The following is a 144179-nucleotide window of genomic DNA, read 5'->3' on the forward strand; positions in this document are numbered from 1 at the left end:
ACTGCTGCTTCATAATATAATTTAAAATTTGGTAATTTCAAACCTCCTCTCTCATGCACATCTTGCATTATTTTTAGTTTTATTCTCAGCTTCTTCCCTGCCCATACAAATTTATTAATGCCCTTCTGCCATTCTAGCAAATTTGCATCTTTTTAAAGGATTGGTATTATTTGAAAGAGAAATAAAAATTTAGGTAGAACATTCATTTTAACTGCTGCTATTCTTCCCAACAAAGATAATTGTAATTTTTCCCAATTTTTCATCTCTGTCTGAATGCTGCGTCATATTGGCTCATAATTATACTTATATAACTTCCCATTTGAGATTGAGATATAGACTCCTAGATATTTAACCTTTTTAACTATTTCACATCCCGTCATTCCTTCTAATTCTTCCCTTTGTTTAGTGTTCATATTTTTAACTAGCATCTTTGTTTTCCCTAAACTTATTTTAAATCTGGACACTTGGCCATATTGATTAATCATATTCACTAAAACCTTGCTCAACCTGTTGTTGAGTTAATGTTATAACCAAATAATCTGCAAATGCACGTATTCTACATTCTTGATGTCTAATCTTGATTCCCTGTAAATCATCTGATTCCTGAATTTTATTCAACAATAAATCCAGAATTATGATAAACAGTAATGGTGATAGGGGACAACCCTGCCTTGTACGTTTCTTGATTTTAAATGAATCTGTTAAGCTTCCATTGACTATAATTTGGGCTGTTTGTTCATGATATATTGCTTTAATTGATTGTAAAAAGTGCTCTCCTATTTGCATTTTTTGCACTATTTTCAATAAAAATTGCCAATTCACTCAATCAAATGCTTTCTCGGCATCTAGAAATATAAGCGCAGCAGGGATTTGGTTATTCTTCCCCAAATATTCCAGTATATTAACAATTTGTCTTACATTACTTCTCATTTGTCTCCCTTGTATGTAACCTGTTCAATTATTATGAATCAGTTGCTGAATAACCAACATTAACCTATTCATAGTATTTTAGTAAAAATTTTATAATCTGTATTAAGTAATGATATAGATCTATAATTTTTTGGTTGACTAAGATCTTGATTTTCTTTAGGTATCAAAGATATGAAGGCTGTCTTCCAAGATTGGACTACCTTCCCTTTGGATCTTATTAAATAGTTCCTTAAGAAGTTCTACTATTTCTAATTGTAAATTTTTATACTAAGCCGATGTCAGCCCATCTGTACCTGGTGCTTTCCCTACCTTTAGCTGTTTAATTACTTGGAGAATTTCCCCCGAAGTTATTGGTTGATTCAATCTCTCCCTCTGCTCATCTTTAACTATGGGTATTTTTTCTTTATCCAGGTATCTATCTATATCTAAGCCTTGTATTTTGCCATTCATGTACAATCTTGTGAAAAATTTAAAAGATGAAATTGTAGATGATGGAGTCTACAGGTGGGAGACTGGACCTTCTTAGGAAAGTTGATGCAGATTGAAGAATAGACTCATTATATGCAGTCAGAAGGCAACTTTGGGGGGATGTTTGGAAAGCCTACTGAGCAGCAAATGCTGCACAAATATTATCAACCAAGATTTTGGGAATGTGATGCAACTATTTGGAAAGATCCCAGAATTATTTCAAGGAAAATTTTTATTATCAAAATCAGTTAATTCTGGGCAGATCAAATATTATGATTTCAATGGGTTTATGGTAGATTAGAAGCTGTTGGTAGACTCTCTGCGACTTAAATGCAATAATAGATCTCAACAGAGGACTATGAAGTTCAGCTTGTTGCTGTAGTTGCCTATTAATTGCTTTTTTACAACAGATTTGTGGAAGGTCAAATTGGTTGGTGGTTAATATAGTCCAATATTTATAATATTTTAATGACATGTAGTAATTTATGAAACAGAGATGTAGAAGTTCCTAAATTGTGATTTACAAAGGGGGAAAACTATTGCTATTGAAAGATTTATCAGTATTCAACAAGAAAGAACAGTCTACATGTATCTTTGTTCCTTTGTCTTTATGCACATTTTTCCGATTTTGTTCTGTTCTGTTTTGTTTCCCCCACCCCACCCCACCCCCTTTCTTTTCTTTTACTGGAATTGTATTTTAACCTCAGCAGTAAAATCATAACTTTGTTTTTTTAAAAAAAATAGTTTTTTCCATAGTCTATTCTGTTCATGTTTCATGTACCAGCTCTCTCTTTTCTGTAAAAACTAAGATTTAAAATGCGTTTTCTTAATGAAAATATTTGAACCTGGGTTGATTTTGGCTATAGTTGCTAAAACAGCCAACGGTTCTCAGCTGTTTTAGTTGTTATTTTCTTGTAGTTCTTGTCAAAGTATTGCTTTGATGTATGTTGATTACGTTCAGCTTTTTAAGTTTGTGGCTGACCTTAAAATCTGTTAGCAGGACTGGTTCAAATTTCATTGTGCAGATATGAAACTATCTCAAGATGTGCTGTTTTAGAGGAGTGGAGTTCAAAAGGTCTTCTAAGGTCATACTTACCCAGGTTATGTGGCCAGAGCATAGATCTCCCTTGGGTTCAGTTATACAAGACACATATACTAGCACTACTTTTTCATCTAAATAAAAAGCCAAAGACTGAAGAAAATGATCTATGTCTGGAGCATCATTTGAGGGGGGGGGGAATCAACTGTAGTAAATTCATCTTTTTGAGCAATTGATTCCTCCCAGCTACTGCTACGTTTCCCATTCTAATTTTCATTCTATATTTTTGAGAGTGTCTCTCTTTTGGCATGCATTATTTTCCTGTCTTATCTTCCTAGATATAGTCTTAATACTGGCAACACATCCATGGCAGCTTTTTTACTGGCTCCTATTTGTGAAGGTCATTTAAGGAGGACATGTAAACCAATCCAGGCAATGCAAAAATATACACTCTAGTTTGATGCTTGGAATATTTATTACAAAGAATCATCAATGCAGAAATGATCAGGAACAGTACAGCAACTCAAAGCAAAAAGAAAACACCATAATCACATGTATTTGCATAAGAATGGATAAATGCCAGTAAATGATGGACATTCAGACAGATTGAGCAATCAAGTTTATAGCTCAAACTTCAGCTATAAAAACTTCAGGAGTTGAATATGCTTTCCTTCTGCTATGCTTTCCAGTGTTGAATCCCACAATTAACAAAGCCACATAAAAACATTTTAACCAGTTTTTTAAACATTATATGGCAAATCGTTTTTTTAAAAAACCTATATCTTAAACCATTAAGGCTACAATATTCTGAAGATAATAACTTTAATCTAACCATAAAATGGCAGAAAATTCATGGATTTTTTCCAACGTTTGATGGCACAGAAGAAGGTTCCCTGGAAACTGCTTAAAATGATAACAACAAACAGTGGAGTTTAGAATCTGGTCACATCTGGCAATAAAACAATTTCTTAAGTAATATAAAGTCAATTAGCTTCTAGAAAGCCTAGACTAATAATGTTAGCAAAGGTATCAGATGGCAAATATCATAGCTTTGATTAGAAAATTGTCATCTCTGGAATCAAATCATCCCAAATTTCCTTGATTTTGGTAATCTGAGGAAAAAGGGAAAACAATACAGTTAGATCATAAAGTTCAAGAGAGTTCAAGATTTCTACTTATAGGAAATTATGATAACTCAAAAACAGTTTAGAGACTTTTTGCAATCTGTTTTATTTCACAGAAACAAAAATCATAGCCAATTCTGTTAGAAGGGATAAATATGCTACCTAGGTTGCATTTACTACAAAAGGCAAGAAGTGATTTGCATTATTACTCAACCATCACAGAGATGTCCAGCTGGGCTACCACATGCAATATACAAATTGTGTACCACATAATGGAAGTGCATGAAGCACAGATATAAATTGCTATTATTTTTTATTTTTTAATGGCAAGAAATGTGCCTGCAAGTGAATGAAATATTTAATAAATTTAATACTTTAGAATGATTTGGGGGCACTACATGGAGTTGTGCTCAAACCAAACTTTGAAAGGCTGGTCTTGAATGCAATCTGCTCTGGAGATTATTGCTTTGATTCCAATAATACAGTTTAAATTTATCTGCTGCAGAATTTGGCAAAATCCAGCTGCATTAAGGAAGCTCTACTACTCAAAAGATTCACACTGCAAAAAGTCTAAAATGATTAGAGAATTAATAATCTTTAGATGAATGTATTTTATTAAAAGGGAGACTTGGAGCGCTAAAAGAATTTGTGGACAGAAGTCAACCTATATTGTATACTATTTTATTCCTTGTAGTCAATCCTATCAATTGCACCTTAGAATCCATTTTGTACAAATGTCAAGTTAATGTTTCAGACTGTTTTGGCCTCAAACAGATATCTGAACTATATTAGTGCTATTATATAAGAGAAGAACTGTTCTACAGAATAGAAGAGAAAAATGCAGACAGATATTTTTGTTCCAGTGCTAATGTTCCAGGTTCCAGCGCTAAGCTTCTTAAGTGCATAGACTACAATTCTGACTTTTCATCAGCTGCAAACTTGGGGAATGTTGGTGTTTGCAAAATGTGAACTAGAAACTTTCATGAGCCTTGCCAAACAACAGCACTTGCCCATCTTACACAGGAGATAATTGGGGGGGGGGCAACAATATTAGAAAGATTGTAATACATTATATCTCATATGAAAACAATCTATTAGCATCTGAAAAAATTCCATAGCCACCCGAACTGAGCCACTAAAGCATTTCCTTCTTCCTTTTTTTTTTTGTCTTACCTGAGGAATCCCAACTATATTCTGACAGGCCACATTGGTTTATATGAACCTAGTCCTAGAAAGAATGGTAACTGGTCATTTTTTTTTATATGCACAAATACAGTTCAGCAGTTTTCAAAGTAAAAAAGAAACAGAATTTCTTATTTCCTATTGCTACAATGTAGCAGTAGGAATGGCTACATTGATACAGATGCTGCATTAATTGATTTGAGTCTATACTAATTCTTCTAAAATATCTCAAAATATACATTATTCTCATAATTGTTTTGTTCCATTGTCAAGTGACTTTGCTAATGTTCTTGATCTCTTTCCTTTTCATAGCTATTGTATCCAGAACTATTTTGATCAATCTGAGGAGAACATGAGAATATAAAACTAGGTGATATTTTTCTCTCTCTTTTTTGGCTAATTGATCTATTAACCTGTTTCTTAATCTATAACCATTCAGGTCTGGGACACTAATATAACTCAAGTTTTTACATTGACCTTTTACATTGAACATTATCAGCTGCTATGATTCTATTGAATCTACTTCCGAAGATTGAAACGATCCCAGACCTTGATTATACACCCTGGTTCTAAACTATATCCTTCCTCCTTTCCTAAAGACCTTCCTTATTTCTACATCTTGCTGAAATTTTGTTTATGCTTTTTCTTATGACTTAAAAAGTCTCCTTATTTTCCTTTGTGTACAGGCAGCCTAACCTTGCCCAATAATAAGAAAAAAAGCTAACATCACAGAGCCATCTTACTGGTATCAGCGCAGTAGTTCCATAGCTTATGTTTATCATAATTACTGGTTGTTGCACACCAGAATCTTCCACTTTCATTATCTTTATTGATGCAAGAGTAAACCATACAGCCTTTGTACTTAAAGGGGAATACACAAGGCTGCCCAGGAGAATTACCTCCATATTCTAAACACAAGGGAAAACATTAAAACATATAAATTGTTTTAGCAATATTTGTCACATAACTTCAGATTTTAATTTCATATTAGTAAAACACATTCCTTGCTTTTCAGAAAGGTAAAAGACCAATGCATTCATTGTATACTGAAGCCCCAATATATGTCATTTTAGGGTGCTGACTGTAATGCTAGGAAGGCATCATGGAAAACTTTTAGTAGTTTTATCAGTAATTATAATGTATAGTTTATGAAGCTCACTAAAGGTGCACACAAACACTCTGCAATGCTTTTCTTGATTCTATACCAGATTAGTCTCATAGACTTAATAATAGGAATCAATTAACTATTTCAGGACAGTTATTATTTCTCCTAAACCTACTGAATAATATATTTCATAAATGTAACTTTGTCAAACCTGTAGTTTCACAATATCTCCATTGACCAGATTTATCATAGTTTTCAGTTGTGGCACACCAGGGGTGGCTCCTCCGTATAAATGCATCTTCAGTGCAAGTATAATAGGATTTCCCACCATAAATAAATGGGAACACGCAGGGAGGAGTGTCTAAAATGATAAAGGAAGACACGATCAGAACTGATTACACAAAACAGAAAAATTATACAAAAACACTTCAGTTTTTGTCTAATTGTTTTACTCAAAATAGCAAAACCCTTAAACCATCTTTTATAGTTAGAGGAGTTTCCTGAGACCACAGGGAAGGATGCCGTTCATTTTTTAAGCCAAGTTTCTTCACCTTAGTAACTCTAAGATGTGTGGACATCAACTCCCAGAATGTCTCAGAGGGGTTTAAAAGTCCACACATTTAAACTTCCCAATGTGGCAAAACATTTTTTCTCACTAAATATTATATAGTTCTTGTGCAGACAGACACCCTTAATTTTTGTTTCAATTCTATATGAGATTACGCTCAGAAACCCTAAACTGGAAATCAGTTGACTATTTCAAGACAATTGTTATATCTCTTAAAATCAGTAAAATTCCTATCTCATAAATATCTTTGTCAGACCTGTTTTGGCACAATATTTCCATTGACCAGATTTATCATAGTTTGCAGTTGTGGCACACCATGGATGGTTCTGGCTATCAACTTCAGTGCAAGTATAATAGGATTTCCCACGGTAAATAAATGGGAAGACACAATGACGAGGGTCTAAAATGGTAAAAGAAGACACGATCAGAACTGAAAAAAACTGTCTGTTAAGTATTCATTCATTCATTCCTTTGATTTGGAATCAGGAAACAAGCCATGTAATTGATCCAAGCAGCATATAAATTTTCTAAATTAATAATCTCTGAAAATTAATCTTTTAATGCAAAGATTATGGATATACTATCCCAAGTGAAATGAATCAACCCAAAATATTTGATATTTTGAATATTTCCCTTACCTGCTGCAATGAGCAACTGAAAAAGAGTGCAGAACAAAAGGAATGCTGTGGTTGAGGCCATTTTCTCTCTAAATGCACTTGATAGCCCTGGAGAGTACCATGTTTTTATATGTTATACAAGGGTATCTCAGATTCCAATGTCTACATAACCTTTAGGAATAGAACATGTCATTTGGCAGCCACTGTGGGTTTTTTTTCTTTATACAGGAGCATTTTCTCAGAAATGTATTCAAGGTGACCAACTTTCTCACTAAAAATAAATTTATTTTTCCCACCAGACATTCAATGCTGAGAGCAAACAAGTAATATGGTTTCCTCGAATTGAGTCAAAATCCAGAAATTGCTGTAAAAGGGCGATAGCTTATTCCGGTTACAATATGTGTCTTTCTGTTGCATCAAAGGTTTTAAATCAGACTCCAGCCCAAAAAATCTAGAACCCTCCAAATATGTTGGATTAAATTTCTATAGTTTTGCCCAAGATCTGCAATAGAAGCATAATCTAGAAAGTTGTGGCATCATTAGGAAATGCCTTTTTCTCAGCAGAAATATGAAGAATCTGAATGCTAAGCAACTGGTTGTATAAGATGGTAACTTACAAGGAGATGAAATAAGATTCTGGGTTGGGGATCAAATAGATGTCAAAATTAGTAAAATGACAGAGAGATTATTGTCTTCTACTTCTTCTGAACATGTTATCAGAACATATATAAAAGAGGTCACCATCTACTCTAGCCATCATCTTGCTAATTTTGATTCTGCTTGTGGACTACTTACTACTTATATGCAAATAAAGATGAGAAGAGAGGACTCATTGGAAAAGACTTTTGTGCTGGGAACAGTTGAAGGCAAAAGGAGAAAGTGATGGCAGAGTATGAGATGTTTAGATATTGTCATTGATGCAATGAACAAGGATTTGTGCAAACTTTGGAAGACAATAGAAAACAGTGGGGCCTGGTATGCCATAATCCATGGGATCGAAAAAACCAGATACAATTTAGTGACTGAATAAAAACAACCAAAAGTGCAAATAAAGATAGATATCCTTAAAAGGGAGCTTCTTAGCAGACTATGGAGCCCACGCGGAATTCATACTAGGGAACCTCTAAAAGGGAGGGAGTTTTTCCCCAAAGTAATTTCTTCATTACCTCAGAACATTGCAAAATGATAAACAGTTTGTCTATTTAACCAACAATATGTTTCTATCAGCAGCATCAAGGCGCACAATGTGCTTTTGCTTTTTTCAAGTTATAGAGCTGACCAGGACTGGAAATTCTATAATCTCCTTAGTCTCTTGAAAAGACTTTTTTGTTTTCTTGGCATGTTCAGAAGACTTCACCAGCACCAATGTCCAAAAGCTTTAAGATATTTTCTAGCCTTCAGAATTTTACTTCCATAGATTATCAGAGGAAATCCATGACCTGCATATTCTAATGTTTGTAGTTATAAATGCATCAAAGCATTTGTCTATCTTTTCAAAGGCACTCAAGGCAACTCTATGAGGTGCCAGTCTCTTACACTCTAAATTCAATAAGCCAATTATTTTATATGGGTGTGTCTTTTTGAGTATGTGTGTCTATGTGCATATATATATATATATATATATATAGATAGATAGATAGATAGATAGATAGACAGACAGACAGACAGACAGACAGACAGACAGACAGACAGACAGACAGACATAGATGATATAGATATAGATATAGATATAGATATAGATATAGATATAGATATAGATATAGATATAGATATAGATATAGATATAGATATAGATATAGATATAGATATAGATATAGATATAGATATAGATATAGATATAGATATAGATATAGATATAGATATAGATATAGATATAGATATAGATATATAATTATAGTTAATGTAGATGGACTATAGCATTTCATACAGAATGTACAAAACCCAGTGGAAACATGACTTCTGGTCATAATGGCAAGAATAACTGAACAGTTGAAGTCACACATTTTTGGATGTGCTCACTCAGGCGATATTTTGGCTTTCGGGGCACCTTTCCCCCGCCAACAAACAGCCCCAATGTTAACTGGATACTTTTAGATATAATGGGGAGGGTCAAAAAAATCTAAGAAAATTTAGAAAGGAAGAAGAATGAGATGGATCCGGGGTGTCAAATTCAATTTCATTGAGGGCTGCATCAGGGTTTTGTTTGACCTTGGGAAGGTCAAATATTTAGGTTAAAAACAGCTAGGCTCAAGAGTCGACAGGAAGTTTGTCAGCTGGAAAGATGTGGGGGTTGGGGGCTCTTAAGAGCATCACATGAACCCTGTCTGACAAAGCACTGCCGAGATCCTTTTTGGATCAGAAACTCCCTCCTGGAGGAGGGTGAAGAAGGGCAGCATCTCATCAGACCCAGAGGGAGGCGACAGATCACTCGCAAGTCAGAGATTTGCCCTATGAATCGGACTTGGGCTGGCAGCCTCTAATATGGCTGACAAGATGCTAGCTTCTTGTCAAAGTAGATGAACAGGAGGGTGTGGAAGAGATGAAAGACCAGTAAGAAAAATTATGCAACCCACAACCATAAATCAAACCTGGAAAAGACAACAAAATCTTGAGAACATAAATAATGTTGATGGTCAGATTGTGATTTTTTCAGAAAGAAAGAAAAAAGAAGGAAAGAAAGATAGAAAGAAGGAAGGAAGGAAAGAAAGAAATAAAAGAAAAGAAAAATGGAGGGTTGAAACACCAGCCTCTCCTAAAAGCTAATTATTTGAAACAATTTCAGACAGAAAGGGAGAAAGCAGAGAAGCGACAGACCCACTCAAATATAAACTCTAAACTTGGATTTGAAATAGAAACCAAGCATTCCAAAGGATTTACTCTGTTTGAATTTCTTCCAGCTAATATATCTTAACTTTAAAAAAAAAGCATTTCTTACTGATAACTGATAACCTAACCTTGACTATGCAGGAAGTTTTAATTAACCAACTGCCATAAATCAGAATTTGGAAAAGTAGGAGACAAAGAGAAATACCCTAATCTGGCTGTTTGCAAATGGCCGGACTAGGAAGGTGGCAAGGGAAAGAATAATAACAGAATAATAACAGAAGCAAGAACTGAAAAATACGAAGGGTTTTTTCCTCCTTTTTTTCTCTCGGCAAAAGATTAAGATGCCCCCAGTTTCTCTTCCAGTTTGAAATAAATTTATGGTGGACCAGAATTTCAAAATAAGATTTGTATAACTAACTGCAATTTTGGAACTGGACATTAAGGAAGAACAAAAGACCCAGGATGGTTCCCATCATTCTTCCCCACAGCAAGTGAAGTAGATAAATTTAAGGTGGAATAGAACTCTGAAATAAGAACTGTATAACTAACTATAACTTTGGAACTGGACATCATGGAAAACTGGGAATTTGAATAACTATGGGAAATTATAAAAAATATGCATAAATCATTAATAATAAGAGCTGGCTCAGGTTGTGGTAAGGCTGGGAGGTGTGCGAGGGTGGAGCAGAACAGGCAGTCACGCAACCTCTCTTTCCAGACAGGCAGAGTGTCTGCCAGGCTAGAGAGGGTGGTTGCTGGGCAACTGCTCATAAGCATGGTCACCTCATGACCATTTGTTCTTGAGGCTATGCCCACATCTTCCCGTCCCAGCAACAGGCTCTTCAGGAACTTGCTCGCAAGAGAGCAGCCCCTCGGTAACCCCAACACATAAAGGGTCCCCTCCAATAAAGCCAAGGCCATATGTGTGTCAAAAGAAAATAAGACCCTGTATTTTTTTCAGGAAAACATGGTACTATTATCATATCTCTAATCTTTCTTTTCATTAAATAGTCCTTCTTTTCATGACACATAATTGTCATTTACTCTCCTCTCTGCAAACCTCTCCCTCCTTCTCTGCAGTTTGACAATTGCAACAGTCTCCTGCCTGCGGGAGCCTATGAACTCTCCTGTTCTCCTGCTCCAATCTGGCTGAACCAACAGTTTCTTCCCCCTTCTCAGTGAAGTCTGAGTGCATAAATAGAAGCATTAGCAGAGGAATAAAGGAGGGCATTACAAGAAACAATAGTGGTCATTGCAGAGACTGAAGACAGTAATTGTAAAAAAAAAAAAGAAAGAAAGAAACACTGAGCAATTCAAAACTGTATTCCAGCCTGCTGAACTGTACTTCCAAAATCCAGCCTGCTCACAATTTAAGTGCAGCTCAAAACTCCTAGGACTGCAACCAACCCAAGCCACTCCAAATGAATGTCCAGCCATGCCACTGTCTAGACTAAACCCTTTCCTCCTGTGCCTGGTGTCTGAGGAAGAATTGAGAAGCACCTTGCTCTGCCTATTTTGCCACCCTCCATCAGCTTTCTGTGATTGACAGGAATTGGACAGAGGGCATCCTGCTTCTAGACAGTTTTGTAGCAGCAGGACAGATGACCCATTCATACCATCCCATTTGTCATCTAGTAGAGGGAGAACTTCAAGGAAGCTGGACATGATTTGAAATTGTGAACAAAGATGTCAAGAGGGAGTTTCTGTCATCCAGCCTGAAGAGATAAATAGCTTTAAAAATGTAATTGAATTGATTAGTATTTGCCTGCAGAATGGAAGGGAAACATTTCAAAAATGAAAAGTTTATTTTCTGTGCTACGGGAAACATGCCCTTCTGAATAGAAAAGTAAATATTTAGGTTTTCTATTCACTGTGTTTTTATATATGATTTTTACATACCATTAAGTTAATATTGATTTTTCACAAACAAAGCATTACTCAGCCTCAGCCTGACCTCTTAGATTACACAGCATTGTACCCATGACCTTTGTAATCAAATCTCTCCACCTTGTTGTTGGTCTTCGTCTCCCTTTCCTTCCATTTTCCCAGCATTATGAATTTCTCAAGAAAACTACATCTTCAAATAATATGTCACAAATATAATTATCTGACTGTGGCTATTTGAGTTTCTACTGAAATTTGTTTTGTGATGCATTAGTTTGTTTTCTTGGCAATCCATTTCATTCTCACCTTTCCTCAACCAAAACATTTAAGATTCTTTTCACTTTGCTTCCAACTTTTGCTTCCACAGACAGTTCAGGTAAAATCATTGCCTGCATATTCTGATCTTTGTAGTAACAGATGCATTAAGACCTCTGAATACCTTTTTGAAAAGCGTTCATGGATAGGTGCTAGTCTGCAGTCTATTCATTTACTGTCTTTTCCCTTACAGTTGATAGTCAATTCTAAAATATCATTATTGTAAATTTTAAGACTTGTTGCTATACCCATTGTCATTGATTTGGTTTTTATATATCATTGTAATCCTTTTTACTGTATTCCTTGTCTAAAGGAATTTACAAAAATGATAGAAAAACTTCAAACTTTCTTTCAAGAATTAAACAAAATAACCGCTAGGTTCATTTGGCAAGGATGAAAAGCAAGGATTAAACTAAAGTCAATGCAAGATAGCAAGGAGAGGGGAGGTTTAGCATTACCAAATTGGGAATTATACACATTAACAGTAACAATAACATGGGTGAAATATTGGATAGAGCTAAAAAATAAAAGAATTTTGACCTTAGAAGGCCATGATTTGCAAGCAGGTTGGCATACATTCCTATGGGATGATAAAAATAAAATGCACAAATCCTTTAAAAAACATTTAATTAGAAGAGCGTTATTGAAAAACTGGCTCAAAATAAAAAAACTTCACTATGTGAAACTCCTGAATTGGCTATCATCAACAGAAAGAACGATCCATCCAAATTTTATAGATATGAATAAAATGCTAAGATACAGAGACATAATTGACGGACAGGAAAATTTAAAAACAATTGAAGAATTGGCAGAACAAAACATGAAAGTTGACTGGCTAACCTACTTGCAAATCAAAACTAAACACAATAATGATACTAAAATATATGACATCGAAATAGAACCACGAATTGGATAAAATAATTCACAACTCAGATAGAAAGATGATAGAGAGAATGTATAAATTTTTTCTGAAGCATAACATGGAAGAGGAAATCGTGAAAGAACAAATGATAAAATGGGCACAGAACTTTGGCTATAATATTGGGAAAAATAAATGGGAAAAATTTTGGAGAACAAACTTAAAACTGACACTATCAGTTTACAAGGAAAATCAGTACAAAATGTTTTACAGATGGCATTTGGCACCAACAAGGTTAGCTAAAATCTCAACAAATACCTCCACAAAATGCTGGAAATGTGAATCAATACATGGAACATACTACCACTTATGGTGGACCTTTGAGCACTGTTCCCTCTAAGGTGCGCAGCTGCATTGCTGCGCACGTGGCAAGAAAACACCACGCAGCCGTTTTTAACTGCGCGCACTGATTTCTGCCACAGGTTCCGGAAGATGATGGGAATAGCTGCTGCCGCCTCCTCCTCCTCCAACAGTATTGCCAGATTTGCCGCCAACGCTGCAGCCGAGGTGAAGCCTCCAAAGCTCCCGCAGGCGCCCCCGCCCATAGCAGCGGTGGCGGTGCCTCCCTCTCTGCTCGGAGCACCTCAGCTGGGCTGTGGGTTACCCCTGCTGCCGCCTCCACCTCCACGGTTTTTCAGAAGCCATGAGGCCTTTTTCCCTGCTCCCCCCCTCCACCGCCTTCCTACTAGCTCCCGTTGCCAAATGGCTCCTCAAAAGCATGGCGGAGGAGGAAGGGAGAGGGATAACACGGGGGCCAGCTCAGGATTAGGATTAGGATTAGGATTTATTTCATTTATATGCCGCCCTTTTCCCCGAAGGGGACTCAGGGCAGCTCACAACTCAGTCAAGGGAAAGGAGGTACAAACGGGATAAAAGACAAACAAACAATACACTATTAAAAACACACAACAACCATACCATTCGAGAAGGGGGGCAGAAGCTCTTTAGCCCCAGGCCTGCCAGAATAGCCAGGTTTTAAGGGCTTTGCAGAAGGCCTGGAGGGTGGTGAGGGTGCGAATCTCCACGGGGAGTTTGTTCCAGAGGGTCAGAGCAACCACAGAGAAGGCTCTCCTCTGGGTAGTTGCCAGTCGGCATTGGCCGGCAGATGGAATTCGGAGGAGGCATAATCTGTGGGATCTAATCAATCTATTGGAGGTAATTGGCAGCAGGCGGTCTCTCAAGTACCCAGGTCCAATACCATGAAGGACTTTATAAGTTATGACTAGTGCCTTGAAGCGTATCCGAAGACCAATAGGCAGCCAGTGCAGCTCGCGGAAGATAGGTGTTACCTGGGTGAACCGAGGTGCACCCACGATCACTCGCATGGCTGCATTCTGGACAAGTTGAAGTCTCTGAATGCTCTTCAAGGGCTGCCCCATGTAGAGCACGTTGCAGTAGTCCAGTCTAGAGGTCACAAGGGCACGAGTGACTGTTGTGAGGGCCTCCTGGTTCAGGTAGGGACGCAACTGGCGCACCAGGCGAACCTGGGCAAATGCCCCCCTGGTCACAGCCAACAGATGGTGTTCAAAAGTCAGCTGTGGGTCCAGGAGGACTCCCAAATTGCGAACCCTGTCTGAGGGGCGTACTGTTTGACCCCCCCCAGCCTGAGAGATGGAAAACTTGGCCAATTAGTAGGAGGGAAACACACCAGCCACTCGGTCTTATCCGGATTGAGTACAATCTTGTTAACCCCCATCCAGACCCTAACAGCCTCGAGGCACTGGCACATCATGTCAACCGCTTCACTGAGTTGGCACGGGGCGGACAGATACAACTGTGTATCGTCCGCATACTGATGGTATTTTATCCCGTGCCATTGAATGATCTCACCCAGTGGCTTCATGTAGATATTAAACAGGAGGGGGGAGAGGACCGAACCTTGTGGCAGCCCGTAGTTCAGGGGCCTAGGGGTCGATCTCTGCCCTCCAACCAACACCGACTGCAACCTGTCTGAGAGGTAAGAGGAGAACCACCGTAGAACAGTGCCTCCCACCCCCACCTCCCGCAGTCGTCGCAGAAGGATACCATGTTCGATGGTATCGAAGGCCGCTGAGAGGTCAAGGAGCACTAGGACGGAGGCACGACCTCCATCCCTTGGCTCTCCAGAGATCATTGATCAGCGCGACCAAAGCGGTTTCTGTGCTGTAGCCAGGCCTAAATCCCGACTGGAAGGGATCTAGATAATCGGTTTCCTCCAAAGACCGCCGGAGCTGAAAGGCCACCACTTTCTCAACAACCTTCCCCATGAAGGGAAGGTTGGAGACTGGACGATAGTTGTTTAAAATGGCTGGATCCAAAGATGGCTTCTTCAGGAGGGGTCTCACCACCACCGCCTTTAAAGCGGAGGGAAATAACCCCTCCCAAAGAGAGGCAGTAACAACCGCCTGGATCCAGCCCCACGTCACCTCCCTGCTGTTAGCAACCAGCCAGGAGGGGCACGGGTCCAGCACACATGTGGAGGCACTTACGGTTCCCATGGCCTTGTCCATGTCCTCAGGGGTAACAGCTTGAAAATCAATCCAGTGATGTCCATCCAGATTCTCCCTGGTGCCTCAGCTGGTTCTGTGCAATTGGAGTCCAGGTCCTTCCGAAGCCGAGCAACTTTATCCGCGAGGAATTGGACGTAGTCCTCAGATCTGCCTTGCAAAGGGTTGCCCGTATCCCTCCTGTTTAGGAGGGAATGGGTTATCCTGAACAAGGCGGCTGGGCGCGACTCAGCAGAAGCAATCAGAGAGGCAATGTGTGTTCTTTTGGTCATCCTAATTGCCCGGAGGTAGACTCTGATGCTGGATGTTAAAAGCTCTCGGTCTGACTCAGACTTACTGGATCTCCATCGTTGCTCTAGGCGTCTCTTACGGTGCTTCATCTCCCGGAGTTCCTCAGTAAACCAAGGAGCCCTCCTGGATCCACTGCCTCGGATCGGCCGTAAAGGCGCAATCTGGTTAAGAGTCTCTGCCGCTGCTGAATTCCAGGCAGCAACCAGAGTCTCCGCCGGACTGCGAGCAAGGGTATCAGGAACAACACCAAGCTCCGTCTGAAAGCCCAAAGGGTCCATAAGGCGCCTGGGGTGGAACCACCTAATCAGTTCCTCCTCCCTACAGTGGGGGTTTGGTCTCTGAAAGTCAAGCCTCAATAGGTAGTGGTCCGATTATTATCTTCCTCTTCTGTGCTCAATTACATTTGCTAATAACTAGTAAGAATAAGCAATGTTTCCCATTTTAGTTTAGCTTTCTTTAACTTGTATTCATAGGAGAGACTCATTTGTATCCTGAATGGACTACCAACAAAATCTTATTTTATTGCTCTTATGTCAAAAGAAGGAACAGGAAATTTAAGAAAGATATAGTCAAGGCTTCTAAAATGAAAAATGTAGGGATAGCTAGTAGTAACAGTAATTTAGTCCCTTTAAAATAAGAAGGGTAGATTATACAGTCTCATAACTAATGTTTAAGGAAGCAGGCTATATTGTGAATTGAAGTCCTGCCTTAGGCATGAAAGCGAAATGGTGATTTTGGGTATTAATTCTCTCTCAACCCAACTAACTTCACAGGCTTATTGTTGGGATAATAGGAGGAGGAGAAGTATTACGTATATCCAAAGCAGATGCTAGTATCCAAGTAAACATGATTGAGTTAGTCGTCCAATAATTTCAATTATTTGTTCAGTAGTGAATGGGTCGAATACCTCTTAGATAATAAGACAAGATAGTTCCTCAATCAATTCATATGGATTCATCCAGTTGGAGTCCAAGTGGGGGTGGATCTGAGTGACTTTTTCCAGAAGATGCCTAGAATGTTTTTCACAGATGCCTCCCTCCACAATAGAAGGTGGGTCATCTTGGAAAAATGTTACTGGCTTGCTATCTACAGATGCAATAAAAAGGAAAAATAAACATAATTTTCCATCCTTTTTACCATGATGTACTCCCCCAAACAGAGCCGGTCTCTCCATAATTTCAATAAATTTCAAACATTGATTCTGACTTCCCCATGTGTCCTACCCTCAGATTCCCACAATATATCTCCCTCCTTATCATCACATCTCTACCATTAATCCTCCCCCTCCTACCATTCTGAGCCAGAGGTATTGCCCATCATAGAATATTGGATAATGGAATGTACTATCTCATCATCCCATTTTTATTTCTGGCCTCTTCTGGTGCATTGCTATGTTTCATTCTTGCATTGGAAAGTAGCTCACAAGGGAGCACAATTCTGAGATAGACAGGCATAAAAAGACAGATTCCTTACCTCCCATAACACTACAGTGTAGATGTAAATGTGAGCTCAAAGCTGTGCATGGCCAAATTTACTTTCAGTATTACTCTGACAACATTTCAGGCATCACCTCCTCTGCCATTTCATCTCTCTAGTTCCTTGGTAAACCAATACTGCCTCCACCAGATGTGGGGAGCTCAGGCGTATTCCAATCAAGTACTCTGATTATCTCAATATTCCAGAAATCTACTGAGCACTTGACAGAACTGCTTATCAAGTTGCTGGCGAAATCTGCAAGAATTCAGTAGAATTCAGTAGGATTGAAAAGATATCTGGGAAGGGCCATTTTGATGATTGACTCATATTTTGGAGTTTTGGAGTCATGGCTATTCTCAATTGTTAAGGGGTGAACTAATCATAGCAAAGGACCTACCACAATGTTCTCCATCTTTAGATCGGCTACCAAGTGCTCTGAGATGAAATTTCTAACAAGCACCTATGTGACTAAAGCTTACATAATCTGGCATAGGATTTATGAATTCCTGGGACCCTTGGAAGCCCCCATTCAACATAATGATTGAGAGATAACAGCTAATCCCGTGATGAACTGTAGAAGCTCCTGCCATGCATCACTTATATTCCTAACTTATTAACAGCCAGCTGCAAACTTTTCTATTATGAATGAAGGACCTGCTTCCTCACTAGTTTGCGGGAAGTCAATTAGAAAGACCCTTTATCTTAGTGTATAGAGGTATCTGTTAATTTTAACCTGAAAATTTTAATTGCTGGGATTCTTGTAATCTATTCCATTCTTCTAAATACATTTCACTAAAGAGCATAAGAGAGGCCACTGCCTGCATATGTGTTAGTTTTGGATTTTTAAAACTCCTTTTACAAGGGAAGGTGTATCAAAAGATGTGTATAGTTATAACCTTTGAGGGAGAAATATAAATGATACAATTTTCATTCCTAAAAATGCAAATTATCAAGAAGCTGTAGTGATGAAAGTCAAGGAATACAGTAAAAAGGATTACAATGATATATAAAAACCAAATCAATGACAATGGGTATAGCAACAAGTCTTAAAATTTACAATAATGATATTTTAGAATTGACTATCAACTGTAAGGGAAAAGACAGTAAATGAATAGACTGCAGACTAGCACCTATCCATGAAGGCTTTCAAAAAGGTATTCAGAGGTCTTAATGCATCTGTTACTAGAAAGATCAGAATATGCAGGTAATGATTTTACCTGAACAGTCTGTGGAAGCAAAAGTTGGAAGCAAAGTGAAAAGAATCTTAAATGTTTTTGTTGAGGAAAGGTGAGAATGAAATGGATTGCCAAGAAAACAAACTAATGCATCACAAAACAAATTTCAGTAGAAACTCAAATAGCCACAATCAGATAATTGTATTTGTGACGTATTATTTGAAAATGTAGTTTTTTTGAGAAATTCATAATGCTGGGAAAATGGAAAGAAAGGGGGGGGGAGACAAAGACCAACAACAAGGTAGAGAGATTTGATTACAAAGGTCATGGGTACAATGCTGTGTAATCTAAGAGGTCAGGTTGAGGCTGAGTAATGCTGGAGAACGTCAATTTGTTTGTGAAAAATCAATATTAACTTAATGGTATGTAAGAATCATATATAAAAACACAGTGAATAGAAAACCTAAATATTTACTTTTCTATTCAGAAGGGCATGTTTCCCGTAGCACAGAAAATAAACTTTTCATTTTTGAAATGTTTCCCTTCCTTTCTGCAGGCAAATATTAATCAGTTCAATTACATTTTTAAAGCTATTTATCTCTTCAGGCTGGTTGACAGAAACTCCCTCTTGACATCTTTGTTCACAATTTCAAATCATGTCCAGCTTCCTTGAAGTTCTCCCTCTCCTAGATGACAAATGGGATGGTATGAATGGAACATCTGTGCTGCTGCTACAAAGATGTCCAATTCCTGTCAATCACAGAAAGCTGATGGAGGGTGGCAAAATAGGCAGAGCAAGGTGCTTCTCAATTCTTCCTCAGACACCAGGCACAGGAGGAAAGGATTTAGCCTAGACAGTGGCATAGCTGGACATTCATTTGGAGTGGATTGGGTTGGTTGCAGTCCTAGGAGTTTTGAGCTGCACTTTTGAGGTCCACCTTAAATTTATTTCAAACTGGAAGAGAAACTGGGGGCATCTTAAACTTTTGCCGAGAGAAAAAAAGGAGGAAAAAATCTTTCGTATTTTCCAGTTCTTGCTTCTGTTATTATTCTGTTATTATTCTTTCCCTTGCCACCTTCCTAGTCCGGCCATTTGCAAACAGCCAGATTAGGGTATTTCTCATTGCCTCCTATTTTTCCAAATTCTGATTTATGGCAGTTGGTTAATTAAAACTTCCTGCACAGTCAAGGTTACGTTATCAGTTATCAGTAAGAAATGCTTTTTTTAAAAGTTAAGATATATTAGCTGGAAGAAATTCAAACAGAGTAAATCCTTTAGAATTCTTGGTTTCTATTTCAAATCCAAAACCAAGTTTAGAATTTATATTTGAGAGGGTTTGTCACTTCTCTGCTTTCTCCTTTTCTGTCTGAAATTATTTCAAATAATTAGCTTTTGGGAGAGGCTGGTGCTTCAACCCTCCATTTTTATTTTATTTTATTTTATTTATTTATTTCGTTCTTCTTTCTTTCTTTCTTTCTTTCTTTCTTTCTTTCTTTCTTTCTTTCTTTCTTTCTTTCTTTCTTTCTTTCTTTCTTTCTTTCCTTCTTTTTTCTTTCTTTCTGAAAAAAATCACAATCTGACCATCAATAATATTTATGTTCTCAAGATTTCTTTGCCTTTTCCAGGTTTGATTTATGGTTGTGGGTTGGATAAATTTTCTTACCGGTCTTTCATCTCTTCCACACCATCCTGTTCATCTACTTTGACAAGAAGCCAGCATCTTGTCAGCCATGTTAGAGGCTGCTGCCCCAAGTCCGATTCATAGGGCAAATCTATGACTTGCGAGTGACCTGTCGCCTCCCTCTGGGTCTGATGAGATGCTGCCCTTCTTCACCCTCCTCCAGTGGGGAGGTTCTGATCCAAAAAGCATCTCGACAGTGGTTTGTCAGACAGGGTTCATGTGATGCTCTTAAGAGCCCCAACCCCCACATCTGTCCAGCTGACAAACTTCCTGTTGAGTCTTGGCCTAGCTGTTTTTAATTTAAATATTTGACCTCCCCAAGGTCAAACACAACCCTGATGCAGCCCTCAATGAAATTGAATTTGACACCCCGGATCCATCTCATTCCTTTTCCTTTCTAAATTTTCTTAGATTTTTTTTGACACCCCCCCATTATATATAAAAGTGTCCAGTTAACATTGGGGCTGTTTGTTGGGGGAGGGAAAGGTGCCCCAAAAGCCCAAATATTGGGTATAGCCTGAGTGAGCACATCCAAAAATGTGTGACTTCAACTGTTCAGTTATTCTTGCCATTATGACCAGAAGTCATGTTTCCACTGGCTTTTGTACATTCTGTGTGAATGTGTGTGTGTGTGTGTGTGTGTGTGTCTGTCTGTCTGTCTGTCTGTCTGTCTGTGTCTGTGTGTCTCTGTGTGTGTATTTGTGCTGATAAATAAATAAAGGGAGACTAGTATAGATCTATTTCAAGCTATTTAGCTCTCATCAGCTAGCCATAACCTTACTGGGATTCAAACCTGGGCTGTATTACATATTAGGCAGATGTGTTAACCATTAAGCCACAGGCTCTCCTCCATTATCAGCTGAGCCAGGGAGAAATGTATATATTTAAAGTCACAACCCCTGGTATGCCCAAATATGGGAGGAAGTTCACACTTCCATTCTCTGTCCCTCGGCTCGTCATAAGAGACCATCCAGACAGAAACCCAATATTTTTTACTGTTGCCTTTGTTACATTTGTGTTGTATTTGTGCTGATAAATAAATAAAGGGAGACTATATGTATGTATATATATATATATGTGTGTGTGTGTGTATGTGTGTATGTGTATGTGTATATGTATATGTATATGTATATGTATATGTATATGTATATGTAGGAACTGAAGACTAGAAAATATCTTAAAGCTTTTGGACATTGGTGCTGGTGAAGTCTTCCGAACATGCCTTGAACAGCCAAGAAAACAAAAAAGTCTTTTCAAGAGACCAAGGAGATTATAGAATTTCCAGTCCTGGTCAGCTCTATAACTTGAAAAAAACAAAAGCACGTTGTGTGCCTTGATGCTGCTGATAGAAACATATTGTTGGTTAAATAGACATTTTGCAATGTTCTGAGATAATGAAGTAATTACTTTGGGGAAAACCTCCCTCCCTTTTAGTGGTTTCCTAGTATGATTTCCTTGTAGGCTCCCACAATCTGCTATGAAGCTCCCTTTTAATGATATCTATCTTTATTTGCACTTTTGGTTGTTTTTATTCAGTCACTAAATTGTATCTGACTTTTTTTTTGATCCCATGGATTATGGCATACCAGGCCCCACTGTTTTCTATTGTCTTCCAAAGTTTGCACAAATCCTTGTTCATTGCATCAATGACAATATCTAAACATCTCATACTCTGCCATCACTTTCTCCTTTTGCCTACAACTGTTCCCAGCATAAAGGTCTTTTCCAATGAGTCCTCTCTTCTCATCTTTATTTGCATATAAGTAGCAACGTTCACAAACAGAATCAAAATTAGCTGATTAGATGATGGATAGAGTAGATGGTGACCTCTTTTATATATGTTCTGATAACATGTTCAGAAGAAGTAGAAGACAATAATCTCTCTGTCATTTTACTAATTTTGACATCTATTTAATCTCCAACCCAGAATCTTATTTCATCTCCTTGTAAGTTACCATCTTATACAACTAGTTGCTTAGCATTCAGATTCTTCATATTTCTGCTGAGAAAAAGGCATTTCCTAATGATGCCACAACTTTCTAGATTATGCTTCTATTGCAGATCTTGGGCAAAACTATAGAAATTTAATCCAACATATTTGGAGCGTTCTAGATTTTTTGGGGTGGAGTCTGATTTAAAATCTTTGATGCAACAGAAAGACACATACTGTAACCGGAATAAACTATGGCCCTTTTACAGCAATATTTGGATTTTGACTCAATTCGAGGAAATCATATTATTTGTTTGCTCTCAGTATTGAATGTCTGGTGAGAAAAATAAATTTATTTCTAGTGAGAAGTTGGTCACCTTGAATACATTTCTGAGAAAATGCTCCTGTATAAAGAAAAAAAAACCACAGTGGCTGCCGAATGACATGTTCTATTCCTAAAGGTTATGTAGACATTGGAATCTGAGATATCTATGTAGAACATATAAAAACATGGTACTCTCCAGGGCTATCAAGTGCATTTAGAGAGAAAATGGCCTCAACCACAGCATTCCTTTTGTTCTGCACTCTTTTTCAGTTGCTCATTGCAGCAGGTAAGGGAAATATTCAAAATTTCAAATATTGTGGGTTGATTCATTTCACTTGGGATAGTATATCCATAATCTTTGCTTTAAAAGATTAATTTTCAGTGATTATTAATTTAGAAAATTTATATTCTGTTTGGATCAATTACATGGCTTGTTTCCTGATTCCAAATCAAAGGAATGAATGAATACTTAGCAAATAGTTTTTTTCAGTTCTGATCGTGTCTTCTTTTACCATTTTAGACACCCGTCATTGTGTCTTCCCGTTTATTTACCATGGAAAATCGTATTATACTTGCGCTGAAGTTGGAAGCTGGATCTACCCCTGGTGTGCCACTACTGAAAACTATGATAAATCTGGTCTATGGAAATATTGTTCCAAAACAGGTCTGACACAATTATGACATAGAGTTTTACTGATTTTAAGAGATATAACAATTGTCTTGAAATAGTCAACTGATTTCCAGTTTAGGGCTTCTTAGCGTAATCTCATATAGAATTGGAACAAGAATTAAGGGTGTCTGTCTGCACAAGAACTATATAATGTTTAGTGGGAAAAAATGTTTTGCCACATTGGGAAGTTTAAATGTGTGGACTTTTAAACCCCTCTGAGACATTCTGGGAGTTGATGTCCACACTTCTTAGAGTTATTAAGGTGAAGAAATTGGCTTAAAAGATTAATGGCATCCTTCCCTATGGTCTCAGGAAACTCCTCTAACTATAAAAGATGGTTTAGTGGTTTTGCTATTTTGAGTAAAACAATTAGACAAAAACTGAAGTGTTTTTGTATAATTTTTCTGTTTTGTGTAATCAGTTCTGATCGTGTTTTCCTTTATCATTTTAGACACTTCTCCCTGCGTGTTCCCATTTATTTACGGTGGGAAATCCTATTATACTTGCACTGAAGTTGCAAGCACGAACCACCCCTGGTGTGCCACAACTGCAAACTATGATAAATCTGGTCAATGGAGATATTGTACCAAAACAGGTTTGACAAAGTTACATTTATGAAATATATTATTCAGCAGGTTTAGGAGAAATAACAACTGTCCTGAAATAGTTAATTGATTCCCATTATAAAGTCTATGAGACTAATCTGGTATAGAATTAAGAAAAGCATTGCAGAGTGTTTGTGTGCATCTTTAGCGAGCTTCATAAACTATACATTATAATTACTGATAAAACTTCTAAAAGTGTTTTTCCATGATGCCTTCCTAGCATTACAGTCAATACCTTAAAATGACATATATTGGGGCTTCAGTGTACCTTGAATGCATTGGTCTTTTACCTTTCTGTAAAACAAGGAATGTGTTTTACTAATATAAATTTAAAATCTGAAGTTATGTGACAAATATTGCTAAAACAGTTTATATGTTTTAATGTTTTCCTTTGTCTTTAGAATATGGAGGTAATTCTCCTGGGCAACCTTGTGTATTCCCCTTTAAGTACAAAGGCTGTATGGTTTACTCTTGCATCAATAAAGATGATGAAAGTGGAAGATTCTGGTGTGCAACAACCAGTAATTATGATAAACATAAGCTATGGAACTACTGCGCTGATACCAGTAAGATGGCTCTGTGATGTTCGCTTTTTTTGTTATTATTGGCAAGGTTAGGCTGCCTGTACACAAAGGAAAATAAGGAGACTTTTTAAGTCATAAGAAAAAGCAGAAACAAATAAGGAAGGTTTTTAGGAAAGGAGGAAGGATATAGTTTAGAACCAGGGTGTATAATCAAGGCCTGGGATCCTTTCAATCTTCGGAAGTAGGTTCAATAGAATCATAGCAGCTGATAATGTTCAATGTAAAAGGTCAATGTAAAAAGTTATATTAGTGTCCCAGACCTGAATGGTTATAGATTAAGAAACAGGTTAATAGATCAATTAGCCAAAAAAGAGAGAGAAAAATATCACCTAGTTGTATATTCTCATGTTCTCCTCAGATTGATCAAAATAGTTCTGGACACCATAGCTATAAAAAGAAAGAGCTCAAGAACATTAGCAAAGTCACTTTACAATGGAACAAAACAATTATGAGAATAATTTATATTTTGAGATATTTTAGAAAAATTAGTGTAGACTCAAATCAATTAACGCAGCATCTGTATCAATGTAGCAATTCCTACTGCTCTGTAGCCTAAGAAAGCAGAGTGAATGTAGGAATTCTGTAAATGGGTCATTACTGACAGGAGCATATCAGAAGTAGCAATAGGAAATAAGAAATTCTGTTTCTTTTTTACTTTGAAAACTGCTGAACTGTATTTGTGCATATAAAAAAAAACTGACCAGTTACCATTCTTTCTAGGACTAGGTTCATATAAACCAATGTAGCCTGTCAGAATATATTTGGGATTTCTCAGGTAAGACAAAAAAAAAAAAAAAAAAAAAAGAAAAGAAAAGAAAAAGGAAGAAGGAAATGCTTTAGTGGCTCAGTTTGGGTGGCTATGGAAGTTTCTCAGATGCTAATAGATTGTTTTCATATGATATATAATATATTATAATCTTTCTAATATTGTTGTCCGTCCCCCCCATTATCTCCTGTGTAAGATGGGCAAGTGCTGTTGTTTGGCAAAGTTTCTAGTTCACATTTTGCAAACACCAACATTCCCCAAGTTTGCAGCTGATGAAAAGTCAGAATTGTAGTCTATGCACTTAAGAAGCTTAGCGCTGGAACCTGGAACATTAGCACTGGAACAAAAATATCTGTCTGCATTTTTCTCTTCTATTCCGTAAAACAGTTCTTCTCTTATATAATAGCACTAATATAGTTCAGATATCTGTTTGAGACCAAAACAGTCTGAAACATTGACTTGACATTTGTACAAAATGGATTCTAAGGTGCAATTGATAGGATTGACTACAAGGAATAAAATAGTATAAAATATAGGTTGACTTTTGTCCACAAATTCTTTTAGCGCTCCAAGTCTCCCTTTTAATAAAATACATTCATCTAAAGATTATTAATTCTCTAATCATTTTAGACTTTTTGCAGTGTGAATCTTTTGAGTAGTAGAGCTTCCTTAATGCAGCTGGAGTTTGCCAAATTCTGCAGCAGATGAATTTAAACTGTATTATTGGAATCAAAGCAATAATCTCCAAAGCAGATTACATTAAAGACCAGCCTTTCAAAGTTTGGTTTGAGCACAACTCCATGTAGTGCCCCCAAATCATTCTAAAGTATTAAATTTATTAAATATTTTATTCACTTGCAGGGACATTTCTTGCCATAAAAAATAGCAATTTATATCTGTGCTTCATGCACTTCCATTATGTGGTACACAATTTGTATATTGCATGTGGTAGCCCAGCTGGACATCTCTGTGATGGTTGAGTAATAATGCAAATCACTTCTTGCCTTTTGTAGTAAATGCAACCTAGGTAGCATATTTATCCCTTCTAACAGAATTGGCTATGATTTTTGTTTCTGTGAAATAAAACAGATTGCAAAAAGTCTCTAAACTGTTTTTGAGTTATCATAATTTTCTATAAGTAGAAATCTTGAACTCTCTTGAACTTTATGATGTAACTGTATTGTTTTCCCTTTCCCCTCAGATTACCAAAATCAAGGACATTTGGGATGATTTGATTCCAGAGATGACAATTTTCTAATCAAAGCTATGATATTTGCCATCTGATACCTTTGCTAACATTATTAGTCTAGGCTTTCTAGAAGCTAGTCAACTTTGTATTACTTAAGAAATTATTTTATTGCCAGATGTGACCAGTTTCTAAACTCCACTTATTTGCTGTTAACATTTTAAGCAGCTTCCAGGGAATCTTCTTCTGTGCCATCAAACTTTGGAAAAAATCCATGAATTTTCTGCCATTTTATGGTTAGATTAAAGTTATTATCTTCAGAATATTGTAGCCTTAATGGTTTAAGATATAGGTTTAAAAATGATTTTCCATATAATGTTTATAAAACTGGTTAAAATGTTTTTATTTGGCTTTGTTAATTGTGGGATTCAACACTGGAAAACATAGCAGAAGGAAATCATATTCAGCTCCTGGAGTTTTTACAGCTCAAGTTTAAGCTACTGATTGATTAATCTGTCTGAATGATGGACCATTTACTGGCATTTATCCATTCTTATGCAAATACATGTGATTATGGTTGTTTTTTTTTTTGCTTTGAGTTGCTGTACTGTTCCTGATCATTTCTGCATTGATGATTCTTTATAATAAATATTTCAAGCATCAAACTAGAGCACATATATTTTTGCATTGCCTGGATTGGCCTCCTTAAATGATCTTCACAAATAGGAGCCAATAAAAAAACTGCCATGGATGTGTTGCCAGTGTTAAGACTGTATCTAGGAAGATAAGACAGGAAAATAACGCATGCCAAAAGAGAGACACACTCAAAATATGGATTGAAAGTTAGAATGAGAAATGTAGCAGTGGCTGGGAGGAATCAATTGCTCAAAAAGATGAATTTGCTACAGTTGATTCACCTCCTCCCCCCAAATGATGCTCAAGACAGATATCATTTTCTTCAGTCTTTGGCTTTTTATTTAGATGAAAAAGTAGTGCTAGTATATGTGTCTTGAATAACTGAACCCAAGGGAAATCTATGCTCTGGCCACATAACCTGGATAAGTATGACCTTAGAAGACCTTTTGAACTCCACTCCTCTAAAACAGCATATCTTGAGATAGTTTCATATCTGCACAATGAAACTTGAACCAGTCCTGCTAATAGATTTTAAGGTCAGCCACAAACTTAAAAAGCTGAACGTAATCAACATACATCAAAGCACTACTTTGACAAGAACTACCAGAAAATAACAACAAAGACAGCTGAGAACCATTGGCTGTTTTAGCAACTATAGCCAAAATCAACCCAGGTTTAAATATTTTCATTAAGAAAAAGCATTTTAAATCTTAGTTTTTACAGAAAAGAGAGAGCTGGAACATGAAACATGAACAGAACAGACTATAGAAAAGACTTTTTTAAAACAACAACAACAACAACAAAGGTATGATTTTACTCCTGACGTTAAAATACAATTCCAGAAAAAGAAAAGAAAGGGGGTGGGGGATACAAAACAGAATAGGATTGGTTTCAACATAGTTTGAAATCCTGCAAGTAATAAATCAATTGAGACTAGGAATGATGCACATTGCTTAAGTGTTAATAACGATGGGAAGCTGAGCTTAAGGTAGAGAGTTTATTGATTTCTCTTTTTTTGGGGGGGGGTCTTTTTCCCCTTTCTTTTTTTTTTTTTTTATTTTTATTTTATTTTTATTTTATTTTTTAGCTTCTAATCTATTTGGTTTCAATATACTCCAGACTTTGCTTGATAAGGAACGATGTCGGGAATGGGATCTGGGAAGTCGGAAGGGGGTCTGGGAGGGAGGTTCATGGGGGGGAGGGGGGAGGGTGGAAATATAGATTCAATTTTTAAAACAATGAATGCACTTGGATACTGTTGCTTTTTTTTTCTTTCTTTTTTCCTTTCCTTTAATTTTTTTTTCTTATAATTTTAGTGTAAATTACAAAACGAATAGACCAATGAATAGTAAAAATACACCGAAGTGAGGAGTAGAGGGAAAGAAGAGGGAGGAATTAAGAGGGAGTGAGAAGGGAATGTAAGGAGGGTGAGATGGTGGGAAGGGGAGAAAGGAATGGTTGAGGGGGAGGGGAAGTAGAAGAGGGGATTGTTGGAGGGGAGAAATGAAAGTTGGAGGGGTAGAAGAAAGGGTGTATGAAGGACAGAAGTGTTATGAGCTGTGTTTATTGCTTTTTTTTTAACTGCACAGTATTTAAGTGATTGTATAAAGGAAAATGAAAGTGAAATAAAAATTTGGATGATTTAAAGAAATATGTATTTCAATTAGGATCAAGGTTTATCAGGGTACTTAGTGTAGAACTTCCAGAAGAGTCTAGGAGCTCGAACATGGGATTTATCAACCCACTCAGCCTGGGTGGGGAAAAATGTTTCCAGGAGACTAGATATTGAATTTGATTCCTATGCTTATTGGAGTCCAAGACTTCTTTAATCTCAAAATGTTGCCCTCCCTCAATTAGAAGAGGGACAGGGGGTGCAAGTAGGAGCACACGAAAAGAAGTGTGCTCTGGCTTCAACAGGTTTACATGAAACACATGATAAATCCAGTTAAGATGCTTTGGTAATTCCAATTGTACAGAAACAGGATTAATGATTTAATTAATTAGGGAAAGGACTGATGTACTTCAGCCCCAGTTTCTTTGATTTCTGGATGGTTTGGAGAAACTTGGTGGATGAAAACACTCGATCTCCTACTTTGTACTTTCTTTGCTTCATGCTCTTTTTGTCAGCTTGTTTCTTGTGTGCCCGGTGAGCAGCCTCCAACACATTGCGGGTCATGGGCCAAATTTGGTGAAGTTGGTCACTGCACTTGGAGAGGGATAAAATTTGCAGTTTTTCTCGAGATAATTCAGGAATCGGTACAAAGTCCTGTCCAAACTCAACTCTAAAAGGGGTCAGGCCGGTACTGCTGTGCACAGAGTTGTTGTATGCCACTTCAGCATGTGGTAAAAGTTCAGCCCAGTTATCTTGCTGATAATTGATGAAACACCGGAGATACTGTTCCAAAACAGAATTAGTCTGTTCACAAGGGCCGTTAGTCTGAGGATGGTGGGCCTAGCTTAGCCCCTGGTGGAGCCAATTAACTTCAGAAACTCATTCCAGAAGAGCAAGGTAAACTGGACACCCCCTATCTGAAATTATGCATTCAGGTACTCCATGCAACCGGTATACATGTGAAATAAACAATTTAGCTAACGACTTAGCTGATGGGATTTTGGAACAGGGTACAAAATGAACTTGTTTGGAAAACAAGTCGGTGATATCCCAAATCACAGAATTTCCTAGACTCTCTGGCAATTCAACAATGAAGTCCATCAGGATGGGCCACACCTTGGAGAAGGCCTTAGGGCTTTCCCGGTGGGCACTTTGCAGCAGCACAAACTGGACAGCTGGCTATGTAGGACTCAATGTCTTTTTTCAATGAAGGCCACCAAAATTGCCTCTTAACCAGATGTAGAGTCTTTACAAAACCAAAATGGCCTGCCATTTGTGAATCATGGGCCTGTTGAAGAACAATAGCTTTCAGGTTAGCAGGAACATACAATTTAGCCCCTACCCAAGCCAGTCCATCCTTCATAGTACATTCATTTGAATGTTCCTTGAACCAGTCATCGGACTCAAGGCCTTCCATGAGTTTGCTATTGAAGTCTGTCGTGACTTCTAAATTCGAAATGCTTTGTCTTCTGGTAACCATCGGGGTAGCTAGACTTTTCCTTGGGATGACTGGATGAACTACACTCAGCTTAGAGCTGTTGTATTGGGGAAGCCTAGACAAAGCATCAGCCATGAAGTTCTTCCCCCCTGGGATGTATTTGAGGGTGAAATTGAACCGGTTGAAATGTTGCACCCAACACATTTGTTTAGGAGATAGCTTTCATGGGGTCTTCAATGCTTCCAAACTTTTATGATCAGTCCATACTTCAAAAGGGTATTTAGCCAAGGTGGCGCAGTGGTTAAATGCAGCACTGCAGGCTGACTGCAGGCTGACTGCTAGATCAGCAGTTCAGCGGTTCAAATCTCACCGGCTCAGGGTTGACTCAGCCTTCCATCCTTCCGAGGTGGGTAAAATGAGGACCCGGATTGTTGTTGGGGGCAATATGCTGACTCTGTAAACCGCTTAGAGAGGGCTGAAAGCCCTATGAAGCGGTATATAAGTCTACTGTTATTATTATTATTATTACACAATTGTATCACAGCGGCCAGTTGTTTCGCCGGATTTGGCATTGGTTACTAGTCGGGCCCCACCCAGGGGCCTAGGACGTCGTAACATATTTTCGTAATATGCGTGCAGATCCAAGCAGTGCGGCTTTTTGCATTTGACTGATGGTGATTTTGTCAATTTTTAACTGTTTTAAATGTAATTCCAGTGCTTTTGGAATAGCACCCAGTGTGCCAATTACCACTGGAATTACCACTGCTGGTTTGTGCCATAGTCGTTGAATTTCGATTTTTAAGTCCTGGTATCTTGCGATTTTTTCATGTTCCTTCTCGGCGACCCTGCTATCACCTGGTATTGCGATGTCTATGATTGTGACCTTATTTTTCTCAACCAGTGTGATGTCTGGTGTATTATGCGCCAGTATTTTGTCGGTTTGTATACGGAAATCCCACAAGATCTTGACCATCTGATTTTCGGTGACTTTTTCAGGCTGATGTTACCACCAGTTTTTTGCTGTTTTGATATTATAATTGTTGCACAAATTCCAATGGATCATTTGTGCTACTGAATTGTGCCGCAATTTATAATCAGTCTGCACGATTTTTTTACAGCAGCTGAGTATGTGATCAACAGTTTCATCAGCTTCTTTGCAAAGTCTGCATTTGGCATCATCAGAGGATTTTTCTATTTTGGCCTTAATGGCATTTGTGCGGATAGCTTGTTCTTGCGCAGCCAGGATTAGTGACTCTGTTTCTTTCTTTAATGTACCTGTTGTTAACCATAACCAAGTTTGTTCACTGTCCACTTTATCTTTAATTTTTTCCAGAAATTGGCCATGCAGTGCTTTGTTCTGCCAACTCTCCATTCTTGATTTTATCAGATCTTTTCTGTATTCTTGTTTCGTCTGTTGGGCCTTCAGTAGATTTTTGTTCTTTACTTCGATTAATAGATGTTCTTGATTTTCTTTTAAATAATCAGCCAGTGCATGTTTTTCTTCTTCAACTGTATGCTTCACTTGTAATAATCCTCTGCCACCTGATTTTCGGGGCAGATATAGTCTATCAGTATCACCACGTGGATGTAAACTGTAGTGCATTGTCATTAGTTTCCTGGTTTTTCGGTCCAAAAGGTCCAAATCAGCTTGTGTCCAGTTAACTATACCAGCTGTGTATCTTATAACTGGTATTGCCCAGGTATTTATGGCCTTGATTGTATTTCCACCATTCAATTTAGATTTTAAAATTTTCCTAACTCTGTTGGTGTACTCTCGCCTGACAATAGTTTTTACTTCTCCATGCTTGATGTTATCCAACTGCAGAATGCCTAAGTATTTGTAGGCTTCATTTTCTTTGCATTTAATTAATTGGCCATTGGGCATTTCAATTCCCTCACATGCAATGATTTTGCCCCTTTTTATTATACAATTGTATCACAGCGGCCAGTTGTTTCGCCGGATTTGGCATTGGTTACTAGTCGGGCCCCACCCAGGGGCCTAGGACGTCGTAACGTATTTTCATAATATGCGTGCAGATCCAAGCAGTACGGCTTTTTGCATTTGACTGATGGTGATTTTGTCAATTTTTAACTGTTTTAAATGTAATTCCAGTGCTTTTGGAATAGCACCCAGTGTGCCAATTACCACTGGAACTACCACTGCTGGTTTGTGCCATAGTCGTTGAATTTCGATTTTTAAGTCCTGGTATCTTGCGATTTTTTTATGTTCCTTCTCGGCGACCCTGCTATCACCTGGTAAGGCAATGTCTATGATTGTGACCTTATTTTTCTCAACCAGTGTGATGTCTGGTGTATTATGCGCCAGTATTTTGTCTGTTTATATACGGAAATCCCACAAGATCTTGACCATCTGATTTTTTGTGACTTTTTCAGGCTGATGTTCCCACCAGTTTGTTGCTGTTTTAATATTATAATTTTTGCACAAATTCCAATGGATCATTTGTGCTACTGAATTGTGCCGCAATTTATAATCAGTCTGCGTGATTTTTTTACAGCAGCTGAGTATGTGATCAACAGTTTCGTCAGCTTCTTTGCAAAGTCTGCATTTGGCATCATCAGAGGATTTTTCGATTTTGGCCTTAATGGCATTTGTGCGGATAGCTTGTTCTTGCGCAGCCAGGATTAGTGACTCTGTTTCTTTCTTTAATGTACCTGTTTTTAACCATAACCAAGTTTGTTCCCTGTCCACTTTATCTTTTATTTTTTCCAGAAATTGACCATGCAGTGCTTTGTTCTCCCAACTCTCCATTCTTGATTTTATCACAGCTTTTCTGTATTCTTGTTTTGTCTGTTGGGCCTTCAGTAGATTTTTGTTCTTTACTTCGATTAATAGATGTTCTTGACTTTCTTTTAAATAATCAGCCAGTGCATGTTTTTCTTCTTCAACTGTTTGCTTCACTTGTAATAATCCTCTGCCACCTGATTTTCGGGGCAGGTACAGTCTATCAGTATCACCACGTGGATGTAAACTGTAGTGCATTGTCATTAGTTTCCTGGTTTTTCGGTCCAAAAGGTCCAAATCAGCTTGTGTCCAGTTAACTATGCCAGCTGTGTATCTTATAACTGGTATTGCCCAGGTATTTATGGCTTTGATTGTATTTCCACCATTCAATTTAGATTTCAAAATTTTCCTAACTCTGTTGGTGTACTCTCGTCTGACAATAGTTTTTACTTCTCCATGCTTGATGTTATCCAACTGCAGAATGCCTAAGTATTGTAGGCTTCATATTCTTTGCATTTAATTAGTTGGCCATTGGGCATTTCAACTCCCTCAGATGCAGGGATTTTGCCCCTTTTTATGGATACAGTGGCGCATTTTTCCATGCCAAACTGCATTGAAATATCGGTGCTGAATACTCGGACTGTATTTGTCAATGATTGGATTTCTATTTCTGACTTTCCATAGAGTTTCAAATCATCCATATATAGTAAATGCGAAATTTTTTCAGCTTTTTTGGCTGTTTGGTAGCCTAATTTCATTTTTTTTAAGATTACTGATAGTGGGATCATTGCGATGATGAAGAGAAGAGGTGAAAGTGAATCACCCTGGAAAATTCCTCGCTTGATATTAACCATTCCGTAGCTCTCATTCCCTACTGCCAACTCAGTTCTCCATTGTTTCATCGCCTTTTCAGTAAAGGATGTAATATTTTTGCTAATGCCAGTTGTTTCTAAGCATTTTATGATCCAACTATGTGGCAGTGAGTCAAATGCCTTTTTGTAATCAATCCAGACCATATTCAAGTTCGTTTTTCTGTTCTTACAATTTTCTAATATCATTTTATCAATTAGAAGCTGATCTTTTGTGCCCCTGCTCCTTCTTTTGTTGCCTTTTTGCTCTACTGGCAAGATGTTGTTTGTTTCCAAATAATCCATCATGTTATCTGCAATAATGCCTGTGAGTAATTTGAAGGTTGTTGGCAAGCATGTTATTGGTCTATAGTTTTCGGGTGTTGTTCCTTTAGTTGGATCTTTCTGAATCAAGTATGTTTTTCCAGTTGTCAACCATTCATCAATTTGGCCCTTTTGTAAAATTTCATTCAGTTGCCTGGCCAATATTGCATGTAAACTGGTCAGATATTTGAGCCAGAAACCATGTAATTGGTCCTTTCCAGGTGATGTCCAATTCTTTACCTTTTTAACTCGATTTTTGATCATCTCAGTTGTTATTTCTAATACTTGCATTTGTTTGTTGCCAATGCTTTTCTCAAAGTCATGTATCCACTTTGCTTCCTTGTTGTAGTCCTTTGCATTTTCCCACAATTCTTTCCAGAATTCAACTGTGGCCTGTTTTTCTGGTTTTTCACTTTTGGTGTCACCATTCACATTAAGACTTTGATAAAAACGCCGTTGGTCTGATCGAAATTGCTGATTTTGTTTATGTTGGATGATTCGTGCCTCATATCTTTCAATTTTTCTAGCTCTTGCTGTTATCTGCTGTTTTACAATCTCTACAGCTTCATTGATGTTTCTTGTATCCAATCTATATCTCCTGATTAGCCGATCTATGATTTTGTTGTTTTTAAGCCGTTGCTCATGCATGTTCTTTAAGTTACTAGCATCTGCCCTTCATTTTTTTATTTTTTGTTCTAAACGGATTTTCCACTTTGGCTTTGATGCTTTTTCTGTTGTGTGACTAGGTACTTTAATTTTAATGCCTAGTTCATTAGTGACTATTACAGCTGCGCTGTACATTAACTGGTTTGTTTCCAAGATGGATCCCGGTTCAATTGTTGAAAACACTGCATTAACCATTTTCATGATAGGGGCCAAAATTTTCTTAGGCACAGTTTTTAGTGATGGTAAACGTTGCCTTTCCTCATTAAGCAGAAAATGCTCCATGATCTTATCCTTCAATTCTTTTTGTTTTTGAGTTAGTTCATCAGTTGGTTCAGTGATAACTGGTTCTAGTGGTGGTGGTGTTATTTCCTCACCGAGAGCTTCTTCTGGGAGTTCTACTATAATGTCTTTAGTTGTGTCTTGAATATCAGTTATTTCCGCTTGTGATATTGTTTTTTGGGTTTTGCAATTTGCCTGAATTTCCTCATGTTCAACTTCACTAAACACTTTATTCCGTATAATAAATCGCCTTTGATCTGCTAGTCGTTGTTCACTAACATTTGAATCTGGATATTGTTGTTTCCATAATTCATACATTCGCTTTAAATAGCCTCTTTTTTCTGGCTCTGAGTTGTAGTAACAGGCCATTATGGCACAGTTTTCATCTGCACTATATTTTTGTTGTTTTGTTGGCTGGTCCACTTGTAGCCCAGTTGTCAACGGATGTCCAGGGACCCCAACAACCGCCGCGGCCCTTGTTAACCCGCGCGACGACCGATGCGGTATGGAATTCTTATTTGTTTTTTTCACCATATTGTATGGGTTGGCGGTTTTTTTTTTTTTACGGGACCAGATGCCAACCTGACCCCAACCTTCCTCCTTTCTCATCCGGGCTTGGGACCGGCAACGGCGGAGTTGTTGTTGTTGTTGTTGTTGTTGTTGTTATTATTATTATTATTATTATTATTATTATTATTATTATTATTAGCCCCTTCTAGGAAATGTCACCAGGTCATCAAAGTCCACCTGACCACAAAAGCTTTGTTTTCCCATATAGCCCATAGTCTCTCCGTCTATGTCAGTTTGCGAGAGGTGTAAGTGAATGGCTGCAATTTCCCATCAGCATTCATTTGAAGTAATACTGCCCCCATCGCCACATCATTGGCATCAGCTTGAACAGTAAATGGTGTTTCCATATCTGGGTGTTTCAAAATGGGTTCAGCTGCAAAGAGTCGCTTCAATTTCTCAAACACGGCTTGACATTCCGTAGTCCAATTCAAAGGCTTACCTGGTCTGGGCTTGGTCTCCCCTTTTGACTTTAGGAGATTTGTAATGGGCAGAGCAATGCTGGTGAACGAGAGGATAAATTGACGATAAAAATTTGCAAATCCCGAAAAACTTTGTAATTGTCTGTGGGTGCGAGGAGGTGCCCACTCAGTTACAGCCTGGACTTTTGCTGCGTCCATCTCGATACCATTGTGGGAAATGTGGCAGCCCAAATAATCAATTTTTTCTTGATGAAAATTTAGACAATTAGGCGTAAAGTTCTGTGGCCTGGTGTTTCCTGAGTACTGATCATACTAACGTCACATGTTCTTCACATGTTTCCATGTAAATAAGGATGTTGTCAAGGTAGACCATCACGCCCTTGTACAGGTGTTCATGTAAAACTTCATTTATTAATTGCATGAAAACAGCCGGCGCCCCCTGTAGGCCAAATGGGAGCCTTCTGAATTGAAAACATCCAATTGGGCAGTTGAAAGCAGTTTTCCATTCATCTCCCTCCTTGATTCTGACTCTGTAGTAGGCCTCTCTTAGGGCCAATTTCGTGAAGATCTTTCCTTTATCCAATTGGGCCAGTGTTGAGGTTTAGCAGATTGGATGCGCAATTACCCTTTCTTCCAGTTGATGTGTGGGTTCCATTTACATAACCAGGGTAAGCCCAGTATGAGAGGCCATCCCCAGCGCCACAATGAAACTTAATGTTTCCTGGTGATCTCCCATCCACATGTCACAAAATGGGCAGGAGCCCCCCCAGCTATAGACCCATCTAGCTGGCAAAAAGCAATGGGGAGTTTCAAAGTTCTCAGTTTCAAACCCAGTTTTTCCATCACTTCCGGGCTAACTATGCAAACTATGTATCCCGAATCTAAAAGGGCCAGCATTTTTGCTTGGGCTCCAGTAGATGGCACTTTAAGTTCTACTGGGATGGTCATGGGGCCCAATCGGGAACTTACCAGATGGTTGTTATCAGATTCAGTTTCATTTTCCTCCAATGAGCAGGATGGTTCTTCTTCTCTTGGAATGGGAGGGAATTACGTAGCAGGTTTCACCCCTTTCATGGCAGTGACTCTTCTCTTCCAAGGTTGTTTATCTGATTTCATCTCCCCCAGCATGGGGCTTTGGGCCAATCTTGGAATGGCAATTTGCTACCCGGTGCCCCTCCTTTCCGCCACGAAAGCAGGTGATAGATCGGGGCTTGCTTGTAGACCAACTTTTCCCTCCTTTCGGAGTTCCTTGCGGGGGAGAGTTTGGAGAGGCAGCTTTCTCTTTCTCACTGTCTTCACAGTATTTGTCTCTGGCTAGATCAATTTCCACATCTGCTGCCAATTTTTACCAGCATTGCAAGTTATACCCCCCCCCCTGTGTACACAGTTCTGGTATATATCTTTGTTTAAGCCATCCATAAAACTGTCCATTAAAGTCTCTTCTGATTCCTCCTGCATATAAACGAACAACTCACGAAACTCTTGTATATAATCAGCCACTGGGTTCTTCACCTGGGTAAGGGTTTTCATTCTGGAACTGGCCTTCTGCTCCATGAGTGGATCATCAAAGTGTTTCCTCAGGGTGGCATAAACCTATTATAGTCTCTCAGTATGGGGGAGACATTGTTATGCAGGGCAACCATCCATGCCGTTGCCTTGTTCTCCCACGCCATGGTAACAACTCTTGCCTTGGCTTCTTGCATGAAATTGCAGACTTGGACCAGGAAAAATCTTAGGTCTTTTGAGTCCCCACCAAATTTCAAACCAAGCGGAGGAACTTTTGCCATCCGGCATATAATATATATAGCGTCTGAAGTAATGAGACCGGTGTTGATGTAACAGGTTTATTCAGAACGCTAACCATAACAAGAACAACAATTTGCACTCTGACAACTCTTTTATACTCCCAGCTGTCAGAACGTTAACCAATAGGAACACACCAATTCTCCTGCCTGAATGCACCCAGTTTGAAGGTTCATGTACCAATGAGTTGAAGCAGCATGTCAGATTGTAATTGGGATGCAACTGGTCATGAATTGTGCATAAATGTCGACCCATCAGCAATTCTGCTGGACTTTTCCCTGAGATGGGACAAGGTATTGTATGTTGAGAGATCAAATATGTGTTAACTCTTCGTTCCCATGACCCAGTAGTCATTTGGCTTAATGCCTCTTTTGTGGAGCGCACAGCTCATTCTGCCCTACCATTGCTAGCTGGATGGTAAGGTGCCACTAGGCCATGTCTGATATCTAAACTAGCTAAAAATGACTGGAATGTTGCAGAGGTGAGCTGAGGACCATTGTCTGATACTAAGGTGTCAGGAAGGCCATGTGTTGTGAATAAGCATTGTAGAACTCGAATTGTGGATTCAGATATTGTAGATTGCATGGAACCCAATGGGCAAAGGCGTCCACCACGATTAGGAAAGAGTGGCCATTGACTGGGCCTGCAAAATCTAAATGTAACCAGGACCACGGTCCCCTTGGTATATTCCATTCCTTAGGAGGAGTTGCTGGTGGAGCTGGCCTAGATGTCTGGCAAGGAAGGCAAGACTTAACCCAGGTTGTTATGTCAGCATCCAACTTTGGCCACCACACATACCCTCTAGCCAGAGCCTTCATTCTGGCTATGCCTGGGTGACTAATATGCAAGTGTTGCAAAATGTCAATGCGTAATGTTTTGGGAACTACTACTCTAAGCAATTATTAAGCTCTGACAGTTCAGTTCATCTTGTAAAGAAAGGTTGGAATTTGTCAGGAAGTTGGTAATTGGGCCACCCTTGACATACCCACTCTAATACTTTGGACAGAATTGGGTCTGTTTTGGAATGTGCCGTTATATCCGTTGAAAACAAGGCAGCTGCAACTCATCAATTAGTATTGCTTGCAGGAGCAGGGTCTTGGGTTAGAATTGGAAGCGGGTAGCGACTTAATGCATCCACGTGACCTAATTGTTTTCTGGGTCTGTATTCCACGTGGTAAGAATATGCCACAAGGAATTCAACCCATAGTAACATCCGTGAGGAAAGTATATTTGGGTTTGTCATCAGCTAAAATTCCCAAGAGAGGTTTGTGATCTGTTTGAAGGAGGAATTGTAGTCTATACAAATAGTGGTGAAACCACTTAATGCCTGCTATAGCTGCCAAAGCCTCCTTGTCCAATTGACTATAATTCCGTTCTGTTTTGGAGAAGGAGCTGGAAAAATAGGCGATTGGTGCCTTGCTGCCATCAGGGCACCTGTGGCTCAAAACCGCTCCTACCCCATAAAGAGAGGCATTGGTGGCTAATATCAGTGGTAAGGATTCGCTGAATTGCATTAGCACAGCTGAAGACGTCAAGAGAGATTTGCACCCATGCACCTCATGTCTGTCCCATTTCCATGCCATGGAGCTGCCCAGCAGCCTATGCAATGGTTCCGCTACGGTAGCCTTATGGGGAAGAAAAATAGCATAAAAATTGAGTAATCCTAAGAAAGCCTGCAGTTCAGCCTTGTTAGTGGGAGGCGGGGCATTTTTATGGCTTCCAATTTAGCCTGAGAGGGATGGATGCCATTAGCATCAATATGGAACCCTAAGAACTCTACAGCTGGAACCCCAAAAAGACATTTGGATTTTTTTAACTTTAACCCCTTTTCTTTAAATCGTTGAAGAACAGCCCTTAATGTTTGGAGCAATTCTCACTTGGTATTTGTCGCTATAAGCACATCGTCAAAGTAGGGTAAAATCCCAGGAATTCTGTGTAGCATCCTTTCCATAATGCTCTGGAAAATGCCAGGCGCTACACACACTCCAAATTGGAGCCTGCGGCAACAGAATACACCCCAATGTGTAACAATCGTTTGTGCATCCGCTGTTGCATTGTCTACTGTCAACTGCTGATAAACTTGAGCTAGGTCAAGCTTAGCAAAAATTTTGCCTTTGCCCAGAGAGTGCAGCAGATGCTGCATCACAGGAACCAAATAAGGGTGTGCTTGCAGGGCCTTATTGATGGTTGCCTTATAGTCAGCACAGATCCTAATGGACCCATCCAACTTAATGGGTATGACTATAGGGGTCTCCCATCTAGAATAATCAATGGGTTCTAATACTTCTTTCTTAATCAATTTGTCTAGCTTTGCGTCTACTTTAGCTTGCAATGCAAAAGGAACCCTTCTTGCCTTAAGACACATTGGCGCTATGTTTGGATCTAAATTAAAAGAAATAGGAGATCCCTTAAAGGTTCCTAAGGAATTATTAAATACCTCACAATATTCTTTGATGAGCTCCTCTAATTCCCCGGAATCCATTGTGGCATGGACTCCTGTTATTTCTAACCCCAATGCTTCGAACCAATCTAACCCTAATAAAATGGCCAAAGGTTTGGCCACTATGACCAAAGGTAGTTTCCCTTTAAATTGGCCTTTTTCTATAAAAAAATTTCCACTTCCTTTAAGAGAAATTGGATTATTTTGATAGTCTTTTAAAATGCAATGACATGCGATGATGGATTTCACGGAACCAGTGTCGATCTCCATCTCGCACTGGGCCCCTTCTATAAGGATGGTGATGTATTTCTTCTTTCGGCTACTGGTAGCTGCTGAGGCTGTGTTGATAGCTTCATTTTCTTCTCTTGTTGGTTCCATGGCAAAACAGTTGTCGATGTTTCGGAATGTCTGGCAATTGACAGGTCAGCCACTAGGACAATTGAAGTGTTTAGCAGCAGTATCAGATGAGGGCTGGGTCACCATGCACACGTAAGCCAGGTGCCCCATTTTACCACAATATCTGCACACAGCTGTCTTGAATCTGCATGTGGAGTGAAAATGATTGCCTCTGCAACTGAGATAACCTGCCTGAGGAAATTCATTGGGAGTTCTTCCCTTCTAGTGGCACTAATGTTTAAACGGCTCACTTCTTTGGATAGCCAGAGGTCTTCCTCCCCTTCCACCTCTTGATGATTTACCACAGAAGAGGCCCCAAGGGGTTTATGAAAGGATTGAAATCTTTTGATCTCATCTGCTGATCAATTTGACTGTTCGGCTGCTCTGGCTTCATCCATTGCTATAGTTAAGTTTAAGTCAAGTCTAGCCAGCAATCGCTGTTGTAATCGGGAATCTTTTACACCACAAATTAAGTGTTCTAACAAAGAGTCATCTAGGTCGGGGAATTCAAAATGGATAGCCGTGTTTCTTAAAATGACCACCTATTGGCTCACAGTCTCTGTTTCCCCTTGTATACACTGGCAGAAAGCATACCACATAGCGTAACGGGACGGTTTAGGAGCATAATGGCCCTTTAACTTTGCTATGAGAGTATCCCATGGAACCGTAAAAACGTGGGCTGCAGCGGCTAGAACTCAGGCAGTAGCAAACATCTCAGGTCTACAAGAATTAAGGAAATACCCCCATCTTCTTTCATCAGAGATCTCTTTAAAGTCATTTGTGAGCATAAAACATTCGAAACACTCAAACGATTCCCAAGATTCTTGATCAGGCATGAAAGCAGCAAACGGAATGGGAGCCACCATAATAATATAATTTCAATTAATTTAAGAATTATATTACTGATGCTATTAATTAAGAGGGACCTTTTCCATAGGATCCCATCCTCGTCGCCAAGCATAATATGTATAGCATCTGAAGTAATGAGGAGACCTGTGTTGATGCAACAGGTTTATTCAGAACGTTAAACATAACAAGAACAACAATTTGCACTTTGACAACTCTTATACTCCCAGCTGTCAGAGCGTTAACCAATAGAAAAACACCAATTCTTCTGCCTGAATGCAGCCATAAACTAGTCCAATCAACTAATGCCATGTTTGATTGATGGAAAGGGAGCATCGAACCACCCCATCAACTTTTAAAGACAGAAAGAAAAGGGAACCAAAAACCTCAAAAAGTGAAATTAAAATATAGACATACTAAAGATAATAAACTGCTAGGAGGAAGATAGATGCCTGGTGACTTTCTGACAGCTCCCACAAAGAACTGAAATCTTTAAGACACCCCCTCCTCTTAGGTTGGTCCATGGCAATCTGAAAGCTATCTTGGATCATTCCTAAGTGTTTCCATTCAAATCCAGGGAATAGCTCTGCCAAAGAACCACCTCTAGCAGCAAAATCAGCAGGTTGTCAGCAGAAACAAGAAAAGTTCCTACCATTCAGTAGCCATCTTGGGGAGCAATCAAAAATACACCAATTTATATGTATTGATGCATTTCGCTTGAGATAGCATATCACTGATCTTTGATTTAAAAGACTTATTTAATAAGAATTTAGTAATAATAAGTACAGGGGCGTAGCCCCAACCACTGCCTTCCTGCCACCTCCAGTCCAGCACAATCTCCCCACCACCCCACTGACCTGGGGACACTCCTGGCTGCAGTTGGCATTCTCCTAGTGATCCTTCCTGGCTGCACACCCAGAGTGATCACATGGTGGCAGCCCATGGGTGCTGACTGACCCATGGCGTGCCCAGATGCCCAGAGAGGAAGGATCAGCAGGAGAAAGTCAACTGCTGCTGGCATTGGGGCACAAAGAAGCAGTCGCCCAGCAGCTGCTGCATACCAATGAAGGCACCCAAGATGGCCTCATGCCTTCCTGCCACCTCAAGCCCTTGCAATCTCCCTGCCAATCCACTGACCTAAGAACACTCTGCTGGATGGCCTCTCCTTCACATCCTGTTGCCAGCTGCAGGTGTCTCCAGGCAGGTGCTGCACTCCCAGAGCGGTCACATGGCAGTGGTGAATGGGCTGCTGACAGTCCCAGGACCGGCCCTTTGCTTCTGGAGGAGACAGGAAGATGGACAGCATCCCACGACCCTCCATGACCACTTGCAGCCTCAGAACCTTGGCTGGTTGGGCAAAGGAAGTAGGTGGGCAGGGCAAGCATGGTGTGATAGGCGGTACGAGTGAGCGAGTGAGCAATGACAGGGTGGGTGGGTGGAGCAAGTGGATGGGGCAGGCCAGGGGAGGGAGCATTCGGGTATGGAGCCAAGGTGGCGCAGTGGTTAAATGCAGCACTGCAGGCTACTTCAGCTGACTGCAGTTCTGCAGTTCGGCTGTTCAAATCTCACCGGCTCAGGGTTGACTCAGCCTTTCATCCTTCCAAGGTGGGTGAAATGAGGACCCAGATTGTGGGGGCGATATGCTGACTCTGTAAACCGCTTAGAGAGGGCTGAAAGCCCTATGAAGCGGTATATAAGTCTAACTGCTATGGAGACTCCAGAAGATCAGGTAGGGGAAGGTACACTAAATTTCACAAACCAGAATACCCATACCAGAGTGTACCCACTGAAACCCACCCCTGTTGAGTATCTAAAAGGATTTAAAACTCAGGACCTCTTCCACACCTTATTGCAAATTCTACTGTTTACAAGCACCAAGGCTTCTTATTTCAATATAACATTTTAATTCATATGGCAATTTAACAAGACTATGCTCTTGAAGAAGAGCACTATATGAAGAAACATTGCCTCTATCCTATTTTGCTCCCTCATTTCCTTGCTGTGGCCCTGGATAGCCCCAAAGTTGGGATATTAATCTTCAGCTCCTAAAAACTTACTCATAATTGGCCAAATTAAGACTTACTGATTGACTGATGGATCCCTGAGTATCTAAAAGGATTTAAAGCTCAGAACCTCTTCCATACCTTATTGCCGGTCCTATTGCTTACAAGCACCGAGGGTTCTTATTTCAGTATAACATTTTAATTCATATGGCAATTAAACAAAATGTGGCTTGAAGAAGGGCACTATATGAAGAAACATTGCCTCTGCAGCTTGGGGCACATTGCTTTTCCTAGCTTTTTAGCCGCATCTCCCATCGGTTGGGGACATATGTCAGCTTCAGGCAAAGGGAAAGGTAAGTGGACCAGGGCATGGTGAGGCAGGAAAAACCCAGACCTCTCTAGAGTGACATGGGGGGGGGGAATGGAGGAGTCCCCCACACACACTGGGTATAGTCATTCCAGACACTCAATGTTTCCACATGCAAATGTGTCTAGCTGTCCAAAGCTGCATACTTCCATGGTAGCATTAGTGGGGAATTGCAGTGGTCCTTCGTTCACAGGGTACCAGTTTGACTGCAAGCACCCACATTTTGATCCAGTGACTCTGGGGCTGCAAAGATTGGACCTTTGGGCAATGACTATAGATCTTTTTGTTCATTGCCGTTGTAACTTCGTCACTGAATGACTGATTGTAAGTTGGAAATCATGGAGTTCCAATTTCAAATTTCATCTCACCCTGAAGAGCCATATAAATTATTTAAATGGATAAACATTTGAATAGTTAAGCACTATCCAGCTCATTGTACAAAGTGGTAGTTCTGCAATAAGGAAGTGCCCACTCCATTCATTCTTCCCTGAAACTCACAAACAAAAGACAAGGTCATTATTTTGAAAAGGGAAGTAAATACTAAATACAATTTCCTAAGAAATTGGCCAAGAGAGGGAAGTCGCATTTATGATCTCTGATTTAAAAGACTTATTTAATAAGAATGCAAGGTAATTTATATGTTATTTGGATGTGTTGTACAGCTTGTTTCTGGTTCAGAATCAAGGGAATGCATTACTGCTTAGCACAGAGTTTTTTTTGAAGGTGAGCATTGTCTTTGTTTTCCATTTTAATCTCGCATCCCTATGTCTTCTCATTTACTTACTGTAGAAAATCCTCTAATTCTTGCACTGAAGTTGCAAGTTGATTCGGCCATGATTCTCGTCAGAATTGGTGTGGAACAAGGATTAACCATGATACATTTAAACAATGGAAATATTGTGCCACTGAAGGTTTGACAAAGTCATGTACACGAGATAGGGCTCTTTCTGATTTTAGGAGATACAACAATAGTCTTGAAACAGTCAAATGATTCCCAATTTAGGATTATTATAGTTATTTCCATGGCTTATTGAATCAATGTGTTAGAGACTAGCACCTCATAGGATTGCCACGAGAGCCTTTGAAAAGATAGACAAAAGTTTTTATGTCTTTATAACTAGAAACATCAGAATATGCAGGTTATGGGTTTTCTCTGATAATGTATGGAAGCAAAATTCTGAAGCAGGCTACAACAGATCCTAAAGCTTGGTGCAGTGAAGGCTTCTGAACGTGCCTTGAATATGCCTTTGCCACCTTGGAAAATGTGTGGACTTCAAACCCCTCTGGGGAAATTCTGGGAAGTGAAATCCATAGTCACTAAGTGAAGAAACTTGACTTAAAAGATGAATGGCATCTTTCCCTGTGGTCCCAGGAAACTCCTCTAACCATAAAAGATGTTTTAGGGGTTTTGCTCCCCTAAATTTTTTTTGAGTAAAAAAATTACACAAAAACTGAAGTGGAGTCTAAAACCCAAGGAAATCTAAGGAAGCTTCATATGGTTTTTCCTATTTTGCTCCCTCATTTCCTTGCTGTGGCCCTGGATAGCCCCAAAATTGGGATATTAATCTTCAGCTCCTAAAAACTTACTCATAATTGGCCAAATTAAGACTTACTGATTGACTGATGGATCCCTGAGTATCTAAAAGGATTTAAAGCTCAGAACCTCTTCCATACCTTATTGCCGGTCCTATTGCTTACAAGCACCGAGGGTTCTTATTTCAGTATAACATTTTAATTCATATGGCAATTAAACAAAATGTGGCTTGAAGAAGGGCACTATATGAAGAAACATTGCCTCTGCAGCTTGGGGCACATTGCTTTTCCTAGCTTTTTAGCTGCATCTCCCATCGGTTGGGGACACATGTCAGCTTCAGGGAAAGGGAAAGGTAAGTGGACCAGGGCATGGTGAGGCAGGAAAGGCCCAGACCTCTCTAGAGTGACATGGGGGGGGGGATGGAGGAGTCCCCCCACACACTGGGTATAGTCATTCAAGACACTCAACGTTTCCACATGCAAATGTGTCTAGCTGTCCAAAGCTGCATACTTCCATGGTAGCATTAGTGGGGAATTGCAGTGGTCCTTCATTCATAGGGTACCAGTTTGACTGCAAGCACCCACATTTTGATCCAGTGACTCTGGGGCTGCAAAGATTGGACCTTTGGGCAATGACTATAGATCTTTTTGTTCATTGCCATTGTAACTTCGTCACTGAATGACTGATTGTAAGCTGGAAATCATGGAGTTCCAATTTCAAATTTCATCTCACCCTGAAGAGCCATATAAATTATTTAAATGGATGACATTTGAATAGTTAAGCACTATCCAGCTCATTGTACAAAGTGGTAGTTCTGCAATAAGGAAGTGCCCACTCCATTCATTCTTCCCTGAAACTCACAAACAAAAGACAAGGTCATTATTTTGAAAAGGGAAGTAAATACTAAATACAATCTCCTAAAATATTGGCCAAGAGGGAGAAGTCGCATTTATGATCTCTGATTTAAAAGACTTATTTAATAAGAATGCAAGGTAATTTATATGTTATTTGGATGTGTTGTACAGCTTGTTTCTGGTTCAGAATCAAGGGAATGCATTACTGTTTAGCACAGAGTTTTTTGAAGGTGAGCATTGTCTTTGTTTTCCATTTTAATCTCGCATCCCTATGTCTTCTCATTTATTTACTGTAGAAAATCCTCTAATTCTTGCACTGAAGTTACAAGCTAGATTCGGCCATGATTCTCGTCAGAATTGGTGTGGAACAAGGATTAACCATGATACATTTAAACAATGGAAATATTGTGCCACTGAAGGTTTGACAAAGTCATATACACGAGATAGGGCTCTTCCTGATTTTAGGAGATACAACAATAGTCTTGAAACAGTCAAATGATTCCCATTTTAGGGTTAATTAATTATTTTCATGGCTTATTGAATCAGTGTGTTAGAGACTAGCATGTCATAGGATTGCCATGAGAGCCTTTGAAAAGATAGACAAAAGTTTTTATGCCTTTATAACTAGGAACATCAGAATATGCAGGTCATGGGTTTTCTCTGATAACCTAGGTCTGCAAAAAAATTTTTTTTTCAGAGCTGTTTTGGTTATTCCATGTAATCTTTATGTTTTTTGGTCTGCTGAATCTGAAAATGACCATCCAATGACCTCCAGGTCATAGGACATCACGTTTCCTGACAATTTAGATAACTATGTTAAATAAGACAATGCCTCAAAATAAATGGAAATAAACATAAAATTAAAGTTTTATTACAATATTTTCATGAAAATCCTTTTAGGTTGGAAATCAGGTAATTCCAAGTTCAAATTTCATCTCACCCTGAAGAGCCATATAAATTATTTAAATAGATAAACATTTGAATAGTTAAACATTATCCATTTCATTTTACAAGGTGATAATTCTGCAATAAGGAAGTGCCCACCCCATTCATTCTCCTCTCAAACTCACAAACAAAAGACAAGGTCATTATTTTGAAAAGGAAATAAATAGTACAGCTTTCTTAAGAAATTGGCCAAGAAGGAAAGTTCACGTTTATGCAGATCCTGTAAATACTCTGAACCAATATACCCTTTCTTGTAGTTGACTGTGAAATTGGCAAGAAGCCCTCAGCTATACGTTTGTCATCATCTCCTCTTTTTGTTTTCATTATTACTTTTCAACATCTTTCCTTTACATTTCCAATGCTCCTAATATTTTATGGCATATAGCTGCATGGAATGAACAATTACTTCTTTTCCACAGCTGCATTTCAACTGGCTATGTGGCTGATTTAGAAACCAGGAGACCATAAGTTCTAGTCCTCCCTTAGATATGAAAGTCAAGTAGGAGTCTTTGGACCAGTTATTCTCTTCCAGCCACATTGACTCCACAGTGTTGCTATTATGGAGAAAACAGGATATGGGAGAACTAGGTATGTAGGCCATGCTGAATTCCACAACATCAAAATGGATATACTCAATTTCCTTGACAACAATATATCATAAACCCTTGAATGTCATTGCCTTTTTTTGGTGTGTATATCTGGGTATTTTATTTCACAATCCAATAGACAGTCATTTCATTTTCTGGAGGTTTCCCACCCAAACATAACCTGATCCTACTTTGCTTGCAGACAAGGTTGGCCAAGTAATTGCCACTGCTTAAATAAATAGCTCAAGGAAATTAAGTAGCAACTGTTAAAATGGTGACTCTGTTGAGTTGTGAATCAGATATCTTAGAAAGTAAACTACTGATAAACTAATAACACCACTAGAAGTTTTTTTTCATGATGCCTTTCCAGCATTTACAGTCAGCACCCTAAAATGACATACACTGGGACTTCAGTGTACATTGAATGCATTGTTTACCTTTTTTGAAAACAAGAACTGACATCAAATTAAAACTTGAAGTTATGTGACATAATATATTACTAAAAGAGTTTATATGTTTTAATGTTTTCTTTTGTGTTTACAATATGGAGGGAATTCTGGTGGACAATCTTTTGTGTTGCCCTTTAAGTAAAAAGGCTGTGTGTTTTACTCTTGCATCAATAAAGATGATAAAGGGGGGGAAATTCATTAATGCAGTTGGATTTTGCCAAACTGTGCAGCAGATTAGTTTAAAACTTTGTTCTTCAACCAGAATTTAGAGATACAGCGAACTTTCCTCCTTAGTTATTTCTATCACTTCTGCTATCTTAGCTATTAAGAAAATTAGATTTAATACTCAAACTGCGGTTGGCTTACAAGAGCCATTAAGCAGAACTCCAAGTTAATTTTCCTGAGCTGAATAACTGAAGGAAATTAAAAACTGTAAATAGCAATAGCAATTAGACTTATATACCGCTTCATAGGGCTTTCAGCCCTCTCTAAGCGGTTTACAGAGTCAGCATATTGCCCCCAACAACAATCCGGGTCCTCATTTTACCCACCTCGGAAGGATGGAAGGCTGAGTCAACCCTGAGCCAGTGAGATTTGAACAGCTGAACTGCTGAACTGCAGTCAGCTGAAGTAGCCTGCAGTGCTGCATTTAACCACTGCGCCACCTCGGCTCAATAGCCGAGTACTAGTATGTAATAGCCAAAAGTAGTATGTAAATATTCTAGCCATTATATTATTGCAGTGCTTCAATCTTTTCACAGAGATTAGGGTATTAAGCTGGAAACACCTAAAAAGGGATCTTTTCCTTTAAAGCTACTTATTCTGTATGCATTGGCCTGCATTCTAATGCTTTAATTTTGTTAAGTTTTCCAAAGTGCATGTATGTTCAGAAAGACCCATCCACAATAAACTATTGGTAGTTACATTTTTGGCGTACAGGAGAATTGTCTGTATGTCAAAGACTAGCATCTCATTGATTAGGCATGAAAGCCTTTGAAAAGACAAATGTTTTGACATAACTATAGCTACAAAATCAGAAAATGCAGGTCAGAGGTTGCTTCTGATACTTTTGGAAGTAAATTCTGAAGCAGAGTAGAAAAGATCTTAAAAGTTATTGGACATTAGTGCTGGTAAAGGCTTCTGAAGATGCCCTAAACAGCCAAGAAAACAACAAAGTCTTTCCCTGACAAGGATCCATGAAAACTACAGAATTCTTAGTGCTAGTCAGCTCTACAACTTCAATGAAGTTTCCCCAGTCTGCCAAGAAGCCCCTATCTCTTCCAATGTTCTCCATCTTTATTTGCACACTAGGCTCCCTGTCTTCTTCTGCCTCCCAAAATTTGCCCAAATTCATGTTCATTGTATCAGACATCGATCTAACTATTTCATCCTCTGCTGTAGTGGTGGGTTTCAATTTTTTTACTACCTATTCTGTGGGTTTGGTCTATTTTGTGGGTGTGGTTTGGCAGTCATGTGATTGGGTGGGTGTGGCCAATGTGGTGAAACTCATTTAACAGCACTCTTGCTTAGCAACTAAAATTTTGGGCACAATTGTGGTCATAAGTCCTTCCTTCCTTCCTTCCTTCCTTCCTTCCTTCCTTCCTTCCTTCCTTCCTTCCTTCCTTCCTTCCTTCCTTCCTTCCTTCCTTCCTTCTCTTTCTTTTTCTCTTTCTCTTTCAATCTTTCTCTTTCTCTTTCTCTTTTTTTCTCTCTCCCTATTTTAAATTAACAGAACCTTTCTAGATTTGTGTGAGTTAAACTGCTGTGCTAATTTATTAGTCTTTAGTGGTACACATCTCACAAAGTTATTAGGGCATAAGGAAATGCAGTGCTTTGGCTCAAAAATGTGCTTTAGAATAAGGAAGAAGCTGCAGATTTCCCTGGGATTCTAGGAAAATGCACATCTGAGGTTAAATAGGTGTAATGATATGCAGTCAGAAATCTGAGGCCTGCTCTGAAACACCTTTTAGCACTGCCTATCTTTACCAGGATAGTGAGCAAGCTGACACACAGAAACATCACTGGCCATGCGTTCATCAAGGACTCATGCACAAGGAAAAACACAGTATTTCCCTCAAAATACCCTGGGGGCTTTGATAACTCTTTAGGATTGTAGGACCTGAACTTTAGATTATTAAATTATTCCTTTGCCAGGAGGCTTAGCAAAACACACATCAAGTGAACCGCTAGTAAAACCAGCAGCAACCACTTCTGATGTAACCATTCAAACATATTTATTTTATTTAATTGCATAAATATATTTTTAACAACTCCTTGAGGCTCCTGCTTCTTGTTCTCCTTGGTGAGGTTGTGCATAGTGTGTGCAGAAGAGTGAAGTGTGTGGGTCAGAGGGAGATCCACACCCTCTCCACTCATGGAGACCCGGCTTTGTAACCAAAGCATCCACAGTTATAGGATGGGAGACCACCAGGAGAGGTCAGGAGGGGGAGATAAGGAGATGGCAAAAGGGCAGCAAGGCTGTTGATGGCAAAATACTAAGACAGGACTTTCCTTCTCTTCCTTCCTTCCTTCCTTCCTTCCTTCCTTCCTTCCTTCCTTCCTTCCTTCCTTCCTTCCTTCCTTCCTTCCTTCCTTCTTCTTCTTTTCCATTCCCCACTCATTCCCATTTCTCCTTTCCTCCCCTTTCCTTCTTTTTCCTTCCCTGCTCTCTTCCCAGCTTTCTTTCTTTTTCTTTCTTTTTTCTCATTCCCTTTCTCCTTTCCTGCCCTTTTTGGATGCTCAAACGCAAAAGGGGAAATACTTCTCTTTTTGTTTTGTTTTACTTTTAGTTTATTTTGTTAGCCCTCTGCCAGTGAAAACAGGCCTCAGGGAGGCCACAGGTCCCATTTTTGGCCTGGATGGCTTCTTGCAGCTGTTTGCCAGCTAAAATGGAGTTCAGGGGGACCACACACAGTCCTCCTGAGCTCCATTTTCAGAGGCACCGCGGGCTGGTCCTTTTCTTTTTCCAGAGCAGTCCTTGTTGGCCTGATCTAAGCACTCCATAGGCCAGATCCGGCCATTAGGCCTTGAGTTTGACACCCATGATATAAAAGAAGGAAAGAATACCTGACTTCAGAAGATTTCATAGAATATGTTTAAGCTAGTGATAAATCAATCTGAATTTTGCCCATTCTTATGCCAATATATGTGATTTTGTTATCTTCTTTTTACTTTGAATTGCTGGACTGCTTCTGATCATTTCTAATCATTTCTGAACTTCTGTTTTTTTTTTAAAATAGATATTTTCAGCAGCAAACTGGAGCAAATTATTTTGCATAGCGTGGATTGGTTTACACAGCTTCCTTGAATGTCTCCACAAATACAGAAGTTAACAGGAAAGCTTCCATGGGTGTGTTGCAAGAGTTAAAGCTGTATCTAGGTAGATAAGGAAGGAAATTAATGCATGCAAAAATGGAGACACCCTCAAAATATGGATTAGGAATGAAATTGAAAGAAATAGCAAGGGCAAGAAGAAATCAACTGCTCAAAAAGATGAATTTGCTACATTTGATCTTTTTTAACACAAAGTAAATTTTAGGCACAATAACTTTAATCCAGATTAAGATTTTGAGACAGGATAGCTTTTCATTATGTGTCTTTTCTCTTCAGCAGAAAAGGTGAATCATTTCTTTGTTCGTTTTGAAGTGGAGATATCAGAGACAGCTAAAATACAGCCAGCAGTCCATTGTATCCCCCACCTCATTGTGGAGGAAGAGGAGGTGAGGAACAGTCTGAGGGCTGTGGACCCTAGAAAGGCTGCCGGTCCTGGCAGTATCTCTGGCCAAGTGCTTAAAGACTGTGCTGATCAATTGCTTGGAGTCTTTACCAGAATCTTGCATTGGTCTTTATCCCTGTCCATTATTCCACCTTGTTTGAAGGCTCCCACCATTGTTCTGCTGCCAAAGAAGTTCCCTATCAATAACCTCAACGATTACAGACCAGTGGCACTCACTTCTATCATCATGAAGTGCTTTGAGAAATTGGTATGCTGGAACATCATTTCTGATCTTCTGCATACATTTGATAAAACAGCAGTTTGCATACAGAAGAAATAGATCTACACAGGATGTCTAAGAGGTCCATAAAGGGGGCGTGCATAAGTGCACCCATGTGCCTACTGTCCCTGTCTGACTGTCTCCATTTATTTGTACTCATTTCCTTTATTCATGTCCATGTTCTTACTTATATCTGCTATCTTGTACATGTTTGACAAACTAAGAAAATAAATAAAATAAATGCTATATTCATCACTCTTCACATTGCTCTGACTCTTTTGGAACAGCGGGAGGGGGGGCTATGTGAGGATGCTTTTTATAGATTTAAGCTCTACATTTAACACAATAATTCCCCTAGACTAGCGCCTAAACTTCTGGATCTTGAGCTAATGAGTTAAAAAGGACTAGAGAACAAGCAGGTGAAGAATAGCTATTTTTCAATTATTTCAAATGAGTTCAGTATGAAGTGAGCTAATTCCATGAGATTTCACAAACTGGATATATAAGTTTCCTGACAATATGTAAGAGTTTTGACATTACCTTGTTCCAGAATATTTTCTATAAAACTTAAACGCTGGTCTTCCATGTTGATTTTTCTTTCAAGTAGTAACCGATCCAGTTGCTACAATGAACCAAAAAACTTATCTTATAGTTCAGGATATTCTTTAAAAAACGGCTAACTGCAAGTTAACAAGCTAAGCTCTTTCATCTTAAATAGCAGCTGCTGTCTGCAATTTATTTTATTTTATTTTATTTTATTTACTTAAAACATTTATATAGCCATCCATCTTGTAACCAGCTCCGAGTGTTTTCCAAATTGATTTTAATCTGCTTTTGTTTGCCTCCTAAACAGCTGGAGATTGGGGCCAGGAGTGCATTAGGCAAACAGCTTGTGTTAATGCATTCTCTTGATAGTGTACATTGTAAACCCTTGGTCAACTATGAATGTAAACAGAAACATTAATTTCCTTTGTTGCAAATTTCTCAGAACTGGGCTGAGCATTCCAAAAGTTGGGAGTGTGGGCAGAAAGGGAAGTTGAAAAACCACTTGATTTTTCACTTAGTGACATATTACTTAATTACCACATTGCCAGTCCCAGTTTTGGTCACTAAACAGGAGTTAATTGTACCTACATTGAAGATGCATTGTTGCAGTATCAGTCAATGGGTTGGGTTCCAGCACCCATTCCGAAATATCCATAGTGATATCATGGCACTAACACTAGAACAATGACTCCCATTGTTTCCAGAGCAAAAACACCAAAAGGAGCCCCAGCTGATATATGGGTAACACTGCAAAGCTAACTTTTGGCTATAAATCTTCCAGCAGTTCGATGTCCTCAATTCAATGTCCTCCTCCCAGAAATAAACCATATTGAATTGTCATTGTCTACTTGCATTTTATTTGCATAGCCTATCCTTTGGTTATAGTGTATTTATTTTTCAATTAAACTTTAACTTTCTGAGTTACCTTTTTCTTACAGAGCTGTGGGAATTTAAGACAAAATATTCCAGATACCAGGTTTCAGAACATTCTGGTTTTAAATTTTTCATGAAACAAGGCAACTCCCTACCTTACCAGCAGCAGCCTTTTCAGAGCAATATCAGAATTCTGATTAATTTAACGAAACATTTGATGATCACTTCATGGTTCTTAGCATTGACTGGCTGGGGAGTGGAGGGTGTTGTGGGGGAAGGAATAGAATAGAATAACAGAGTTGAAAGGGACCTAGGAGGTCTTCTAGTCCAACCCTCTGCTTAGGCAGGAAATCCTACACCACTTCAGAGAAATCTTCTTAAAAACTTCCAGTGTTGGAACATTCACAATTTCTGGAGGCAAGTTGTTCCACAGATTAATTGTTCTAAATGTCAGGAATTTTCTCCTTAGTTTTAAGTTGCTTCTTTCCTTAGTTTCAACCCATTGCTTCTTGTTCAGGTGCTTTGGAGAATAATTTGACTCCCTCTTCTTTGTGGCAGTCCATGAGATATTGGAACACTACTGTCACCCTTAGTCCTTCTTTTCTTTAAACTAGACATAGCAATAGCAGTTAGACTTATATACCGCTTCATAGGGCTTTCATCCTTCTCTAAGCGGTTTACAGAGTCAGCATATTGCCCCAAACAATTCCGGTCCTCATTTTACCCACCTCGGAAGGATGGAAGGCTGAGTCAATCCTGAGCCGGTGAGATTTGAACTGCCGAACTGCCAAACTAGCAGTCAGCTGTAGTAGTCTGCAGTACTGCACTCTAACCACTGTGCCACCTGCAACCATTCTTCATACGTTTTAGCCCCCAGTCCCCGAATCATGTTTGTTGCTCTTCTCTGCACTCTTTCTAAATCTCAACATCTTTTTTCATTGCGGTCACCAAAACTGAATGCAGTATTCCAAGTGTGGCCTTACCAAGGCATTATAAAGTGGTATTAACACTTCACATGATCTTGATTCTATCCCTCTATTTATGCAGCCTAGCACTGTGTTGGCTTTTTTGGCAGCTGCTGCACATTGGTGGCTTTTATATTTATATTTATATTTAAATGATTGTCCACTATTATCTTGATTATCTTTTCCAGAATCTTCCCTGGTATTGAAGTCAGGCTGACAAGTCTGTCATTTCTTGGATCTATTTTTTCCCCTTGTTTTGAAGATGGGGACTACATCAACTCTTTTCTAGTCCTCTGGTAGTTCTCCAGAGCTCCAGGATATTTGAAAGATATAGTCCCTTTTTATTACTTCTGAGAAAGTTTACAAACCACCTTGAGTAAATCTGGGCATAACTGCTGTTGTTTAAAGAAAAATATCATGTTCCTGATTAAACATACAGATACCAGAGTCTGATGACTACTGAATCATCTTAGTGGAGTATATAAAAATGTTGCATGTTCTCCTGTGTTATAAGTGCATTGAGAGAGAAAATGGCTTCAATCACAACATTCCTTTTGTTCTGTACTTTTTGGCAATTGCTCTTTGCAGAAGGTAAGGACATATAAAAATTAGTTTGTGTTTGTTCATTCCGGCCAGGATAGCATATCAATGACATTTATATAGCTATTTTTAAGACAGTATTTATTTAGATAATTTATATAGATTTGGAAGTGTTGCATGGCTTGTTTCTTGCTTCCAAATCAGGGGAATGAAAAACTTAATACGAAGCATCTTGAATTTTGATATTGTCTTCTGTTTCCATGTTAGACTATCATCCCAATGTCTTCCCATTTATTGACAAAGGAATACCTTATTGTTCTTGCACCATGGTTGATAGCTAGAAATACCCATGGTGTGCCACAGCTCAGAACTATGATGTATCTTTACAATGGAAGTATTGTAGGATTAATGGTTTGACTATTTATATATTTCTGGGCTATATTAATTTGTACAATTAGAAGATTTAACCCTTACCACCTGCCACCATATAATGCAACTGCCCATCAATTTATACTTTATTTATATAAGACAAAAATATATATTTGGGATGACAATCCACACAATCTCCTCTTCCTGCCCCCCACCTCCCAGAGTGGGTCTTGTGTCTCAAAGCATATACTTGTCACTCAAGAATTTATGTATTACATGCTATTGTCTGTGATTTGGTTATATTTATTACAGTAGAACTTCTGGTCACAAATGCTTTTGACCATAACTAAATTGGGTTCTGACCAAAAAATTAGTCGTGATCAAACATGGGCATGGCCAATTTCTCCTTCCGTACCATTTTTTTGTAAGCACCAAATTTCCAATTAGGTTCGGGTTACGACTAAATCGGGTTGCAGTCAAAGTTATGGAATGAATTATTGTAATAACCAGAGATTCTACTGTAATTGGTTTTGAGTGTTATCATTCTTTGTAATAAATATTTTCAGCTGCAAATTGGAGCACATTCTTTTGTATTTCCTGGATTGGTTTACACAGCTTCCTTAAATGAATTCCATAAATACATTAGAAGCCAAAAGAAAAGCTGCCATGGAGTTAAAGCTGAATCTAGGTAGATAAGGAAGGAAAGTAATGTGTGCAAAAAGGGAAACATTGTAGTAAATATGAATTAGGAATTTAAATGAGAGAAGTAGCAATGGCTGGGAGTGATCAGCTATTCAAAAAGATGAATTTACTACATTTGATCTTTTTCTCCCAAAAAAGAAATTTTAGGCACGGTATCTTTAATCCAGATTAACATTCTAGGATGGGATAGTTTTTCATTATTACTAACTATAATCCAATTTTGGATTGAATGACATCCCTTGACCCACTCAGAAGTGGGTTCCTACCAGTTTGCCCCAGTTCAGCCGAATAGTAGTAACTGGGTGGCCTGGGTCACTGGAACCGGAAGCGATCCAGGCCTGCCATGTCCCCGAACTGCTTCCCTGGTTACTTGCCCTGCCCACCCGCCCCACCCAGTCACTTCTTATCTCTGGATGGCTTCCCTGCCTAAGCTGCCTTGCCTGCCTAAGCTGCCATGTGGTGCCTGCCCTGTGCCCCATCTGAGCTGCCTCCTCCTGCCCACAGGTAAGTCTCGTCCGCTCCTTCTTCCCAGAGTTTGCTGCGTGTCCCTATCCCCACCGGGCTCACAGGTTTACCTTCCCCCACCCCTTCCAGTATCCCAATGAACCTCATTTTGTTTCCCAGCAAGCTTCATGCAGGCCTGCTAGGCCCAAAATAGGGCAGGTGGGGTGGTGGGGGGCCTCCGGGCCCATTTTGGCTCCCAGGAGGCTTCAGGCAGGGCTGGTAGGCCCAAAATAGAGTATGGGGAGAGGGGTGCCTAGCAAACCTCCTTGCAGCCCCCTGGGAGCAAAAATGGGAGAAAGAAAGAAATCCTCACCATTTGGGGATCCCTAAGTGCACGGAGCATAGATCTGCAAACTTGGCAACTTGGACTTCAACTCCTAGAATTCAGCTCTGCTGGCTAGAGAATTCTGGGAGTTGAAGTCCACAAGTCTTAAAGTTGCTAAGTTTGAAGACCCCTGCTAGTTGCTATCCTTAGGCTCAGGCTAAGCTGGAGTTGCCCGAGGTCTGAATTGATACAAACACACCCTCAATGTTGAAATCTAGTGATGGTTTTCAATTTCTGCTTACTTTGATAACTCACCTTGCATTTCTAGAGACTGGGTTTCAGCCATATATTATCCAAATCTGGAAGAAGAAGGAAAAAGATTATTCAGGCTATTACCATGCAGTGAGTTGGCCTAGCATAATAAGTAAGAACTATGCCAGACAATTTTACTGGAAGGTCTTGGATAATTAGAGGGTAAAGACAGGTTTTGCTGAAGTTTGTTCTGTTTTACATACATGACCGATATCCACATGATTAAACAAAATGTGGCTTGAAGAAGGGCACTATATGAAGAAACATTGCCTCTGCAGCTTGGGGCACATTGCTTTTCCTAGCTTTTTAGCCGCATCTCCCATCGGTTGGGGACATATGTCAGCTTCAGGCAAAGGGAAAGGTAAGTGGACCAGGGCATGGTGAGGCAGGAAAAACCCAGACCTCTCTAGAGTGACATGGGGGGGGGGGAATGGAGGAGTCCCCCACACACACTGGGTATAGTCATTCCAGACACTCAATGTTTCCACATGCAAATGTGTCTAGCTGTCCAAAGCTGCATACTTCCATGGTAGCATTAGTGGGGAATTGCAGTGGTCCTTCGTTCACAGGGTACCAGTTTGACTGCAAGCACCCACATTTTGATCCAGTGACTCTGGGGCTGCAAAGATTGGACCTTTGGGCAATGACTATAGATCTTTTTGTTCATTGCCGTTGTAACTTCGTCACTGAATGACTGATTGTAAGTTGGAAATCATGGAGTTCCAATTTCAAATTTCATCTCACCCTGAAGAGCCATATAAATTATTTAAATGGATAAACATTTGAATAGTTAAGCACTATCCAGCTCATTGTACAAAGTGGTAGTTCTGCAATAAGGAAGTGCCCACTCCATTCATTCTTCCCTGAAACTCACAAACAAAAGACAAGGTCATTATTTTGAAAAGGGAAGTAAATACTAAATACAATTTCCTAAGAAATTGGCCAAGAGAGGGAAGTCGCATTTATGATCTCTGATTTAAAAGACTTATTTAATAAGAATGCAAGGTAATTTATATGTTATTTGGATGTGTTGTACAGCTTGTTTCTGGTTCAGAATCAAGGGAATGCATTACTGCTTAGCACAGAGTTTTTTTTGAAGGTGAGCATTGTCTTTGTTTTCCATTTTAATCTCGCATCCCTATGTCTTCTCATTTACTTACTGTAGAAAATCCTCTAATTCTTGCACTGAAGTTGCAAGTTGATTCGGCCATGATTCTCGTCAGAATTGGTGTGGAACAAGGATTAACCATGATACATTTAAACAATGGAAATATTGTGCCACTGAAGGTTTGACAAAGTCATGTACACGAGATAGGGCTCTTTCTGATTTTAGGAGATACAACAATAGTCTTGAAACAGTCAAATGATTCCCAATTTAGGATTATTATAGTTATTTCCATGGCTTATTGAATCAATGTGTTAGAGACTAGCACCTCATAGGATTGCCACGAGAGCCTTTGAAAAGATAGACAAAAGTTTTTATGTCTTTATAACTAGAAACATCAGAATATGCAGGTTATGGGTTTTCTCTGATAATGTATGGAAGCAAAATTCTGAAGCAGGCTACAACAGATCCTAAAGCTTGGTGCAGTGAAGGCTTCTGAACGTGCCTTGAATATGCCTTTGCCACCTTGGAAAATGTGTGGACTTCAAACCCCTCTGGGGAAATTCTGGGAAGTGAAATCCATAGTCACTAAGTGAAGAAACTTGACTTAAAAGATGAATGGCATCTTTCCCTGTGGTCCCAGGAAACTCCTCTAACCATAAAAGATGTTTTAGGGGTTTTGCTCCCCTAAATTTTTTTTGAGTAAAAAAATTACACAAAAACTGAAGTGGAGTCTAAAACCCAAGGAAATCTAAGGAAGCTTCATATGGTTTTTCCTATTTTGCTCCCTCATTTCCTTGCTGTGGCCCTGGATAGCCCCAAAATTGGGATATTAATCTTCAGCTCCTAAAAACTTACTCATAATTGGCCAAATTAAGACTTACTGATTGACTGATGGATCCCTGAGTATCTAAAAGGATTTAAAGCTCAGAACCTCTTCCATACCTTATTGCCGGTCCTATTGCTTACAAGCACCGAGGGTTCTTATTTCAGTATAACATTTTAATTCATATGGCAATTAAACAAAATGTGGCTTGAAGAAGGGCACTATATGAAGAAACATTGCCTCTGCAGCTTGGGGCACATTGCTTTTCCTAGCTTTTTAGCTGCATCTCCCATCGGTTGGGGACACATGTCAGCTTCAGGGAAAGGGAAAGGTAAGTGGACCAGGGCATGGTGAGGCAGGAAAGGCCCAGACCTCTCTAGAGTGACATGGGGGGGGGGATGGAGGAGTCCCCCCACACACTGGGTATAGTCATTCAAGACACTCAACGTTTCCACATGCAAATGTGTCTAGCTGTCCAAAGCTGCATACTTCCATGGTAGCATTAGTGGGGAATTGCAGTGGTCCTTCATTCATAGGGTACCAGTTTGACTGCAAGCACCCACATTTTGATCCAGTGACTCTGGGGCTGCAAAGATTGGACCTTTGGGCAATGACTATAGATCTTTTTGTTCATTGCCATTGTAACTTCGTCACTGAATGACTGATTGTAAGCTGGAAATCATGGAGTTCCAATTTCAAATTTCATCTCACCCTGAAGAGCCATATAAATTATTTAAATGGATGACATTTGAATAGTTAAGCACTATCCAGCTCATTGTACAAAGTGGTAGTTCTGCAATAAGGAAGTGCCCACTCCATTCATTCTTCCCTGAAACTCACAAACAAAAGACAAGGTCATTATTTTGAAAAGGGAAGTAAATACTAAATACAATCTCCTAAAATATTGGCCAAGAGGGAGAAGTCGCATTTATGATCTCTGATTTAAAAGACTTATTTAATAAGAATGCAAGGTAATTTATATGTTATTTGGATGTGTTGTACAGCTTGTTTCTGGTTCAGAATCAAGGGAATGCATTACTGTTTAGCACAGAGTTTTTTGAAGGTGAGCATTGTCTTTGTTTTCCATTTTAATCTCGCATCCCTATGTCTTCTCATTTATTTACTGTAGAAAATCCTCTAATTCTTGCACTGAAGTTACAAGCTAGATTCGGCCATGATTCTCGTCAGAATTGGTGTGGAACAAGGATTAACCATGATACATTTAAACAATGGAAATATTGTGCCACTGAAGGTTTGACAAAGTCATATACACGAGATAGGGCTCTTCCTGATTTTAGGAGATACAACAATAGTCTTGAAACAGTCAAATGATTCCCATTTTAGGGTTAATTAATTATTTTCATGGCTTATTGAATCAGTGTGTTAGAGACTAGCATGTCATAGGATTGCCATGAGAGCCTTTGAAAAGATAGACAAAAGTTTTTATGCCTTTATAACTAGGAACATCAGAATATGCAGGTCATGGGTTTTCTCTGATAACCTAGGTCTGCAAAAAAATTTTTTTTTCAGAGCTGTTTTGGTTATTCCATGTAATCTTTATGTTTTTTGGTCTGCTGAATCTGAAAATGACCATCCAATGACCTCCAGGTCATAGGACATCACGTTTCCTGACAATTTAGATAACTATGTTAAATAAGACAATGCCTCAAAATAAATGGAAATAAACATAAAATTAAAGTTTTATTACAATATTTTCATGAAAATCCTTTTAGGTTGGAAATCAGGTAATTCCAAGTTCAAATTTCATCTCACCCTGAAGAGCCATATAAATTATTTAAATAGATAAACATTTGAATAGTTAAACATTATCCATTTCATTTTACAAGGTGATAATTCTGCAATAAGGAAGTGCCCACCCCATTCATTCTCCTCTCAAACTCACAAACAAAAGACAAGGTCATTATTTTGAAAAGGAAATAAATAGTACAGCTTTCTTAAGAAATTGGCCAAGAAGGAAAGTTCACGTTTATGCAGATCCTGTAAATACTCTGAACCAATATACCCTTTCTTGTAGTTGACTGTGAAATTGGCAAGAAGCCCTCAGCTATACGTTTGTCATCATCTCCTCTTTTTGTTTTCATTATTACTTTTCAACATCTTTCCTTTACATTTCCAATGCTCCTAATATTTTATGGCATATAGCTGCATGGAATGAACAATTACTTCTTTTCCACAGCTGCATTTCAACTGGCTATGTGGCTGATTTAGAAACCAGGAGACCATAAGTTCTAGTCCTCCCTTAGATATGAAAGTCAAGTAGGAGTCTTTGGACCAGTTATTCTCTTCCAGCCACATTGACTCCACAGTGTTGCTATTATGGAGAAAACAGGATATGGGAGAACTAGGTATGTAGGCCATGCTGAATTCCACAACATCAAAATGGATATACTCAATTTCCTTGACAACAATATATCATAAACCCTTGAATGTCATTGCCTTTTTTTGGTGTGTATATCTGGGTATTTTATTTCACAATCCAATAGACAGTCATTTCATTTTCTGGAGGTTTCCCACCCAAACATAACCTGATCCTACTTTGCTTGCAGACAAGGTTGGCCAAGTAATTGCCACTGCTTAAATAAATAGCTCAAGGAAATTAAGTAGCAACTGTTAAAATGGTGACTCTGTTGAGTTGTGAATCAGATATCTTAGAAAGTAAACTACTGATAAACTAATAACACCACTAGAAGTTTTTTTTCATGATGCCTTTCCAGCATTTACAGTCAGCACCCTAAAATGACATACACTGGGACTTCAGTGTACATTGAATGCATTGTTTACCTTTTTTGAAAACAAGAACTGACATCAAATTAAAACTTGAAGTTATGTGACATAATATATTACTAAAAGAGTTTATATGTTTTAATGTTTTCTTTTGTGTTTACAATATGGAGGGAATTCTGGTGGACAATCTTTTGTGTTGCCCTTTAAGTAAAAAGGCTGTGTGTTTTACTCTTGCATCAATAAAGATGATAAAGGGGGGGAAATTCATTAATGCAGTTGGATTTTGCCAAACTGTGCAGCAGATTAGTTTAAAACTTTGTTCTTCAACCAGAATTTAGAGATACAGCGAACTTTCCTCCTTAGTTATTTCTATCACTTCTGCTATCTTAGCTATTAAGAAAATTAGATTTAATACTCAAACTGCGGTTGGCTTACAAGAGCCATTAAGCAGAACTCCAAGTTAATTTTCCTGAGCTGAATAACTGAAGGAAATTAAAAACTGTAAATAGCAATAGCAATTAGACTTATATACCGCTTCATAGGGCTTTCAGCCCTCTCTAAGCGGTTTACAGAGTCAGCATATTGCCCCCAACAACAATCCGGGTCCTCATTTTACCCACCTCGGAAGGATGGAAGGCTGAGTCAACCCTGAGCCAGTGAGATTTGAACAGCTGAACTGCTGAACTGCAGTCAGCTGAAGTAGCCTGCAGTGCTGCATTTAACCACTGCGCCACCTCGGCTCAATAGCCGAGTACTAGTATGTAATAGCCAAAAGTAGTATGTAAATATTCTAGCCATTATATTATTGCAGTGCTTCAATCTTTTCACAGAGATTAGGGTATTAAGCTGGAAACACCTAAAAAGGGATCTTTTCCTTTAAAGCTACTTATTCTGTATGCATTGGCCTGCATTCTAATGCTTTAATTTTGTTAAGTTTTCCAAAGTGCATGTATGTTCAGAAAGACCCATCCACAATAAACTATTGGTAGTTACATTTTTGGCGTACAGGAGAATTGTCTGTATGTCAAAGACTAGCATCTCATTGATTAGGCATGAAAGCCTTTGAAAAGACAAATGTTTTGACATAACTATAGCTACAAAATCAGAAAATGCAGGTCAGAGGTTGCTTCTGATACTTTTGGAAGTAAATTCTGAAGCAGAGTAGAAAAGATCTTAAAAGTTATTGGACATTAGTGCTGGTAAAGGCTTCTGAAGATGCCCTAAACAGCCAAGAAAACAACAAAGTCTTTCCCTGACAAGGATCCATGAAAACTACAGAATTCTTAGTGCTAGTCAGCTCTACAACTTCAATGAAGTTTCCCCAGTCTGCCAAGAAGCCCCTATCTCTTCCAATGTTCTCCATCTTTATTTGCACACTAGGCTCCCTGTCTTCTTCTGCCTCCCAAAATTTGCCCAAATTCATGTTCATTGTATCAGACATCGATCTAACTATTTCATCCTCTGCTGTAGTGGTGGGTTTCAATTTTTTTACTACCTATTCTGTGGGTTTGGTCTATTTTGTGGGTGTGGTTTGGCAGTCATGTGATTGGGTGGGTGTGGCCAATGTGGTGAAACTCATTTAACAGCACTCTTGCTTAGCAACTAAAATTTTGGGCACAATTGTGGTCATAAGTCCTTCCTTCCTTCCTTCCTTCCTTCCTTCCTTCCTTCCTTCCTTCCTTCCTTCCTTCCTTCCTTCCTTCCTTCCTTCCTTCCTTCCTTCTCTTTCTTTTTCTCTTTCTCTTTCAATCTTTCTCTTTCTCTTTCTCTTTTTTTCTCTCTCCCTATTTTAAATTAACAGAACCTTTCTAGATTTGTGTGAGTTAAACTGCTGTGCTAATTTATTAGTCTTTAGTGGTACACATCTCACAAAGTTATTAGGGCATAAGGAAATGCAGTGCTTTGGCTCAAAAATGTGCTTTAGAATAAGGAAGAAGCTGCAGATTTCCCTGGGATTCTAGGAAAATGCACATCTGAGGTTAAATAGGTGTAATGATATGCAGTCAGAAATCTGAGGCCTGCTCTGAAACACCTTTTAGCACTGCCTATCTTTACCAGGATAGTGAGCAAGCTGACACACAGAAACATCACTGGCCATGCGTTCATCAAGGACTCATGCACAAGGAAAAACACAGTATTTCCCTCAAAATACCCTGGGGGCTTTGATAACTCTTTAGGATTGTAGGACCTGAACTTTAGATTATTAAATTATTCCTTTGCCAGGAGGCTTAGCAAAACACACATCAAGTGAACCGCTAGTAAAACCAGCAGCAACCACTTCTGATGTAACCATTCAAACATATTTATTTTATTTAATTGCATAAATATATTTTTAACAACTCCTTGAGGCTCCTGCTGCTCTTCTTGTTCTCCTTGGTGAGGTTGTGCATAGTGTGTGCAGAAGAGTGAAGTGTGTGGGTCAGAGGGAGATCCACACCCTCTCCACTCATGGAGACCCGGCTTTGTAACCAAAGCATCCACAGTTATAGGATGGGAGACCACCAGGAGAGGTCAGGAGGGGGAGATAAGGAGATGGCAAAAGGGCAGCAAGGCTGTTGATGGCAAAATACTAAGACAGGACTTTCCTTTCTTCCTTCCTTCCTTCCTTCCTTCCTTCCTTCCTTCCTTCCTTCCTTCCTTCCTTCCTTCCTTCCTTCCTTCTCTTCTTTTCCATTCCCCACTCATTCCCATTTCTCCTTTCCTCCCCTTTCCTTCTTTTTCCTTCCCTGCTCTCTTCCCAGCTTTCTTTCTTTTTCTTTCTTTTTTCTCATTCCCTTTCTCCTTTCCTGCCCTTTTTGGATGCTCAAACGCAAAAGGGGAAATACTTCTCTTTTTGTTTTGTTTTACTTTTAGTTTATTTTGTTAGCCCTCTGCCAGTGAAAACAGGCCTCAGGGAGGCCACAGGTCCCATTTTTGGCCTGGATGGCTTCTTGCAGCTGTTTGCCAGCTAAAATGGAGTTCAGGGGGACCACACACAGTCCTCCTGAGCTCCATTTTCAGAGGCACCGCGGGCTGGTCCTTTTCTTTTTCCAGAGCAGTCCTTGTTGGCCTGATCTAAGCACTCCATAGGCCAGATCCGGCCATTAGGCCTTGAGTTTGACACCCATGATATAAAAGAAGGAAAGAATACCTGACTTCAGAAGATTTCATAGAATATGTTTAAGCTAGTGATAAATCAATCTGAATTTTGCCCATTCTTATGCCAATATATGTGATTTTGTTATCTTCTTTTTACTTTGAATTGCTGGACTGCTTCTGATCATTTCTAATCATTTCTGAACTTCTGTTTTTTTTTTAAAATAGATATTTTCAGCAGCAAACTGGAGCAAATTATTTTGCATAGCGTGGATTGGTTTACACAGCTTCCTTGAATGTCTCCACAAATACAGAAGTTAACAGGAAAGCTTCCATGGGTGTGTTGCAAGAGTTAAAGCTGTATCTAGGTAGATAAGGAAGGAAATTAATGCATGCAAAAATGGAGACACCCTCAAAATATGGATTAGGAATGAAATTGAAAGAAATAGCAAGGGCAAGAAGAAATCAACTGCTCAAAAAGATGAATTTGCTACATTTGATCTTTTTTAACACAAAGTAAATTTTAGGCACAATAACTTTAATCCAGATTAAGATTTTGAGACAGGATAGCTTTTCATTATGTGTCTTTTCTCTTCAGCAGAAAAGGTGAATCATTTCTTTGTTCGTTTTGAAGTGGAGATATCAGAGACAGCTAAAATACAGCCAGCAGTCCATTGTATCCCCCACCTCATTGTGGAGGAAGAGGAGGTGAGGAACAGTCTGAGGGCTGTGGACCCTAGAAAGGCTGCCGGTCCTGGCAGTATCTCTGGCCAAGTGCTTAAAGACTGTGCTGATCAATTGCTTGGAGTCTTTACCAGAATCTTGCATTGGTCTTTATCCCTGTCCATTATTCCACCTTGTTTGAAGGCTCCCACCATTGTTCTGCTGCCAAAGAAGTTCCCTATCAATAACCTCAACGATTACAGACCAGTGGCACTCACTTCTATCATCATGAAGTGCTTTGAGAAATTGGTATGCTGGAACATCATTTCTGATCTTCTGCATACATTTGATAAAACAGCAGTTTGCATACAGAAGAAATAGATCTACACAGGATGTCTAAGAGGTCCATAAAGGGGGCGTGCATAAGTGCACCCATGTGCCTACTGTCCCTGTCTGACTGTCTCCATTTATTTGTACTCATTTCCTTTATTCATGTCCATGTTCTTACTTATATCTGCTATCTTGTACATGTTTGACAAACTAAGAAAATAAATAAAATAAATGCTATATTCATCACTCTTCACATTGCTCTGACTCTTTTGGAACAGCGGGAGGGGGGGCTATGTGAGGATGCTTTTTATAGATTTAAGCTCTACATTTAACACAATAATTCCCCTAGACTAGCGCCTAAACTTCTGGATCTTGAGCTAATGAGTTAAAAAGGACTAGAGAACAAGCAGGTGAAGAATAGCTATTTTTCAATTATTTCAAATGAGTTCAGTATGAAGTGAGCTAATTCCATGAGATTTCACAAACTGGATATATAAGTTTCCTGACAATATGTAAGAGTTTTGACATTACCTTGTTCCAGAATATTTTCTATAAAACTTAAACGCTGGTCTTCCATGTTGATTTTTCTTTCAAGTAGTAACCGATCCAGTTGCTACAATGAACCAAAAAACTTATCTTATAGTTCAGGATATTCTTTAAAAAACGGCTAACTGCAAGTTAACAAGCTAAGCTCTTTCATCTTAAATAGCAGCTGCTGTCTGCAATTTATTTTATTTTATTTTATTTTATTTACTTAAAACATTTATATAGCCATCCATCTTGTAACCAGCTCCGAGTGTTTTCCAAATTGATTTTAATCTGCTTTTGTTTGCCTCCTAAACAGCTGGAGATTGGGGCCAGGAGTGCATTAGGCAAACAGCTTGTGTTAATGCATTCTCTTGATAGTGTACATTGTAAACCCTTGGTCAACTATGAATGTAAACAGAAACATTAATTTCCTTTGTTGCAAATTTCTCAGAACTGGGCTGAGCATTCCAAAAGTTGGGAGTGTGGGCAGAAAGGGAAGTTGAAAAACCACTTGATTTTTCACTTAGTGACATATTACTTAATTACCACATTGCCAGTCCCAGTTTTGGTCACTAAACAGGAGTTAATTGTACCTACATTGAAGATGCATTGTTGCAGTATCAGTCAATGGGTTGGGTTCCAGCACCCATTCCGAAATATCCATAGTGATATCATGGCACTAACACTAGAACAATGACTCCCATTGTTTCCAGAGCAAAAACACCAAAAGGAGCCCCAGCTGATATATGGGTAACACTGCAAAGCTAACTTTTGGCTATAAATCTTCCAGCAGTTCGATGTCCTCAATTCAATGTCCTCCTCCCAGAAATAAACCATATTGAATTGTCATTGTCTACTTGCATTTTATTTGCATAGCCTATCCTTTGGTTATAGTGTATTTATTTTTCAATTAAACTTTAACTTTCTGAGTTACCTTTTTCTTACAGAGCTGTGGGAATTTAAGACAAAATATTCCAGATACCAGGTTTCAGAACATTCTGGTTTTAAATTTTTCATGAAACAAGGCAACTCCCTACCTTACCAGCAGCAGCCTTTTCAGAGCAATATCAGAATTCTGATTAATTTAACGAAACATTTGATGATCACTTCATGGTTCTTAGCATTGACTGGCTGGGGAGTGGAGGGTGTTGTGGGGGAAGGAATAGAATAGAATAACAGAGTTGAAAGGGACCTAGGAGGTCTTCTAGTCCAACCCTCTGCTTAGGCAGGAAATCCTACACCACTTCAGAGAAATCTTCTTAAAAACTTCCAGTGTTGGAACATTCACAATTTCTGGAGGCAAGTTGTTCCACAGATTAATTGTTCTAAATGTCAGGAATTTTCTCCTTAGTTTTAAGTTGCTTCTTTCCTTAGTTTCAACCCATTGCTTCTTGTTCAGGTGCTTTGGAGAATAATTTGACTCCCTCTTCTTTGTGGCAGTCCATGAGATATTGGAACACTACTGTCACCCTTAGTCCTTCTTTTCTTTAAACTAGACATAGCAATAGCAGTTAGACTTATATACCGCTTCATAGGGCTTTCATCCTTCTCTAAGCGGTTTACAGAGTCAGCATATTGCCCCAAACAATTCCGGTCCTCATTTTACCCACCTCGGAAGGATGGAAGGCTGAGTCAATCCTGAGCCGGTGAGATTTGAACTGCCGAACTGCCAAACTAGCAGTCAGCTGTAGTAGTCTGCAGTACTGCACTCTAACCACTGTGCCACCTGCAACCATTCTTCATACGTTTTAGCCCCCAGTCCCCGAATCATGTTTGTTGCTCTTCTCTGCACTCTTTCTAAATCTCAACATCTTTTTTCATTGCGGTCACCAAAACTGAATGCAGTATTCCAAGTGTGGCCTTACCAAGGCATTATAAAGTGGTATTAACACTTCACATGATCTTGATTCTATCCCTCTATTTATGCAGCCTAGCACTGTGTTGGCTTTTTTGGCAGCTGCTGCACATTGGTGGCTTTTATATTTATATTTATATTTAAATGATTGTCCACTATTATCTTGATTATCTTTTCCAGAATCTTCCCTGGTATTGAAGTCAGGCTGACAAGTCTGTCATTTCTTGGATCTATTTTTTCCCCTTGTTTTGAAGATGGGGACTACATCAACTCTTTTCTAGTCCTCTGGTAGTTCTCCAGAGCTCCAGGATATTTGAAAGATATAGTCCCTTTTTATTACTTCTGAGAAAGTTTACAAACCACCTTGAGTAAATCTGGGCATAACTGCTGTTGTTTAAAGAAAAATATCATGTTCCTGATTAAACATACAGATACCAGAGTCTGATGACTACTGAATCATCTTAGTGGAGTATATAAAAATGTTGCATGTTCTCCTGTGTTATAAGTGCATTGAGAGAGAAAATGGCTTCAATCACAACATTCCTTTTGTTCTGTACTTTTTGGCAATTGCTCTTTGCAGAAGGTAAGGACATATAAAAATTAGTTTGTGTTTGTTCATTCCGGCCAGGATAGCATATCAATGACATTTATATAGCTATTTTTAAGACAGTATTTATTTAGATAATTTATATAGATTTGGAAGTGTTGCATGGCTTGTTTCTTGCTTCCAAATCAGGGGAATGAAAAACTTAATACGAAGCATCTTGAATTTTGATATTGTCTTCTGTTTCCATGTTAGACTATCATCCCAATGTCTTCCCATTTATTGACAAAGGAATACCTTATTGTTCTTGCACCATGGTTGATAGCTAGAAATACCCATGGTGTGCCACAGCTCAGAACTATGATGTATCTTTACAATGGAAGTATTGTAGGATTAATGGTTTGACTATTTATATATTTCTGGGCTATATTAATTTGTACAATTAGAAGATTTAACCCTTACCACCTGCCACCATATAATGCAACTGCCCATCAATTTATACTTTATTTATATAAGACAAAAATATATATTTGGGATGACAATCCACACAATCTCCTCTTCCTGCCCCCCACCTCCCAGAGTGGGTCTTGTGTCTCAAAGCATATACTTGTCACTCAAGAATTTATGTATTACATGCTATTGTCTGTGATTTGGTTATATTTATTACAGTAGAACTTCTGGTCACAAATGCTTTTGACCATAACTAAATTGGGTTCTGACCAAAAAATTAGTCGTGATCAAACATGGGCATGGCCAATTTCTCCTTCCGTACCATTTTTTTGTAAGCACCAAATTTCCAATTAGGTTCGGGTTACGACTAAATCGGGTTGCAGTCAAAGTTATGGAATGAATTATTGTAATAACCAGAGATTCTACTGTAATTGGTTTTGAGTGTTATCATTCTTTGTAATAAATATTTTCAGCTGCAAATTGGAGCACATTCTTTTGTATTTCCTGGATTGGTTTACACAGCTTCCTTAAATGAATTCCATAAATACATTAGAAGCCAAAAGAAAAGCTGCCATGGAGTTAAAGCTGAATCTAGGTAGATAAGGAAGGAAAGTAATGTGTGCAAAAAGGGAAACATTGTAGTAAATATGAATTAGGAATTTAAATGAGAGAAGTAGCAATGGCTGGGAGTGATCAGCTATTCAAAAAGATGAATTTACTACATTTGATCTTTTTCTCCCAAAAAAGAAATTTTAGGCACGGTATCTTTAATCCAGATTAACATTCTAGGATGGGATAGTTTTTCATTATTACTAACTATAATCCAATTTTGGATTGAATGACATCCCTTGACCCACTCAGAAGTGGGTTCCTACCAGTTTGCCCCAGTTCAGCCGAATAGTAGTAACTGGGTGGCCTGGGTCACTGGAACCGGAAGCGATCCAGGCCTGCCATGTCCCCGAACTGCTTCCCTGGTTACTTGCCCTGCCCACCCGCCCCACCCAGTCACTTCTTATCTCTGGATGGCTTCCCTGCCTAAGCTGCCTTGCCTGCCTAAGCTGCCATGTGGTGCCTGCCCTGTGCCCCATCTGAGCTGCCTCCTCCTGCCCACAGGTAAGTCTCGTCCGCTCCTTCTTCCCAGAGTTTGCTGCGTGTCCCTATCCCCACCGGGCTCACAGGTTTACCTTCCCCCACCCCTTCCAGTATCCCAATGAACCTCATTTTGTTTCCCAGCAAGCTTCATGCAGGCCTGCTAGGCCCAAAATAGGGCAGGTGGGGTGGTGGGGGGCCTCCGGGCCCATTTTGGCTCCCAGGAGGCTTCAGGCAGGGCTGGTAGGCCCAAAATAGAGTATGGGGAGAGGGGTGCCTAGCAAACCTCCTTGCAGCCCCCTGGGAGCAAAAATGGGAGAAAGAAAGAAATCCTCACCATTTGGGGATCCCTAAGTGCACGGAGCATAGATCTGCAAACTTGGCAACTTGGACTTCAACTCCTAGAATTCAGCTCTGCTGGCTAGAGAATTCTGGGAGTTGAAGTCCACAAGTCTTAAAGTTGCTAAGTTTGAAGACCCCTGCTAGTTGCTATCCTTAGGCTCAGGCTAAGCTGGAGTTGCCCGAGGTCTGAATTGATACAAACACACCCTCAATGTTGAAATCTAGTGATGGTTTTCAATTTCTGCTTACTTTGATAACTCACCTTGCATTTCTAGAGACTGGGTTTCAGCCATATATTATCCAAATCTGGAAGAAGAAGGAAAAAGATTATTCAGGCTATTACCATGCAGTGAGTTGGCCTAGCATAATAAGTAAGAACTATGCCAGACAATTTTACTGGAAGGTCTTGGATAATTAGAGGGTAAAGACAGGTTTTGCTGAAGTTTGTTCTGTTTTACATACATGACCGATATCCACATGATTAAAAGATATATTTTGCTGTCAAAGTCAGCCTCTTTTCTTTTTGTAGACTTTTAGCAAGACATTCCGCCTATTGAAAAGCAAATAACTTGTGACTATAGCATTGAAGGGGAATACAGAAAAAAAAACTTTTTTAAAAATTCAACACAGTAAATCGTGCAAAAGCAGATGAAAACAAAGGCATTAAAATATAGAGATTAGGAACAGTGAGATGGATGGTCATTGTAAGAGAACTGATGATGGGAAAATCTAAGACCAAATGAAAAGATCCATTAACTACAAAATTTGGATGCTGAAAATGATTTTCCCTTCTTGATAAGACTATATTCTAAGAATTAGTTAATTATTGGTTTCAGCTCTTCTTGATCTTCTTGGGATATAGAGCATTGTTTAATATTTACAGGATTGAGAGTAATTTCCACAAGAGTAATATATTTAATCCTCCTCAGAAGCCTAACGCTCAAACTCAAAGCAAACTCTGCATCCAGGATAGCTGCCATAGAAGTGGAGGTGCTTCCTTCCTTGAATAGCCTTTAAAAGAAGCAGAACCAGTTTCCCTGATTCATCTTTAGGCAAAATTAGCAAGATGGTGGATAAAGGGTGATCTTTTTTGCTAGATTAGTATCACTACAAATCTATTATAACCTATTACAGTAGAAATCAATTTGAGTTTAACTGTGTTAAAAAGCAGTTCTTAGAAGCTGTTTTTAGATTTTAATTCTACACGTATCAGTTCATTATAAATATAAATAGTGCTCATGTGTTCATAGCAAAAAAAGTTCCATATAAATAAGTGATGCTACCTAGAAGGGATTTATCTGGTCATTAGAAACAGAAGATTTCAGTTCAGAGAGCTGAAGAAGCTTCTTGTACAAGAAGCGAAACATCCTCAAAGAAAAAGCCCCTTTGGGACAACCATGACCCGGAAGTCTGAGAATCTCTATAGGTATTTTTCTATAATCTTATATACTAATTACAAGTTGATATTTGATTTTTTATCTTCAGGTGAGATACAATTTTTTTCTTTTTCTCTCGGAGCAGTGGAGCTGTGATCTTGGTCTGAGGGGTAGTGAGACCTTTCCCCTGTCATGGTCGGACCACTTCCTACTGAGGCTCGACTTTCAGAGACCAATCCCCCACTGTAGGGAGGAGGAACCGATTAGGTGGTTCCACCCCAGGCGTCTTATGGATCCCCAGGGTTTCCAGACGGCGCTTGGAATTATGCCTGATACTCTCACCCGCAGCTCGGTGGAGACCTTAGTCACTACTTGGAACTCGGTGGCGGCTGAGGCTCTCCACCAGATTGCGCCTTTACGGCCGATCCGCAGCAATGGATCCAGGAGGGCTCCTTGGTTTACCGAGGACCTCCGGGAGATGAAGCGCCAAAAGAGACGCCTAGAGTGCCACTGGAGGTCCAGTAAATCCGAGTCAGACCGAGCATTATTAAAAGCTTGCATCAGAGCATATCTATCGGCAATACGGACAACCAAGAACAACTATATTGCCGCTCTGATAGCGTCTGCTGAGTCTCGCCCTGCCGCCCTGTTTAGGGTGACCCACTCCCTCTTAAACACAAGGGTGGCGGATAACCCTTTACAGGGTAGAGCAGAGGAATATGTCCAGTTCCTCGCGGACAAGACTCCACGCGGACTCATGAAACTCTTGTATATAATCAGCCACTGGGTTCTTCACCTGGATAAGGGTTTTCATTCTGGAACTGGCCTTCCGCTCCATGAGTGGATCATCAAAGCGTTTCCTCAGGGTGGCCATAAACCTATTATAGTCTCTCAGTAGGGGGGAGACATTGTTATGCAGGGCAATCATCCATGCCGTTACCTTGTTCTCCCACGCCATGGTAACAACTCTTACCTTGGCTTCTTGCATGAAATTGCAGACTTGGACCAGGAAAAATCCTAGGTCTTGTAAAATGTGATGAAACTCATTTAACAGCACTCTTGCTTAGCAACCAAAATTTTGGGCACAATTGTGGTCATAAGTCCTTCCTTCCTTCCTTCCTTCCTTCCTTCCTTCCTTCCTTCCTTCCTTCCTTCCTTCCTCCCTCCCTCCCTCCCTCCCTCCCTCCCTTCCTTCCTTCCTTCCTTCCTTCCTTCTCTTTCTCTTTCAATCTTTCTCTCTCTCTCTTTTCTCTCTCCCTTCCTTCCTTCCTTCCTTTCTCTCACATACATCTAACCCTTTACAAAAATACCCTCCCAAAAAATTAAAACTTAAATTTTAAAGCATTTTGCACCGGGGAAAGTCAGACCAAGGCATATCAGCCACAGACCACCTCCACTAACTTTGAAGTCTCTCTCCCACTGCCAAAACTCCTTGGCACTCTTTATCTGCGGTCATCCCTTCAACCTCTTACCTGTGGAGGATATGCAGTGGTCCTCCTGGAGGGGCAGCCAAGACACATTTCCCCTCACCCCCTGAATAGTGCGTAGGCTGAGGAAAGTGAGAGGGGAGAATGGAGCTGTTTTTTCCCCCATGGACCAGAAGGAGGCGAGGTGGCCTCAGGTGCCATCTGGTGACCGTCAGAGACATCGCTTCTCAGTCCGAATCAAGGTGTGGAAGGAGTTTCCGAGCCTCCTCCACTGCAGACATGCCTTCTTTTTTCTCCTGGTGAAATCTCCATTTGAAAGTTGACAATTGTGGAGGCATTTTCAGGAGAAGTATCCCTCGCTGATTCAAATCTTATTTCATCTCCTTGTAAGTTACCATCTTATACAACCAGTTGAAAAGGTTCGGCCTTTTCTAATGATTCCACAACTTTCTAGATTATGCTTCTTTTGCAGATCTTGGGCAAAACTATAGAAATGTAATCCAACATATTTGGAGGGTTCTAGATTTTTTGGGGTGGAGTCTGATTTAAAACCTTTGATGCAACAGCAAGACACATATTGTAACCGGAATAAGCTTTCGCGTTTTACAGCAATATCTGGATTTTGACTCAATTTGAGGAAACCATATTACTTGTTTACTTTCAGCATTGAATGTCTCGTGAGAAAAAGAAATTTATTTCTAGTGAGGAAGTTGGTCACCTTGAATACATTTTTGAGTAAATGCTCCTGTATAAAGGAAAAAAAACCCACAATGGCTGCCAAGTCATACATTCTATTCCTAAAGGTTATATAGACATTGGAATCTGATTATATCTGAGATATCTTTGTAGAACATATAAAAACATGGTACTCTCCAGGGCTATCAAGTGCACTTAGAGAGAAAATGGCCTCAACCACAGCATTCCTTTTGCTCTGCACTCTTTTTCAGTTGCTCATTGCAGCAGGTAAGGGAAATATTCAAAATTTCAAATATTTTCGGTTGATTCATTTCACTTGGGATAGTATATCCATAATCTTTGTTTTAAAAGATTAATTTTCAGAGATTATTATTATTTTTTTAAAAATATATTTTATTATGTTTTCATTCTATACAATCACATATTCACTGTGCTTAATCAGGGCATATAACATTGAATAATAAACACGGCCCTCACTTATATAGAAAATGCCCTCTACAATACAAACCCAGTATACCACCTTGGCCCGCCATACACCCTCTTTCAACCCCCTCCAACTTTCATTCTTCCTTCTCACACACCCCTCTACGCCTACTTCCCCTCCCCTTCTTTCTAACCCTAACCCTATCACTCCCTCTCCATTCCCTCCCTCCCTTCTCCTCCTCCTCTCTCTCACCCTCTCCACCCTCCTTCTTCTTTCACTCGACTCTTTCCTTCAGTATCTATTACCTTCCAGTATATTCGGTTTGTTCTATTTTCGCACTAACATTGAAAAGCCACAGTATACAAATACAATCATGGAATTTAACACATATTGTATTTCCCCCCTCCCCCCTCCCCCCTCCCCCTAAAACCCCACCTCCCTTCCCTCCCCCCGACTTCCCAAAGACCATACGTGGTATAACTTTTGAACAATCACAGTCTAAAATATCTCTACATTGAACTCAGCTTCTTACTGTTACCCAAATTTTAAACAATTTAAATTATTACTGATACTAAGCATAAGCTATCTGGAGTTTCTTAGTCCCATATTTACTTTTTATGTAATCAATCCATTTTTTCCAGTCTCGTTTATATCTCTCATTTGAATGTTCTTTGAGATATGCTGAGATTTTGGCCATTTCGGCTAAGTTCATAACTTTCAAAGTCCATTCTTGAATTGTAGGTAAATCTTTCTTCTTCCAATACTGCGCCACCAAGAGTCTTGCTGCCGTTATTAAATACAGAACCAAATTAGTCTCTGCTGCTGTAAAATCAATACATATACCCAGTAAAAACAACTGGGGGGTAAATTTTATCCTTCTTTTAAAGATGTTTTGCAGGATCCACCATATTTTTATCCAAAATGCCTTGACATTACGACATGTCCACCATATATGAAAATATGTAGCATCACAAGAACCACATCTCCAACATTTAGGTTGAACATTTGGATACATAGAGGCAAGCTTTTTAGGATCTAGGTGCCATCTATAAAACATCTTATAAAAATTTTCTCTCAAGTTTTGTGCTTGTGTAAATTTCACATTTCTTACTCAGATTCTTTCCCATGTTTCAAGCATTATTGGTTCCTCGATATTCTGAGCCCATTTTATCATACAATCCTTAATCAGTTCCGTTTCAGAATCCATCTGTACTAATACATTATATATCCTCTTTATATGCATTGAGCTTTGATCTCTTATTTGTTTAAACAAATTATCCTCAACTTTTACAAAGCCAATTTTTTGATCTGTTTTCCACCTAGCCTGTAGTTGACCATACTGAAACCACGTTTGAACTACCTTCTCTTCTTTAAGTACCTCTAAAGATTTTAGTTCCATCACCCCTCTTTCTGAGATAAGAAGTTGTCTATAGGTGGTTCTATCGTGTTTTTGTTCTACATTCATATTTTCAATTGCATGTCTAGGAATTGCCCACATGGGCACTTTATCATTTAATTTGTGTTGATATTTTTTCCAAACCCGCAATAAAGCATTTTTTAAGATGTGATTTTTAAATTTCTTATCCATTTTTTTGTTAAATAACAGGTAAGCATGCCAACCATATAACAAGTCATATCCCTCGATATTCAAAATTCTGTCATTAGTTAGATGAATCCAATCACTAATTGCAGATAATGCCACTGCGTCATAGTATAATTTTAAGTTAGGTAATTTCAATCCTCCTCTTTCACGTGCATCTTGCATTATTTTCATCTTTACCCTCGGCTTCTTTCCTGCCCACACAAATTTGTTGATACCCTTCTGCCATTCTAAAAGATTCGCATCTCTTTTAAGTATTGGTAACATTTGAAAAAGAAATAAAAATTTTGGTAAAATGTTCATTTTTACTGCCGCTATTCTACCCAGCAAGGACAAATGCAGTTTTTCCCACCTTTTCAACTCCAACTGTGTACTATGCCAAAGTGATTCATAATTATACTTGTATAATTTCCCATTTGAGATTAAAATATTAACTCCAAGATATTTAACTTTTTTAACTACCTCACATCTTAGCATCGCCCCCAGTTCTTCCTTCTGTTTGATAGTCATATTTATAGCTATTATTTTGGTTTTTCCTAGATTTATTTTAAATCCCGAGACTTGACCATATTGATTGATCGTATTCAATAATACCCTACTAGATTCCTGCGGTTGTTCCAATATTATAACCAGATCATCCGCAAATGCACGGACTCTATATTCTTGCTGTCTAATTTTAATTCCTTTTAGACCGCCCAGGCCCCGTATCTTATTCAACAGTATTTCCAAAGTTATAATAAACAATAATGGGGACAGAGGACAGCCCTGTCTTGTACCTTTTTCAATTTGAAAGGAGTCTGTCAGACTTCCATTGACAATGATCTGGGCTGTTTGCTGCTGATATATTGCACCAATTGACCGTAAAAAACCATCTCCTATCTGCATTTTTTGCAATGTCTTCAGCAGGAATTGCCAATTAACTCGATCAAAGGCTTTCTCCGCATCCAAAAATATGAATGCGGTTGGGATTTGATTGTTCTTTCCCAGGTATTCTAAAGCGTTGATAATTAATCTAACGTTGTCCTTCATCTGTCTGCCCTGTATAAAACCAGTTTGATCGGTATGTATCAGTTGTTGAATTACCCCCATTAGCCTATTTGCTAATATTTTAGTAAAAATTTTATAATCTACATTGAGTAATGAAATAGGTCTGTAATTTTTTGGTTGGGTAAGGTCTTGGTCTTCTTTGGGTATCAACGATATGAACGCAGTCTTCCACGAAGGAGGCACTTTCCCTCCCGATTGAATTTTATTGAATAGTTCTCTGAGGGGTTCTACCATTTCTAACTGTAGATTTTTATAATAAACAGCTGTTAAACCATCTGTGCCTGGTGCTTTCCCTAACTTTAATTGTTTAATTGCCTGCAAAATTTCCCCAGAGGTTATAGGTTGATTCAGCTTATGCCTATGTTCTTCTCTAACTAGGGGGATTTTCTCTTTATCTAGGTATTTGTCTATATCTCCGTCCTTAATTTTATCCCCTTTATACAACTCTGTAAAAAATTCCCGAAATACCTTTTGAATCTCTTCCTGTTGAAACACTTCCTTCCCTCTGTAACACAATTTGGATACATTTCGAGCTTTCCTTTTTTTTCTAATCTGATAAGCCAACCACCTACCGGGTTTATTTGCATTGCAGAAAGTATTATGTTTAGCATATAATAAACTAGTAGCTACCTGGTCAGAGATCAGCATATCAAACTGAGATTTTAATATAGCAATTGTTTCCCTAATCTTTGTATCTCCTGGATTCAATGTTAATTCTGACTCTTTCCCTTTAATTTCCTCTTCCAATTCTTTTCGTTTTTGCCCTTGTTTGTGTCTATGTATTTTGTTTATATTCATTAATACTCCTCTCATATACGCTTTGCTTGCATCCCATACATATTCCAAAGATGTACCCTTGTTCATATTGAGAACAAAATTTTCAGAGATTATTAATTTAGAAAATTTATATGCTGTTTGGATCAATTACATGGCTTGTTTCCTGATTCCAAATCAAGGGAATGAATGAATGCTTAGCAAATAGTTTTTTCAGTTCTGATCGTGTCTTCTTTTACCATTTTAGACCCTCGTCATTGTGTCTTCCCATTTATTTACCGTGGAAAATCCTATTATACTTGCACTGAAGTTGATAGCCCGAACCATCCATGGTGTGCCACAACTGCAAACTATGATAAATCTCCTCAATGGAAATATTGTGCCAAAACAGGTTTGACAAAGTTATTTATGAGATAGGAGTTTTATTGATTTTAAGAGTTATAACAATTGTCTTGAAATAGTCAACAGATTTCCAGTTTAGGATTTCTGAGAATTGAAACAAGAATTAAGGGTGTCTGTCTGCAAATATAATATTTTGTGGGAAAAAATGTTTCACCACATTGGGAATTTAAATGTGTGGACTTTTAAACCCCTCTGAGAAATTCTGGGAGTTGATGTCCACACACCTTAGAGTTACTAAGGTGAAGAAACTTGGCTTAAAAAATGAACCACATCCTTCCCTGTGGTCTCAGGAAACTCCTCTAACTATAAAAGATGGTTTAGGGGTTTTGCTATTTTGAGTAAAACAATTACACAAAAACTGAAGTGTTTTTGTATAATTTTTCTGAGTGTTTTGTATAATCAGTTCTGATCGTGTCTTCCTTTATCATTTTAGACACTCCTCCCTGCGTGTTCCCATTTATTTACGGTGGGAAATCCTATTATACTTGCACTGAAGTTGATAGCCAGAACCATCCATGGTGTGCCACAACTGCAAATTATGATAAATCTCCTCAATGGAGATATTGTGCCAAAACAGGTTTGACAAAGTTATTTATGAGATAGGAGCATTACTGATTTTAAGAGATATAACAATTGTCTTGAAATAGTGAACTGATTTCCAGTTTAGGGGTTCTGAGCGTAATCTCATATAGAATTGAAACAAGAATTAACAGTGTCTGTCTGCAAAAGAACTATATAATATTTAATGAGAAAAAAAGTCTCAGGAAACTCCTCTAACTATAAAAGATGGTTTAGGGGTTTTGGTATTTTGAGTAAAACAATTACACAAAAACTGAAGTGTTTTTGTATAATTTTTCTGAGTGTTTTGTATAATCAGTTCTGATCATGTCTTCCTTTATCATTTTAGACATTCCTCCCTGCGTGTTCCCATTTATTTACGGTGGGAAATCCTATTATACTTGCACTGAAGTTGATAGCCAGAACCATCCATGGTGTGCCACAACTGCAAACTATGATAGATCTCCTCAATGGAGATATTGTGCCAAAACAGGTTTGACAAAGTTATTTATGAGATAGGAGCATTACTGATTTTAAGAGATATAACAATTGTCTTGAAATAGTGAACTGATTTCCAGTTTAGGGGTTCTGAGCGTAATCTCATATAGAATTGAAACAAGTATTAAGTGTGTCTGTCTGCACAAGAACTATATAATATTTAATGAGAAAAAAAAGTCTCAGGAAACTCCTCTAACTATAAAAGATGGTTTAGGGGTTTTTCTATTTTAAGTAAAACAATTACACAAAAACTGAAGTGTTTTTGTATAATTTTTCTGAGTGTTTTGTGTAATCAGTTCTGATCGTGTCTTCCTTTATCATTTTAGACACTCCTCCCTGCGTGTTCCCATTTATTTACCGTGGAAAATCCTATTATAATTGCACTGAAGTTGCAAGCACGAACTACCCCTGGTGTGCCACAACTGCAAACTATGATAAATCTGGTCAATGGAAATTTTGTTCCACTACAGGTTTGACAGAGTTACATTTATGAAATATATTATTCAGTAGGTGTAGGAGAAATAACAACTCTCCTGAAATAGTTAACTGATTCCCATTATAATGTCTATGAGACTAATCTGGTATAGAATTAAGAAAGGCATTGCAGAGTGTTTGTGTGCACCTTTAGTGAGCTTCATAAACTATACATTATGATTACTGATAAAACTACTAAAAGTTTTTTTTCCATGATGCCTTCCCTTTTAATAAAATACATTCATCTAAAGATTATTAATTCTCTAATCATTTTAGACTTTTTGCAGTGTGAATCTTTTGAGTAGTAGAGCTTCCTTAATGCAGCTGGATTTTGCCAAATTCTGCAGCAGATGAATTTAAACTGTATTATTGGAATCAAAGCAATAATCTCCAAAGCAGATTACATTCAAGACCAGCCTTTCAAAGTTTGGTTTGAGCACAACTCCATGTAGTGCCCCCAAATCATTCTAAAGTATTAAATTTATTAAACATTTCATATACTTTCAGGCACATTTCTTGCCATTAAAAAATAACAAAAATAATAATTTATATCTCTGCTTCATGCACTTCCATTATGTGGTACACAATTTGTATATTGCATGTGGTAGCCCAGCTGGACATCTCTGTGATGGTTGAGTAATAATGCAAATCACTTCTTGCCTTTTGTAGTAAATGCAACCTAGGTAGCATATTTATCCCTTCTAACAGAATTGGCTATGATTTTTGTTTCTGTGAAATAAAACAGATTGCAAAAAGTCTCTAAACTGTTTTTGAGTTATCATAATTTCCTATAAGTAGAAATCTTGAACTCTCTTGAACTTTATGATGTAACTGTATTGTTTTCCCTTTTCCCTCAGATTACCAAAATCAAGGACATTTGGGATGATTTGATTCCAGAGATGACAATTTTCTAATCAAAGCTATGATATTTGCCACCTGACACCTTTGCTAACATTATTAGTCTAGGCTTTCTAGAAGCTAGTAGATTTCGTATTACTTAAGAAATTATTTTATTGCCAGATGTGACCAGTTTCTAAACTCCACTTATTTGCTGTTAACATTTTAAGCAGCTTCCAGGGAATCTTCTTCTGTGCCATCAAACTTTGGAAAAAATCCATGAATTTTCTGCCATTTTATGGTTAGATTAAAGTTTTTATCTTCAGAATATTCTAGCCTTAATGGTTTAAGATATAGGTTTAAAAATGATTTTCTATATAATGTTTAAAAAACTGGTTAAAATGTTTTTATGTGGCTTTGTTAATTGTGGGATTCAACACTGGAAAGCATAGCAGAAGGAAAGCATATTCAACTCCTGAAGTTTTTACAGCTGAAGTTTAAGCTACTGATTGATCAATCTGTCTGAATGTTCATCATTTACTGGCATTTATCCATTCTTATGCAAATACATGTGATTATGGTGGTTTTTTTTTTGCTTTGAGTTGCTGTACTGTTCCTGATCATTTCTGCATTGATGATTCTTTATAATAAATATTTCAAGCATCAAACTAGAGCACATATATTTTTGCATTGCCTGGATTGGCCTCTTTAAATGACCTTCACAAATAGGGGCCAATAAAAAAACTGCCATGGATATGTTGCCAGTGTTAAGACTGTATCTAGGAAGATAAGACAGGAAAATAACGCATGCCAAAAGAGAGACACACTCAAAATATGTATTGAAAGTTAGAATGAGAAATGTAGCAGTGGCTGGGAGGAATCAATTGCTCAAAAAGATGAATTTGCTACAGATGATTCACCCCCCCCCCCCAAATGATGCTCAAGACATAGATCATTTTCTTCAGTCTTTGGCTTTTTATTTAGATGAAAAAGTAGTGCTAGTATATGTGTCTTGCATAACTGAACCCAAGGGAAATCTATGCTCTGGCCACATAACCTCCGTAAGTATGACCTTAGAAGACCTTTTGAACTCCACTCCTCTAAAACAGCATATCTTGAGATTGTTTCATATCTGCACAATGAAACTTGAACCAGTCCTGCTAACAGATTTTAAGGTCAGCCACAAACTTAAAAAGCTGAACGTAATCAAAGCACTACTTTGAGAAGAACTACCAGAAAATAACAACAAAGACAGCTGAGAACCATTGGCTGTTTTAGGAACTATAGCCAAAATCAACCCAGGTTCAAATATTTTCATTAAGAAAAAACATTTTAAATCTTAGTTTTTATAGAAAAGAGAGAGCTGGTACATGAAACATGAACAGAACAGACTATGGAAAAGCCTTTTTTTTAAAACAACAACAACAACAACAACAACAACAACAACAAAGTTATGATTTTACTGCTGAGGTTAAAATACAATTCCAGAAAAAGAAAAGAAAGGGGGTGGGGTGGGGGAAACAAAACAGAACAGGACAAAATAGGAAAAATGTGCATAAAGACAAAGGAACAAAGATACACGTAGACTGTTCCTTCTGGTTGAATACTGATAAATCTTTCAATAGCAATAGTTTCCCCCCTTTGTAAATCAGGTCCACAATTTAGGAACTTCTACATCTCTATTTGATAAATTACTACATGTCATTAAAATATTATAAATATGAGAATCTATTAACCACCAACCAATTTGACCTACCAGAAATCTGTTGTAAAAAAGCAATTAATAGGCAACTACAACAACAAGCTGAACTTCATAGCACTTTGGAAGAAACTCAAAGCACCTACAATTTATAGATGATTATTCATCCTATTATGCACTTCCTAAAAACATCAGTTTGAGAGAGGCACTATAAATTGGTAACTTTCAGCTCTCACCTCTGTAAACTAGCAAAGAGATTAACACAACTATATTTTGGTCCTTTTTAATTACTGTATTGTATGAATGCAATAGTTGATGCCTTAAGTAAAGAAGAGTTTCATTGCCCAAACTTACTAACCAACCTAAATACTGCCTTTTGCAGGTAATGTTGTCATACTATTGCAGATATGAGGAAGTCTTAGAATAACCATAGGAACATCAGTAACCACTGATGCTCAAATTGTCCATAGATGCAGCTTTGGTTACTTTCCAGTAAGCAACTAAGTTGGAAGATCATTTATTAGAGTACTCTAGCAAAAGAGGGAATGTCTATGAAAAAGAGGGAACTTGGAAGAAAGCTGCAGAATCTCTTTTATGCTTAGCATAGCAGAAAGAAATACAAAAAAAAAGTTGATTGGATGGAAGAACTCCTATTATATCAGAAAGAGCAGTAGTTTGCTAAACATCCTGTGATACAAAGAATGATCGTTTGAATAAGCATTATATTAAAAATTGGAAAAAAGTTAGCATGGGAAAATGTGTCAGTCTCATTGAATCCATTGTAAAAAAATACAGTTGCAATCAATTTAAACAGTTAGTATATAAATTGACAAACTATTCCTCATATCATAACATTCTGAGGCAATGATGAATTTGCCAAAAATTAATTTTTGGGAAAGCCTTTCTCCATTCTAGAAGTCCTCAAGTCTGATTTCTTTGTGCATCATTTAAACAAACTTTTTAAAAAAGCTTTCAACTAGGGATTGCATTACCAAACCAAAATTTTTGGGATGTTAGTGTAATCTGCTTGTCTATAATGTGGTATATTGTTGCTCTGTGCAACTTATCAATGATAGATAAGAGAATACAGGAAACAAAGAACTCCATTCTTCAAAAAGAAGAAATAGGAAAAAAAACAGGGAAAATATTTTCCAGCTATTTTGAGGAAAAGTTAAAACAAAAAATGTACTAAACTCCAAATATTTTGGAAATTGGTAAAATGCGAAAATTCTATAGTGAGAGTCCAAAATAGATGTAAACCAAATGAAAGTACTTTCACTACTCAGGAACACACTATGTCAAGCCAGCCTCCATCAGCAACCAAGAAAGAAACCACCTAAGTCCATTTCGCAGAATTAAGAGTACTTTTACTGGTTATGAAAAGATAGCAGCTAAGCAAAGCAAGATCTGAGGCAAAAGCTCGTGAAATCATACATATCAATATGTGACCCAACTCCCTCCCCCTGGTAACTCCATCACATAGTCCAATCTGCAACTCCCTTAGGTGTCACGTGAGTTCCACCTTCAAAAAGCATCATCAGGTTGGTATGCAGGACAGTTGGCCTTGGCCAGCCCAATCACTATCTCCAGCATGCGTAGTAGATGGTGAGAACAAAACTTCCTTTTTACAATATCTCCTGTACTTAAAACTTCCCTTCCCAAATACCAGCCCCCTCTCCCCATTTCAATGGCAGCCGAAAGCAAATAGTGAAACAGAGGTTGACATCCGGTCCTCCTTCAGGAAAAGAAGTCATCCCTACAAGAAAATAAAACAATAGAAAAAAAGATAACATAAGAAATGTGCATTTCAATTAGGATCAAGGTTTATCAGGGTACTTAGTGTAGAACTTCCAGAAGAGTCTAGGAGCTCGAACATGGGATTTATCAACCCACTCAGCCTGGGTGGGGAAAAAATGTTTCCAGGAGACTAGATATTGAATTTGATTCCTATGCTTACTGGAGTCCAAGACTTCTTTAATCTCAAAATGTTGCTCTCCCTCAATTAGAAGAGGGACAGGGGGTGCAAGTAGGAGCACACGAAAAGAAGTGTGCTCTGGCTTCAACAGGTTTACATGAAACACATGATAAATCCAGTTAAGATGCTTTGGTAATTCCAATTGTACAGAAACAGGATTAATGATTTAATTAATTAGGGAAAGGACTGATGTACTTCAGCCCCAGTTTCTTTGATTTCTGGGTGGTTTGGAGAAACTTGGTGGACGAAAACACTCGATCTCCTACTTTGTACTTTCTTTGCTTCACGCTCTTTTTGTCAGCTTGTTTCTTGTGTGCCCGGTGAGCAGCCTCCAACACATTGCGGGTCATGGGCCAAATTTGGCGAAGTTGGTCACTGCACTTGGAGAGGGATAAAATTTGCAGTTTTTCTCGAGATAATTCAGGAATCGGTACAAAGTCCTGTCCAAACTCAACTCTAAAAGGGGTCAGGCCGGTACTGCTGTGCACAGAGTTGTTGTATGCCACTTCAGCATGTGGCAAAAGTTCAGCCCAGTTATCTTGCTGATAATTGATGAAACACCGGAGATACTGTTCCAAAACAGAATTAGTCTGTTCACAAGGGCAGTTAGTCTGAGGATGGTGGGCCTAGCTTAGCCCCTGGTGGAGCCAATTAACTTCAGAAACTCATTCCAGAAGAGGGAGGTAAACTGGACACCCCCTATCTGAAATTATGCATTCAGGTACTCCATGCAACCGGTATACATGTGAAATAAACAACTTAGCTAACGACTTAGCTGATGGGATTTTGGAACAGGGTACAAAATGAACTTGTTTGGAAAACAGGTTGGTGATATCCCAAATCACAGAATTTCCTAGACTCTCTGGCAATTCGACAATGAAGTCCATCAGGATGGGCCACACCTTGGAGAAGGCCTTAGGGCTTTCCCGGTAGGCACTCTGCGGCAGCACAAACTGGACAACTGGCTATGTAGGACTCAATGTCTTTTTCAATGAAGGCCACCAAAATTGCCTCTTAACCAGATGTAGAGTCTTTACAAAACCAAAATGGCCTGCCATTCGTGAATCATGGGTCTGTTGAAGAACAATAGCTTTCAGGTTAGCAGGAACATACAATTTAGCCCCTACCCAAGCCAGTCCATCCTTCATTGTACATTCATTTGAATGTTCCTTGAACCAGTCATCGGACTCAAGGCCTTCCATGAGTTTGCATATGAAGTCTGTCGTGACTACTAAATTCGAAATGCTTTGTCTTCTGGTAACCATCGGGGTAGCTAGACTTTTCCTTGGGATGACTGGATGAACTACGCTCAGCTTAGAGCTGTTGTATTGGGGAAGCCTAGACAAAGCATCAGCCATGAAGTTCTTCCCCCCTGGGATGTATTTGAGGGTGAAATTGAACCGGTTGAAATGTTGCACCCAACACATTTGTTTAGGAGATAGCTTTCATGGGGTCTTCAATGCTTCCAAACTTTTATGATCAGTCCGTACTTCAAAAGGGTGTTTAGCCCCTTCTAGGAAATGTCACCAGGTCATCAAAGTCCACCTGACCGCAAAAGCTTTGCTTTCCCATATAGCCCATAGTCTCTCCGTCTACGTCAGTTTGCGAGACGTGTAAGTGAATGGCTGCAATTTCCCATCAGCGTTCATTTGAAGTAATACTGCCCCCATCGCCACATCATTGGCATCAGCTTGAACAATAAATGGTGTTTCCACATCTGGGTGTTTCAAAACGGGTTCAGCTGCAAAGAGTCACTTTAATTTCTCAAACACGGCTTGACATTCCATAGTCCAATTCAAAGGCTTACCTGGTCTGGGCTTGGTCCCCCCTTTTGACTTTAGGAGATTTGTAATGGGCAGAGCAATGCTGGTGAACGAGAGGATAAATTGACGATAAAAATTTGCAAATCCCAAAAAACTTTGTAATTGTGTGTGGATGCGAGGAGGTGCCCACTCAGTTACAGCCTGGACTTTTGCTGGGTCCATCTCGATAACATTGTGGGAGATGTGGTAGCCCAAATAATCAATTTTTTCTTGATGAAAATTTAGACAATTAGGCATAAAGTTCTGTGGCCTGGAGTTTCCTGAGTACTGATCATACTAACGTCACATGTTCTTCACATGTTTCCATGTAAATAAGGATGTTGTCAAGGTAGACCATCACGCCCTTGTACAGGTGTTCATGTAAAACTTCATTTATTAATTGCATGAAAACAGCTGGCGCCCCCGTAGGCCAAATGGGAGCATTCTGAATTGAAAACATCCAATTGGGCAGTTGAAAGCAGTTTTCCATTCATCTCCCTCCTTGATTCTGACTCGGTAGTAGGCCTCTCTTAGGTCCAATTTCGTGAAGATCTTTCCTTTATCCAATTGGGCCAGTGTTGGGGTTTAGCAGATTGGATGCGCAATCACCCTTTCTTCCAGTTGATGTGTGGGTTCCATTTACATAACCAGGGTAAGCCCAGTATGAGAGGCCGGTCCATCCCCAGCGCCACAATGAAACTTAATGTTTCCTGGTGATCTCCCATCCACATATCTATAGGTTCAGTCACAAAATGGGCAGGAGCCCCCCCAGCTATAGACCCATCTAGCTGGCAAAAAGCAATGGGGAGTTTCAAAGTTCTCAGTTTCAAGCCCAGTTTTTTCATCACTTCTGGGCTAACTATGCAACCTATGTATCCCGAATCTAAAAGGGCCAGCATTTTTGCTTGGGCTCCAGTAGAGGGCACTTTAAGTTCTACTGGGATGGTCATGGGGCCCAATATGGAACTTACCACATGGTTGTTATCAGATTCAGTTTCATTTTCCTCCAATGAGCAGGTTCTTCTTCTCTTGGAGTGGGAGGGAATTACGTAGCAGGTTTCACCCCTTTCATGGCAGTGACTCTTCTCTTCCAAGGTTGTTTATCTGGTTTCATCTCCCCCAAAGCATTGGCCCAAAGCATGGGGCTTTGGGCCAATCTTGGAATGGCAATTTGCTACCCGGTGCCCCTCCTTTCCGCCACGGAAGCAGGTGATAGATCGGGGCTTGCTTGTAGACCAACTTTTCCCTCCTTTTGGAGTTCCTTGGGGGGGAGAGTTTGGAGGGGCAGCTTTCTCTTTCTCACTGTCTTCACAGTATTTGTCTCTGGCTAGATCAATTTCCACATCTGCTGCCAATTTTTACCAGCGTTGCAAGTTACACCCCCCCCCCCGTGTACACAGTTCTGGTATATATCTTTGTTTAAGCCATCCATAAAACTGTCCATTAAAGTCTCTTCTGATTCCTCCTGCATATAAACAAACAACTCACGAAACTCTTGTATATAATCAGCCACTGGGTTCTTCACTTGGGTAAGGGTTTTCATTCTGGAACTGGCCTTCCACTCCATGAGTGGATCGTCAAAGTGTTTCCTCAGGGTGGCCATAAACCTATTATAGTCTCTCAGTATGGGGGAGACATTGTTATGCAGGGCAACCATCCATGCCGTTGCCTTGTTCTCCCACGCCATGGTAACAACTCTTGCCTTGGCTTCTTGCATGAAATTGCAGACTTGGACCAGGAAAAATCCTAGGTCCTTTGAGTCCCCACCAAATTTCAAACCAAGCGGAGGAACTTTTGCCATCCGGCATATAATATATATAGCGTCTGAAGTAATGAGACCGGTGTTGATGTAACAGGTTTATTCAGAACGCTAACCATAACAAGAACAACAATTTGCACTCTGACAACTCTTTTATACTCCCAGCTGTCAGAACATTAACCAATAGGAACACACCAATTCTCCTGCCTGAATGCACCCAGTTTGAAGGTTCATGTACCAATGAGTTGAAGCAGCATGTCAGATTATAATTGGGATGCAACTGGTCATGAATTGTGCATAAATGTCGACCCATCAGCAATTCTGCTGGACTTTTCCCTGAGATGGGACAAGGTATTGTATGTTGAGAGATCAAATATGTGTTAACTCTTCGTTCCCATGACCCAGTAGTCATTTGGCTTAACGCCTCTTTTGTGGAGCGCACAGCTCATTCTGCCCTACCATTGCTAGCTGGATGGTAAGGTGCCACTAGGCCATGTCTGATATCTAAACTAGCTAAAAATGACTGGAATGTTGCAGAGGTGAGCTGAGGACCATTGTCTGATACTAAGGTGTCAGGAAGGCCATGTGTTGTGAATAAGCATTGTAGAACTCGAATTGTGGATTCAGATATTGTAGATTGCATGGAACCCAATGGGCAAAGGCGTCCACCACGATTAGGAAAGAGTGGCCATTGACTGGGCCTGCAAAATCTAAATGTAACCAGGACCACGGTCCCCTTGGTATATTCCATTCCTTAGGAGGAGTTGCTGGTGGAGCTGGCCTAGATGTCTGGCAAGGAAGGCAAGACTTAACCCAGGTTGTTATGTCAGCATCCAACTTTGGCCACTACACATACCCTCTAGCCAGAGCCTTCATTCTGGCTATGCCTGGGTGACTAATATGCAAGTGTTGCAAAATGTCAATGTGTAATGTTTTGGGAACTACTACTCCAAGCAATTATTAAGCTCTGACAGTTCATCTTGTAAAGAAAGGTTGGAATTTGTCAGGAAGTTGGTAATTGGGCCACCCTTGACATACCCACTCTAATACTTTGGACAGAATTGGGTCTGTTTTGGAATGTGCCGTTATATCCGTTGAAAACAAGGCAGCTGCAACTCATCAATTAGTATTGCTTGCAGGAGCAGGGTCTTGGGTTAGAATTGGAAGCGGGTAGCGACTTAATGCATCCACGTGACCTAATTGTTTTCTGGGTCTGTATTCCACGTGGTAAGAATATGCCACAAGGAATTCAACCCATAGTAACATCCGCGAGGAAAGTATATTTGGGTTTGTCATCAGCTAAAATTCCCAAGAGAGGTTTGTGATCTGTTTGAAGGAGGAATTGTAGTCTATACAAATAGTGGTGAAACCACTTAATGCCTGCTATAGCTGCCAAAGCCTCCTTGTCCAATTGACTATAATTCCGTTCTGTTTTGGACAAGGAGCCGGAAAAATAGGCGATTGGTGCCTTGCTGCCATCAGGGCACCTGTGGCTCAAAACCGCTCCTACCCCATAAAGAGAGGCATTGGTGGCTAATATCAGTGGTAAGGATTCGCTGAATTGCATTAGCACAGCTGAAGACGTCAAGAGAGATTTGCACCCATGCACCTCATGTCTGTCCCATTTCCATGCCATGGAGCTGCCCAGCAGCCTATGCAATGGTTCCGCTACGGAAGCCTTATGGGGAAGAAAAATAGCATAAAAATTGAGTAATCCTAAGAAAGCCTGCAGTTCAGCCTTGTTAGTGGGAGGCGGGGCATTTTTTATGGCTTCCAATTTAGCCTGAGAGGGATGGATGCCATTAGCATCAATATGGAACCCTAAGAACTCTACAGCTGGAACCCCAAAAAGACATTTGGATTTTTTTAACTTTAACCCCTTTTCTTTAAATCGTTGAAGAACAGCCCTTAATGTTTGGAGCAATTCTCACTTGGTATTTGTCGCTATAAGCACATCGTCAAAGTAGGGTAAAATCCCAGGAATTCTGTGTAGCATCCTTTCCATAATGCTCTGGAAGATGCCAGGCGCTACACAGACTCCAAATTGGAGCCTGCGGCAACAGAATACACCCCGATGTGTAACAATCGTTTGTGCATCCGCTGTTGCATTGTCTACTGTCAACTGCTGATAAACTTGAGCTAGGTCAAGCTTAGCAAAAATTTTGCCTTTGCCCAGAGAGTGCAGCAGATGCTGCACCACAGGAACCAAATAAGGGTGTGCTTGCAGGGCCTTATTGATGGTTGCCTTATAGTCAGCACAGATCCTAATGGATCCATCCAACTTAATGGGTATGACTATAGGGGTCTCCCATCTAGAATAATCAATGGGTTCTAATACTCCTTTCTTAATCAATTTGTCTAGCTTTGCGTCTACTTTAGCTTGCAATGCAAAAGGAACCCTTCTTGCCTTAAGACAGATTGGCGCTATGTTTGGATCTAAATTAAAAGAAATAGGAGATCCCTTAAAGGTTCCTAAGGAATCATTAAATACCTCACAATATTCTTTGGTGAGCTCCTCTAATTCCCCGGAATCCATTGTGGCATGGACTCCTGTTATTTCTAACCCCAATGCTTCGAACCAATCTAACCCTAATAAAGTGGCCAAAGGTTTGGCCACTACGACCAAAAGTAGTTTCCCTTTAAATTGGCCTTTTTCTATAAAAAAATTTCCACTTCCTTTAAGAGGAATTGGATTATTTTGATAGTCTTTTAAAATGCAATGACATGCGATGATGGATTTCACGGAACCAGTGTCGATCTCCATCTCGCACTGGGCCCCTTCTATAAGGATGGTGATGTATTTCTTCTTTCGGCTACTGGTAGCTGCTGAGGCTGTGTTGATAGCTTCATTTTCTTCTCTTGTTGGTTCCATGGCAAAACAGTTGTCGATGTTTCGGAATGTCCGGCAATTGACAGGTCAGCCGCTAGGACAATTGAAGTGTTTAGCAGCAGTATCAGATGAGGACTGGGTCGCCATGTACATGTAAGCCAAGAGCCCCATTTTACCACAATATCTGCACACAGCTGTCTTGAATCTGCATGTGGAGCGAAAATGGTTGCCTCTGCAACTGAGATAACCTGCCTGAGGAAATTCATTGGGAGTTCTTCCCATCTAGTGGCACTAATGTTTAAACGGCTCACTTCTTTGGATAGCCAGAGGTCTTCCTCCCCTTCCACCTCTTGATGATTTACCACAGAAGAGGCCCCAAGGGGTTTATGAAAGGATTGAAATCTTTTGATCTCATCTGCTGATCAATTTGACTGTTCGGCTGCTCTGGCTTCATCCATTGCTATAGTTAAGTTTAAGTCAAGTCTAGCCAGCAATCGCTGTTGTAATCGGGAATCTTTTACACCACAAATTAATTGTTCTAACAAAGAGTCATCTAGGTCGGGGAATTCAAAATGGATAGCCGTGTTTCTTAAAATGACCACATATTGGCTCACAGTCTCTGTTTCCCCTTGTATACACTGGCAGAAAGCATACCGCATAGCGTAACGGGACGGTTTAGGAGCATAATGGCCCTTTAACTTTGCTATGAGAGTATCCCATGGAACCTTAAAAACTTGGGCTGCGGCGGCTAGAACTCAGGCAGTAGCAAACATCTCAGGTCTACAAGAATTAAGGAAATACCCCCATCTTCTTTCATCAGAGATCTCTTTAAAGTCATTTGTGAGCATAAAACATTCGAAACACTCAAACGATTCCCAAGATTCTTGATCAGGCATGAAAGCAGCAAACGGAACGGGAGCCACCATAATAATATAATTTCAATTAATTTAAGAATTATATTACTGATGCTATTAATTAAGAGGAACCTTTTCCATAGGATCCCATCCTTGTCGCCAAGCATAATATGTATAGCATCTGAAGTAATGAGGAGACCTGTGTTGATGCAACAGGTTTATTCAGAACGTTAAACATAACAAGAACAACAATTTGCACTTTGACAACTCTTATACTCCCAGCTGTCAGAGCGTTAACCAATAGAAAAACACCAATTCTTCTGCCTGAATGCAGCCATAAACTAGTCCAATCAACTAATGCCATGTTTGATTGATGGAAAGGGAGCATCGAACCACCCCATCAACTTTTTGAAACCTCAAAAAGTGAAATTAAAATATAGACATACTAAAGATAATAAACTGCTAGGAGGAAGATAGATGCCTGGTGACTTTCTGACAGCTCCCACAAAGAACTGAAATCTTTAAGACACCCCCCTCCTCCTAGGTTGGTCCATGGCAATCTGAAAGCTATCTTGGATCATTCCTAAGTGTTTCCATTCAAATCCAGGGAATAGCTCTGCCAAAGAACCACCTCTAGCAGCAAAATCAGCAGGTTGTCAGCAGAAACAAGAAAAGTTCCTACCATTCAGTAGCCATCTTGGGGAGCAATCAAAAATACACCAATTTATATGTATTGATGCATTTCGCTTGAGATAGCATATCACTGATCTTTGATTTAAAAGACTTATTTAATAAGAATTTAGTAATAATAAGTACAGGGGCGTAGCCCCAACCACTGCCTTCCTGCCACCTCCAGTCCAGCACAATCTCCCCACCACCCCACTGACCTGGGGACACTCCTGGCTGCAGTTGGCATTCTCCTAGTGATCCTTCCTGGCTGCACACCCAGAGTGATCACATGGTGGCAGCCCATGGGTGCTGACTGACCCATGGCGTGCCCAGATGCCCAGAGAGGAAGGATCAGCAGGAGAAAGTCAACTGCTGCTGGCATTGGGGCACAAAGAAGCAGTCGCCCAGCAGCTGCTGCATACCAATGAAGACACCCAAGATGGCCTCATGCCTTCCTGCCACCTCAAGCCCTTGCAATCTCCCCGCCAATCCACTGACCTAAGAACACTCTGCTGGATGGCCTCTCCTTCACATCCTGTTGCCAGCTGCAGGTGTCTCCAGGCAGGTGCGGCACTCCCAGAGCGGTCACATGGCAGTGGTGAATGGGCTTTACCATTGGTTTACCGAGGACCTCCGGGAGATGAAGCACCAAAAGAGATGCCTAGAGCACCCTGGAGGTCCAGTAAATCCAAATTAGACCGAGCATTATTAAAAGCTTGCATCAGAACATATCTATCGGCAATACGGACAACCAAGAACAACTATATTGCCGCTCTGGTAGCGTCCGCTGAGTCTCGCCCTGCTGCCCTGTTTAGGGTGACCCACTCCCTCTTAAACACGAGGGTGGCAGATAACCCTTTACAGGGTAGAGCAGAGGAATATGTCCAGTTCCTCGTGGACAAAGTTGCTTGGCTTCGGATGGACCTGGACTCCAATTGCGCAGAGCCAGCCGGGGTACCGGGGGAAGGTCTTGAACGTCATCTCTGGACTGACTTTCAACCTGTTGCCCCTGATGAAGTGGACAAGGCCAAGGGAGCAGTGAGTGCTGCCACATGTATACTGGGCCCCGTGCCCCTCCTGGCTGGTCACGAACAGCAGGGAGGTGACATGGAGCTGGATCCAGGTGATGGTGAATGCCTCTCTTCGGGAGGGCTTCTTCCTACCAGCATTGAAGATTGCGGTGGTGAGATCCCTCCTGAAGAAGCCATCGCTGGATCCAGCCATTTTGAACAACTATCATCCAGTCTCCAATCCCCCTTCATTGGGAAGGTTGTCAAGAAAGTGGTGGCCTCTCAAGTCCGATGGTCCTTGGATGAAGCCGATTATCTAGACTCCTTTCAGTCTGGATTCAGGCCTGGCTACAGCACGGAAACCGCTTTGGTCGCACTCACCGATGATCTCTGGAGAGCCAGGGATGGAGGTCGCCCCTCCATCCTAGTGCTCCTTGACCTTTCAGCAGCCTTCGATACCATCAACCATGGTATCCTTCTGCGACGGTTGCGAGAGGTGGGGGTGGGAGGCACCATTTTGCGGTGGTTCTCCTCCTACCTCTCGGCAGGTCGCAGTCGGTGTTGGTCAGGGGACAGAGGTCGACCCCTAGGTCCCTGAAATATGGGGTTCCTCAGGGTTCGGTCCTGTCCCCCCTCATGTTTAACGTCTACATGAAGCCACTGGGTAAGATCATTCGACGGCACAAGATAAAATACCATAAATTCTCGGACGATACTCAGTTGTATCTGTCTGCCCTGTGCCAACTCAGTGAAGTGGTCGACGTGATGTGCCAGTGCCTGGAGGCTGTCAGGGTCTGGATGGGGGTTAACAAGCTTGTGCTCAATCCAGACAAGACCGAGTGGCTGTTGTGTTTCCTTCCCAAAAATTTGGTTAGTATTCCATCACTCAGGCTGGGGGGTGAAATTCTACGCCCCTCAGACAGGGCTCGCAACTTGGGAGTCCTCCTGGACCCATAGCTGACTTTAGAACACCATTTGTCGGCTGTGACCAGGGGGGCATTTGTCCAGGTTCGCCTGGTGCACCAGTTGCGTCCCTACCTGAACCGGGAGGCACTTGCACTTGCAACAGTCACTCACCCTCGTGACCTCAAGACTGGACTACTGCAATGCATTCTACATGGGGCAGTCCTTGAAGAGCATTTGGAGACTTCAACTTGTCCAGAATGCAGCCGCGCGAGCGATTGTGGGTGTACCTCGATACACCCACGTTACACCTATCCTCCGCGAGCTGCACTGGCTTCCAATCGGTCTCCGGATACACTTCAAGGTGCTAGTTATTACTTATAAAGCCCTTCATGGTATTGGACCTGGGTACTTGAGAGACCGCCTGCTGCCAATTACCTCCCAAAGACCCATTAGATCGCACAGGGTCAGCCTCCTCCGGGTTCCATCCACTAGCCAATGCCATCTGGCTACGACCCAGGGGAGGGCCTTTTCTATCGCAGCTCCGGCTCTTTGGAACAAACTCCCCGTGGAGATTCAGACCCTCACCTCTCTCCTGGCTTTCCAAAAAGCCATTAAGACCTGGCTGTGCCGGCAGGCCTGGGGTTGATGAGCTCCCTTCCCCTCTTGACAGGTGTGGTTGTTGGTTATTTTAAATGTCTATTTTGCATTTGCATGTTCCCCTTCCCGTTGGAGTTGTTCGCTGCCCTGAGTCCCTTTTAGGGAATAGGGCGGCATATAAATAAAATAAAACTTCAAACTTCAAACTTTAAACTTTTTAGCTGAGGATATATTTTTCTTTTCATCTTTATCATCTTCATCATCTACATTTTTTCATATCAGTGGATTACAAACTTTTGCCAACCATGTCATTATTTGCATACACCTGTGCATTACAAACTCTATCTATAGGCAACCTCATTAGCATTTAACTTATAGTCCATCATTAGCTGCACGAGGACCAAAAGACTAATATTTTTGGTATATATTTTAAAATTTTCTTCTACTTTTTTTGAAATTTGAAAATGTCTAGAAATTTTTAATTTTTATAGGAATTTCTTAAATTTTTATTTTTTTAAACAAGCCTTTTAATTTATTATTATTATTATAAAATTCATTTTTTTGGAAAAAATTAAATGTTTAAATGACCTTTTAGAATTTAAAAAATTTTGATTTAGGATTTATAAACTTTTAGAAAAATCATTTATATTTCTGAACATTTTGAAAACTTTTTGAAATTTTTATTTTTTTAATGAAGTAGTTGTGAAAAGAAACATTCATGGAAAAAGAATCTGATGCATTAGTCATTTGCCAAATTATACGTCCTCTATGTACTCAAGCCCCTAGAGGACCAAAATTACACATGTATCAAATGTAAGACTGTATCCAAACTGAACATAAGAAGGTGCAAACAACTACTAGAAAACTTGCATATATGTGAACCTTTAGGCATAGACCTATGTCACTCAAAGAAGGAAACAACAACCAAGAGTAATATCTCTGCTGTCTAGTGTGACTCAATCCTGTGCTGCCTCACTAGAGTTGAGCAATTGACTTCATATCCTGCTCCTGGAAGAAAGCATGCAGACACCTGGAGAAGGAACATTATCAAGTGTTTCTATAGGAGTAAGAAAATTAATCCAGACTTTCTCAAGGAAAAAAAGGGCGTGTTGATAATAGCACATTTATTTTTAGAAGAGATTGGACAGCCATTTGTCTGAAATGGCATAGGCTCTCCTGCTTGACCAGAGGATTAGACTAGAAGACCTCCAAAGTCCCTGCCAGCTCTATTCTGATTGATTGATTATAGGAGATTTAATCATTTCTGAACTATACTGCAACTTTCTATTTTATACTTATCTTACAGATGTTAGGCTAAACTATGGACATATACTCCAACATATCTGGAGAGGTACCAGTTTAGGGGTTTCTGCACAGCATACCACCATGATACCAATAAAGAGAATATTTGTAGCTCAGGGTTGAAATGAGGGGTACTCTCTGAGTTTGGTTGTTGGGTTGTTGTTGTTGTTTTTTTGCAGATATTTATTTCAAAGTAGGTAACATCATCAGTCCTAGGCATCATCAGGATTAGCACTGACAATATTATCTAATTTGGGTAATAGAATGTCTGCAAGAAAACAACCAAGCTCAGAGAGCACCAAGGGCTCCTCATACCACCTTGAATACATTTGGGAGGAACTGAGATTGGAAGAAATAAATAGTTCCTAAACATTTATTCTGTTGTTGATGTTCATGCAAGTATCAGAAATTAATGACCACTGAGACAGATGCCTTATGGAGTATATAAAATATGGTACACTTGATAGGATAAATTAGAAAAAAAATCAACATCTAGATAAAAACATACTATTAACCAAGTTTTCTGAAATAACTGTTTTACAAAGGCTTGAACTTTTTTTTTGTAACTCCCAAATGTACTTTAAGACAAGGTGTGCACAGGAGGAAGTAAAAACCACTTGGTTTTCAGGTATTGCAAAAATTACTGAATTATTTCCAAATTAAACATATAGAGCACAGGGCTCATGAAAGGCAATTACATTGTCAAAACTGGTGGCCAACCTATGGAAATATATACACATATTTGTAACTGTTGCAGGAGTTTTTAGCCATATAAGGCAAAGGAAATGACACATGACAGATTCAGGATTGTGAGTTTTGTGGTTTGGGAGTATAAAAGAGTTGACTGTATTCAATAATATTACACAGGCTTTGAGGGCAATCTCCCTGTGTCTTTCCATTCAGAATAAAGAAATATTACTTCAACCTTAGTGTGTTCAGTTTGGTTTCAACAAAGAGTCTTGAAGGATCCACTGTGTGCTGGATCTGTGGACTGGACATCCCTCTCCAGGGGTGTCAAGTGCATTTAGAAAGAAAATGACCATAATCATAGCTTTAAAAAAAATTATTCAGTACACTTCTTCAATCACTTTTTGCATCAGGTAAGGAAAATACACCAGTGTGTTGATTCATTTTCCCCAGATAGCTTATCACTGCTCTTTGCTTTTGGAGACTGATTTTCAGAGAGTATTTATTTAGATAATATATATAATGTTTGGATTTCTTGCATGACTTGTTTCCTACTTCTAAATCAAAGGCATGAATGAACACTTAGCAGAGAGTTTTTTGAATTCTGGTATTGTTTTTAGTTTTAGTGCCTCCTCCCTGTGTCTTCCCATTTTTTTACCGTGGAAAAGTCTACAATTCTTGCACTGAAGATGCAAGCAAGAACCACCCATGGTGTGCCACAACTGCAAACTATGATCACTCCAAGCAATGGAAGTATTGTGTATCTAAAGGTTTGACATATTTACATTTCTGGGTTACATTACTCTGTAGGGATAACAACAATTATCCTGAAACAGTCAACTGATTCCTTTTATAACTGTTTCTGGGCCTACTCTGGTATAGAAATAAAACAGGCATTGTAGACTGTTTGTCTTCACTTTAGTAAGCTTAACCTAGCTCTACCACAACACTGTAACTGCCTGTCAATGTGCAGCTTAATTATACAAAACTAAAAAGATGTAGTTTGGATGACACGTCAGTTAATCCCGCTCCCAGAAGTGAATTCTGTGTCTCAAAGTATATATTTGGTGCGAAAGAATTAATGTATTTTATAATCGTGCTTATGATTTGGCTTCATCATAATAACTTTCCTTGGCTTATCATGATATGTGTACTCACTCCTTGGGAATCTCTTATTTAAAAAGTGCCATTCTTTTATAAATCCCATTTTTGTTGGTCTCTTTTATCCTCTTTTGAAACTAAGGACATTGGTTTGATGGGTGGGGAGAGAAATTTCTCCCATAACCCTAAATCCACATTAGGAAAACACTATTCCAAAGCAATGTTCAATTTTCAGACTAAAGTCCTCCTTCCAACAATTTTGGAAACTGGATAGCTGTTTTTATACATACACTTCCTTTTGTGCTTGAAACATAACAGCAATAGCATTTAGACTTATATACTGCTCCACAGAGCTTTACAGCCAGTCTAAGAAGTTTATATTGCCCCCAATAATCTGAGTCCTCATTTTACTGACCTCAGAATGATGGAAGACTGAGTTAACCTTGAGCTGGTGAGAATGGAACTGCAGAACTACTAGTAGTCGGCAGTCAGCAGAAGTAGCCTGAAATACTTCATTGTAGCCACTGTGTCACCATGGCACATGATGTGTGACTCTTCAAATACACACATGATAAAGGGATCAATAATATAAAAATAAAATCTGAAATAATATGGTATGGAACATTGCTAAAATAATATATATCTTTTACTGCTTTCTCTTATGCTTAGAATATGGTGGTAATTCTGATGGAAAACAATGTGCATTCCCCTTTACGTACAAGAAACGAACATATTATACTTGCACAAATGAAGATGCAGAAATAGGGAGATTCTGGTGTGCAACAACTGGGAGTTATGATAAGGACAAACAATGGAGCTACTGTGCTGATACCAGTAAGATAACTGTGTGATGTTAGCTTATTTGATGTAATAGGAAAAGCTAGGTTACTTGTACAAAAAAGAAAGTAGAGCGACTTTTAAATTGATTAAAAAATGGATAAATAAAGTTAAGAGTGGTGCAGAAATGAATACATTTTGGAGGAAGGGAGAAATGATACTGCGTAGTGTAGAGGCAGGGAATTTAACCAAGGTCCCTAGATCTAGTCCCTTACAACTTGAGAAATAGATTAATAAAGTCATGTAAACTGATAATGTTCAATGTAAAAAACAAATAATGGTTTAATTAGGGGTGGCCAATTAATTTTCTCAAAAGGCAACATGAGGTCCTGGGGCTGTTGTGGAAGGCCAAACCAATAACTCCCAACTGCATCCCACTCATTCGCCTTTAAGGTGATTTGAGGATATGGCTGTGGGTGACTGAGCCCAGGCCACCTCATATGATGACCATGGCTGCCTCTTCAGGCTTCTTCAGGCGAGGAGTGAGCACTGTGCAGAAAAAATGCATTTTCTCCTTGCCTTCCTTTGGGCATAACTGGTGATTGTGCAGAGCCTACCCTGGGTTTCTTTTCCCACCTCCTGTAGGGAACTTACAGATACTCCTCAACCTACAACAGTTCATTTAGTGACCATCCAAAGTTACAATGGCACTGAAAAAAGTGACATGAACATTTTCCCCAGTAACAAGCTGTGTAGCATCCCTACGATGTGATCAAAATTCCGATGCTTGGCAACTGATTCATACTTATGATCACTGCTCTGTCCCATGTTCATGTTATCAACTTTTGCATTCTTCTGACAAAACCAATGGCGAAGCCAGATTTACTTAACAACCTTGTTACTAACTTATTATCTGCAGTGATTCATTTTACAAATGGGGCAAGAAAGGTTGTAAAATGGGGCAAAAGTCACTTAGCAAATGTTTCACTTAACAACATAAATTTTGGGCTCAATATCGATTGTAAGTCGAGGACTATTTGTATTTACATTTGATTTCTAATTTTTAATTGACCTCACATAGACCCGAAGGGACAGCCAAAGAGCTGAATGTAGTTGGGGCCATAAAATGCCTAATTCTAGTTTATTATATTAGTAACTCCAAGAGACGTGGTGACTCAGTGGCTAAGACGCTGAGCTTTTTGATCAGAAAGGTCAGTAGTTTGGAAGTTCGAATCCCTAGTGCAGTGTAATGGATTGAGCTCCTGTTACTTTTCCCAGCTTCTGCCAACCTAGCAGTTCAAAAGCAAGTAAAAATGCAAGAAGAAAAAATAGGTACCATCTTTGGTGGGAAGGTAACAGAGTTCTTTGCACCTTTGGGGTTTACTCATACTAGCTACATGACCATGAAGATGTCTTTGGACAGCACTGGCTCTTTAGGTTTGAAACGGAGATGAGTACCACCCTCTAGAGTTGGGACCAACTAGCACATATGTGCGAGGGGAACCTTTACCTTTATCTCCAACTTGAATAGTTATATAAGATTAAGTAATATGATTCATCTTTTCAAGAATAAAGATTTGCTTTTAGTATAATTCCTGATATGCTGCAATTGAAAATACTTCAACTCAAATGCTGAATCCAATAATCAGTGATTGCTAACTCTCTTCCTCATTTTTCATCACTGTTCAGGACTATCTGCATATTCACAGGGACCTTGTGTGTTTCCTTTTATTTACAAGGGAAAATCCTATTCAGCTTGCACAAAAGCTGGGACTTCTGGTGGAAAGCTCTGGTGCTCTTTGAGCAGCAACTATGATAGAGAACCAAAATGGAATTACTGTAAACCCTCAGGTATGGAAAAACTTAGATGATAGAAGGAAATACTTTGGATAATCCTGCTATCTAGCTCTGCTAACTATTAAACTAGGACAGGGGAGAATCAAACACAAATCCACACTAAGTTGCAAAAACTCTCTAAATCACTTTCCACCAGTTACCATTTATCAATCCAATTTACCTCCGAAGAGATTGCCCTGGACATAACATTGAAGAACAGAGCATAGAAAAATGTCCTATATCTGAAGTAAGACAATACAGGGGTAAATAAGTCATTTTTGGCTTAGAAATTGATTCTTGAGAAATCTAAGAACATATCCATGTTGTTTCTTGGCCACACACTAGAACTGATTTGCCATTGCTTTCTCTATAGGTTTTGTTGTTGGTACATTTTCTCTATAACAAAGAGGTATCTTAGTGTCCTCCACCATCACTGATGAGAAATGACCTGCTTAGTTTTTCATGGTTGGTCAAGTGCTTCTACGTGTTTTGATTTATACACATCTAATAATAAGAAGTGGTAGAAGTGCATTGTAAAAAACCACTAAGTAAACAATTTATTTGGGCTATTTGAAGCAGAAAAAAGAACCCCAATAGTTGAGAGTTGTAGTTGAGAGTGAAATAGAGGGACAACTGAAGGTGGGATAACAGAATGTTGATCCATTAATTCCTATGGAAGGAAAAATTAAAAGGAGCGTCTTTGTACAGAAAATATTGGGATTAGATAGTATCTTAGTTTGCATTTTTATTATATGTTTATACATTTTTATTTTCTCAGTTCACCTTTACGTAGGGCAGGATCAGTGGGAGTCACTGGACAAATAACCAACTGAATTTTAAAAATATTTAAAATTAAAATCAAACTGTAACTTTTTAAATTGAAAGTACTTGCTGGGCTAATTTGATAACATATTTAGTAGCATGAAACTCACAAAGGTATCAGGACATAAGGAAGTTCAGTGCGAACTCTGGAGCCAGAGTTGAAAATGTGTTTTGGAAATAGTAAGACGGTGCAGATTTCCATGGGATTCTAGGAAAATGCATGTCTAAGTTTAAAAGAGATACAGCCATAGATGAAAACATATGCAGTTTGCATACCTAGGCCTCAGTGATGAAATTCATTTCTTTTACTACCGATTTTGTGGGCCACTGGTGGGTTACGTCTGGTACGCCTGTACTGTGGCGTACCGGTGCCGGCCAGGAGCACCAGGTACCATTCCGGTATGGTGCTCTGGGGGGCCCACCCACCCGCCTGTGCTCTTTACTGGTATTTGAAGTTTTCAGGGCTTCTGCACATGAGCACGGAGCGTATGGCACCTGTGCAATGCTCCGCCGAGCAGCTGGAGCTTCGCGAGTGGCAAGTATGCATGTGTATGCTGTGTGCATGTGCGCTACACATATTAATGTGGTGGGGGCCCAGCCCCATTGCACCGTACTGATTGCAGCGGGATCCAGAACCCACCACTACTGTGTTCATAGCTTGGTGGGCATGGCAGGGAAAATCCCTTTCCCACCCCATCCATCACCATTCCTGCCGCATTCTGGGGCCAGCCAGAGGTGGTATTTGCTGGTTATCTGAACTACTCAAAATTTCCTCTATTGATTCTCCAGAACTTATCAGAACCTGCTGAATTTCTCCCCTGCTAGGCCTGCTCTAACACAACTTCTTGGCTATTGATCTAAGCCCTGCCCATCCCTGTCAGGATAGTGACTGAGCAGATACTCAGCAGCTGTGGAGCCATCAGTGGCCATGAATTCATCAAGGAAAAGCAAAGTGTTTTCCTCAAAATTCCCTGGTTGCTATCTGATAACCTTTTAGGACTGTAGGAATTAACATTCAGGTATCAAGCTATTCCTTTGTAAGAGGAATTAGGAAGAAGTAATGGAAAATGGGAATAATCTTGGAAAATGGGGGTTGGGGAAACGATTCACTAAAAATCAGCTTAGTCCACAGAATATAATTGTGGCAAGTCTCAGAACTTTCAGACTTGCAAAATTCTGCTAATGTAATCTTGTATACAGTAGAATTAATCCATCTGGTCATGCTCCTTGATTGGACTACCCCATTACTCTGACAGAAATCAATCAATTTAAGCAGAAAGATACAGTATATATGTAACCATTTAAGCATATCTATTTTGTTATTGGATAAATCCATTTTTCAACAGCTATACAAGGGGTATACAATGTCTTAATCAGTGACGTGCGGTGACCTTCATGGCCAGTGAGGCAAGTGTGAAAGCCCCACCGAAGCCCCGGCGCTGTGTCCACCATAGAGCGGGACCCTCACCGGCCATGAAGCTCACCGTATGTCACTCGGCAGTTCAAACTCTGCTCTGCAGCCCAAACTTTCTCCTCCCAGCAACTTGGCCTGTTGGACACAGTGGTGGCGGGGGAGGAATGGGCTGGGTGGGCTGGCTGGCTGGGGAGGGGGGAGCCCTTTAAAGCCCTGCTGCCGCGCCTTCCCAGCAAGATTTCCTTTCGGCTCGCAGTTTCCCTTGCCTGCCTTAACCAAAGCTTGGTGCCCTGCCTCTGCTTTCACGCTCTCCCTCCCTCAGCTGTGCAGCAGCGGTGGCAGCAGCTCTCGGCCTATGGCAGCAACATCGCGCAGGCTGTGGAAGGAGAAGGAGGAGGAGGAGGGAACCAAGAGAGGCGTTTACCAGGCGTGCACCCCACAGCCAGGACCATCATTGCGCCGCAAGGCACGTTTCTTCCTGCAAAGCCCTTCGGGCAACCCGAGATCTCCGCCTGATGCCTGAAGGGCTTTGTAGGAAGAAACACGGCTTGAGGCGCAATGACGGTCCTGGTTGTGGGGCGCACGCCTGTTAAACGCCTCTCTTGGTTCCCTCCTCCTCCTCCTCCTTCTCCTTCCACAGCCGGTGCAATGTTGCTGCCGTAGGCCGAGAGCTGCCACCGAAGCTGCTGCACAGCTGAGAGAGGGAGAGCGCAAAAGCTGAGGCAGGTCGCCAAGCTTTGGTTAAGGCAGGCAAGGGAAACCGCAAGCCAAAAGGAAATCTTGCTGGGAAGGTGCGGCAGCAGGGCTTTAAAAGGCTCTCCCCTCCCCAGCCAGCCAGCCCACCCAGCCTATTCCTCCCCCGCCACCACTGTGTCCAACAGGCCAGGCTTCTCACATTTATGGCGGACATTAACACGAAACACCTGGCCTGTTGGGACACAGCGGCGAGAACGTCCCTGCCTCCTCTGACCCCATCGCTGTGAAGAAAGAAAAAAAAAAACCACACGCACACACACCTCACAATAAAAAAAATTACAAATTAAATTACAATAAATTTGAATCCCCCCCTCCCTCCGTCCGATCCACCTTTTCCAGCTGTGGAAACTCTCTCAACTCTCCTCTTGTCCGCCCAACGTAAGCGTGCTAACGTAAGCTCTTAAGGCATGATTCGCTGCTCCCCAATCAGGAGGTGGGAGAATCAGTGCCTCTTTTACATATGAAAGTGTTCGCTTGTTAACTCCTCCTTAACTTTTAAAAGGCAAACAATTCCTTAGGCAAAAGAGGCTCCGAGTTTTCTAGCATCCTCCCATAGTTAACACGGAGAGCAGACACCAAGCCACTGTGACTTTTAATCTGGTAGCAACTACCCTGGCTTTAATTATTTTAAAAAAAATATTTAAAATTCTTTCTTTCCCCCAGGAGACTGGTGAGGCCCCGCCGCCCCTGCCTCTAGTGACTGCATGTCCCTGGTCTTAATAAACTCTATTCCACCTGGAATCTTAATCACCCCACTGCTCATCCAATTCTCTGTTTTTTAGATTGCTTATTTTGGGAGTGCTGCCTAATTTCTCCCCCCATTATCATTCCTTTTCAGAATTACGTCCTTGCAGGTTTCCTTTCCTATTCAACAAAAAAACCTACTTTCATTGTACAAGAGATGGTGCATCTGATAAGCAATTGTGGTGTGCCACAACTGCAAACTATGACAAGGACAGTAAATGGAGGGCATGTGCCACTGAAGGTAGGAGAAACTACAGTGTGGTATAGACACCTGTTTTCCTTTCCTCTCTCAAAATCCAGAGACTCTGAATGCTGCAATGATATTTCAATGGAACAAATGTCCTCTCAGATGATAGTTTCCATGCAACATGGGATGTGCAAATTAAGATTTCCAATTACAGATAAAAAATGAAGTCCAGATTAAGGATGGGAAAGCAAGTCAGTGTGAGTCCAAAGAAATATTTGAAGTGGATGCGTGTGAAAGTAGAGATGAAAAGAATAATAATAGGAAAATTATTATTTCCAATTCTTTTACTACATTTCTGTGCCTGTATGAATTTAGGAAACAGAAGGTGGCTATCTGTGATCCAAAGTGGGTTATATGATGAAAGATAAAGCTTAGAGAGAGCAGCCAGCCATATTTCAAGCTTCTCCCATCTGTTTCTGCAAAGAATTCCTCCTAGAAGATTTCAATATTTTTCTGCTACCATGCTTCTTCCAATCTGTTTTAGACTTGATCTTTCTTTTGCTGCCTTCACTTGATTTCATTTGGTTCAGTTTTCAGACAATTAGCATGACATAGTCATTTTCCTCTACATAATTATTTTTGAAGAGTTTGTTAGGTTAGAAGCATAAAAACAGACAATAGCAGCAAAAAAATAAAACAAATTAGGACATAATATTTGAGTATTGCCTATATGTTGTTTATGCTGACAAGGCACCTGAAGCAGGATTTAAATGGAGGCAATGTATATTTTGCAAATGCTGGAGCCAACTGTAAAATTCACAATTGACAACCATGTAACTGTGGGATGCTATAATTATTATAAATGCATACAGGTTGTGAAGTGCCTGAATCAGGATCATATGGGTTTGTAGGTTTTTGACCTTCCTAGTTGACTATCAAGTCACTCATGATTGTTAGTCATGAAATTATGTGATTGTAAGTTTTGATTTACTGATTCTCTTTGTCAGAAGTTTGTAAATGCTGATCACATGATCTAGGATGTATGCATCTTACTGCTTCTGTGAGCCTCCGCGATGCTCCAGCTCTTCAGCAGAGTGTGGCGCAGGTGCTGTACATGCCATGCGCATAAGCGCCAAAGACTTAAAAGACTGGTTAGGAGCTCAGGCAGGCTGGTGGGCCCTCCGGAGCACTGTATTGGACTGGTATCTGATTCTCCAGGCAGGCTCTGGTATGTCATACTGGGGCTACCACTTGCAACCCACCACTGACCTATACCCTTAAAACCCTGGTTGCCCCACAAACTAAATATCATGTTGCCTTACTTTTCCAGCAAAAGGTCTTCTTGCAACAAGCTTCTAGGTTTTCTAATTGTGTCTTACAAAACTATGTTTTCTTGGTAATATCTATTTTTAGCCTAACCAAGCATTCAGATCTTGCTTTGTTCTTAGCGAAGCATGTTGGCACTTTCCTTTTCCAATGTAGGTGCTGGTAGAAATGTATTGAAGGAGAGAGAGGGGGAGGGAGATTAAAGTTCATTTCAATATAAAAACTACCCAATTCTTTATTTTTGTGTTTCCAATATCTACAGAATATGAAGGCAACTCTAAAGGCAAGATATGTGTTTTCCCATTCATCTACAAAGGGAAATTATTCACTTCTTGCACCAATTAAAATTCAGAGGATGGAAGATTTTGGTGTTCTGTCACAAAGAACTATGACAAAGACCGGCAATGGAGCTATTGTGCTGATACAAGTAAGATAAATCAGAAGTTGCTATATTAAGAATCACAGATCAGAATGTGCCATAGTGATTATTGCAAACTAAAAGGAAAGAAAAAGGTATGAGAATTGGATGGAAGTCAATATTTAATTTATTGATATCATTATCCTATTTGGTTAGAAATCTAGGGTAGCTCTTTATTTTCTTAATCAACTCATATGCCACTTCTAGACAACTTTAGGCATCTTACATGTTAGATTTTAAATCAACAATTTAACAATATAAACAATAATTAATGATACCAATGACACATCAAAGAGAAACAAAAATAAAGATTCCAGTTACTCATCATGTAATATAAATTCAATACTACAGAGTAGATTCTGAAACACTCTGTCCTAAGTCCTGTTGGAAGAGCCAGGTCCTTAAAGATACACGAATATGCAGCAGAGTCAATGATGTATAGAATTCAGAAAGAATGCTATTTCACAGAGTGGATGCAGCTACAAGGGAGGGTCATCTCCTAGGTCCTGCAAGATGACATGTTCTACATCTGGGATTTGGAGTTTGCCAACTTTATGCAATTTTAATGGCTGGGCAGAAGTTGCAGGAGATGAGTGTGATCCTGTAGGTATCCAAGCTATAAGCCATCTGATAACCTACTTTGTCTTAAAAAGAAGAAATGTTGTTTATTTTTTACTTTGTAAACAGCTGAACGGTATCTATGTATACCACAGAACTGACCTTCTACCATTCCTTCTAGGACTGTAAACCAAGAAGGCCTTTTGGACAATATGTGTGATTCCTCAGGTAAGACAAAAATGGAAAAGGGACGAGAAAATGCTTGAGATGCTAAGGTTAGGTGGGGAAAAGATCTGGCCACACAAGTCTTTTTAGCACAGTAGAAAATAACATTATAACCTCAACTTTTTACTTTTACACAATAACACATCCCAGCCATTTCTATGATAACATATCTATCTAATCAGGGAAACCAAAATCAAAGTTTGCTTTTATTCCATCACAAGCACAAAATCCAAAAGCAGTTTCCAAATGGAAACAAAATTAAATATGTTATTTTAATTTAATCATTCCATTTTTTTTCTTGCTGTGGAAGGTAATATACTGCATATTTCTGTTTACACTTATTAATCATTATAGACTATCATCATTGATGTTAACATAATTTACTACACTCTCTCAGATTCTTTAATCTTAAAGGGGAAAACATTTTTTTTAAAATTCATTTTAAAACTCTAAATCTTTCTTTGAAAATATTTCTAAAATCAATGAATTCTAAATTCTAATATTTATTTTTTATTTTATTTTTTATTTATTTTTTATATTCAAATTCTTTTTCAATAATGTTTTACAAGTTTTAGAAATAACTCAAGCATTGTATATATATATATATATAAATCAAACTCACTTTTATAAACAAAAAATTACATTTGAGTTTTTTTCCAAATACATATAGATATTAGACATGTAGAAATCCTCTCTAACTCTAATTAACTCATTATATGTAAGTCATTCTCTCCAGCTTGTTTTGACAGAATAAATCTTTTTCTCTGTAATATTGATGAAGTATCTTTTTCTCAAATAATTCTCAACCTTTTTAGTATCTATGAATTAAAAATCCCAAACTTGTCCTCTTGAGTATTGTAGATTTGATTGGAGCTCTTTTTTCAGTTGCACTGGAAGGGAGGGTTGTATTTAAACCATCATCATATAAAGATAGATGTCAGATTTATACTCCAAAATTTACAGTTCAGTCCTTTATCAGATATTTGTGAAATTGTCTCAGTTGTTTGATAAATTTCTAAACATTATTGCATCTCTAAATTGCTCATCTTTCTTCCATCTTTAAAACATAATTGATCTAAAAGTGAATGGTTTTCTGTAAACATTTTTCTAATATCTTTCTAAAAATATGCTCAAATTCATGTTTTGTCATCTTCTTAGCTCTCTCTTATGGTCAAATAATAGATTTTTAAATAAACCAAGTAATAGTTCCTGTCCAATAAGGATTCATAAAAATTGTTTCAGCCACCCTTAAAGTAATCCAGAGCTACAGATTAATTAAAATAATAAAATAAAACCACATTACTCCATCAAATGGCATCATCATAGGATTTTTTTTCTGCCCTTCTACCTCATGCTTTCTCTTTTTCAATTTTCTCCTCCCCAAATTTTCCATTATTTTAATTTTCTTTGTATTTTATATTTTGATAAACTAATACATTAAAAAAAATCAGAAAAATGCCAAGGTAGGAGAGGACAGAGGGAGGAAAAAAGCGTAGATTTATGCTGTAATCTAAACACTCTGAAATCTTTAATTATTTTATAGAATAATCTTCAAAGAACATATTTTGGTTTCTTAAGTTTCAGTGCTCTTTGCTTTTTCTTTCTTCCAAGATCAGAAAATATAAAGATGTTTTTCTCCCTAAATTACATGTGACATTGATTCATTTAAATAATAATTGATGCTGATAGTTTATTCCTTTTTTTCTAAATGCAACCTATGTAGCATTTCACAACTTCTGAGTGAATTACGTATAATTTTGGTTTAAATAATACAATGAAAAGACAAACAGAGGTAATTTCATATTGACCGTGTACCTACATTACAAGTATAACTTTTGTGCCTACAAAATAAAACAGAACACAAATAGATTTTAAATTTATTGTAAGTTGAGATAACTTCTTAACTTTTGTAGATGGAAATATTGAACTCTCTTGAACATTATAAGTGCATTGTTTTTCTTTTCTCCCCAGATTACCAAAATCAAGAAAATATTAGATGTTTGTAATTACAGGGATGATAATTTTTGAATGGAAATTATGACTATATGCCACCTATCATATCTAATTTTACCTTTGCAAACTTATTACTTCAGAAAAGATATATCTAGATTTGCTAGAAGCTATCACACTTTGCATTACTTTACTGTGACCCATCTTTATTCATAATTGTGCCTGAAAGACTCACCCAATGGAAATCCTTATAATTTCTAAATGTCTGATTATTTATAATAAATACTTTTAGCAGCAAATTGGAGTGTATTGTTTTGCATTGCCTGGATTGGTTTACGTAGCCTTAGTAGATGAACTTCCACAAATGGATTACTTGATTCATGTCTGATACTGGTAATTGATCACTGTCCTTTTACGTTTTAAATTAATCTGGAAAATGAATTGACTTTTCAAATTGTCAAATTGATTTGGAAGTACATATTTCTATTTAGCTATTCAATCTGAACCATCATTCTGATTTGCAAAGTCAATTAGGTTGGGGGATTTGATCAAATTGCTTGTGAAAGTAACCTCCAAATTGCAGCTCCTGCAGTTTTACACCATAATGTTAAATTTGGGAACTTATCAATGGAAAACAGAAACTATTGAGTTGTCATCTGCTTGAAACACAACATGAACTCATGTTATTGCAAGCCACCTGGATAGGCTGAACTGCTAATAGCACACTAAAGAGATTAACTTTTTCGTAGACTGGTTGATTTGCAAAGTCTTTTTCACTAGCAGAATCCTCCAGTGCATAATATATATGCAAGAGCAACTAATGGCAGAACAATTACATTAAGTTGCTTCTTATTAAACAAATGGGTAAAATCTTAAAAGTCAATAAGCTAGATGGAGATTTGCTTTCATGGCCAGTTTGTGTTAGTCATCCATAGCATAAACAAAGAAGTCTGATATGGTGTGTTCCCTCCTGACCTTTACTTCCTCTTATTTGGAAGCACTAAGAGCACAAGGCAAAATACAGAATAATAGAGCTGGAAGTGACTTTGGAGTTCTAGTCCAACCCCCTGCTTAGGCAGGAGACCATATATCACTCAGGACAAATGGCTGTCCAATCTCATTTTAATAACCTCCATTGATAGAACTCTGGAGGCAAGCCATTCCACTGATCAATTCTGTTTATATCATTTATGAAGATATTGAAGAGTACTGGGTCAAGACTGAATCTGGATGTACCCCACTGTATGATTCCATGGGTGAAACTCAGCAGATTTTGGCAGGTTTGGAACAAGCATTAGCAGAAATTTTGAGTAGTTTTGAGAACTGGCAATACCACCTCTGGCTGGCCCCAGAGTAGAGTGGGAATGGAGATTTTGCAGTATTATTTCCTTGGAGTAGGGGGGCGGGATAGAGATTTTGCAGTATCCTTCCCCTGCCACACCCACCAAACCACGCCCACAGAACCAGTACTAAAAAAATTGAATTTCACCACTGTATAAGTCTCTCTATGTAGGTGTAATTCCATTGAGGACTACCTGCTGAATGTAGTTAATTAGCCAGTTGCTGTCTATCTTATATTGTACTACTTTGTCAAATGCCTTACGGAAGTCCAAGTATACTCTGTCCACAGTATTTCACTGGTCTGCTAACTATGTCAAAGAATGCAGTAAAAGTTGTGTGGCATGATGCATTTTTGACAAACTTATGTTAACTTCCTGTAATAGCTTTACGCACTTCCAAGTGTTCACAGATATATTTCCTTATTAGCATTTCAAGGATCTTATGGTTTATGGTTGGTTTATGGTTTATTAAACTTGTATGCTGCCCTATTCCCAGGGGGACTCAGGGTGGCTAACAAACTCATAGGGGAGGGGGTAATACAAAAAACAAACAAGACAAAACAATTACAAAAAAACATATTAAAACTCCTCAACAGCCACAACAATTTGAGTGGGGCTGGGAACTCATCAGCCCCAGGCCTGCCGGAACAGCCAGGTCTTAATGGCTTTGCGGAAAGCCTGAAGGGTGGTGAGGGTCCGAATCTCCATGGAGAGATCATTCCAGAGGGCCGGAGCAGCCACAGAGAAGGCCCTCCCCCGGGGGGGTCGACAGTCGACACTGGCTAGCTGATGGAATCCGGAGGAGGTCTAATCAGTGGGATCTAATTGGTCGCAGGGAGGTAATTGGCAGGAGGCGGTCTCTCAAGTACCCAGATCCGATACCATGTAAGGCTTTAAAAGTAACGACTAGCACCTTGAAGCATATTCGGAGTCTAATAGGCAGCCAGTGCAGCTCGCGGAGGATAGGTGTAACGTGGATGTACCAAGGTTGCGCGGCCGCATTCTGGACAAGCTGAAGTCTCCGAATGCTCTTCAAGGGCTGCCCCATGTAGAGCGCATTACAATAGTCCAGTCTTGATGTCACAAGGGCATGAGTGACTGTTCTGAGTGCCTCCCGGTTCAGGTAGAGACGCAATTGGTGCACCAGGCGGACCTGGGCAAATGTCCCTCTGGTCACAGCTGACAAATGGTGTTCTAAGGTCAGCTGTGGGTTCAGGAGGACTCCAAATTGTGAACCCTGTCTGAGGGGCGTATAATTTCACCCCCCAGCCTGAGTGATGGAATACAAAGCCAATTATTGGGAGGGAAAAACACAAGCCACTCGGTCTTGTCGGGATTGAGTGCAAGCTTGTTCACACCCATCCAGACCCTAACAGCCTCCAGGCACTTACACATCATGTCAACTGCTTCACTGAGTTGGCACGGGGCGGACAGATACAGCTGTGTATCGTCCGCATATTGGTGGTATTTTATCCTGTGCCGCCGAATAATCTCACCCAGTGGCTTTATGTAGACGTTAAACAAGAGGGGGGACAGGATCGAACCCTGCGGCACCCCATACTTGAGGGGCCGAGGGGTTGATCTCTGCCCTCCAACCAACACCGACTGCGACCTGTCCGAGAGGAAGGAGGAGAACCACCGAAGAACGGTGCCTCCCACTCCCACTCCCACCTCCTGCAACCGCCGCAGAAGGATACCATGGTCGATGGTATCGAAGGCCGCTGAGAGGTCAAGGAGCACTAGGATGGAGGCATGGCCCCCGTCCCTGGCTCTCCAGAGATCATTGATCAGTACGACCAAAGCAGTTTCCGTGCTGTAGCCAGGCCTGAATCCCTACTGAAAGGAGTCTAGATAATCGGTTTCATGCAAGGACCGCCGGAGCTGGGAGGCCACCACTTTCTCAACAACCTTCCCAATGAAGGGGAGGTTGGAGACTGGACGGTAGTTACTTACAATGGCTGGATCCAAAAACGGCTTCTTCAGGAGGGGTCTCACCACCACCGCCTTTAGGAGGCGTGGGAAGGACCCCTCCCGAAGAGATGTGATAACTATCGTCTGGATCCAGCTCTGTGTCACTTCCCTGCTGCTCACGACCAGCCAGGAGGGACATGGGTCCAGTACTCAAGTGGAGGTACTCACTGCTCCCATGGCCTTGTCCACTTCCTCAGGTGCGACAAGTTGAAAATCAATCCATAAATTCTGCTCAGTACCTCGCCTGGCTCTGAGCAATTGGAGTCCAGGTCTGTCCGAAGCCGAGCAACTTTATCTGCGAGAAATTGGACAAATTCTTCAACTCTACCTTGTAGAGGGTTACCCGCATCCCTCCCTTTCAAGAGGGAATGGGCTATTCTGAACAAGGCGGCTGGGTGGGACTCAGCGGACGCAATCAGAGCGGCAACAATGCTCGGTCGTTCAAAAGTTTTATTTCTTTTAAGACAAACATTTCATCATTTCTCAATCAGTAAGACATCGAAGTACAATTTTTTGTATGTCAAAATAATTCTAGTTTACCACAAAATTCTTGTCTAACCTAATATATACCCCTCCCTCCATCCACCCTCTCCCCCAACCCCTCCTTCTTCCCCCCCTGACCTGACTTCCCAGAACCCGTACATGGTATGGATTTTTAACAAACACAGACTAAAATCCATTGAGAAAAAAGAAACAAAGAAATTAATGACATTCTACATTGACCTTAGCTTCTTCTTGCTGAACTAACTTCAAACAATTTAAATCATTTCTGATCTTAAGCATAGGCTAACTGGAATTTCTTGGTCCCGTATTTATTTTGTATATAGTCAATCCATTTTTTCCAGTCTCGTTGATATCTCTCATTTGAATGATCTTTAAGATATGCCGATATTTTAGCCATCTCGGCTAAATTTGTGACTTTCAATGTCCATTCTTGAGTTGTAGGCAAGTCTTCCTTCTTCCAGTATTGCGCCACCAACAGTCTTGCTGCCGTTATTAGGTGCAGAATCAAGTTAGTCTCTACCACTGTAAATTCAGTACATATACCTAGTAAGAATAACTGAGGAGTAAACTTTATCCTTCTTTTAAAAATATTTTGCATAATCCACCATATTTTTATCCAAAATGCCTTAAACTTTTGGCAGGTCCACCATATATGAAAATATGTAGCATCGAGAGAGCCACATCTCCAACATTTAGGCTGTAAGTTCGGATACATAGAAGCCAGCTTTTTAGGATCTAAATGCCATCTATAGAACACCTTATAAAATTTTTCTCTCAGGTTTTGAGCTTGTGTAAATTTCACATTTCTTACCCAGATTCTTTCCCATGTATCCAGCATTATTGGTTCTTCAATGTTTTGAGCCCACTTTATCATACAATCTTTAACTAATTCTGTTTCTAAATCCATCTGTATTAATACATTATATATCCTCTTTATATGCATTAAACCTTGATCTCTTATTTGTTTAAACAGATTATCCTCAACTTGAATAAAACCAATTTTTGATCTATTTTCCACCTAGCCTGTAATTGCCCATATGGAACCATGTTTGAACTACCTTCTCCTATTTTAATACCTCTAAAGATTTTAATTGTAGTACCCCCCTTTCCGAGATAAGAAGCTATCTGTAAGTAATTCTGTCCTGTTTTTGTGCTATATTCATATTTTCAATTGCGTGTCTAGGAATTGCCCACATGGGTATCTTGTCATTTAATTTATATTGGTATTTTTTCCAGACCCGCAGTAAAGCATTTCTTAAAATATGACTTTTAAAATTCTTATCCAATTTTTTGTTGAATAACAGGTAAGCATGCCAACCATATACCAGATCATGTCCCTCAATATTCAATATTCTATCATTAGTTAAATGAGTCCAATCACTAATTACGGATAGTGCCACTGCATCATAATATAGTTTTAAGTTAGGTAGTTTCAATCCTCCTCTCTCACGTACATCTTGCATTGTTTTCATCTTTACCCTTGGCTTCTTTCCTGCCCGTACAAATTTGTTGATACCCTTCCGCCATTCTAAAAGATTCACATCTTTTTTAAGTATAGGTAACATTTGGAAAAGAAATAAAAATTTTGGTAAGATGTTCATTTTCACTGCCGCTATCCTACCCAACAAAGATAAGTGCAATTTCTCCCATTTTTTCATCTTTGTCTGTATACTATGCCAAAGTGGTTCATAATTATGCTTATATAATTTCCCATTTGAAGTTAAGATGTTAACTCCAAGATATTTGACTTTTTTAACTACCTCACATCCTAGCATCACTCCTAATTCTTCCTTTTGTTTAGTATTCATATTTATAGCTAATATTTTTGTTTTTCCTAAATTTATTTTAAAACCAGACACTTGACCATATTGATTAATAGTATTCATTAAGACCATACTGGATTCCTGCGGTTGTTCCAATATTATGACCAAATCATCCACAAAAGCGTGCACTCTGTATTCTTGCTGCCTAATCTTGATCCCTTTTAGACCATCCAAACCCCGTATTTTATTCAACAATACTTCCAAAGTTATAATAAACAATAATGGGGACAAAGGACATCCCTGTCTTGTACCTTTTCCAATTTGAAAAGAGTCTGTTAAGCTTCTATTGACTAAGATTTGTGCTGTTTGCTGTTGGTATATTGCTTTAATTGACTGTAAAAAATTATCTCCTATCTGCATTTTTTGCAATATCTTCAACAGAAATTGCCAATTAACTCGATCAAAGGCCTTCTCAGCATCCAAGAATATAAATGCAGCAGGGATCTGGTTGTTCTTTCCCAAATATTCTAATGCCCTCCTGGATCCACTGCCTCGGAGAGGCCGTAAAGGCGCAATCTGGTTTAGGGCCTCCTAAATGCACTCTACATGGGGCAGCCCTTGAAGAGCATTCAGAGACTTCAACTTGTCCAGAATGCAGCCGCGCGAGCAATTGTGGGTGTACCTCGATACACCCACATTACACCTATCCTCCGCGAGCTGCACTGGCTTCCAATCAGTCTCCGGATACGCTTCAAGGTGCTAGTTATTACTTATAAAGCCGTTCATGGTATTGGACCTGGGTACTTGAGAGACCGCCTGCTGCCAATTACCTCCCAAAGACCCATTAGATCACACAGGGTCGGCCTCCTCCAGGTTCCATCCACCTGCCAATGCCATCTGGCTATGACCCAGGGGAGGGCCTTCTCTGTTGCAGCTCCAGCCCTCTGGAACAAACTCCCCGTGGAGATTCGGACCCTCACCTCTCTCCTGGCTTTCTGAAAAGCCGTTAAGACCTGGCTGTGTCGGCAGGCCTGGGGTTGATGAGCTCCCTTCCCCTCTTGACAGGTGTGGTTGTTGGTCATTTTAAATGTTTATTTTGTATTTGTATGTTCCCCTTCCCGTTGGAGTTGTTCGCCGCCCTGAGTCCCTTTTTAGGGAATAGGGCGGCATATAAATAAAATGAAACTTCGAAACTCTGAAACTCCGCCGCCACTGAGTTCGAAGCAGCAACCAAGGCCTTCACCGGACTGTGGACGAGAGTATCAGGTATAACACCAAGCGCCGTCTGAAAGCCTAGAGGGTCCATAAGGCGCCTGGGGTGGAACCACCTAATCGGTTCCTCCTCCCTACAGTGAGGGATTGGCCTCCGAAAGTCAAGCCTCAGTAGGAAGTGGTCCAACCATGACAGGGGCAAGATCTCAATACCCCTCAAAACCAAGATCACGATTCCACTGCACTGAGAGAAATACGAGATCGAGCGTGTGACCCGCTGAGTGAGTCAGGCCTCGAATTACTTGGGTCAAGTCCATGGCTGTCATAGAAGCCACGAACTCCTGTGCTCCATCAGAGTGTTCGCCGAGCGAAGGCAAATTGAAATCCCCCAGCACCATAAGCCTGGGGAACTCAACTGCCAGCTCGGCTACTGACTCGAAGAGCGAGGGGAGAGCTATTGCAACACTGTTGGGAGGCAGGTACGTTAACAACAAGCCCACTTGACCCCCAAGGTCCAACTTCACCAGTAAGGACTCACACCTGACAAGCTCCGGAGCAGGGATCCTACAAGGAACTAGAGACCCTCGAATAACAATGGTCTCTCCCCCACCCCTTTCTTGGGGTCGCGTCTGATGAAGCACCTGAAAACCTTCTGGACACATCTCAGTGGGGGGGACTCCTCCCTCCAGGCCCAGCCAGGTTTCAATAATACATGCCAGGTCTGCCCCCTTGTCTAAAATTAGGTCCCGGATGAGGGGAGCCTTGTGAACCACAGACCTGGTATTAAGCAACAGCAGCCTGAGACCAGGACCCTGACTACTCATGCCATCTGGCCTTGGAGTGGAACTAATAGGGCCGGAAGGAGGGATCTCTGTGACGTAGCAAACCCTCCTTCCCCAGTAATGGCTATCCCTAAAGTCCCTGCCATATCTGCCCCTCCCTGTTATGACCATAATGTTCCGGCCCACTCCCGTGTCCATGGTCCTTCCACCCTCCCTCATAGCTCCCTGGCAGGCCCTTTGAATCAGACATCCTAAGGCTGGGATTAAGCCCAGGCCCCCTAACACTTCTGCAGAGGACTCAGTGCAGGGGGTATTCGGCTATACTCCTCTCGTACAAAGTCCTCTCGTACAAACACAAATGCTCAGTGATGCAATATCCACATAAATCAATTAAAATTACAAAAATACAATGACAATAGGGATTAATAAAAGTGGGTGCAAACATCAACAGTCAATCAGATACATACCACATACATACCACATACAAGGAAAAAAATTGCGCAGCTGTTAAAGATGTGCAAAGTTCATACAAAGTTTGTGGCGGGTTCGCAAAAGTCCAGTCTGCAGAAGGTTAATGGAGATACAGAGGGAGAGAAAGTTCGTCTTCCCTCTTTCTCATGCGGTACAATGGTGTAGAGATATAGGGGTCCAAAAAGAGTCTGCAGGGGGAGAGATGGTGTTCCTGGACATCAGCGGGCAGCAATGGTCGTACCAGATCGCAAATCCAAAGTCCAGTGGCCGTGATCAGGGAAGAAGATAGTGTTGGTAGAGAAGACAGCACTGTTGGAAAAGGTAGCATTGAAGGAGAAACTGCCCCAGATATGGGGGGGGGGCATCTGGAAGAGTCTACGGCCATGGCGTCCTCAGTCAGCTGCCTGATTCGCCCCTTCCTAGCAAAGTCCTGTTCAAACTAACCATTCTGAAAAGATGACAAAGCTCGGCCAACACAGTCACTGCAGGCTCACCAGATTGTAAAGAATGAGTGAGAAGGGTAAAAAAAAACCAGCCACTGGAGCTGCCGCAGAACGCACTCACTCACCTCCGTTTCCGCTACAGAGCCGCCATTCCCGCTGCCAAGTACCCCAAGCCACGCTGGAGAATCCAGAGCCCTAGGCTGGAGGGAGGCAACAGCCCCCCCTCAATCCTTGGTCTGCACAACTCCCCTGAACCTCCGACATCCCGGGGGGGCTCAGCGAGGGTGATAGGAAGCCGGCTTCAGGGGCTTCCAGCGTTCTTTTGTCGGATCGTCTTAGGACAGCGAAGCCCTGACCACCATTCCATTCTTCGCACATGCGCACATCTTGATGTTAGGTTGATTGGTCTCTAATTTCCTGGTCCATTTCCCCCCTTTTTTGAAGATGAGAACCACATCATCTCTCTTCCAGCCCTCTGGTATTTTCCTAGTGCTCCAGGATCTTTTAAAAACATACATCTATATTTCAGAGATCATGTCAACCAGGTCCTTCAGAACTCTTTGTTGTAATTAATCTGGTTGTGGTGATTTGAAGTACTATATTTTTCAGAGTACAAGGCATATCTTTCCCTCCCCCTATCAGAGGGTAAAAATGTGGGTGTGTCTTATACACTGAATGTGGCCTCACCCACCCCCTGGCTGCAATCTTTTGGCTTCTGCGAGAGACCCAAGCCTTCCCAAAGGCGCAGTGTTGCCGGTTCCTGGTGAGGCGAGACTGAGCTGCCACTTCCACACAAGCTACATGGAGAAGGACTCTCACTTTTGGTCTCATCACATTCCCTTCTGCGCCTGTGTGCTAAGCTAGGCGAGTCGGGAGTACAGTACAGCAGAACACCTCCAGCACTGCCACTTCCCTTGCCTCTTAGCGCCCCCCTAAGTCATCCCACTGCTCAGGGGGCAGTATCACCCGTTTTGGGAACTACTGGTGTATATTGTCTGTACTGTTTGTTGTTTGTTGCAAGGAGGCAAATTGCTGGGAGGCAGAGGCAGATACTTTCTCCTTGTTTTCCTCTCCAAAACCTAGGCGAGTCTTATAGTTTGGAGTGTCTTATACTCCAAAAAATATTGCAAACTCTGTCCAGGTTTGCTAAAATCAGCTCTCTTAAAATCTAAGACCCTCCTTTGACTTTGTTCTATTGCTTGTGCTTGTGTTATTTTGAATTCCAATATTACATAGTGACTTTTCCCCAAAGTTTCTATAATTACAACTCCTTGTATCATTTCATCTCTGTTAATAAGAATTTAGTCCAGGATAGTTGATCCTCAAGTTCCTTTCTCTATATTTTAGGAGACAACATTGTCTCCTAGATTCATCAGTAATTTGTTTATCTCCCATGAGTGGTAAAGTTTGTGTCCCAGTTGATGTCAGGATAGTTAATGTCCCCATTGCTACTGTGGGTATGCTTCTTGAACATCTTAGCAAAAACTTCATCAATTTCCTCTGCTTGGTTGGGTGGTGTGTATTGTACACATATGGCATTTCATTCCTTTTTCCCATAATATTAACCCAAATGCATTCAAGAAGAATTTTATCAGATTTTGTTTTGCATTTCTATAGAGTTGAGGCTATTTCTGATATTCTGATATTTCTTTTGAACAACTTAAATCCCTCTTGATGTACATTCCAAACACATGTTTCATCTCATAAAGTTTCAATAATGGCAACAATGTCCTCTTTGTACTCATATACTAGGATTTCAAGTTCACTGTTTGTTCCCATACTTTGATGGTTATTAATAGGCATCTGAGTCTTTCTGACTGACCCTGTATTTGCTTCCTACATCTCCTGTTCTGTATCTGAGTTCCCCTTCTTACTTATCATTTGGTTAATTGGTTACCCTGAAATGTATGCTTGGAATTAGTTCTGAAAATTCATCTCCTTCCTCCTTTAGTTTTAGTGTAAAGCCCTAAGGCAAACCAGTTGATTTCAAAAAACATAATTCCTGATTCTTGTGAGGTGTAGCCCATTCCTTGCTAGAATGCTCCGCATGCAGCTTCTAGCAAGGAATGAACTACATCTCACAAGATTCAGGAATAATGTTTTTAAAAATCAACTGGTCTGCCTTAGGGCTTTAACCTCCCCAATGCAAAGTGCTCTTGATGGCACTATTTCTTAAGCCAGTGGTTTACTTCAAAAGTTCTGAATTCCCCCTTTGGATATCCACCTTTCTTTGGGGGGGGGGGTTATAGAAAAAAACACCACCTTTTTGGCTTTCATGCCTACCTACCTAGTCTCCTGATATTATTTTCAGCTTCTTTGTTGCACCATTCATCGCTACATGAAAGAGGACAAAGAGAATATAAATAATCTGTAGACTTAATTGTTTAAGTCTTGACCACATTTCTTGTCTTTGTTCCTGGGCTACAGTAAGCCTTCCTGGATATGCTTGTGTAAACTACACATTGCTTATTCATTTCCTATATGCTGGTGCGGGGAGTGCATGTGTGGTGCTTCGGCGTTCCCACATAGCCAGAGAGATGACAAGAGGGCGCGCGGCACCGACTGGACTTATGGAAGAGCTGCACAGCTGACAGGATGTTCTCGGTGCTGTTTGCTCGCCAGCACTACTGGTTTTCCCCGAAGGCTTCTCCCTCATGAGTATGGGGCCCTGGGGTAGCCATTTTTGGGGGTAACCTTATTGGGCGGTGGCCATCTTTGAGAGGTCCTCATGGTGGTGGCCATTTTGTTAGTGGCCATGAGGTGACAGCCATTTTGTTTGAGCATCTGGTGGGTTGCATGGTAGGCGGCCATTTTGTTGCCTTTTTTTCGCTACCATGAGGCTCATTGCAAGTGCCGGCTCCAGTGAGAACAGTCGTAGATTTCTGTGCTGGTTCCTGAACTGGGTAGAGTGAGGCCTTGGGGCAAGTAGTTCGCTACAGTGCCATGGCTGATTCCCTCGGTGAAAGTAGCTCTGGAACAACTTTGGCAGATCCCTCGAAGAGCTCCAAGAAGAGGAAGGGTTCCCCCCAGGATCCTCCTCCACTGGTGAAGCACGCTCCACCCAGGCAAGGTGGTTCAGGGGATGGGGAGAAGTCCAGGCAGGGAGGTGGAGATAAGGCTTCTCTGTCTTCGGTGAAGTCCCCCTGCAAATCTGCAGAGGCAGATTTTTTTCTTGTGCTAATGAGGCTGTTTGCAGTTTGTTGCAAGGAGGTAAGTCAATAACTATAAATGCCTATAGAATGTTCAAAACATGCCTCCCTCTTTCAGCAGATCAGCCAGCCAGCTAATGCTATTAAAAATATTACTAATTTAAAAGACATTTTCTGGAGTATTTCCAGCATTGGGCAAGATTAAGATTGTTTATTAATCCAGATGATTTTAAAAAGAATCCTATTAACAATACTAATACTATAGAAAAAAACGTGCATCTATGAAGTAGTTGAAAAATCACGCTCTGCCCCAGCATGAAAGGATTACAATCCACAACTTCTTTTGTACATTGTTCAGTCCTTATTTACATAAGAAAGTAGCTCAAGCGAAGTAGACACTCTTTCTCTTAGAATCACATTCCAAAATTTCAGCTTCCCCTGCAATTCTTTATGGAGGCAGCAGCTCGGTTTTTACACAGCATGACAGACTGGCTGAGGTCTCTGTGTGCTCATGTTGGGTGGGACAGGATCTTCGGCTCTTGTGAAGCTGTTCACTCACACGCCCATTCCTTAAATAAAAGTGGGCCGCGGAAAAGGAACCCCCCGCAGCTGGAGGAGCAGTTTTAACTGCCAGTCCCACGCGACGAAGAAGAACCCAGCCCTTCCCCCCATTGAAGATATGCGAGAGACCCAAGCCTTCCCAAAGGTGCAGTGTTGCCGGTTCCTGGTGAGGCGAGACTGAGCTGCCACTTCCACACAAGCTGCATGGAGAAGGACTCTCACTTTTGGTCTCATCACATTCCCTTCTGCACCTGTGTGCTAAGCTAGGCGAGTCAGGAGTACAGTACAGCAGAACACCTCCAGCACTCCTCTGCCACTTCCCTTGCCTCTTAGCACCCACTGCCACCCCCTTGCCTCTTAGCGCCCCTCTGTCATCCCACCCCTCAGGGGGCAGTATCACCCATTTTGGGAACCACTGGTGTATATTGTCTGTACTGTTTGTTGTTTGTTGCAAGGAGGCAAATTGCTGGGAGGCAGAGGCAGATACTTTCTCCTTGTTTTCCTCTCCAGAACCTAGGCGAGTCTTATAGTTTGGAGTGTCTTATACTCCAAAAATATTGCAAACTCTGTCCAGGTTTGCTAAAATCAGCTCTCTTAAAATCTAAGACCCTCCTTTGACTTTGTTCTATTGCTTGTGCTTGTGTTATTTTGAATTCCAATATTACATAGTGACTTTTCCCCAAAGTTTCCATAATTACAACTCCTTGTATCATTTCATCTCTGTTAATAAGAATTTAGTCCAGGATAGTTGATCCTCAAGTTCCTTTCTCTATATTTTAGGAGACAACATTGTCTCCTAGATTCATCAGTAATTTGTTTATCTCCCATGAGTGGTAAAGTTTGTGTCCCAGTTGATGTCAGTATAGTTAATGTCCCCATTGCTACTGTGGGTATGCTTCTTGAACATCTTAGCAAAAACTTCATCAATTTCCTCTGCTTGGTTGGGTGGTGTGTATTGTACACATATGGCATTTCATTCCTTTTTCCCATAATATTAACCCAAATGCATTCAAGAAGAATTTTATCAGATTTTGTTTTGCATTTCTATAGAGTTGAGGCTATTTCTGATATTCTGATATTTCTTTTGAACAATTTAAATCCCTCTCGATGTACATTCCAAACACATGTTTCATCTCATAGAATTTCAGTAATGGGAACAATGTCCTCTCTGTACTCATATACTAGGATTTCAAGTTCACTCTGTTTGTTCCGCATACTTTGATGGTTATTAATAGGCATCTGAGTCTTTCTGACTGACCCTGTATTTGCTTCCTACATCTCCTGTTCTGTATCTGAGTTCCCCTTCTTACTTATCATTTGGTTAATTGGTTGCCCTGAAATGTATGCTTGGAATTAGTTCTGAAAATTCATCTCCTTCCTCCTTTAGTTTTAGTGTAAAGCCCTAAGGCAAACCAGTTGATTTAAAAAAACATCATTCCTGATTCCTGTAAGGTGTAGCTCCAAGAAGAGGAAGGGTTCCCCCCAGGATCCTCCTCCACTGGTGAAGCACGCTCCACCCAGGAAAAGTGGTTCAGGGGATGGGGAGAAGTCCAGGCAGGGAGGTGGAGATAAGGCTTCTCTGTCTTCGGTGAAGTCCCCCCTCCTCAGGGCAGCTCCACTTTCTCCATCCCCTTCTTCTTCAAGGATTCCGGGCCAGTTCCATCTCACCCCCACTTTCGGTGGTTGAGGTCAAGGAAGGTGAATACCATCCGCTTCCACGCATTATGCTTACTCTTGAACCAGGACACAGGCACTCGCTGGCTCCCAGGCTGGGCCCAGTCATGACCATTGGTGAATTTGAGGACTTGCCTGATAACATTCAATCTCTTATTCATTGAGCCATTGCACATGGCATAGCCCTCCAGGGTCCCTCACCTGACCAGGCAGACACAGAGCTGTTGGAGGCCAAGTGCAGACTTATCCAGGATCTGATTGCTCACCCAGACAGAACTCAGAGAGAGGTCTCTCCTTCGCTGAGGAGTGAGGTTTCACTCCAGGAAGAGGAGGAACAAAAGGAGATGGAGCTTTCTGATGATGAAGGTTTGGCACCAGATTCCTCTGTCTTTGCTGGTTTGTTTCCTCCTAATTTGTTCTGTTCCTTACTATTTAAAGCCAGGAGCGCTGCAGCTGCTGAGACAGAGGAGGACAAACAGGAGGAGAAGGAGGCCGGAACTGAGGCTTCTACTTCTAAGGCAGCGCCAAAAAAAAAGTGTTTCTTTGTGGAACCTGCAGCGTAGAAAGAAGAGATTCCTGCACCGAAACTGTTTCTGGATGTCATCCAGAAGCAGTGGGCCAAGCCAGGTATTTTCCCCACCCCAGGTGGGCATGACAGATGGTTCTATAATATGGAGCCTGATTTCTCCCAGCATTACAGGTTCCTGTAGCTGCCCTGACGTCTCCAACTCCCATGGTGGTGAGTGATGTGGCGACAACTTAAAGGCAGAAGAAAAGAGGACTGAACTGCCATTGCATAAGACCTTCCTGGTGGCAACATGGGTGATTAAGGCCACTTTCTCTGCCTCCTTCTTCAATCATGCCACACTGATGTGCCCTGAGGAAATGCAGGAGTGTGTCCCAGCACACGATGTGAGACTGCTTCAGGACATCAGCAAGGTCATGGCTGCAACTCAGTTTTTGGTGGATGCGACCTTGAACCCCACTAAGTTTGCCTCCGGGGTCTTTCTTCCTCTGTTTCAGCTAGGAGATGGTGTGGCTTCAAAACTGGTAGGCAGAGCCAAGGTGAAGTGGAAGCTGGCAGCTGGCCCATATGTGGGAAAAAAGCTATTTGGCGAGGTTCTGGACCCAATCCTCATTGAGGATAAGAACAAACGTAAGGTTTTGTCTGCCACAACTAAAAAGCAGGATCACAAGTACACACCATATACATGCAGGGTGCCCTATAGGAGTACTGACACAGATTATCATTACCAGCCTAAAAAAATTTCAGTCAGGACAGGGGGCAGGATAGCTCTTCCTACAGGGATAGGTCACATTTCCAACCCTAGGGTAAATGGCCCTTTTGCGGGGCAGACCCCCCTTCTGCCAGAATAAATGAGCTGGTCTGGACAACTCCCATTGGTGGCCGGTTGGCATTGTTTTCCGACTGATGGGAGAATATTATTTTGGATCTCTGGGTCCTCAATATGGTAAAGTTTGGCCTGCGACTGGAATTCCTTTCCATCCTCCTGAATTTCTTTCGTATGTTTATGTCCTCCAAATGTGCACTTAAGAGACATCTCATGCGCCAGGTGATAGATCACCTGATGGAAATCCAGGCGGTGGAGGTGGTTCCCCAGGAGGACCAGGGCAGGGGTTTTTATTCCAATCTCTTTGTTGTTCCAAAGTCCTCTGGGGGTTGGAGGCCGATCCTTGACCTTAAAAGGTTGAACCGCTACTTAGTTTACAAACGGTTTATGATGGCCTCCCTTCTTTCCATTCTGGAAGGTATCAGGGAAGGTAACTACCTCACTTCCATTGATTTGATGGAGGCTTACCTTCATGTATGTATCCTCCCTGAGACAGGAAGTTCCTTAGGTTTTCCTACGCTGGTAATCACTACCAGTATAGGGCTCTTCCCTTTGGCTTTGCCTCGGCTCCCAGGACTTTTATGAAGGTCCTGGCAGCCCTGGTTGCTACCTCAGAACGGTTCCCATCAGATGTCATTGTTATTTAGATATCCTCCTCCAGGTGGAGTGGCCAGAGTGGTCCCTTCAAGATCTAGGCCTGACAGTAGAGACCGCAGTGGTATGGGTTCTCCGTAAACTTCCAGAAGAGCCACATGCGACCTTTTACCAGACTGTTGCATTTGGGAGCGATCATAGATTCCTCCTCTGGCATGGTGTTCCTGTCTCAGGATCGCAGGGATAGTCTAGTGAAACTGGTCAATCAGTTGCAGAGAGAATGGCGTGTGCCCATAGTCACCTTATCTCTGTTGTTGGAGAAGATGATTTCATGTATAGATCTTGTTCCTTGGGTGAGGCTCCATGCTGGAACTTTCCAGTGGTTCTTGCTCCTGTACCAAAGGAGCAAATGCAGTGCCTTGTCTTTTCAAGTTCAAGTAACCCCCCCCCCCCTGTGAGACTCTCTCTAAGGTGGTGGGTTTCCCCAGTGCTAGCCAAAGGTTGTGTGTACAGGGAGCCAGAAAGAATTAGTCTGACCATGGATGCGAGCCTTTATGGCTGGGAGGCGTTGCTGGGGACACAACTGGTCCAGGGTTGCTGGTCCCCTCTGGATCTTACACATAACATAAACTGTCTGGAGCTGCGTATGGTTCATCTGGCCCTTCGACACTTTCAGGCCCTTGTAGAGCAAAGACACGTCCTACTTCTGATGGACAACATGGCCACGATTCTGGGTGGAATCTCAGCACCTGGGCCATTGGGCAGAGAGGTACCTGTTGTCCATCAAGGCAAAGCACATATCCGGAGATGCCAATCATCAAGCAGACTGGCTCAGCAGGGTCACGGTGGACCAGATGGAGTGGCAGCTGGAACCAGAACTGTTCAAAGAGATTTGCAGGAGATTCTGATGGCCAGTGGTGGACCTTTTCACGTCACTGGAAAACGACCAGCTCCCCAGGTTTTTCACATGCTTCTCAATTCAGGGAGAGGAGGGGAGCAGTGCCCTATGCAGCAGGTGGCTGCCGGGTATGCTTTATGTGTTTTCTTCACTTTCACTGATCCCAGGGGTATTGGGGAAGATAGTGAAGGAAGGGGCGGAGGTAATCATGGTCGCCCCATACTGGCCACACAGACCTTGGTTTGTGGACCTCTTAGGTCTGTCCATTGTCAAAGCCTGGAGAATCTCACAAGAGAAGATCTCCCTACGCCCGGGGGTCCTGGTCCATTGGAGCCTCAATGGCTCCAATTGACTGCCTGGTATTTGAGAGGGAGATCTTAAGAGAAGCAAGGTTCTCCTCACAGGGGATACAAACCATCATGGCTTCCAGACGCCCTGCCATGACCAGGATTTATAACGCCACGTGGTCCACTTTTTGTACTTGGTGCCATAAAGCGCGTGTGGACCCCAAACGTCCCTCACTCCCTAATATCCTGGAATTCCTCCAGGATGGGCTCGATAGGGGTTGGTCCATAATACTCTTCGGAGACAAGTCTCAACTGTCCTGGTCTTGGAAGCCGGGAGGGCCTGGGCCGTCTTCCGGTGGTGAAGAGATTTCTACCAGGGGTGGCTAACATTCGACCCCCGGTAGTTCACAAGTTTCCATCTTGGAATTTGTCCACGGTCCTCCTGGCCCTAGTAGATTCTCTCTTTGAACTGCTGAGGACTGTGTCCTTGCAGTTCCTCACTTTAACGGTGGTCTTCCTAGTCACCATCATGTCAGCTAGGAGGATTTCAGAGTTAGGTGCCCTCTTTGTCAGGAAGGACCTTTGCGGCTTGATCCTGCCTTTATCCCCAAGATAAATTCCTATTTTCATAGGGCTCAGGAGTTAATTTTACTGGACTTCTGCCCTAACCCCTCTCATAGAAAGGAGAAGTCATGGCACAAGGTGGACGTGCAGAGAGCCCTCCGTATTTACATAAAGAGAATGCCGCCCTCCAGGAAAATGGAGATGTTGTTTGTTTCTTTCCAGCCTTCTGCCATGGGGTCACGGGTGTCCTCCTCTACTATTGGATGCTGGTTGTGAGTTTGTATTGCCAGGGCTTATGAGGTGAGAGGCAAACTGGTACCACAGGGGATACTGGCTCATTCGACTAGGAGTGTGGCCATCACGGCCGCATGAAACACTCAGGCCCCAATTAGAGGTGTTTGTAGAGGTGTGACGTGGGTTTCTCCTTCACCTTTTATTAAGCATTAAAGGTTGGATGCATTTGCGTCTGCAGAGGCATCATTTGGGTGAAGGGTGCTGCAGGGAGTACATGCTCCTTCGGGTGCAACGAACCAGTGAGTTCCCGCCCTAGGGACTGCCGCTTTGGTATGTCCCATTCCTGGACCCTCCTGTGCCATCAGCTAGAGAAGGAATGTTTGTCCTACCTGAACGTTCTTCTCAGCATGGTGCAGGATGGTCCAGGTCCCACCTTGTTTTTGGTTAGGTCTACGAGCCGTGGTGGCGCAGTGGGTAGAGTGCAGTACTGCAGGCCACTTCAGCTGACTGCTAGATCAGCAGTTCAGCGGTTCAAATCTCATCGGCTCAGGGTTGACTCAGCCTTCCATCCTTCTGAGGTGGGTAAAATGAGGACCCAGATTGTTGTTGGGGGCAATATGCTGACTCTGTAAACCGCTTAGAGAGGACTGAAAGCCCTATGAAGCGGTATATAAAAATCTGCTATTGCTATTGCTAGGTCCGTGTCCCCGGGGGCTACTAATGCTGCAGGCACTATTTTGAAAGATGATTGGACAATTTCATGGAGCATTGCTCTGTCAATAGCCATTAACCTTGATGGCTCTTCATTATCACTGAAATTATAGCTCCATTGCCTACCTAATTATATACTTTATTTGTTTGTTTGTTTGTTTGTTTGTGAAACATGTACAAGATAACAAGTATAGGCATGAACATAAACATGAACACAGGAAGTAAATGGGACAGTAAGACAGGGACAGTAGGCATACTGGTGCACTTATGCATTTTTCCAGACTTGGAAAGCAATGTGTAGAGTGAACTGTGTAATAGTAACCCCTTAGAATAATAGAATCATAGGGCTGAAAGGAACTTTGGAGGTCTTCTAGTCCACCCTCTGTCTAAGGCTTGAGATCCTATTGTATCCCCAGAAAAATGGATATCCAATCTTTTCTTGAAGACCTCCATGATAGAGCACCCATAACTCCAGAAGGCAATGAGTTTCATTTCAGCTGTTCTCAGGCCTCAATGAACAAAGCAAATATTCAAGCCCAACCTTGGGAAACACTAAGAATGTATTTTACTCATACCCATTCTAATGTTTTCCTTTGCAATTTTTTGCTCACATAGATTTGGTACTTTAATTCTGTAAATATCTGTTTAATTGAGGTAACAAGAAAAGTATGTTGAGGCAGAATGTAGGGCCAGATCAGGATGGCTAGGGCATGCTGAAATAGGCCTCCAAAGGCTCCCACCAATGAACCACTTAATAATCCACATGTTTGTTTTACCTTTCATTGGGGAGAGAAGGGATATGAGGGTCATTAAGTGATTATTTCACTTAATGACTACCAAAACATGTGACCATAATGATCAGGCTCTGTTACAGTTGTATCTTGAGGACTACCTGTATAATGTGGTGCTATTAGGATCTTGATGCCTTCTTCACCATCAGAAAAATTCAAGGTTGTTGTAGAGCAGGAAGCAGAACTTTCATTCTGCTGGAAGGTGTAAGCAAAGTTTCAAGAGGAAGAACCAAGTGTGCAGGGATGCTGTCCAGAATGGACAATTTTTCATATAGAATCCCCACTAACAGCACTTTAAAACTTTTGTTATTGAAGAAGAGTTCTAAAGTGCTTTTAGTGGAAATCCTATTCTTTGGTCTGGAGAAATTCCAAGACAACACAAAAGCAAAGCTAAAAAAAAAATGCAATTATATCAGCAGATAGTACAAATCACTTGTTATCAGCTGGGGACATTTGTACCCCAAAACTCTCAAAATGCACTTCTTGAAAAAAACAAATCAGATCAATAAACTAGACTATAAGTCTAATAAGATCTAAATAAGTTAGAAATTCATAGGGAAAATTATGTAGTGCTGGCATTTTCTATGGGATTAAGAGATGGATTACAACACTTAGCAGTTCTTACTTTAACAGCTTATAGAAAGGGAGAATGTATACAAAGTGCTGTGGTTTCTTTTGGGAAGAACATGAAGAAACAGGTATATTCACTGTTTGAACACCTAAGAACCAGAAAATAATGTGTTAGCAAGTAAGTTCTACATGGGGTGAATTAGATAATTCGTTCATTACAATATAGGATAGGCTTATGACATAATATGGGCTACTGTGGCATCTGAATTCAATCAGTATGGTGATTATGGATGGACAATGTGATTCAGCACAATAAATTAATCATTTCATAATATTTTAAAGCAAATATTATGGAGCAAAATGCTCCCAATAAAAACTGATGCTGTACTTGAATATTAACTCATTTATCAACTTGCTTTTTTGTCATAATATTCTATATTTTTTTCTGTCCTCTATCTATTATTTTATCAATTTTGACATCCATGTATTGCCTTCCCAAGAAGACTCCTCCTCCTCTTCCTCCTCCTCCTCCTCCTCCTCCTCCTCCTCCTCCTCCTCTTCTTCCTCCTCCTCCTCCTTCTCCCCCCTCCTCTTCCTCTTCCCTACCTTCTTATGCAACCAGTTTTATTGAATTCAAATTTTATATATTATTGCTGAAAATTCTGTTTTGCTTGTAGAGGATTTAATCATTTTCCAACTACATTGCAATTTTATGGGTTACAATTCTTTTATATACCTTGGCTGAAACTTTGGAATTTAATACAAAATATCTGTAGAATACTGGTTAGGAAGACTCTGATTTTATGTAGCAGCATTGTAATACTATCTGAATTTTGACTCAATTTAATGAGTTGATTTTGATACTTAATTTGTTGTTCTTAGCGTTGCCTACCTGGTGAGAAAATAAAACAGTTTAATATCTAATGAGGAAATTTGCACTGCAAAACACTTGAATAAATTTGGGAGGAATGACTATTGTTTGTAGAAAAATATAGTTGCCAAAATACACATTTTGTTGCTGACCATTAAGTAGATGTCAGAAATTGATGTCATAAATTTTTCCCTATATAAAAAACAAAGGGAAACCACAAGCAACCACAAGCAATAAATCTTACTTTAAGATCAGAAGTTTATTGTTTTATGAACAATTTTGAACATGAATAGCAAACATAGCATTGTTTTACTGACGTCTACTGACTGTAATTCTCTGCAAACACTCAGGTACATTTGAAGTTCTCAGACACTTGTTACTTTCAGTTCTTCATCTCCCACCATCTCATTGTTACTGCTCTAAATATATCCCTACAAGTACAAACTTTGCAGAAAATGCAGACACAAGTCAGCACATTAGAAATATTAATCTGGAACATTTTGCAATTATATTAATTTAAACTTTGGTTCTGTGATGCCTGTAAGCTCTCTCCGAGGCCTATTACCTGCAACTTTCCAATGAATATTTTCTCCCCTTACATTGATGACCACTGGGATGTCTTAGTGAAGCAAATAAAAACATGGTCTTCTACAGGGATGTCAAATACATTTAGAGATATCTATGGAGATTGTCAGTCATCCAGATCATGATTGCCTTTTTTCAACAGGCAACTGAACTTACTTTTCCCCCCAAGTTTTTTTATTTTTTTTATAAATATGTCAAATCAATGTGTGAACATTGTGGCACTTGGGTGTCTTACATTCTATCACAGGAAAAACTAATACAATTAATCATAATTATTACATCCAACTTATATTTTTCTAATAATAATGCAGATTTATACTATGTTGCAATCTATCATTATTTAATTATTCCATCTTTCCTCTTGATGTTACTTTTATTTTATTATATGGAAATGTACACTTGTACCGTATATACTTGAGTATAGGCCGACCCGAATATAAGCCGAGGCACCTAATTTTACCACAAAAAACTGGAAAAGTTATTGACTCGAGTATAAGCCTAGGGTGGGAAATGCAGCAGCTACCGATAAATTTCAAAAATAAAAATAGATACCAATAATGCCATTGCCCATTGAATAACATATACAGCCTGCCTGTGCCCATTAAATATACAGTAGCCATTGTAAAAATTTGCTCTGCATAACAAATTATTATCACACAATACCGGTGTATTCAATGAAATACTTCACTCACCTCATGATGCTGATGTCCCGCTGTGATGATGATGTCCCGCCTCCTATGACACACGGCACAGTGATTCCTATCATTGGATCACTGTACCAGAGGAGGTGGGACATCGCTATGTGGCTGCTTGCCATAACAAGGAGGTGGGACATCGTTGCAGAGCGGCAGGAGGGGGAGGAAGGGGAATCGTAAGATAGCCCTGCATTACATTAGAATGTGAGGAGGGGGGATGGTGCGGTGCACGCTGCGCGGCAAACTGACACAGAGGGAGGGGAAACTCAGGGGCGCTGGGCCATTCACGAGCATCACCCAGCGGCATGGCCCCGCCCATTTTTCTCCTCCATTTCGGGCAAATTTTTCACTGACTCGAGTATAAGCCGAGGCGGCTTTTTTCAGCTCAAAAAGTGGGCTGAAAAACTAGGCTTATACTTGAGTATATACAGTATTCCCCTTCTCTTATTTCTACCACAAATTCCAGATTTTAATCCTGTCACCCTTTATTAAAATACTTTTTCTTTTTATCCTATCTAATTTCTAATCATGTCACTCACCTAAAACAAAGAAAAATGAGAGAGAGAAGGAAAAAGAAATCAGAACAACAAAAAGGAGAAATCATCTATCCATCATCTCTTGCCCACTTCAGTACTTTAACTGCTATGCTTTAAAAGAGAGAGGAAAAAAGGGAAATCAGAACAATGACAAAAAAGAATCATCTATCCATCGTCTCTTGCCTGCCTCAACACTCTGCTTGCTATGCTTTTTATAAAACGTCTCCAAATTTCTCTCTTGGCTCTTTATTTCTGTCAAAATCTGCTTCTTGGCTACTCAGTCTGTATTTCTCCCACTTTTACCCTCTTCCACTGTGTAATTTACAAAATTTCTGCTTGGCTCCCTGTCTCCCTTTCAAACAAATATTCCAACTCTCTTAATATATTTTCCACTTGATTTAATTCAACCATTATTATTTCCATTATTATCTCCTCTTTGTCTTCTTCCTTAGTTTCTTCTTCTGACTCTTCCCTTTTCTGGGCATCTTGTTTTTTACTCATGATCTTACGCATGATATTTCCCATTTTTTCCATAATCTCCTTAAATGCTTTCTCCATGGTGTTTTTTTGTGCTTTGAAACAATAACACCATCTCCTTCGAAATTCCACCCATTTTTGCCTTATAAAGTATCTTGCTTTATTTAATTTTTAAAATTCAACTTTTGTCCAACAGTCCAAAAACTATTTATTCAGTCCTTAAATTGTCCTTTAGGGAATACACTAATTCCAGTTCTTTATATCCAGTAGCTAAACAATCAATTCCATTTAAATAAACCCACAAGTTATCCAAAGCCTCTTTGCATCCCCTTTACAGGTTCAATCTTCTAGGATATCATTTGGGATCCCTATAATTGAAAGAAAACATCCTTATTATCATATCAGGGTCTCCAGTAGTCAAAGAGTAATGAAAAATAATCCAATAGGTATTTTCCTGTGGATCCTCCAAGCTTGTAATTATTTTCTTTCGTGAGCAGGTGGAACTTTCAGCTTAAGTTTCAGTATTGCCATTAGTCCAACGTTCTTTTAGTTATAAACAATTATGAAAGCAGAATAAGTTTGGTAAGTAAATAACTCCAGCATTTCAAAATGCCCTCCCAGTACCACTTCTTCCCAGTTTAAGAGTTCAGTTTTCTGTATCTTTCAAAGTTTATTATTTGTTTCTCCCAAGTCACTCACTTCCTGTTGCATAGTTTCTCAGAATGCTTGGATGCTGCTTTTACAGATAGTTCTGAGCAAATAGTTCTAAATTGTTCATTAGGGTTAAATTTAAAGAAAATCCTCTCTCCCAGATCCAGCCACTATTCACCTGCTTTGCTCCAGCATCAGTCTTAGATGGTCATGGGTTGTTTCAGCTTTGTGGCAGTCATCTTTACCTGCCTCTTCTTCTTGCCGTGGCTGAGAGAGAAAGTGAACCCCAGGTTTCCAGGAGAGCTGTGACTCCCCTCAACCCTTTTTGTTCACCACCCCTCCAGAGTGGCTTTGACCCCTCATGGAGCCCACAAACAGGATAAATTCAGCACAGGGAATGGAGCTCCATCCTCCTGAATGTGAAAAATGCTGCTACATCAACTGGAAGTTGCAATTGGACTTCCTTGTTTTTCTTTGAAGACTTTTCACTTACTGTCTAAGAAGCTTCTTTGGCTCTGACTGGATGGTGGAGAATGGAAGGATTTATGCTTCTTTGAGACAGCTGGTCATTTACATTGTACACCACTAAAAGAGGTGTTATTCTAGAGACGGGACTGGTTAGTACCTTAGCTTGTATTTTTGTTACATGTTTTCATGTTTTGTTTTCTCTGTTCCTTTTTATGTAAGAGGACTAGTAGGAGTCACTGGGGAAATAACATTCAATGGGGAAATAACCTGCTGAACTGAAAAGTATAGTTTAAATAATTTAAAATTAAAATAAATTTTAAATTAACAGAACTTTTCTAGATGAGTATGAAACAGACTGCTGTACCAATCTGATAGTCTTTAATGGTATGCATCTCACAAAGGTATCAGGACATAAGGAAATTGCAATGCTTTGGATCAAAATTCAAAAATGTGCTTTAGAATAAGGAAGAAGCTGCAGATTTCCCTGGGATTCTAGGAAAATGCATATCTGAATGCTAGGAATGCTTAGGCCTACTCTGAAACACCTTTTTAGCACTGCCTAGCTTTACCAGGATAGTGAGCGAGCCGACACACAGAAGCTGTGGTGCATCACTGGCCATGCATTCATCAAAGACTCATGCATAAGGAAAAACCCAGTATTTTCCTCAAAATACCCCGGTGGCTATTCGGTAATCCTTTAGGATTGTAGGACCTGAACGTTAGGTTATTAAATTATTCCTTTGCCAGAAGGGTTAGCAAAGCACACACAAAGTGAATCGGTAGTAAAATTGGCAGCAACCCACCTCTGACATAACCATTCAAGCATATCTATTTTATTTAACTGCACAAAAAAAAAATTCAACTGTGTATAACATGCTAAATCTTAATAAACTCCATTCCAAAGGGAATCTTGGTCCTTTCATTATTCATCCAATTCTATGGGAACCTTGGTGCTCTCTGTGCTTGGTTGTTTTCTTGCAAGTGTTTCCACATTACCTTTCACTTCTTGTTACATTAAATGAGAGCAAATTCCATTCCCTTCTAGCACTGATGATGTTACCTAGATTGGTAATGAAACATCTGCAAGAAAACAACTCAGAGAGCACCAAGGACCCTCATTTAATCCCCGAGTTACAAATATATCATTCAATTTTATCTATCTATCTATCTATCTATCTATCTATCTATCTATCTATCTATCTATCTATCTATCTATCTATCTATCTATGATAGATAGATAGATAGATAGATAGATAGATAGATAGATAGATAGATAGATAGATAAGGAGGAGACCTGTGGCTTAATGGCTAAGACGTTTGCCTAAGATGCAATACAGCACAGGTTCGAATCCCAGTAAGGCTATGGCTAGCTGATGAGAGTTAAAGAGCTTGAAATAGATCTATACTAATCTCCCTTTATTTATTTATCAGCACAAATAAAACATACATACATACATACATACATACATACATACAAACATACAAACATACAAACATACAAACATACATATACATATACATATACATATACATATACATACATACATACATACATACATACATACATACATACATACATATATATATATGTTTTTTAATTTGTGCTGATAAACAGATATCAGCACAAATTTTAAAAAACACAAATATAACAAAGGCAACAGTAAAAATATTGGGTTTCTGTCGTGATGGACTCTTGTGATATATATATATATATATATATATATATATATATATATGTGTGTGTGTGTGTGTGTGTGTGTGTGTGTGTGTGTGTGTGTGTGTGTGTGTGTGTGTGTGTGTGTGTGTTTTATTTGTGCTGATAAATAAATAAAGGGAGACTAGTATAGATCTATTTCAAGCTATTTAGCTCTCATCAGCTAGCCATACCCTTACTGGGATTTGAACCTGTGCTGTATTGCATCTTAGGCAAACTTCTTAGCCATTAAGCCACAGGTCTCCTCCTTATCAGCTGAAGCCAGGGAAGAAGGTATATATTTAGTGTCACAACCCCTGGTAAGCCCCAATTATATATATATTATTGTGTATTGGAGTGAAGGGAACGCAGGAGCCATGGATAGCCAGTAAGATGGTCTTTATTACAGATAAGTAAGATGACAGCGATTCAAATACTAACAGATCGCGCCCAGAATTTATAGGAAATGTAACAACACAATAACCAATCAGGGCCAAGTACTGCACAGCAACTGCTGCTGCAGTACCTTGGCCAATCAGGGGAGATTAGATGTTTCTTGGAGGCTAGCAACAGCCTCCAATGCCTTCTGGCCAATCAGGGCTCAGCAGAGTGGTTGCTGGCCCTTTTTCATGTAACAGAATACACAACACCCCTTCCCCCCAGATCTGTTGATGGGGGGGGGGTGGACCCACAAAAATCATAACTAGCAACTTTGAAAGTTCAAGAATAATATAAGATTTAAATTTGCATTTCCCCCAGTTAAGTGCATCTTTTACTAATTCATTTTAAGCAGTTCCCCCATTTTTATTAATTCATTTCAAGCAGTTCCCCCATTCTTATTAATTCATTTTAAGCAGTTCCCCATTTTTATTAATTCATTTCAAGCAAATCCCTGAGAGTTATATTTACAAGTGTGTGTGTGGATCTGCTCTGATATTAGAAGAATTACAAGGATCACACCCCAGGAGCATCCTGGGATTTGTAGTTCAGAGCACACTGCAAGACAACTCCATTTCATTCACTTCTCATTTGATTCACTCTAGTTAATTTATTCACATTTCTAACCCCAGTTAATTTATTCACATTACATTTCTCCTTCCCTCCAGTTAATTTATTCACATTACATTTCTCCTTCCCTCCAGTTAATTTATTCACATTACATTTTATTCTTCCTCCAACTAAGTACACATTTTCTTTATTAGCTCAATTTTTTTCAAGTTTCTCAATTTCACCTGTCTTTTCCCCCAGTCGATTTACTCACATTTTTATTTTATTTAATTTCCCCCCCCTCCCGTACTGCGCATGCCCCAAAACAAATCCCAATGAGTTCTCTCAGTCCTGGCTTGAAGATCGGCCCTGGAGGCGGCTCGCGGCTCGCGGATGGCTTGCACGGAGGTGGGGACTGGCAGGGCAGCGCGGAGATCGGTGAGGAGCGTTGAGAGCGGCTGGGGAAACAGCTGGGTTGGGCGGTTTGTGCGGAGGTCGGTGAGGAGCGTCGGAAGCGGCTCCTCGGCTTTCCCGTTGGGAAACCAGCTCGCGGGGGGGGGAGGCAGGGAGTGGCTTCGCAGCGGCTGGAAACAGCTAGGTGCCTGGGTGGCAGGCAGGACAGGAGGGCAGGCCCTGGAGGCAGCGAAGTGGAGACAGGAGGCCTTGGGAGGCTTTGGCAGGAATAGAGGCACGGCGGCAAGGCTCGAAGAGGCGCAGGCAGCAAGGCTCGAAGTGGGCGCAGGCGGCAAGGCTCGAAGTGGGCGCAGGCGGCAAGGCTGGGAGAACGGAGGCAGCGACAGGGGCTTCTGGCCGTCCTGTGGCTCCTTGCTCCTTTCGATGGGAGGCGGGCAGGGACGCCGGTGGTGAGGCCGCGGAGGCAGCGGCAGCGGAGGCAATGGCAGGCTGGGTCATGAGGCAACCCGGTGGCCGCGGAAGGCTGGTGCGAGCGGAGCCGGGTGCGCAGCGGCCGAGCTCGTTGGGAGGCAGGCATTGCAGGGAGGCCAGCAGTAGAGGGAGGCCAGCAATGGAGGCAGAAGGCAGGCAGGCGGTGGCCCGGCATTGAGCTCACCAGGCAGGCTTCTTAAGAAGGAACTGTGAGCCCCGGAGGCCTTGGGAAAACTGGCAGGCCTCGCGACGGCGGCTCTCGGGAGGCAAGTTTCGCAGGAAACTTCTGGCTTGCTTTGGGGTTGGCAGGCAGGGGCCTTAAGCGACCTCAATTCGGCGCGTGTCAGCAGGTTGAGGGACATCGATCTACTGGCGCGCCAGAGGGTTGAGCATCGCAATTTGAAGTTGAAGCCGGTCGAGGCGACGTTAGCTCGGCGCGGTTCGTAAAAGGCAGATAGGAAGGCAGCGATTGCAGGCAGACTTTGCGAGAAGGCAGGCAGTTCTTCTGAAGGCAACGAGGCTTTGCAGGCTGGCTGGCAGGCAGCCTCCGCAGCAGAGAGGCAGGCAGACTTCGCAGGCAGGCTAAGTTGCCAGATCGCGACGCAGTTTGGGCGATCGGAACAGCTGGCTGGCTCCGTGAGGTGCACGGACAGCCCAACGACCTCGGGCCCAGACAGTTCCAGCCGAGATTGGCATCCTCGGACTGCGGCTCGTCCTCGGAGTAGGCTTAGACCGGGGGTCTGTTGCTCGTCCTCCGAGTTGGCATAGGTCGAAGCTTCTCGGTGGCTGGACACTGCTTCAGCTGGGCGCATGCTGGTCTTGGGTTCCAGCGCGGACAGCCCAACGGCCTCGGGCCCAGACAGTTCCGGCTGAGGTTGGCTTTCGCAGATGGAAGCTCCTCGATTGCTGGCAACTGCTTCAGCTGGGCACATGCTGGCCTTGGGTTCCGGTGGGTCCTTCACGAGCTCTTCAAGCTGTAGATGGATCTGGTAGCCTCTGGGGTTGTGCTGCGACTGGCTATTTTTTCTCGTTCCAGGCCCTGCGGGAATCGCGTATCCCACCCTCGTCGCCAGTATTGTGTATTGCATTGAAGGGAACACAGGAGCCATGGATAGCCAGTAAGATGGTCTTTATTACAGATAAGTAAGATGACAGCGATTCAAATACTAACAGATCGCGCCCAGAATTTATAGGAAATGTAACAACACAATAACCAATCAGGGCCAGGTACTGCACAGCAACTGCTGCTGCAGTACCTTGACCAATCAGGGGAGATTAGATGTTTCTTGGAGGCTAGCAACAGCCTCCAATGCCTCCTGGCCAATCAGGGCTCAGCAGAGTGTTTGCTGGCCCTTTTTCATGTAACAGAATACACAACATATACATATACATATACATATACATATACATATACATATACATATACATATACATATACATATACATATACATATACATATACATATACATATACATATACATATACATATACATATACATATACATATACATATACATATACATATACATATACATATACATATACATATATATATATATATATATATACCTATACCTATACCTATACCTATACACATACACATACACATACACATACACATACACATACACATACACATACACACACACACACACACATATATATATGGTAGATATACCATACCCCTGGTATGCCCAAATATGGGAGGAAGGTCACACTTCCACTCTCTGTCTTCGGCTCGTCACAAGAGACCATCCAGACAGAAACCCAATATTTTTTACTGTTGCCTTTTTATCAGCATAAATATAACATATTTATATCATATAAATATAAATATAAATATAGATATAAATATAACATATATATATAACATCCCAGTAAGGGTATGGCTAGCTGATGAGAGCTAAATATCTTGAAATGATCTATACTAGTCTCCCTGTATTTATTTATCAGCACAAACACACACACACACACACACACACACACACACACACACACAGGCTTTTCATACAGGAAATGTCAAGGTAGACAGGTCAGAATGAGGAGGAAAGTCTAGGTTTATTACTACAAGCTTTAATATTAACATTCTGAAATCTTCAAATCTATTTTAGGGAATAATATTCATAGAACATTGTGAGGGGAGAAAATATTCATTGAAAAGTTGCAGGTAATAGGCCTAGGAGTGAGCTTGCTCACTGAACCAAAGTTTAAACGAAATAATTGCAAAATGTACCATACATATTTCAAATGACCCGAGGTGGCGCAGTGGTTAGGGTGCAGTACTGCAGGCCACTTCAGCTGACTGTTATCTGCAGTTCAGCGGTTCTAATCTCATCGGCTCAAGGTTGACTCAGTCTTCCATCCTTCCGAGTTGGGTGAAATGATGACCCAGACTGTGGGGGCGATATGCTGACTCTGTAAACCGCTTAGAGAGGGCTGAAAGCCCTATGAAGCGGTATATAAGTCTAACTGCTATTGCTATTGCTAAATGTACTGACGTGGCTGCATTTTCTGCAAAGTTTGTATTTGTATGGGTATATTTAGAGCAGGAACAATGAGATAGTGGAAAATGAGGAATTGAAAGTAACAAGTGTCTGAGAACTTCAAATGTATATATGTAGGTGTTTGCAGAGAGTGATGGTCAGTGACAGTCAGTAAGGCAGAACAAGGAAGTAAGTTGTGAATAAGTATAAAAAGATTGTCTTGGGAAGAGTTCAGAGCCACTGGCCGTAGCGAATCCTTGGTGGATTTAGCTATGACAGTGGAGCTTATTGCAATAAGTTGCTAATCTAAATAATGCTATGTTTGATATTCATGTTCAAAATTGTTCATAAAACAATAAATCTCTGATCTTAAAGTAAGATTTATTGCTTGTGGTTGCTTGTGGTTTCCGTTTGTTTTTTATATAGGGAAATTTGTATGACAACATATTTTGGCTTTTTAAGGTTCAGTGCTTTTTGTTAGTTTTTCTTCCAAGATCAGAAAAGATAAAATCCTTTCCCACATTAATTATATGTGACATTGGAGACTTGCTTGAACAATGCCACCGTGCTAGATGCCCACGGGTTTCAGCTTAAATGCGACCGATTTAGCATATTTACCACTTCTGACTTAATTGTCTTTTTGCTGTCTACAAAAGAAAACAGGACACAAAAAGTCTTTAAACTGTTTTTACGTTATCATAACTTCCTGTAAGTAGAAATCTTGAACTCAATTGAACATTATGATGTAATTATATAATTTTCCTTTTCTCTCCAAATTACCAAAAGCCAAGAAAATGTGGGATGCTTATGATTCCAGGGATTATATTTTTCCAATCAAAGTTATGATATAAGCCACCTGTCACCTTATATTTGCAAACTTACTATTGCACTAAAGTCTAGATTGCTAGAAGCCACTAGATTTTTCATTACTGAGATTTAATTATTAGAAGTGGCTTGCTCCTAAACGCGACATACAGTATTTGTTGTATCATTTTAGCAGCTTCTAGGAGCCTTCTTCTGTGTCATCAAACTTTGGAAGGAATCCATGAATTTACTGCCAATTTATGATTAGTTCAAAATTCTTATCTTCAGAATATTGTAGGCTTAAATGTTAAGATATTTTTTAAATTAATTTTCTCTGCAATGTTTTAAAAAATTGGTAAACATGTTTTTATGCAGTTTTGTTGATCATGGCATTCAACACTGGAAAATATAGCACAGGGGTGTCTGCTGCCAAGGGCTCTGGACAGCCTGCACTGCCATCCAGATGATCTCTGAGAGGGACAGCATGGCTCTTCTGGAGGACAAGGATTTGTACTCTCCCTGGTCTCTTCTCCCTCCACTAGACACAATGGATCTGCCACAACCCTACCCAGGCCATGCCCACCAAATCACATGCCCACCCAGCACTTGCCCTAGGTGGCAGAGGGAAAGCACCTAGCCCACCCCTTGAGCTCCCAGGGCACCAGGATCCCACAGCCCAGCCCAGCCCAGTCCAACCCGCTTCCCCAAGAGGGTGCCCAGCTGTGCTTACCTCCTCTTCAAAGCTCCTGCTACTGTTCTGACTCTCCTGCTCATAGTGTGTATGGGAGGATGAAGTGATGAAGATCAGAGGGAGCTCCATTCTATCTCCATGCATGGAAATCTGGCTTTGTAACCAAAGCATCCACAGTGATAGGATGGGAGACTACCAGGAGAGGTCAGGAGGAGGAGGCAAGGAGATGGCAAAAGGGCAGCAGGGCTGCTGATGGCCGTGCTAACATAGAACTTTCTTTCCTTCTTTCCTTCTTTCCTTCTTTCCTTCTTTCCTTCTTTCCTTCTTTCCTTCTTTCCTTCTTTCCTTCTTTCCTTCTTTCCTTCTTTCCTTCTTTCCTTCTTTCCTTCTTTCCTTCTTTTTCATTCCCCACTCATTCTCCTTTCTTCTTCCTTTCCCTCTTTCCTTTTTCTTTACTTGCTCTCTTCCCATCTTTCTTTCTTTTTTCTTTCTTTTTCTTTTTCTTTCCTCTTTCCCTTTCTCTTTTTCTGTCACTTCTTGAATGCCCAAATTCAAAAGGGGAAACATTTCCCCTTCTGTATTCTTTCAATTTTAGTTTGTATTGGTAGCTCTCTGCCAGTGAAAGCAGAATTCAGGAGGCTGTTTTTGGCCTGGATGGCCTCCTGCAGCCTCTGCCAGCAAAAATAGAGCTCAGGGGGACCATGCCCTCCAGAGCTCCATGTTCACTGGTAGAGGCTCTGTGGGCCAGTCCTTCACAGGGCAGACCTGTTGGCCAAATCTAAGCACTCCACAGGCCAGATCCGGCCTGTATAGCAGAAGGAAAGCATACCTGACTTCAGAAGATTTTATAAAATATGTTTAAGCCAGTGATTGATAAACCAATCTGAGTTTTGCCCATTCTTATGCCAATATATGTGATTTTGTAATCTTTTTTTTTTTTTTTTGCTTTGAATTGCTGGACTGCTCCTGATCATTTCTGAACTTCTGATTTTCTGTAATAGATATTCTCAGCAGCAAACTGGAGCAAATTCTTTTGCATTGCCTGAATTGGTTTACACAGTTTCCTTAAATGCTTTCCACAAACACAGACATTAACAGAAAAGCTGCCATCAATGTGTTGCAAGAGTTAAAGCTATATCTAGGTAGATAAGGAAGAAAAATAATGTATTCAAAAAGGAAGACATTGTAGGAAATATGGATTAGGAATGAGATCGATAGAAGGAGCAAGAGCAGGGAGGGATCAACTGTTCAAAAAGATGAATTTGCTACATTTCATCTCCCCCCCCCCCAAAAAAAAAAGAAATTGTATGCACAATATCTTTAATTCAGATTAAGATTCTAGGATGGGATATTTTCATTACTGACTATGCTCCAATTTTGGATTGCATGACACCCCTCGGCACATTTTTTTATCATGGCAAACTGGCATGTCAATGGGAAGTCTTTTGTTTGTTCCTATCGAGATCCCAGTCAAGATGAAAATTAGAATCAGGTATGGAGTAAGGAGTAAAGTCTTCTTATTGCCTTCTCAAGACTTTTAAATATCTAAAATACTTTGTGGCAGTTGGGGCTCCAGACAGAACTCATCTACCCCATCTTTCCCTCTTCTTTGGATGAAAAGATAGAGGTAGTAGATGTGTCTTGCATAATGGAACCAGAGTCAACTCTATGCTCAAGCCACATAGCCAGGTGAGCTTGGCCTTTGAAGAGCTTTTGAATACTGGTCCTCTAAAATAGACTTAACTTGAGATAGTTTCATAGACACATAACGAAGCTACACTTAAATATGACAAGTTCTTGATCCAGTCCTCAAAGGAAAGAAACACAATCAACATATTTCGAAGTATTACTTTGATAACAACTGCCAGAAAATAATAAAGAACCAGTGACACTTTTAAAGGATTATAGCCAAATTCATTATATCTTCTATATTCAAATATTTTTCTTAAGAAGGAGGATTATAAAATCTTAGTTATTACAGAAAAAAGGTGTTGTGTTGGTATGTGAAACATGGGAAGAAAAGGCTACTAAACTTTTCATTTAATTCCAGAAAACTGATTATTCTCCTCTTTGCCCCGAAGTGTAATATTTCATCAACAATCTCGGAAATATTCAAGCTTTATATAGACTAAAAATAATGAAATTTTTGGGAAAAGCAACTGTTGAAACAGCTTCTGGTTTCAATTGTTGAAGTACAGATTGGGCAATTAAATGCTGGAATTGCCCCAAGTCTGAATTGATACAAACACGTGCTAAGTGTTGAAATCTAGTGATGGTTTCAATTTCCACTTACTTTGAAACTCACCCTGCATTTCTAGAGACTGGGTTTCAGCCATATATTATCCACATCTGAAAGAAGAAGGAAAAAGATGATTCAGCCAATTACCGTGCAGTGAATTCACTTAGCATAATAAATCAGAACTATGCCAGAAACTTTACTGGAAGTACTTGGGTAATTAGAGGGTACAGAAAGGTTTTGCTGAAATTTGTTCTCTTTTAGATACATGACTAATATCCAACCTGTGATTAAAAGATATATTTTGCTGTCAAAGCCAGCCTCTTTTTTTTGTAGAACTTTAGCAAGTTCATTCTATTGAAAAGCAAACAACTTGTGACTATAGCATTGAAGGGGAATACAAAAAAAAAAGATTTTTAAAAAAATCCAACACAGTAAATCACGCAAAAGCAGATGAAAATAAAGACATCAAAATATAGAGGTTAGGCACAGTGAGATGGATGATCATTGTAAGAGAAGGGGTGATGGGAATGTGAAAATGTTTAAAAATTAAAATTTTTAAATAAACTTCTTAAATTTTTATTTTTTTTGAAACAATCCTTTAAAATTATTACTATTTTTCATAAAATTGAAACTCTTTGAAATTTTAAAATGTTTAAATGTTCTTTTAGAATTTTTAAACTGTTTATTTAGAATTTATAAACTTTTGGAAAAATCTTTTATAGTTCTGAACATTTTGAAAACTTTGAAATTTTTAATTTTTAAATGAAGTAATCGTGAAAAGAAACACTTATGGAAAAAGAATGGGATGCAGTAGTCATCTGCCAAATATAGTCCCTCTATGTACTCAAGCCCCCAGAGGACCCAAAATACACATGTACCAAATATAAACTAAATAAAAAATAGTCTAGAGGAAATTCTAGCCAGTCTGAGACTCAATTGACAAAAGAGAAATGTCAACCAAAGAAAGAGGAGTGTATCCAAATTGAACATATTTTATTTTTATTTTTTATTTATCAATAAATACAAAGAAACAAGTATGAAAACACATGAAAAAATGGCACAAATAAATCAATATAAATAAACAAATCATAGCCATAAACACATAAAAAGACATATAAATGGGACAGTAGGACAGAGATGGTAGGCATGCTGGTGCACTTATGCATGCCCCCTTAGGGACCTGTTAAAAATGCATTAGGTCAATGGTAGACAGCTTAAGGTAAAAGGTATGGGGGTTAGAGAAACTAACAACAGAATTAAGTAGGGTGTTCCACACATTTATTACTCTATTGCTGAATTTGTTTTTCTTGCCATCAAGATTAGAATGGATTACATTTAGTTTGTCTCTATTGATAGCCCTTGTTGTGGCACAGATTTTTTTTTAGATTTT

At 40.1% G+C, this 144179-nt stretch overlaps 2 protein-coding genes and 1 pseudogene across 3 annotated transcripts; 2 read left to right on the top strand and 1 right to left on the bottom strand.

Moving 5' to 3' along the window:
* Positions 1-3209: 3209 nt before the first annotated feature.
* Positions 3210-78269, bottom strand: LOC148046047 (epididymal sperm-binding protein 1-like). Its single transcript, XM_087713709.1, has 7 exons — positions 78177-78269; positions 7055-7130; positions 6673-6816; positions 6060-6209; positions 5487-5651; positions 4735-4789; positions 3210-3549 (listed from the first exon to the last, which is right to left on the bottom strand). The coding sequence occupies exons 1-6, from the start codon at positions 78204-78206 to the stop codon at positions 4749-4751; spliced, it is 606 nt and encodes a 201-aa protein (XP_087569835.1). The 5' UTR covers positions 78207-78269; the 3' UTR covers positions 3210-3549; positions 4735-4748.
* LOC148046048 (uncharacterized) lies at positions 7088-26818 on the top strand. The gene is made up of 7 exons (XM_087713710.1): positions 7088-7127; positions 22598-22628; positions 22863-23006; positions 23464-23607; positions 24019-24183; positions 24922-24976; positions 26169-26818. The coding sequence occupies exons 3-6, from the start codon at positions 22896-22898 to the stop codon at positions 24925-24927; spliced, it is 426 nt and encodes a 141-aa protein (XP_087569836.1). The 5' UTR covers positions 7088-7127; positions 22598-22628; positions 22863-22895; the 3' UTR covers positions 24928-24976; positions 26169-26818.
* LOC148046049 (epididymal sperm-binding protein 1-like) lies at positions 68627-109083 on the top strand (annotated as a pseudogene). The gene is made up of 8 exons (XR_015696467.1): positions 68627-68693; positions 97359-97508; positions 98509-98673; positions 100306-100467; positions 104283-104429; positions 105964-106128; positions 106859-106905; positions 108874-109083. The product of XR_015696467.1 is annotated as an epididymal sperm-binding protein 1-like (transcript).
* The last annotated feature ends 35096 nt before the right edge of the window (positions 109084-144179 follow it).

This window comes from Thamnophis sirtalis, unplaced genomic scaffold (genome assembly GCF_051295495.1).
Source record: "Thamnophis sirtalis isolate CommonGarterSnake01/CBP01778 unplaced genomic scaffold, rThaSir2_p1.2 scaffold_4, whole genome shotgun sequence".
NCBI classification, from domain to species: domain Eukaryota; kingdom Metazoa; phylum Chordata; class Lepidosauria; order Squamata; family Natricidae; genus Thamnophis; species Thamnophis sirtalis.

Excerpts from the sequence above, each read along its gene's own strand:
- LOC148046047 (XM_087713709.1), bottom strand. The coding sequence starts at position 78,206 with ATGGTTCGGGCTATCAACTTCAGTGCAAGT. Across the intron at positions 7,131-78,176 it reads CTATCAACTTCAGTGCAAGT|GCATTTAGAGAGAAAATGGC; the intron begins ATAATAGGATTT and ends GGGCTATCAAGT. Across the intron at positions 6,817-7,054 it reads TCAGTTGCTCATTGCAGCAG|ACCCTCGTCATTGTGTCTTC; the intron begins GTAAGGGAAATA and ends TTACCATTTTAG.
- LOC148046048 (XM_087713710.1), top strand. The coding sequence starts at position 22,896 with ATGGAAAATCGTATTATACTTGCGCTGAAGTTGGAAGCTGGATCTACC. Across the intron at positions 23,007-23,463 it reads GAAATATTGTTCCAAAACAG|ACACTTCTCCCTGCGTGTTC; the intron begins GTCTGACACAAT and ends TTATCATTTTAG. Across the intron at positions 23,608-24,018 it reads GAGATATTGTACCAAAACAG|AATATGGAGGTAATTCTCCT; the intron begins GTTTGACAAAGT and ends CTTTGTCTTTAG.